Source organism: Sander vitreus, chromosome 5 (assembly GCF_031162955.1).
Source record: "Sander vitreus isolate 19-12246 chromosome 5, sanVit1, whole genome shotgun sequence".
NCBI lineage: Eukaryota > Metazoa > Chordata > Actinopteri > Perciformes > Percidae > Sander > Sander vitreus.
Window position 1 is genome coordinate 16,663,690 of NC_135859.1, and position 110,743 is coordinate 16,774,432.

General features: G+C 40.8%; 5 protein-coding genes across 10 annotated transcripts; 3 read left to right on the plus strand and 2 right to left on the minus strand.

Moving 5' to 3' along the window:
• The first annotated feature begins 2,149 nt into the window (after positions 1 to 2,149).
• ssh1a (slingshot protein phosphatase 1a) lies at positions 2,150 to 22,606 on the plus strand. 2 transcript variants are annotated; one of them, XM_078250696.1, is made up of 15 exons: positions 2,150 to 2,353; positions 4,701 to 4,738; positions 11,666 to 11,766; positions 14,697 to 14,761; positions 15,486 to 15,607; positions 16,031 to 16,099; positions 16,267 to 16,332; positions 16,633 to 16,827; positions 16,946 to 17,039; positions 17,649 to 17,777; positions 17,980 to 18,026; positions 18,140 to 18,286; positions 18,779 to 18,979; positions 19,175 to 19,877; positions 19,983 to 22,606. In XM_078250696.1, the coding sequence occupies exons 1-15, from the start codon at positions 2,273 to 2,275 to the stop codon at positions 21,066 to 21,068; spliced, it is 3,144 nt and encodes a 1,047-aa protein (XP_078106822.1). In that variant the 5' UTR covers positions 2,150 to 2,272; the 3' UTR covers positions 21,069 to 22,606. The 2 variants fall into 2 exon arrangements, with proteins under 2 accessions (XP_078106822.1, XP_078106823.1); XM_078250697.1 differs by lacking the exons at positions 2,150 to 2,353; positions 4,701 to 4,738 and adding an exon at positions 9,355 to 9,602.
• A 6,665-nt stretch (positions 22,607 to 29,271) lies between these two features.
• On the plus strand, positions 29,272 to 67,025 carry coro1ca (coronin, actin binding protein, 1Ca). 5 transcript variants are annotated; one of them, XM_078250698.1, is made up of 12 exons: positions 29,272 to 29,414; positions 38,473 to 38,493; positions 45,819 to 46,015; positions 59,328 to 59,450; positions 60,856 to 60,985; positions 61,118 to 61,299; positions 61,713 to 61,832; positions 62,247 to 62,351; positions 62,435 to 62,580; positions 62,829 to 62,886; positions 63,021 to 63,263; positions 64,240 to 67,025. In XM_078250698.1, the coding sequence occupies exons 2-12, from the start codon at positions 38,478 to 38,480 to the stop codon at positions 64,357 to 64,359; spliced, it is 1,440 nt and encodes a 479-aa protein (XP_078106824.1). In that variant the 5' UTR covers positions 29,272 to 29,414; positions 38,473 to 38,477; the 3' UTR covers positions 64,360 to 67,025. The 5 variants fall into 5 exon arrangements, with proteins under 5 accessions (XP_078106824.1, XP_078106825.1, XP_078106828.1 ...); XM_078250699.1 differs by lacking the exon at positions 38,473 to 38,493; XM_078250702.1 differs by lacking the exons at positions 29,272 to 29,414; positions 38,473 to 38,493 and adding an exon at positions 32,532 to 32,609.
• Positions 67,026 to 77,821: 10,796 nt separating this feature from the next.
• On the minus strand, positions 77,822 to 79,278 carry iscua (iron-sulfur cluster assembly enzyme a). The gene is made up of 5 exons (XM_078250703.1): positions 79,142 to 79,278; positions 78,818 to 78,931; positions 78,627 to 78,737; positions 78,459 to 78,537; positions 77,822 to 78,169 (listed from the first exon to the last, which is right to left on the minus strand). The coding sequence occupies exons 1-5, from the start codon at positions 79,241 to 79,243 to the stop codon at positions 78,078 to 78,080; spliced, it is 498 nt and encodes a 165-aa protein (XP_078106829.1). The 5' UTR covers positions 79,244 to 79,278; the 3' UTR covers positions 77,822 to 78,077.
• A 1,378-nt stretch (positions 79,279 to 80,656) lies between these two features.
• Positions 80,657 to 92,225, plus strand: sart3 (spliceosome associated factor 3, U4/U6 recycling protein). The gene is made up of 19 exons (XM_078250704.1): positions 80,657 to 80,868; positions 82,105 to 82,231; positions 82,329 to 82,433; positions 82,524 to 82,708; positions 82,954 to 83,059; positions 83,576 to 83,700; positions 83,816 to 83,971; positions 84,651 to 84,789; positions 84,948 to 85,055; positions 85,185 to 85,262; positions 85,407 to 85,465; positions 85,918 to 86,027; positions 86,144 to 86,256; positions 86,347 to 86,423; positions 86,510 to 86,681; positions 86,780 to 87,234; positions 87,672 to 87,824; positions 89,675 to 89,859; positions 89,958 to 92,225. The coding sequence occupies exons 1-19, from the start codon at positions 80,671 to 80,673 to the stop codon at positions 90,148 to 90,150; spliced, it is 2,844 nt and encodes a 947-aa protein (XP_078106830.1). The 5' UTR covers positions 80,657 to 80,670; the 3' UTR covers positions 90,151 to 92,225.
• On the minus strand, positions 92,178 to 94,774 carry ficd (FIC domain protein adenylyltransferase). Its single transcript, XM_078250705.1, has 2 exons — positions 94,146 to 94,774; positions 92,178 to 93,803 (listed from the first exon to the last, which is right to left on the minus strand). The coding sequence occupies exons 1-2, from the start codon at positions 94,414 to 94,416 to the stop codon at positions 92,722 to 92,724; spliced, it is 1,353 nt and encodes a 450-aa protein (XP_078106831.1). The 5' UTR covers positions 94,417 to 94,774; the 3' UTR covers positions 92,178 to 92,721.
• Between the last annotated feature and the right edge of the window lie 15,969 nt (positions 94,775 to 110,743).

A 110,743-nucleotide genomic window follows, 5' to 3' on the forward strand; every position in this document is an offset into this window, starting at 1 on the left:
CCTGGTCCAATGTGGTCTACATATGAAAAAGAACAGGTAAATCCCCCTTTATTTAATTTTCACAAATAGAATAAAGTTTTCACAAATCTGAAACTGTGTTTTTAAGACTCTTTAGCCTCTCTGGGATAATTTAGTTAAAATTCCCCTTAACTGCCAAAAGATTGTGTTGACGTCTTTCAACCAATGGGAAGGCAGGTCCGTCATACCAAAGAGTATATGGAGTGGGAAGATGGATCACTCCAGCGAATCCGAGCGAGAACAAAGGCTATAGAGTGGCAAGATAGGTCACTCCAGTCTATTACCGTTCTACAGGGAAGAATGTTTTGAGATGTGGCACACATTTGGGCCTTTTTTAAGAAATGTAAATAGTTTGTCCTTTTACATGAGTTATAATGTTCAATATGTTTATTTACTATATTTTTAGAACATTGTATGTATATATGATTTCAATAAATATGACATTATTATTTGATTATTGGCATAAGTGAATGTCATGAGGGCAAAAGCGTCTGGACTTTTTTTGAAAAAATGTATATATTTTGTCAACTGTATAAGTTATAATGTTTATTTCTTCACAGTTTGACTCCCAAGACATATGGGAACTGATTTAGACAGGAGATTGGCTTAGCTTTTATTGATCTGTGTGTGATATCAATACATATATTTTTTTACATTCAAGTGACCTCACTGCAGCACAAATATTCTAATAGCCCAGTTTTTCCTGAAAAAAATGATGTTCATAAATTGACTGTAGACAACAGGGTTGATGTTTTACAAGCTTTTTTAGAAAATAAAACCAGACGGACAATGAACTGTAAAAATGACCTTAGGTATCTGAGCGTTAAAGGTAGTGCATTATGAAACACACTACCCCCAACTATAAGGGAATGTCCCACTCTGGACACATTTAAGAGCCAGGTAAAGGTGTGGCTTAGAGCTAACCAAACGTGCAACCACCTCTAACTGCATGCTGTACTGTATTAGCCCAGTAGAGCATACTAATGAATTGTGTCTCCGTTTTAACATTTACTAATGAATTGTCCTGTTTTTCTTTTTCTTTCATCCTGTTTCTCCCTGTTTTATATAGCAAATGTTACTACTGTATATCTTTTGTCTTAGAGCTGGCTAAGAGCTAACCAAACGTACAATCACCTCTAACTGTATGCTGTACCGTATTAGCCCAGTAGAGCATACTAAATATCATCCTGTTTCTCCCTGTTTTATATAGCAAATGTTACTACTGTATATCTTTTGTCCTTTTTATTGTAACTTCAACCTGCCTAATGGACTACAGATGGAAATTAGCCCTTGGGCTACAATCTAGCACTTTTATGTGTACTGCTGTACATGTTCATCAAATGTGCATTGTCCTGAAATAATAAAATAAAAAAATAAAAAAAATAGGCTACCCTATAATTTTCTCCTGTTATACCACTGCACCTCTTTATTCTCCCACATACATAACACGCTTACCTACCACAACCCTACAGGTGTTACTGAAATCATGCATGATTCCTGGATACCATTTAAGTTAAGTGTTCCAGTGCTGCCTAATGCCCATGCTGGCTCCTCTTAGCCCTCTTCCTGTCCTCTCCAGGATATATCACACAGCAGCTTTAAGGTAGCACAACACAGATGTTAACAATAACAGTAATGATGATAATGGACAATTCATTTCTACAGAGTAATGCTAGTACTGGTGCAAAGTACTCATAGGACTGCCTGCCATTATAGGACTGCTTCCAGTACTACAAGTTTGACTGCTTTCACATTCAGCGCCCAAGAGTGAAAACAGAAATCCGGGGACACACCAAACAGCAGCCACTTTACACTCAAATTTGTGGTTACTTAATATATTGTGCTACACTGTGACTGCATTGTTTCCCCTTTATACTGTTTTATTTCATTGTAACTTATTATATATTTAATCTTATTGTATTATTTTTTTTTATCCTACTTATTTGTTTCTTTTATATCTCCTCTTCTGGTCTTTTAAGTCTTATATAAAGCACTTTAAATATTTGGTGGTATACAAATGAACTTGCATCGGCTTATTATTATTGTTTAGTGATTATTACTAAATAGTTACAAGTGCCATATGGCCGGGGCCTTGAAGGCAGGACTTCCTGCACAGACAGCCAGCTGCCTGCAGAATAATACGGCGCCTCTCCCTGTATCCATCCGTCCATCCATCAGCTGTATGTATCGTTAGCTCAGCAGCTAGCAGCTCAGCAGGCCCAGCGGCCGGCCGGTGCATCCACAGCTTCCAGCCATGGCGTTGGTTACTCTGCAGCGGTCCCCGACCCCGAGCGCCGCATCCACCGCCAGCACAGCAACCACGACCGCGGGGGAGGTCAGTTTGGTCCTTGGTGAACAAAAATGATGCTCCTGTGTGGTGCGGTGTTGGTGGAGAAAGGCCCGCTGATTGAAGCTAAATTAGCACCGTTAGTTAACACGTTATGCTAGCTATGTTTTTTGCTAACGGTAGCATAATCAGGTATTGCTGGCCACCATATATATATTTATCAATATGGCTGGTAGATGTCTAATTTTAAAATGCAATTAAATTATTTAAAAAAGACATGCTCACACCTGTTAAATGTGGTTTTAATTTTAAAGAGCTAACGTTAGCTGAGTTTGACAAGAGCCTTATGAATGAAATAAGCTGTAGCTTAGCTGGTTATGATGTGACTGGCTGACATTGATAATAACGTGTTTTTCTTCAATATTAATATAGCTATATCACATAGTCTGTCTGGCACTCCATCAGTAACGTTAGAGCAACAACAGGCACTCATGGCGCTGCTGCAGTCCACACACTGCTAAATTTACATTCATTTACTCAAATTAAATCTGAGATGATGATGATGAGTTGATGTTTTAGAATGGTGGCTTGATTTAGCTATATTCTCTTTAGCAGACAACACATTAGAGGCAGTCAGTCAATTACACAGAACATTTCTATGTCAATTTCCACTGTGCTGTCCTGTGGTACCTCCAGGCAGTATAGGGAAATATGAGATTTCCAGTCTGGTAAACAGCCATGGGATAAAGACTCAACTTTAAGACTTTAAGTCTTTACCTATCTTTCGTAGTATATAGTCTAGATTGAACTGTTAGTTTTCCGGGCACTCACAGCAAGGGGAAATTAAGTTGCCTCAAAACTGTAATCATTCAACTTCCTTTGCTACTTTCAAGTACAAGTATTGTCCTCTCCTCACTGCCAGACGAGGGCGCTAACCACCAGCTATAAACAGGAAAGCCTTATTCTGTGCTGAATGTCCAAATCATAGAAAACATGAGACATGACATATGAGTTTATTTACAACCATCAATGTTTCAGCTAGAGATGACGACTTTATTTTTCACAGCATGTTCAAAACCGTGCAGCATGTTAAATGTTGCAAATAGATTGCTCCTTATAAAGGAGTTAGTTTTGTTGCTTTAACTTGGTTTCGTCCCTGTACCTCAGTGTCTTGCTGGAGCGGTTGGTGTAGTTCAGCAATATGGTGAGGTGTCACAGATAAAGCTGGCAGGAAGCTGCTGCAGCTATGATGTCATCTACTCATGAGGGGTGGGTGGGGTGGTGGAGTACTACTGTAGGAGAGGGAGGTAAACAGATTTAATAGATGCTGGCATGAGGCAGTTAATGCGTACGATTATTTCACCTAATACACAATAATGGAAAGTTAGTCATGCAGTGTTACATGCTCCCCTAGCAGAATGATTTTCTGACAGCAAATGGTGCTCATTTGTCTGCATGCCATAGCATTTCTCTTTTTCCCTGCTGAGTATACTTGACTGGCTGCAGCTGTACATCTGTGGCTGTAGACTTTCTCTGACAGTGTATAGTGTCAGTTTACTGTTCCTAAATGACAGTGTGCAGGCTGGTCAGCTGAACTTGTCAAAATATTTACACAGCCTTGCTCATTATCAGCCCCCGTTATACCCCTGCCATATAATTGCTTGTCATGTTATATGTTGTCCGTACTGTGCTTTCCTCTATGCAGCCATATTAGTTTTAGTATGCTCATTTCTTATGTTGAGGAGCATTCAAGTCATGTCCGCTCCCTCTGCGTCTTCCACGCTTCTCCAGGTGGCGTGGATGCTATTAAATGCATATATAATACACACCTGCATTTGCAGTGACTTCACTGGTATTTGCTCGCAGCACAGTATTTGACAGAAGTCGGAGAACAGAAGACAGGATTGACTTTGATTGGATGGAGCGTACTGCCAGACTTAGTTTTTTCGGCTTCCTTTGATGCTGAAGTCAAACTATTTCCTTCTGTGCCTACAATCGCTGTGTGATAAAACATTATTAAGCCCATTTTCACTACAAAGAGCAGTTCACTTCTCTGAGGGTGGGGAATAGATGAACACGTGAGGTTTTATATCGCTGTTATAGCACAATAATACAGCTTTCTCAGATCATTTAATGACAAGAGTGTTGGTATCTGCCATAAAAAATATACCATCATTGAGATTAAGCATCTCTCTAATTTTTCGACTTGAATGAACACTGTATGTGTAGCATCTTAATTGTTGGTTATCATCTTGTCAATTTTATTTACCAAAGCTTACGATTGGTAAAATGTAGACAAACCCATAGCTTCTGTGTAGGTGGCAAGCTTAAAATGTTTGTTAATAATGCCAAAATGGCTTCGATCTGGTAATCTTTTCTCTTATCTGTATTGCAGGATTTTGGGAGTGAAGATGAACGGCGAATAAATCAGAGGTAAGTTTACTCTAAGTTAGGTTTTGCCCTTCTGTTGCATGTACTTGGCAAAGCAGGTTCACATTTTATACGCAGGTGTTGTTGACTGATTTGCTGCATCTGTCTTTGAGTCATTTGGTGAAATCTGGAGTGGCGGCAGGCAGACTAGCTGGCATCAACAAAGGAGGACAACTAAGCGTCAGTGTAATTAAACACCTGTCTATCTGTCTTGTTGGCAGAGTCATCACTTCCTAACAGCCATGTTATTCGCAGTCGTCTCACAAGTAGTATGTTAACACACGTGTCGGTATTTTTTATTAGCACTCAGATTGATGAACTTGTTCTTGAATTGAGCATAATCAGTCAAGTCACTTGGATTTTCTACAGTTTTTTTTATTTAGAGTGCTTGTGCTGATTTGGATTGACAGAAGGTTGATTATGATTTTGGTACTTGATTGTTTTAGTCATTTACTGAGTAAAAACAACAAATATTTGCGATTATAGTAATTTGACTATTCAGTCAGTGCACAACAACCTTTTGATGTTGCAATCAAAGCATTCATTTCAATATTTATTTTTTTATATGTTCCCAATAGTGAGACAAGATCAAGAATACATTTAAATAAAAATGATTTTAAGAAACCATTTGGTTCAAGTAACTTGTGTTTTGTGCATTTGATGATGGAAATAGTCGAGCCCTTAGTATGTAAGGTTTTGCCAGCTTTCTGTCAAAAGCTGTAGCAGACTCTATGGGACAGTTTCAATGTTACGAGATCTTTACCAAATAGAAAGAACTGGCAATTCAGCTTTGTACTTTTATTATGTAACTTCATGTATTAACAGCAGTATAAATGTACGTTTTGGGCAATAATATGATGCTCACCGAGCTAAACGTTTTTGTAATTTTGTGCAGACTTTAATGTTTATTTCTGGATGTTATCTGCCAATAACCTTCCATAATGTATAGTATTAGATTAACCCACTGAAATGCAATGACTGTGGAAGAACTATTGTATGGAAAGACACCCACAAGTGCTGCTTTTGTATTTTGCATCTGTTATGTACATGACTGTTAATACTGATGTGCTGTTCTTAAATATTCGGCTTTAGGAACATGCATTCCTAAAATCGAGCTGAACTGTTCTGCATGAATTTGATAATAAGCATCTTATTGTAACCCCAACTACAGTAAAGTTGTTTACTAGAGAGATTTCATTTCAGATCAATACAAGAGCTTTTGTAATAGCCTGCATGTCTTTTGTTCCTATATATAATATTGACTTGTCAAGACATTGACAATGATGACAAAATAGGTCTTTATGTGTCATGTGTCATTCTGTCATATTGACAGAATCTTCTGTTCTGATGTGAATGTGCAGTCTTGTTAATGTGACTTTTGTGATTTGTCACATCTTTATTGCTGAAAACTTAACTTGGATAATCTATGAACTGGAGGAAATTTTTGAAGAAACAGAACATTTATCACCCTAAGATAAGCAAATGCATCATTCTAAGGCTGGTTACACACTGGATGCGTCGCGCAAGCATGTCAGCTGCGTGGCGTGTCCATTTATAGTTCGGCTCCCATGTTAACAGGTTAGAGTTTACACACTGCCTGCGTGACATGCACGTCTCAGGCGCGGCTCGAGCCGCGCCAAAAATGCGTGCATGCTAGAAATAGAACCAACGCCTATTTTTCACGCGACACGCAAGCGTGTTGGAAGCGTTTCCAGGCAAAATAGAATAGGAAAAGATGTTTATATGTCATTTTGACACTAATACATATTAATAAATGACATGTTGATGTTTGAAAGTCTCTAGGTTTCGATATAAATGTAATTAAAAAAAATACAGAACGAAATATTCTGTAGCCTATTTTTCCGTCAATACTGCCGACGTTGTCTTTGCTGTAATCAAATCAGTCTATATTTATATTTAACATGGTATTTAATTTTATCAATGGGAAACATACATGTGTACAGACAAGGCTAGCAGCAGCAGCGCCGCGAAAAATCTACGCAGCCGCCACGCAGCTGACACACAACAGAAACGTCTCACTCACGCCACGCAGGCAGTGTGTAGCCGGCCTAAGGGTTCCGTTTCTTTTCAGTTATGCGACAGCCTTTGCAATGTTCCTAAGCAATGCATGTGTGTGAGAAAGATCTTTGCATGATGCGAGCCCTGTCTTGCCTCAGGATTGCTTGAGGGGCTGGTAAGCCATGTTATGCAATTAAATTGCCAGTAGATTCCTGTTTTATAATATTATGGCATAGTAAATTGTTCTTTATTTGACAGACTTATTTCTCTTAAAATCAGGGTGTACTAATCTAGTACACTAGATAGATAGCTACATCTGTTGATGGACAGCCATACGACTGCCAAGTGGGAATATTTGCGCCTGCTGTTCCGACTGACCTTGATAACGATGACAAGCCCAAGGTGTTGATCGAGGCCAACAAAAACATCGTGCAGGTGTCGGTGGCACTGAACCAAGAAATGATTTCATATTACCACCTTGTACACAGCAGAGTTGGGCAAGAAGCACAATTGGACAAAAATGTGTGTTTATGTGTAGATATGGGGTGCTGTGTTTTGGAATGAGGAGGAGGGATACAGTGACACGAAGGATCTGCAGATTATTAGCTTCACAGAAATGTGAAAGTCCATTAAAACTCACCGCAACACTTTCTCAATCAAATAGCATACTTGTCTAGACGTGTGGAGATTTAAATGCCATAATGTGTCATGTGTCAGGATTTGAATGTAGAATCTATGTGGATATGAGAAACATAGGCTCAACAAACTGCAGCAGAAGCACCATCTCTGGGTCTTTAGGTTAAGGTTTCCTCAATGACATGATGACATAATTTCTTTCCTCCTCAGGCCCTCCGTGTCTCCACTGACATCTGAGGTGGGTTTTTCCTCCCTCTCTCTCTCAGTGGTGTAAGTGAGAGAATGGCAGCATTATGCAACTGCTAGCCCCAAGCGGAGGCTTTTTACCCTCACTGTGCTGGTGTGTGAAAAACACTCTGAGATCACTAAAAAAACAGAGTGGTTCCTCTGTGTAATCCCGCGCACCTTTCTCTCATACTGATACGTGATTCAGAGCAGTGGCTTAAAATAGTATCTGGTCGTGTTTGGCGCCATCCATGTCCATCTGGCTACTGCTGCAGCAGTAACAAACTATACCTTAATTCTGTGACATGCCATCATTCCTGTCTGCTGCTTCTAAAGCTTGACCTCATATGCAGAGGAAGTTCCTTTCTACATGCACCTCACCTGATACACTGAGCTGTCCAAGTTTCCACCTGGAACATGACTGAACCCACGTCAGCTTGAAGTCTGTTAGTGACCAGGTGTTACAGACGTTGTCCTATTGTCGAGAAGAATAGCAGAGCTATCTTGTTATCTGTGTCGCAGAGCTTTTGTTAACGTCTGTCAGCAAATCCCCCCAGATTAACAGAGTCATGTCACCTCATTGTGTATGTGTGGGGGGTTGAATGCTTAGTGAGAGAGGAAAAGTGAGAAAGAAAGTTATAGCCTATATAAGCTTTCTACCCACAGACAGAGATTAAACTGCCATTGCATGATTCTATTTCATTTCAGTTCTGTATTTTCCTTTCCCTCCATGCATCTAAAAAGAGTATTCACTGTTATTGCAGATGCGTTAGACCTAAAAAGCTATTTCCTACTTCACCTACCGTTATTCTCTTTAATAATCACACAAAACATTGTGTTTTGTCTGTGGTGCATCTGAGTGACTGTGACTGACAGCCAGCGCTGGCCACTTGAGGGAGAGAGACAAGATAATCCTTCCCTTATAAGCCTGGGTATAATGAGATTTGGGAGTTTTGGGAGATTGCCAGTTCTCACTGCCCTTTCCACCAATGCTTGGCCCATGTGTTAAGCTCCCTGGAGGCACTAGCTTGGATTTTGTTGAACCTTAAGATGGCATGCACATGGAGACATCCCCTTAGAAAGTTTTGGCCAAAAGTCCTCCTGCTTTTTTGTCTTCCTCCAATTGAGCAAGTGGTCTTACTTTCCCCAGAAGACAGAGAGAGAGAAAACGGCACTCTCAGTGGGTTGTGGAGAGCTGGATTTTGTTGGATAGCAACACAAGATGCTGGAAGTGGACATGTTTTGCATTAGCTAAAGAGGAAACCTGTTGTTCACTTTGTACTGTGTCAGACCTGATGGATGAGAGAAGTAAAGAATGAAAGAGTTCTTGCTAAAGGAACGGGAAATAAATCCACCCCTTGAATTCTACTGGATTAATTGTTCTCTGTAACCTTCTGGCTTTTGCTCATTCGTTTGTTGAAAAGCGAAAGACTCTGTGTCTCTTTGGGAAAGTGTACAAGTGCTTATCCTGAATGAAGGAGTGCAATTTAATATTGCTCTTCTTTCTTACGGATGTGAATGCTTAATCATACTCTAAAAGAGCAACAGAGACAAAACAGACTGAAGGCACAGTTGTGTGTACCCGGCGGGTGGAGACTGCAGTACGTCCCTCCAGACAGGAGTCTGACCCGCACTCAAAACACACAGAGACACTCCGATGAGGGAGGAGGAGGAAACAGAGGGAGTGGCATCTGTACAGACGCCACTTCTTCACTGAGCAGCACAGATGAGTGCAGCCTGTCAGTCAGTCTGTCACTCAAGTGCAATGGGCCAAGACCTGAAACTGTCATTCTTCTTCTTTCGCACTTTGCTCCTTCACTTTGTCTGGAGGTAGATGAAGAGGAGATAGCTCCCGGCAGAGAGGCCTGGGTTTCAAACTAGTCAACAGGATGCATCTGGTTGTAGAACCCATTCAGGAGGCTGTGCTGAAGATGCTACCTTATTTTGTGGAGAACGCTGTTTTGACCCAGAGTGAGATAAACCGCATGTAAGTTAAGTTTATCTTCTGGAGTTTGAACTTGTGGCAACAAAGTGAGATTTGAGCTCAAACACTAAAATTAAGCTTTGGACTTCCTGATACTTTTACGACTGTTCGTCCATATAACTGTCCATCTTTGTATTTCTGTCTGTAAAGAAGGAATAGGTACTGTAGGTTGTACTCGTGTGGAATCATTGAGGCTATCTGGCAAGCTTTTCTGTCATACTCTTTGTTTGCTTTGATACCAGATGTACAGTATTTTTAGCCCTTTTGTTTGAGGAGAAGCTGATAGCAGGGCAAGAGACAGTGGAGCTGCGGATGTTTAATTAGGACGTCTGAGTACAGCCTGTAAAGCAGTGGGACAGCTCTTGCTCTACACCTAAAGACAAGTTTCAGAGTGCAACTTTTCTGTGCGAAGTTATCAGGTATCACAGGCCAACCTGAGGACCTAAAGTCGTGTTACTACTAGTTGAAATATGAAAAATGAGGAGCATAGATTTGTACACAGTACTGAGCAGTAATGAGGCTGTAGCCCTGTTATTGCCCTTGCCACTTTTGCCTCATATTATCCATCTTTCCCTGACAGTGGACCCTCCTGACAGCCACATAAATCTCAAACAGAGAACAGAGACTGAAACAGAAATCCACCACAGGGAGACAAAAGCTCTTGTTAAGAAGTGTCCGCCCCCAATGCTTTGTCACTTTTTTTCTGTGGTGCTGGAGGCGGAGGGAATTTATTGTGAGGTACACAAAACGAAGTCCATTGTTCCCACAAAATCATCTGTTTGGCCCGGGCCTGCTCTACTGTATGTGGGTTTTGAAAGTCTGATCAGAGAGAACTGAGCGAGGGAACAGTTTCAGAGCTGGATATAAAAATGTGTTGGTGAAAATGTAAGGAGTTTAATTGATGCCTGTTTTCAACCAAAGGCATTTGGTCAATGGCTAATATGTGTTTGGAGGTGTAGGGGATCTAGCCATACAAAAAGTTTGAATTTATTTCAAGGATATACAGTTTACCAATGTAGTAGGTTATGCTGTTTAAGTCACTACCAATATTCAACATTTTCCTACTTAAAAATAGTACTGCAATACTGATTTTAATAATACAGTAGTACAAACCATGTGCAAAACCTGTTAGGCTTTTTCTTACATGTCGATCTTAAGGTATCATCAGTAAAAATATTATAATAATATCAGTATTGTTCTTTAAAGCTGACATTAGCTAGTCATACTGACACTATACCAATACGTTTAATTTATAATGTCTGTATTTATTGAGAGGTCCATTTATCTTTATCCTGTTTGGAGTTTGTTATGTTCCGTCCACTCCTCATTTCTGTACTTGCCTAATTATGTCTTTGTTTGCCAGACTGCACACACTGAATACATGGTGCATGTGCTCCACCCTGCTGCCAGGTAGATTTATTAATGTGCTCATGTTGTTTTTCAGTGAAATAGAATGATTGAATTAAGCCCAGAGGAAACACCTCACTTCTTTTTTTTTATTGCAGTTCCCTACTTATGTCATCTGTTGACAGCTCCAAAGCCTAACCTGAAAAACCTGAGGTTTTACAGGCAGGTGTGGACTGGTAATTGCAGCTTTTCTGCAATTGTGAAAGTTAATTATCACAAACAACTGAAGTTAGGTCAATTATTTAGGTCTGTGTTGCTTTACACCTAGCCAGCAGCGACCTGACAAGTCAAATCTGAGTGCAGCCCATGCAGCAGAAAAAAGACAGATAAGCATTTAGGATCAAAGCTTGATTCATGGCTGCTGCAGACCTGAGGTCTGCCTCTGTAACGTGGCAGCTGGGCTTTTCCACTCAGCTGTTGAGGTAATTCCGTGGCAGCAGGCAGCCATGATTTATGCCCATCTCACTGGCTGTGTCTACTCAACTAAATGGTCCTGTTAAAACGAAATATTTCATTTGTCTTGTGTCCCATTTCTCAGCCTTGCTGTCCAACAAACAAGCTGGAACGATTGTGCTGAGCTGTTGCTCTGCGCCGTGATGTCTGATGGAAAGTGTGTATGTTTCAATGCTTGTAACTCCTCTCTCCCATTTGTTTTGCAGCCTGAGTGAGAGCTTCTTCATGGTGAAGGGTGCTGCTCTCTTTCTGCAGCAGGGGAGCAGTCAACAGAGCCATAAAGCACATCCTCACCACAAACATGCAGGTGAGAAAAACAAAAAGCACACCCTGTTATCCACATCGCTTACACTAACTGTAGTTTTGATCTCATCAATCTCCTCCGGAGACTTCTCGTCCAGGTTACGTAGTGCGTTTGTGTAACGAGTTCATGTGCTGCACTCCCTAACACTACAGCAGCTGTTTGTAGCTGAGGTAAGGAGTATGGAGGCTGCTTCGTTGATAAGTATGTTCCAGGCATATAGCTTAGGCAGATTAGTGTTTAAATCTGGCGCATTGTGGCACTGTGAGCAAAACTTCTGTGGACAATTAGAGGAGGTCCTTTTTGTTTGAATTACCTTGTGTGTGTAACTTAAAGTACCTATATAAAAAATTAATAGATGCGTAGTGTCTTTTTATTTATTGATTGAAGGCTAAAGTCAGTTGGACTGAACAATGAAATGTCTTTAATCAAAGGCTGTCACTATTGAAAGACACAGTTATTGCTTTAAAGACACAAGGCTGACCCGACAGTCCACTGGCACAATGGGAAATCAGCACCAGCCAACAGCCAGAATGCTGCCAAGTCATTTGGCATGTCATGGCTGTGGTTCGAAGCTTTATCACTTTACCAGCCACTTTGTCAGGTAACCCACATTGTAGCTGGTTCTCAAAAACACTTGGCTGGGGGAAATAGTTGTAACATTAGCCAGCAACTGTGTCTGTCAGAAGAAGAAAAAAAGGATAGTGTAAGGTGACTTCAGATAGCTTCTGGTCCCATTAGCCAGTTTTGTGAAAATAAACATTATACTATGGACCATTTTAATACCAAAACATATCTGTGAAGCCACACTTATCTGACCAGAGCTGTGACATTTTATGTTATAAAAAGCAGACATCTGGATGTATCTGAATGTCAGTCTTCTTTTACCTGCAAGTGAGCTGTTTCACTGTCATGGAATCAGTAAATGCACACTAATGCAGACTAAACTGTTATAGGGCATACGTAGATGTAGCTTAGCTCTAAGCTCTAAGTCAAGGCTATCAGGTGAACTGGTTTGAACCTCTCACATAAACATGGACACATGACACATAATTATCTGCAGATATATTTAGGTTTCTGTGTATTGCTCTTAAACCTTGCAGCTCTTATTATTCAGAACAGATCTCTATAAGGCTACAAACTCACTTGACTTTTTACCGTTTGATCCACTTGGATCCATCAAAACCATCAACAATACACTTTGTTTTGTTTTTTTCAGATTTTTCTGCTAGCAGCTATGGATAAATGAATTTGCAGGATATGATTCATATAGATTTGACTCTTTACATGCCGTCCTTATTGACAGTACTGCAGTACTGTAGTTGCTTTATGAGTGGCAACACCTTGACCATTATGATGCAAAATCATTGAATGTTTTTTATATTTATTCTTAAGGAACACATTTTCTACATTATCAGTTTCCTGGTTTTTACATACATGCGTTCCAATTAAAGAATTCTTTAATCAGTTTGCCAAACCACTCAAGTCTTATTGTCAAGGTAATCTGCTTTGAACATAAAGTTATTAATTTTTAAGTTTTATCTAATCCATAATCCTCATCCATCCATTTTGGAACACCACATGATCACCTGTGCAGCAGCATTTCCATCTCAATGAAGTTTAAATTATAATCTGGATTTCTGTCCATGTGTCTGGAACATAATTAAATGGTTTCTAGGAACGTTTGATTTCTCTTTCATCATTGACATTAAAATAATTGCTTCTCCTCCAAGAATCATTTTAGGCAGTAAATTTAGGAGTGGTTGATGGCCATGCAACTTTAGAAGGATTTATATATTAGTCTCCGTTAATTTAGTTTTGAAATAAAATGTATATACTTTCCCAAATCTGTATCCAGAAAACAAAACCTGATGCATTTTGCTAAGACAATGACCCAGATGTGAGACAGTGATCAATGACATGTTGTAGAGAAGTAGTGTCAGTTTAAACATGTTTGAACTGTGATTTTACTGAAGACACGTGCGCTACACTGTGATATCAGATACAAAGACTTAGAGATGGTCCGATACCATTTTTTGCTTCCCGATACCGATTCCGATACCTGAACTTGCATATCGGCCGATACCGAGTACCGATCCGATACTAGTGTGTCATATATTTTATTATGTTTTAAGAACTGTATACTTCTATCCCTGTATGGATGTGATATTATTTCTATCTTTGTTGTCGGTCTGGCTCAGGTTAAACTCTTTGTGAAACATGAATGCCACAGAACGTTCTTTTATTCTGCAGTTTGACAGTCAGTTATAACGGAAAAAGAACATAAATAAACTACTTTAACGTATTTTTTCTTTAGTGCTTTATTACGTGGTATCGGATCGGTGCATAAACTCTAGTACTTCCCGATACCGATACCAGCGTTTTAGGCAGTATCGGAGCCGATAGCGATACTGGTATCGGTATCGGAACATCTCTACAAAGACTACATGACATTATCTATGTACCTGTTTTGACATATTTCGACATAGTTGGCTCTCCATCAGCTGCAACTTTGCATTGCTGTTGATCCACCTCCACACCCTGTTTTATTATTCAGCTTGACTGACGTGTCTTGCACAGGGAGCACTGAGGGACGTAAAATGAACATGAATTGTGGGTAATAAATTTCTTATCAATGAACACAACGTCAGCTGATATAAAAACATTTGACATGTTATTTTCTCCAGACAGAAGGCTTTATTGTAAAACACTAGGGAGCAGTGTAACACGTACCTTCACCAGACTACAGCAATGGCTTTAATTAAATGAGCTTGTTGTGTCCCCAGCATGCATTATGTGTTCATTAATACCAGTGTTGTCAAAATGAAACAGCTTTATCATCTTTGGTAATGCATGACAAGGCAGATTTATAATCAATGACATTAAACAGCCTCTGCTCGTCATGGATCATTTTTCGTTGTGATCTTCTTCAACAGGTGACTTACCTCAACACTTGCAGGTGATGATAAACATTCTTCGCTCGGAGGACAGAATCAAACTGGTGAGAGACAACACAAGTATATGTACATCAAAACATGCATACACACACACACACACACACACACACACACACACACACGCACACACGTACACATACAGGCAAGTGACTAACAACCTGGCACAGCAAACCCTCCAGAATGCATTTTATTATGCACTGAAGACGCTTATTTGTTCACTGTAATTATTAGCAGGTTTGAACACACTCAGGAGAGCATTACCAAATGTTTCCATAATGTGTGTATGAGTTAGTGCTATATCATTTTATGTTTACCAGCTCTGCGTTCTCTTACATCCTGGGAACTCTGTTTCCCTATTACATCAAATTTGTATTCCAGTTTTCTTTGGACATGTAGGAGGGTCAGTGCATTGAACCCTTTTGCTTCCTCAGGACATTTGCTGTTGTGTACAATCAGAGTTTTAAACTCTTTTGTAAACGGGGCATGAAAATCACAAACCTGCCACACTAGATTTATTCATGAGCCAACCCACATGTTTAAAGTGTGATAGTCTGATGTTGTCTTGTATTTAATGTACTTAAAAGTAAAACAATGTATGGCAAAAGTAATTCAATTTCAGACAAACTGTTCCTTAATTTCCACAGTAATTGAATGTATTTTGCTTGGCAGCTCTCAGGTACTACTACAAAAACAGGAAACAGGATGTCTTACTCTTAGCCAAAACGTTCTGGCTTTGAATTTTAAGTAAATTGTCTGTGCCCTGTCCAGGCAGTGCGGCTGGAGAGTGCATGGTCAGATCGTGTGCGGTACATGGTGGTGGTGTACACCAGTGGGCGACAAGACACAGAGGAGAACATCCTACTGGGCATCGACTTCACCAGCAAAGACTGGTAAGAGTTAACCCTTTTGTGTGTGGGGTTTTATGATCACTGTTTGCCAGACAGACAGACATCTGTTAAAAGCTACCAGAGCTACATTTATAAATTGGTATTTTCATTTGCTTTGAGAAAATATTTGCTTGTGTCCAGTAAGCCACACATGATTTATTACCTGCAGGGCTGCTCAAGGCTGTATAGTGAACCTAAAAACAACAAACATTTCAAACGTAATCCTGCCATTTCTTGTTTGCCTGACAATTGTTTAGATTTACAGATATTTATTGAGTAATCCTAGAATATAGCAATTGCCGCAACATAGGTTTTTAATGTAGAAAATCACATTTATGTTATCGACTTCACACATACGTCACTTCAAAGAAAAGTTATTTTCTTTTTCTATTTGCCTGGTATTTATTTTTCTCTCTCCTCTGTCAGCAAAAGCTGTTCGATCGGCATGACGCTACCTCTGTGGAGTGACACAAAGATCCATCTGGATGGAGATGGGTGAGTTCGCTCTGTCAGTGTGTGACCCCTGCTGTACGGCTGCAGCATTTAACCCAGTGATATTTCCCTTTTTACCCAACACTGCTGCTACACTTGCCATTTGGGATGATACACAGGTAGCTACACTGTGCTCAGGGGAATGACCATCTGTTTTGTTTGCTCCTCAGGGGCTTTACTGTGAACACAGCAAGTCGGACTCATGTCTTCAAACCCGTGTCGGTGCAGGCTATGTGGTGAGTAATAAACAACCTCTGGAGCCACAGTGGCTGTCTAAAGAAATTCTGCTTGATGACACACCACAAATCTCCTGATAAACACGTGTCACTATACTGCAGTAAGGCAGGTTGAGGCAATGCTGATTCATTCTGCCACCTGCTGACATAAAGATGCATGTGCAGAGAATTGCAAAGACCCTTTAATTGATTGTTAGCACTGTTAGTTAAAAACTATCATATTGATAGTTTTTACTAAAATACCTCACAAAATCAGTCTACAACTATAACCTTTTATTCTTACAAACAAACACAATCTAGGTCAGCCCTGCAGGTGCTGCATAAGGCATGCGAGGTGTCACGCAGGCATAACTACTTCCCTGGAGGCATGGCTCTCACCTGGATGGGCTACTATGAGAGTTGCATTGCTTCAGAGCAGAGCTGTATCAACGAGTGGAACACCATGAAGGACTTGGAGACCACACGGCTGGACTCACCCACCATGTTTGTTGACAAGTCAGTAAACTTTATGTAAAGACTGAAACGAATCACACCTGCACCTGTTATTGATGTAGCTTGACATTTCAGGAACAACTGGAGTGCTGAGATTTTAATGAGACTTAATCTTTGGTAGGCCTTCAGAGAGAGAGAGGACAGGGTGCCTTATTAAAGCCAAACTCAGAAGCATCATGATGTGCCGGGACCTCGAGAACGTCACCAGCAAACAAGTAAATATACAGTAATAGTAGTAGTAGTACTAGTAGTGGTAGTGGTAGTAGTAGTAGTAGTAGTAGTAGTAGTGGTAGTAGTAGTAGTAGTAGTAGTAATAGTAGTAGTGGTGGTGGTAGTGGTAGTGATAGTAGTAGTGGTAGTGGTATTAGTAGTAGTGGTAGTAGTAGTAGTAGTAGTAGTGGTAGTGTATACATACACACACACTGAAATAAACCTCTGCTTTGCATTTATTTCTTGTGGTTTAATTTTAGTGGCTGCATTTACATTTCACTCTCTAAAGATACAGACAACTCAGTTCACTTACTCGTTTTCAAACTTTGGAGTTGACTTTTATGGAATTTACTCTGTGGATGTCCCCTAGACTTTATAATAGTTTCTAATTACAGGAATCTGATTTACACTATTCTTATGTTATAAATTATTATATGTATATAATATACTATTACCTGTCAATGTTGTTTGATACTAGCCACCCAAATTCACATAACACGTTACATAACATTTGTATAGTTTTCAGGGAAATCATTTTAAAGTAAACTTCCAAAAAAAACAATTTCACACATAAATCATCATGTACTTATACTGTACTATAATTCTCTTGTCAGATCCGTACAGAGTTGGAACAACACATGAACTGTAACCTGAAGGAGTACAAAGAGTTCATCGACAATGAGATGCTGCTGATCCTGGGTCAGATGGACAAACCCACACTCATCTTTGATCACGTCTACCTGGTGGGACAACTGATACCGTCTCTTACATTCACCAAAATATCTGTTCTTTCCTGTGAATAACTGAGAAAGAAAAAAAGATTACATTCCATTTCCATCCCAAAGGAAGACTTCTTCCATGTGAAATTATTGTTTATGGAGAAATAACAATCTTACAAAGGTTTGAAAATGTACTCAATCTAACTTCCCTTCATTTTTTTTGTAGGGATCTGAATGGAATGCATCTAATTTGGAGGAGCTGCAAGAGTCAGGGTGATTTATTTTATATTATGAAGGAGCTAAGATAACCTCACAAAAAACATATTTTTTGTGATTTGAGCAAGAAAGAATGTTGTTGATGACTTAACACTATCTTTCCTCCCCAGGGTGGGCTACATCCTCAACGTTACCAGGGAGATAGACAACTTCTTTCCAGGCACATTTTGTTATCACAACATACGCGTCTATGATGAAGACGCCACTGACCTGCTGGCTCACTGGAATGAGACGTACAACTTCATTGTTAAAGCAAAGTGAGTTCTGAGTGGAACAGAAAATATGTTGCTCATCTATGTATCAGTTTATAAAGACGTATAAAGTCTTTTGTAATATCCTGTATCTTTATTTATTTGAATTTATTATCAAGCTAATATCTTGTGGACATGTTTTAACAGTTTTTATTGAGCATGAAACTTCGTTTTTGACCTTGGAAGCAGTAGTTTGACAAAAAAACTTAACTCAAGGTCTACTTACAAACTTTTTTTTTGTTAGAGCTCTCAACAACAGGCCCCCCCAGTCTCCATGTAATGTAATCGTTACCATGTGGCCGAAGCTCCTTACTTAGGTACTTGATAACAACTGAGTTATCTTACAGTAATGACAACTGAACAAGCTAAATCTACTGAGGAAGATCATGAGATGTGGTTGGAATCTCTAGAAAAAGCTGTTTAGTGGACGTGTGGAGTGAAGATTTATTTTGTCAAACTTCGTTTTTATGATTATTTAAAAAAATTCTCGCTCCATAGAAAGAACAGCTCCAAGTGTCTAGTTCACTGCAAGATGGGTGTGAGTCGGTCTGCCTCCACCGTCATCGCTTATGCCATGAAAGAGTTTGGCTGGTCCCTAGAGAAGGCTTACAACTTTGTCAAGCAAAAGAGGAGCATCACACGACCCAACGCTGGCTTCATGAGGCAGCTGGCCGAATACGAGGGCATCTTGGATGCTAGGTACAGCCCCTACAGTGTCTGTGTGTGTGTGTGTGTGTGTGTGTGTGTGTTTGTGTGTGTGTGTGTGTGTGTGTGTGTGTGTGTGTGTGTGTGTGTGTCTGTGTGTGTGTGTGTGTGTGTGCGCGTGCACGCACGGTCTTCTCTCATTGGACCTGTTTTTTGACTTTTGTATTCTGTATTTGTATATATATCCAGTAAACAGCGTCACAACAAGCTGTGGCATCCAGACGCAGACTGTGAGATGGCAGAGGGGCAGCAGGGGATGTCTCAGTGTTGTGGAGAGGAGGGGGGAGGCCACCTGACTCCAGAACCAGGGATGTCTCCCTGCTGTGAGGAGGCGCTGTCTGATAAGGGGGCTGCATGTCCCTCCCCACGCAGGACTGTTGCACTGGAGATCGACCCTGCCTACAACAACTACTATTTCCGCCGGCTCTCGGACACAGCGCTGGACAGCGAACCATCAACACCTGTGCGCGGCCCTCCCCTTCTCGGGATGGAAAAAGTCTTTATAGAAATCGAGGATGTGGAGCGGGACGCTCTGCTGGACGATGAGGCCTTTGATGGGCGTGAAGGCCTGCCACTCCCCAGCTTTGGTCCTACAGCAGAGGGGACTGCTGCCCAGACATGCTCTCTGCGCCCTGAGCCCCTGGAGGAGCTGCGTCTGAGGCTGGAGTTCAGCACAGTGGAGGAGGAGGATGAGGAGGAGGTGCGAAAGGAGGAGGCAGAGATGGAGGTGCTCATGCAACCAGATGATGCAGGGGGTGGGGATAGTGGCGGAGGGGAGGAAACGCAAGATGTGGAGGTAGAAGGGGATACAGAGGGTAATGGGATGGACCTGGCAACCCTAAATGAAAACTCCAACAATAACAACCATTTGAGCACTGCACATATCCTCAATGTAAGTTTGAGTTGTACGATTAACCTACATTTTAGAATGAAATGCTGAATGCTTGAAAAATTTACCAAAACCCTCTGACATTTTTTCTTTCCTGTCTTTATTTAGGAAAAAGCTTCCTCCCTCCCTCCTCCAGTTGATGCTTCTGCATTGTCCTGGAGGGATTCTAAGTCCAAGCTGAAAGAAGACTCTCTACCCCTAGTTTCTAAGCTTTGCCTTAAGCCCAGTTCTCCTGAAGTCCCAAGTGCTTCATTCCCACTGTCCAATACCTCTTCTGAAGGCCTCACGTCTTCAGTGGGACTGCTGCGCCCCTGTGACCCTCTGTGTGACTGTGCCAACTGTGCTGCCAGCCCACCCACAGCTCTATTCAACAGAGAGAAGCAGCCAGGAAACTCACTGTACTTACTGGAGCCGAAGGATGATGGTGACTTATTGAAAGTAAAGAATGAGAGTCAGAAAAGTCAATCTGAAGCTGCCTCAGAGGCTCTCCCTGAGCTGATGAAAATGGATTCGGAGGAAGAGAACCTTGCCGTGGCTTGCTACATTGGCCAACAACAGGAGACCCTGTTGCAGCTGCAGAGGTCTGGGCTGGTCCGCCGACGTGCAGAGAGACTAGAGAGACTTTCAGGTTTATCCCAGGAGAGCTTACCTCTGCACACATGCCAAAGGTCCAAAAACAGCCCTTTTCACACTGAGGAGGAAGAGGAGTTCTCCGGCTTCCCTAAATCTTCTACACCATGCCAAGTGCGGTTAGAGCCACTGGTGGTGCCACTGAGCAATGAAGCTTTGTTGGGGGTGGTGGGGTCTGGGTTGCTCACACCCACCTCCTCGCCTCATGGCTCCACCCTGACACGCAGCTCCAGCAGTGACAGTCTGCGCAGCGTGAGGGGAAAACCTGGCCTCGTGCGTCAGAGGGCACAGGAGATCGAGACCCGCATGCGTCTGGCAGGCCTAACAGTGTCCTCAAGGCTGAAGCGGTCCAACTCGTTGGCCAAGTTGGGCAGCCTCAACTTTTCCTCAGAGGACCTGTGTTCAGCCTGCTCCTCAGATGCAGGAACACTACTGCTCCTCTCGCTGTCCCCAGAGCCAGACCCCGGCCTGGAGTGGGACTCCCCCACCACCTCTGCTCTGCCCCGGCCCTGCAAGGACCTGCACACTCCAGAGAGAGCACTACCAGGTGAGCCCAGAAGCTGACATATCAAGTGGAGGTTATATACACTCCAACCATCCCCTCATCTGTCACCCTGTGGGGCTGGAGAATTGAGTCAAAGGAAACTAATGAAAACAAAAAAACAATGCCAACTGTTGTTATAAGGAGTGTTACACTCTCCTTTGCCACATTGTTTCTCGATCTGCTGTTCACAGTGATGAAAGTCATATTGCTGTATCTGACAAGTGTGTAAAGCCATCAGTGCACCTCTAACTTGGTTTGACTCATGGACAAACAAGTGCCTTACGTACGAGACCAGAGGCACAGAGCTGTGTGTTGGACTGCTGGATGAGACGGTACAAGGCGCTCTATAACCTTTAACTTCACAGCTGTTAGTACCTGATATGTACCAAATTATGGTATAGGTATCCATTGGCACTTACATTATTTTTACCTGTCTGGTACAAAGTGGTTGATGAACTTCCCTCAATGGAGCAAAGTGTTAATAAATGTAGAGTTGTTTACCGCACAGTTTATGTTTTAGATGCTAGAGGGTTGTAAAAAAAAAAAGAATGGTTACCTCATGTTGCATTCATGGAGCTCTTTCTCAGACAAACACCGGGTTAGAGTTTAAATCCGTTCATTTGCTGATGTCGAATTAAAGTGAGGAAATCAGTTTTGAGGTGTATGTTAATGCATTAATGCGTGACTATATGCGAGTCTGTGAGTGAGTGAATGGGATCAAAGTGAAGAGAGAAGGTTGTGACTTTGTTTTGCCAGAGGCATGCTCACTGTTTTCAACAAACAGAAACAGTTCTGAGTTTGTTGTTCCTTTGCACTGTTTTTTTTATTGAGTGAATTACTGGTACACAAGCAAGCTATCTTCCAAAATAACATCAGAGTAATGTTATTGACCTCATTCCCTACAATGTTCTTGGGAGAGGAGAGTGAGGAGTCACGCTGCATGGCTTGAAATCCTAATACAAACGCCTAGTGTGACAGGAACTGAGGATTTATGGCAGCCAAATCGTATGAGAGACTCAAATAATCTGAACATTTTTGACAAGATATGAACACAAAACATGACACATTTTAAATCCAAAACCTTCTTTACCTTAAATCAGCTCATCCTTGAGGGTTGCCAACATTTTCAACTCATTTGTTCTTTTTGAAATGTGAGAGACCAAAGTTTTTTGGCTGTCTCGACAATTTGGAAACACCATTGAAGCTGTACAAAATATGTGAACCATAATTGTCAATCAGCCATGTGCATATTTAAATGCTGTCGCATCTTTTTGCACCTTTTGGAAGAACATAAAGAGACTCAGTGAAGTCATCGGGCTCATAGCTGTTAAGCTTTTTATGCTCAAATCATCAGTGCGTTTGTAAGCTTTTGTCACACTGACTCGATCACGATAGGTTACGTCACAGTTTTGTAACCATTTTCTTTTTATATTTATGTATGCAGTAACTTTTGTACTGTACATTGCTGTAGTTTGAATGCATATTGCACTTTTTATGTTGCTCATAACAATGTACTGTATGTGGTAATTATGGAAATAAACATTTCTTTTACATAATATACCATGGATCTGTGTTTTTTTTCTTGTGAACGCAATTCATTCAAAACTAATAGTATTGGTTTTTTGAAATGATTGAAAGACAAACAAAACAGAAGTCAAATTATATATTGTATCACCCTGAATGTTATGGATGCTGTATTTAAGACCTTCCTGAATGGAAAGCATAACTAAATATCTGTGCAGCGACTCAACTTTGATGGTGTGTGTGTCCTGACATTACATCATCGTGCCCCCATCTGTATGCTTTGGCAGGAGAGTCATTTTCTAACAGCCAGGTTATGTAACATTTTGCATGACATCAGTGAATTACTTAAGTTACACAGTAACCTCCTATTAAGTTCCTCCTATCCTATATGACTGTGCGTGTCTATATAATGAATGGTAGGCCCTGTGTACAGTCTAGCATGTGTTGGGGCATTGAGGTGGGAAAGATGTTATTTTGTGTTGTTTGTGTATGAATTGACACTATAAAGCACTTCAGCTTCTGTTTTTTGTGTGTACGTAATGTACAAGAAACCTGAGACCTGAGAGTATTTCCAGTAATGTGAAATGGAAAATGAATGTGTCTTGCTACTGTAAACTTGTATTTAACATTAAAATGACAGACGGACTAAATAAGGCGCTTCGTAAAACTCAGTGTGCCAAGAAGCATGTGGAGTCTGTTTTGAATTAGTGATGATTTTAAATTAGAGACAGATTGCTTTTTGTCTAGACAGATTTGAGAGCGACCTGTAACACTTCTCAAACACAAGAACACGAGGCTTGCAGGCTGCCGTCCACAGTCTCTGGGTGTGGGCCGGCCCCTCTTCCCCTTTTTCTGCTGGTAAATTCTTGGCTGACGTACCTCCACTTTTGTTTTATTATCTGAGGACGTATCCTGTTTTGGACGTTACTATAGAGACCAAAAGAAACAAAGGAATAAGGTCTGAGCTATTTTTCAGATAATTTCCCTCACTCCTGGATGTACCCAGATTGGCCACGTTTATTCACCATTTATCCCAGACACAAGCAGCCATTTACCATCTCCTACTTATCTTAACTAGGTTTCTGGACTGAAGCAGTATGACCTGTTCAGACCATGACACCAGCATACAAATAGTGTTAGGTAAGGGACACAGAAAAAATAGGACATTCCTTATATTCAGTCTTTGTGTCAGAATCTCCACTGGACATTGACCATATCATCCAGTTTTATTCCCCTTTCTTCCACTTGGATACAAGGTGAAAAGGTTATGTTTCTAAAATCTCAGCTCAGGATCACACTCGAAACACATTCTCCATATACCTGAATCCACACAAGCAAAGCAAAGAGATGGAGAAATTAAAGATTACTTCTCCAAGGTTTCTCAAGGCAGTAAAAAGTAAACCTACAAGTCAGAGTTTCCTGATTGTATTAGTCAAATGTGCTGTGACATCACATGGGTGCAATATAAGGCTCCTATTGCTTGTGCATTTGAGAGAGGACTGATCACCAAACAACCAACAAAGAGCACTCTGTCGGTCTTGAGAGAGAGTGAACGACTCAGCTACGGCGTCTTACTGGTAAGTGTCAGCTGCAACATATGATAAGAGATCAATATTGTATGAATCTTTATGGTAAGAGTAGTGAGCTGTCAGGAGCTGAGCCAGGCCTGTGCCCAGCTTTTGTGTTGTACTAAACAGAGCTCAGGGGAAATCATAAGTTGTCTTTTTTCCAGATGCTGAAACTTGCGAGAAGTTCCTAGTTCATTGTTTTTTAATTCCTGTATGTCTGAGTATGTTGAGCCAGCAGAACACATGGTAATCAAGTGATCAGCTTTAGGCATTCAGGGAGGATGAGACAGGATAACAGAGCAGTTGTTAACAGGGATAACAACTGCCTTAAGGGAAGGGGTTCCCCACACTGACTGATAGAGTAGGTGGAGGACGATCAATTAAATTCCACAGATCTCTACAATGGATTTAACATGTCCACATGATGATAGATAGTTCTGTAACTTGTAACTTGTTTGATTGATGCCCTCACACTTTATCTTTTTGTCTTCTAGCTGTTATTTTTCATGTATTTATGTTCTCTCTCTCTCTCTCTCTCTCTCTCTCTCTCTCTCTCTCTCTCTCTCTCTCTCAATATCACAGCATGAAAAACAAACTGTATCTTCTCTCACAGCTGTGCCACCATTGTAGGGTGATAACATTAGCTCTCTTAGCCAAGTGTCTGGCCAGTGTGCAGGCCTGTTGGATGATAAGACAAAAGCAGTCATATGTTGTCACACAGACAGGGCATGATGCTGTAGACAGGAAACAGACTCATGGTCCAGATCATTGTTCATTGTTCCTCTCCATTTTCTCTGCTTACTGCTGCAGTTTAGTGGACAAAAACAAATTAAACAATTAGACAATCTCATGGAAAAGTTGGTTGCTGCACCATGGTGATTCAGGTTTTGCCTTATATGTTCTGCTTTCTTGTTAACAACAGCTGCTCTCATTCTACCTCCTCCTACTGCTACTACTAATACAAGACCAACAACTGCAGTCAACAGTTCTTGTGACAAGCCTGATTAAATACCTAACATATCTTATGTTAACAGAGTTTTTGAACTGCTAATATCATGTCTTCCTCATACATGTAATATATGTGGGATTACAAGACTGGACTGACTGGTGCCTTATCAATTAATTGAAACCAATTCAGCAAAACATTCTGACAACAAAAAGTGTGACACAATAAGCTGACTTTTACAAAGTAAAGCATAGGGGAAAAGATTTGCTGGCAGACTGTCGTAAGACTGTGAAACTCAGTGTTCCTGTTGTCCCAAACTGCTGTGATAGTGATTATCCCAAAAGATTGATCACAGATTTTACATATCAACACTGTTATTCTGAGGATAAGGCTTTTACATCTGAAATACTGACATTGCTAAATTACTTATCATTCCCAACAAATGATTAAAATGTAAAAGGGAGATTGCTGTATCTTGTGACTGTAATTTGATTTAAGGTTGAGCTGCTGTGGATGTTGCAAGTGCATGAATAACCAACAGAGGGTATACTATAGCATAGTAAGTCATAGAAAGTCATAAGATACTCCAATTCACCACTTCAATAGCTCTGGGGTGACTATGAGTTGTTTGCTATATGGTCTCTGTCCAAAACTAAAACCATTTCTAATGTGTAGACAGCCCAGGTGATGTTCCTCTTCTGTTTTAGCAGATTTCAGTGTATTATTCAAACAGGAAATATAAGTGGGGGTCTGCAGGAAATTCTTGTATCAGGTGGCATAATTTGGGAGGATTGGTCTTTTGTTGTGAGGTTAACACCATTGTCTTTCTCCATAGACCAGTATGGGACAGAACCAGGATAAACTAGAAGAAGGAGAACAGACCATCGGGGAAGGTTTGAAGGAGATGAGGCCAAGCCCTGACTCTGGAGGAGCAGGCAGTGATACAGGTGATGTCATGGAGGGAGGAAGCTCCTGTGAGGAGGAGGCTGGTAACACCAGGGGAAATTCAGGGAAACCAGACAGTCAGGATCTGGACGGAAGCCCCGGCCAAGAGCCAACAACACCTTCTAGTGAGAAGAACATACATTTGTGGGTGAGCCCTTTCGCTGCAAGGGAGGTGAGACAGGGAGGGGCTGCAGGAAAGGAGGGAGGAGGAGGAGGAGGCAGGACCGCTCCACTGGTTCCACAGGAGACGGACAAGAACCAAGAGAGTAGTGCGAGGATTGAGGAAAGAGCTGGAGCACATAAGCTGTTCAATCAAATCAAGAGAGAGGAGAAGAAGACTAAGGAAGAGACTCACACATCCTCAAAGATCAAGATGGATTATCAGGATAAGGGAAGCGTCCAATATGAGGAGATCCAAGATAAAAACTTCTCAGCTGGAGTTTTAAATGAAAAGTCTGGCACTGCTGTTACCTCAGAGGATGCAAACTCTATAGAGGACTCTGTGATGGTGAAGATGAGCAGATGTGGAGCTCATACAGGAAGGGAGTTGTTACTGTCTGTTCAGCAAGATCAACATGACACGATCATGGCTGAAGTTGAAGATATTAAACTCTATAGGGGAACAGTGGGCTGCTTGAGTGAGAAGAAGGAACCGCCTACAGCTCAACCCCAACATCCTTTGAAAAACAGTCTGCAGAAAGAGTCTCTATTAGGCGTGAGTGATACCATTCACTGTAGACCTCCAAAAGAGAAGCCAGAGAATGATACAAAAGAGGAAATATGTGAGGTGAAGCCGGTTTTGAATGACTATTCTTTGAAAAAACCAAAGGTCACTGATACGGCTGATCAAAGGGAGTCAGTAAGGCCTTATCTACCAATGGAGACAACTGAAACAACTACAAATCAAAAGATAGACTCGTGTTCAACATTGAATCCAGCCTTTGAACCCAGTTCTATTTTGGAGAAGCTACTGAAGAGAGACAGAAAGGAGACAACCCCAGCTCTTTCAAAAATGAAAGAGTTTGACACAAACGACAAGAACACAATGGATGTTGCCGCAAAGAGAATCCTTGACAGCGCTGAAACAGAGCTATCCACCGATCAAATTGATCAGTCAGATGTAAATACACCTTCAGTATGTGACATGAAGAGGTTGAAAGAGAAACAGCCTAAAGAAAACCATGCAACCAAAGATCATCACATTAGGGACATGGACATGAAACAGGCAGCTGCTGCTGAAAGTATGAACTCAGATTGTTTTCAGCCTGAAGTGATTGGGGATACTATGTGTGAAAGCTCACTCACAAAATCCCAATGTTCCAAAGCTGATTGTCCGAGTGCAGAGGAGAACATTAACTCAACAGATACTTCAGTCAATGAGGATATGGAGATAAAGCCAAACATGAGCCCCTTTAAAAACCTGTTTTCAGACAACTTACAATCAGCTGTCTCACATGAGAGAACATCATGTGAAGTGAGTGCTGTGATCGCTGAGGAATCTGCATCTTTATCAGTGTTTGATGTAAAGTCTCCACCCACCAAAAGCGTTGCAGACTCATGCCATTTACTCACTGATGAGAAGACAGAAACCAGTACTATAAAACCACCGCTACAAATAAAGAGTGGCAGTGAGTGCAAAGCTGATCCGCAGTTATCTGGCTCTGCATGCTCTGATACTCAATCTAGGAGGAAGAAGGTGAAGGACTCCACTGAGGACACTGCTGCACCAGCTGTGAATGCTGGCTCAGTTTCTGTTGCAGCTGGCACAGTTATCTCAGAGGAAAGACACCAGATCATAAGGCAGGATCTTAATTTGACCCTTAACACAGAAAATATGATGCCAGATCAACCTGATGAACAACTTGGCAAAGAGGGAAATGACAGCATCTCACTGAGAGATAAATCCCAAAGCACTCCCAAATCTAGGCCTGTCTCAGAACTCATAAAGGAGACCATTCAACTGCATGAAAAGCTGCAGCACCAGGACCGGACAAAGCCAGCTGAAATCAAGTCTGATGAGCAGGGCCAGTCTGTGAAGGTGGCACAGATGAAGGCAGCTTTTGACTCAGCTCAGAAGTCCCCAGACAAGGCAATCGAGAGGAAGCCATCGGTGAGAAGAGGTAAGGGTAAAATCTGGCTTATGACAATAAATATAAATATACACACATACATATATATGTACACACTCTATACTATCAAATGAGTAGAAACTGTGGAAAGTGCAAAACACATGAGGTACAGGATAGCAGGTAAATAAATCAGTAAGTAATTTGCTATTCAAAAAAACTAAACAATTAAGTCTGCTTTCCTGGTCCATGAACCATAATAATTTGGACTGCCAGATTCACCACAAACACTTGCATCAACCCTAATCTACAAGACTGAAGGAGGGGGAAGAGAAAATAGATTGGATGATGGAATGCAGCTGTTTTCTTCTGTCAAAGGTCTGCATCACGCTGGATGTGTGAAATAACGCCATCTTGTGGTGCTGTAATACACTTGCGGTACATTGTGTTCTTCAGGAGAATTGGGAGATATTTCTGATGTTATAACATGATATATAGAACAGTAATATTGTATAGTCCTATGCATGTTCTATTGTTTCGCTGCGTCTCACAAACTGGATATTATATTTTTTTCTTCATAGACATTAGAAGCAGACTGCATGGTAAATCTAAGAAGATCAAAGAATTACTTTTTCCCATAGAACCATTCAGCTATATACCGTTCACTTATTATTACTTATTATATACCGTTTATATCCTTATACCGTATCCACACATTTACCCCACCTCACTCAAGGTTGCACGTAGCCTACACACATAAACACGCACTCTACCTACCTAATTATTATTGCCTTACCTGTCTACCCCTCACAAAAAGAACTAAATTAATCCCATTCATTTATAAATAAATGTGATAATTTGGGTAAGTAGAATTATGTTTTTTCTGATGATGGTATGATTACAATATAATAGGGTGATAATGATAAATACATGGTAAATGAATCAAATTAGACAATAGGGGTGTCACAATAATACCAAAGGATATTAAAATACCATAAAGCCACCATAAACACAATTAATGGTGATTTTCGGTAACTGGGAACCTGAAGAAAGGAGGCGGGAGTTGTGTGCCTTGTTATCCAAAACGTCGCTCTGATTGGCTGTTGAAGCTGTCCGTCTAAGGTCACTGATCCAAACAGGGCTCGCCAAGCCAAAGCAGGGGGCGAGACTAGCGTCAGAGTGGGGAAAGAGCACACAGAACGAGTGGTGTGGTGTCAGCGCAGCAGCGGCTCAGGCAGAGGGAGGAATCAAGAGGGATACGCGTTGGGCTGTGTTATATCGTTCGGCTTTCGGGATACTTTCATTTCCTCTCAGAAGGTAGGTTACAGATTATGTTGATTTTTCTGGCCTTTTTTGTTTGCCCCCTCCCTAAATTGGCTGTAAAGGTCTTCGTTTGTCCACATAACGTTACAGCCATCCAGACAGGAAAGTGCATGCGCTAGCTAAAATGAATTGGGATAGTCTGTAGAACTGTTTTTTTTTTTTTTTTATAGCTAGCACTAGCCTTCAACGGCGGTTAACTGACAGTGCAAAAAAGTTTCTAACCGATAAACAAAGCAATTGCTTGTTTAAAGCAAGGTTTTTGTACCTTTTGGTGTTGAATGGGTTCGGTGGATAATTCACGACATGAAATGTGCTGTTGCACGTTATTGAGCGGGGTGGGGTAACGTTAGCTAACCATAGTGCGGCAGGAAAACTTATCTCCATAGATCCACATTCACGGAGGTGCAGGCAGCACAACCGCGCCCTGGTCTCTGGCACCCTGACTGTTAATAAAGGCTATTCACATTGAACAATAGGCTCCAAACAAACTAAACATCCAAGAATTAACTCTTTAATTTATAGAGACGAATATTTTTTTTTGTCAAACGGGGCTCTTTGATTTATTTCCAATATCCGGAATATTTATCCAGATGCCAGGGTTAGATTTGACCCACTAACGCATTGGTACGGAAGATAGGCCTAAATGGGAAAGGGTCATAGCATAGGAGCGGTCGCTGCTTCCATGCTAGCAACTAAGATGTTACCCAAATGCATAATCACTGTGTCCTCCACCAGCTCTGCCTGTTTCGCCATAACACGTGCAAAAATGTTGGTATGGAATTATGCAAAATCAGTACAGATAATTAACATGTTATAGTTCTAGTCAGTGAGGGCAGAAATATCGTGTTGCTGGACCTGAGTCTGTTGCTCAGTCCATCGGTATAATGTTGACAGCTGTTTTAAATTGGAGTCCTTTTGCAGCAAAACAAGGGTTTGGTTTAATTATGTTCAAGTCAAATTAAGGGTACATTATTTACTAGTAGTGCTGCTTGTATTGAAAGCCATTTTATTCCCTGATAAGTCTGGTCTACCTAAATGTTTCATTTCCACAACTGGACCACATATGTTATTAAATTGGGTTTGCACATTAATGAATTTTTTTTTGATAGGGAAATGCAATCTTGGAGTGTGTCATAAGAAGGGCTGCCACTGAAAATTACTTTTTATTATTGGTGTTTTGATTCATCATATCGTCCATCCCAAGCTATAATAATAATCAATTAGTTCTTTTTCTGTCCTTCCGATAATCAATTAATTGAGAAATTGTTTTAGGCCCTGGTAAAAAGTATTATGAATAAGCCCCACCCTGTGATTTTTCAAATACCAGTACCATTCTGGGAAAGCAATGTATTAAATTGATTCAAAACTGAAGGTTGTAGGGAGATCATTAAAGATGCTTCCCTTTTCACTCGGCAGTCGTAAATAGTCCTTGCAGTCGAGCCCTAGTGGCTGGGTGATGACCCAAATAGTCCTCTGTGTGACCCATCCATCTGTACGCCACCACCGGCTCATTTGCTTGGTCATAACAATAGGGCAGTTTGATTTGTACAGTAATGACCGTGGTTAGTGTGCCAAAAGGGCAACATGATTTGCATATTTGGCCCCTGTCTTGAACTAGATTATTTAGGTCCCGTGTGTAATCAGCTTTGGGGATGGAGAAGTTCTCCTTGCCCAGACTTGCTGTGGGATGCAGAGCAGGAGAAGGCTGGCAGAGCGACCCCAGGGTCAACAGCATTACAGTGTTTGGGCTTGTTAACCATACTAGACGCATCAACCTCTGCTAGTTGTGCTGCAGTACAAGGTCTTTAGACGTGCATAGCCTGCCTTCCTATAGCAGAGCTGAAAGAGGAAGTGGGCCAGGAAGTAAAGGGAAATAAGCATAAGATGTGAGGAAGTGTTTGTTCCTATCAAGGAGTGCTGATGTGGGCTGTGGTGAATTCACGAGTGCATGTTTGAATTGGTTTCAGGAAGATCATACAGTTTTGTATCCATTACATTTATTTCATCAGTGTTGAAGGAGGTTTGGCTGTTCCCTGCTGGCCATCTGAAGTCATTGTTCATTATTGTACTGAAAAATGTAAGAATTAGCGGTTCAGGCTTGGGCTTTGTTTTGTGGACTAAGGAATCTGCACATTAGATAGAAAGTAGCTCAGCAGCCGTTTGATATCTCTCCTGATACAGTTCTGACTTTGCTGCCGAGCGGCGCGATGAGGTGATCACATTTTTAGTAGTGGCGGGAAGGGAACAACGCATGTTATGTTTGTTTACTAGAAAGTTGTGAAAGATGATATATAGCTGAGTTAGTCTCAAAGAAAACTAAAATTGCGCCGCAGATATGGAAACACTTTGGATTTCAAGCCGAGGAAAAATGTAGCTCACTGCAGGTAAAAAGCCATGGCTTAGAGGTGCATTACCGCCACCAATGTGGTCTGGAGTCGTTACACTCTCATTATGAACTTTCTCATCAGTCTCACTCGGGAGCGGCTGGGACAAATGACACCTAGTGGTAAAATGCAGTATACCTGTCCGGTGTTTCGCTTGATATCAAAACCGGTTTGACTTTTTTTTTTTTTAACACGGCCTAAGCCTAGTATCCAAAGCTGTGCTAAGATCCATAAAAGGAAGTAAAGTAATAGCTACAGAGCTTGAGGAAGGTTTCATACTGCCCACCAGGTCAGTGAGGTCTTGCAGGGAAATAGGAGAGAAGCAGTTTAAAATTGATGGCCTAGTTGGATAAACAGAATAGGGAGTAGCAGAGGGGATGATGCTAGCCCCGACATCTCTAATCTTAGAGAGAGAGAGAGAGAGACAGAGAGAGGCTCCTCAGGAAGAGGAAAGAACATACTACTCTCAAGCTGTAATATTTAGGAGTTGACTTTTTGCAAAAAGTTGAACAATAGTCAGGGTTTTTGCATTTGTCCTCGTGGTGTCTGTTGGGTTGATCAGCTGATAGAAAAGAAACTTAGGCAGAGGTTATATATTCAGGATGTGATGCTGTACATACTAAAGTAACGCTACACACGTCATATAAACCAGAGCTTTTCCTGTTGTGAGGATTGTGAAGTAGTCTCTTTTAAACCTTGACTTTTAAGTAGGAAGAAGTTTAGGAGTAAGTCCTAAGTCTCGCAGCACAGAAATTGATAGAGCGTTCGGATTGAGGTTTTTGCTGGAGTACAATTTAAAGCAATGGTAAGCATCACACTAAACATGCAGACATGTTCTGACATTTATGTTTCCTATGTCTGAAATCTAAGGAGCCTGTTTTTCCTGTTTGTGGAATGAGGAAGTTGGCAAAACCTCATTTAACTTCAGGTGTTGAAATCATGTTATCTATGTCTGCCACACCAAATGCTATTAATACATTTACCTAGTTAGAAGAATTTATTTGGACCTGGTAATTGGTTCTGTCTGTGTTCCCTAGCATTGAGTTGGACTTTGAGCCACGTTGCTCTTGTGTCTGCAAATCTCATTTCCTACAAAGTATAAAAGAATATAATAGCATTCCTTGAAACCCTGGTGCGTAATGAATTGTGTTCCAGTTGTATTTAAATTGAGCAGAGCACAGACTGCATGGTCACTTGGGTAGGGAGAGAGGAGAAAAACCAGCACCTTATCTCATTGTTGCAAAAAGCACTGGAATGTAGCTGGAATCTGATTACAATGGTGGTCCGTGGCCTTGGTTACAGGAAGGGGATTTAGGTGGCGTCTCATGCGGTCTTGGTTACAAAAGGCAGAAGGCAGTCAGTGTATGGGGAGCACTGAGGCGACATCACGTGTGTGTGTGTGTGTGGTGGCGTGGGAAAGAAGTCTGTGGCCATTACTGGCAGTTAAGTCTCTACAGTTATAATATGAAACTTTGACAATAAAATAGCAATACTGTAACTCACACAGGTTGTATTTGCCCTGTATTGTAGGCATATTGGCCTACAATTTGTTAGATGGCTGTATCTTAAATGCATGGCCTCCAGTGGCCTGGACTGTGGCTACCAAAATGACGCTAGCAGCCCCAGCAGGGATGTCAGCAATAACAACAATGATGAAAAGCAGCAACAAACAAAGGAATTGCAAAACTAAATATGTAGCAGATAAGCCCTGTTGAGAAACATGGTTGAGCCTTGTTGTAATTGCTGATTGCCTGTAGCCACATAGGGCTTTATGCATGCCAGTGACCTCAGCTCTAGACTAATAAAAGGCTCAAGATGAGACAAATGTTGGGCTCTAATGAACTTGACAAATGAACAACAGACAAACACAGGATTACACTTCTGCAATCGAGATGCATATTACAGTTTTAAGTGTTATTGCACATGCAGCACTCACTATGTCTTTATATGTCCTAGTGCTGAAACAATTAGTGAAATAGTTTTTTTTCCCGATTTTTCATTGAGTTTGACCTGCCGATACCGATTTTAGCCAATTTCATTTTTTCTAACCAATTTACAGCACACACAAATATTTATTTAGAACATTTTGCATAGAACATTTTTTTTTTTTTTTTTTAACAGATAGTCGATCGCTATATTATAGAACTATATAAATTACTCTTGGTGTGGGAAATTCACACACATCTAAAGTGCAATGTTATGGAAGAACCATTTCCTTCTTTTCACATCAAATATCCAACTAAAAAAAATGTAATATTTAGCAAACTAAACTTCTGTATGAAAACTGGTAATGCATTTGTACAAAAGGCCGTCTATAAGCAGTGATTGTTAGAATGCATGTTGACGAATAGCGCGGGCACACGCACCACTCGGCGTAAAAGGGAAAGAAGGGGGGGGGGGGGAAGACTCTCTGCTCAAGGGATAACTAGCCAGGGGAAATCTTGTGTGCGTACTTGAGAACTGTAAGTCGTATAACTTATGTTGTCAGTTCATTGTTAGCTGGTGATTTCGTTGTTTGTGTTCTTCACCTGCTAGCTAGGTTGCACGTGGCTGTTGATTCGATATAATGGCGATTGTTGAACGCCCTTGCTCACGTTTGTATTTTATGTGCATTATTTACATGTTACAGTAGTTACACTGCATTAAGATAATGTAATTAATAGTGGGTTTATTGATATTTGCTAGCCTATATATAATTCCTATGCATTGTGTATGGTATCCTTTACAATGTTATTTATTTACAGCATTTGACCGGCATAAAACGGCATGGGTGGACTGACCGGCTGGTTGCCGGTCATGGCCGATCACGTGAAAATCGGCCAATTCCGGTCACCGGCCCGTCAATCGGTGCATCTCTATTCTTAATGCCTCTTATTTGTTTTTCACTACATTTCTGGTTGGAAGTGTCGTCTCTTGCTTCACCGTTGGTCAAGCGTCTGTCGTCCTACTTTTTGCAGTGCGTCTAGCCAACACAGTTGGCCTTTGTCTCCACTAGTTCTTTGACGTCGGGTGGCTGTGTCGGAGCCTTATGAATGTGGGAAGACTAGTGGGTTTTTTCAGTCAGAATTCAACCTGGAAACGGATCTAGAAACAGGTCTATTTTCTCTCAACATGGCAGTCAATACCCCTTCAAGGTAACAACCTCAGGAAGAACTATCAGAAATATTTATACTTGGCATGTTTGATGATATAAGCTTATGTAATAGTAAATTATAAATATAGAATACAGAAGTACACAGTATCCTGTAAGAGTATTCTTTTCTGCTGTCCCTCCCTCTCCCACATCAGCTCATCCCGATTTGTGGCTTGGATTTTCATGTTATGTCACATCTCACTCACCAAGCGCACTATGAAACAGAGCAGCACGGACCGTTTTACACCCCAAAACAAGGTGGTGAAAAGATATAAACGCTGTCTATACCGTTTGTTTTGATAAACATGGTTCATACTTGTTTTGCATTGTCCAGAATAAGACATTTTCTTTGGATTTAACTTAGACGTAATAGGCAGTGAGTTTTAATCCTGGTTAGGGATGTAAGATATGAGGAAAATATCTAATTGTGATTCTTTCGACTGATATTGCTATATGACTCACGGCTTTCGAGGGAATGATCATTTTTGTATCACTATTCTCATTTTTATTGAAAAATATTAAAATAAAAATGTAAATAATTATGTGATTTTTGCGAGGATCTGTAACAAATTCCGTAGGATGCGATTTGTAGGCCGGGACGCCTCTGCAGCAACACAATACTTAATTCATAATGGTTCGACACATATTTTACCTTTTAACAAATATTGCGCCCCCCTGTGATATGGATATTGCACTAATCCATATTGCGATTTTGATAAAATTGTGCAGCCCTAATCCTGTTTAGCCTGATTATCTGCGGTAGCAGGATCTTTTTGTCCAAGTGTTGTAGGTAAGCAGTTTAGTAAATCTCATCCTACGTCCAGACATTTCTCTAGGAACTTAAGCCGAAGTTTAGTCTTCTGACATCTCTTTAAACAACAGTTTATTTACTACTGCTGTGCCTTTTGTTATCAGGGTGGGGCAGCAATATGTAATGTTGTCTTTGAGCCCTGTCAATGAGAAACCAGTTGGAGTACAAATAGCTGTTGACAGAATGGGGTGGCCCCATGTTTTAATTGGAATATGTGAACGTAACTGAATGTGGCAGGGATAGGCAGCATTAAATGTCTCCTGTCACTGAGGACGTGCCATAATCTTACATGTTCATGCACATGCTCCAAAAAACACAGTAACCTTCCAAAAAGTGGATGTCCCAGTTGTAGGGACCTCCGATTACTCCGTAGCACAAACAGGAGACATTTAGATTTTCCTGATGGTCACCTCCAAGTGCTTCATTGATCTTAGTGTTCAGTTACTGAGATTCATATTGGATCAAGTGACAGAAAAGGTGTTTGCTCTTCCAGTAATACATTCTGGCACACTGACCAAACATGAGCCCTTACTTTTTTTGTACTTGTTTTCTATTTGTAGCTGTTTTGCAGTCTTATGTCAGAGCAAAACAATTTCCACTTTGTTTAATGGAAGGCAGCAGTCTGTACTGTGACTATGAGGTAGATGAGAGGAAGACCCACTATGGCCTAACACAGTGAGCTTAACTGCAAGCATGAAGGGCCTAAATTCTTCCATTATCATGTTCATTTTCATACCATTTCAACTGTGTGCACAACCACATCATTTGTGTTTGTAGTCTTAAAGTATGGTCAGAATAACCAATAAAGGTGAAGTGTGTATATATAGCACTCCATTTTTCATAAGATACACATTTCCTCAACAGAATTGTCAGATGTAAATGGAGTTGAGGGATGTTAAAGTGTGTCACACTGGTCCCATTTCCTGTTGGTTATTTCCTCCGGCGGTAGGGTCCTCCATTTGTCTCTGCACATCGGGGTCAGCTCTGCTGGCTCAAGAGGCAATAAGGTGCCTAGCTCTCCTTTCATCTGATTGGCCCAACAGATACTTGCAGTCTTTTTGCCTGAATTAGGGCGGGATCAGTGAGCTGTAAATCTCAGGAGTGTCACTGAGTAACCTAGCATTACACCCCAAAGTTTATGTGTCTCTCTCTTGCGTATGTCTGAGGCTGTCAGACTAGTCAACAGAGCCCCTGCTGACATTGTTGCATTCAAATGTCAGCTGTGATCATTTTGACGTTAATGTTTGGGAAAGGGGATGGGTCATAAAAGCTCAATATTAAATAATTAATTTCAAAAGGATTCAGTGTTGTGTCTTTAATTGGGCTCCTGCTGTTATTTTGAAATCTTTGTATTTTTATAATTTTTTCTTTTGTAATTTTGACCGATAAAGATGTTACTGTATCATTCAGTTTTTGTTTTTTTTCAAATCTCTTTTTTTAGCTTACTGTTGATGAGGGAAACCAGTCTTCTAGTGGTTATTATACATAGATATTTCTTTGGTATCGAGAATGAGAATGACTGACTATGTTCCCTATTACAGTAGTTCCTGGTCTTTCTGTGGTAGCCACAGAAGTCTGACAGGAAGTTGGCCATCTGGATAAAGCCTTTGCTAGTTTCGAGCAGAATAACCCTGCCCCTCTGGTTCCTATGTGCTGCTCTTTTAATCCCCCCTTTTACCACAGTATCTGAGCTACCCGTTAGAATAGCGTAATGGTACCAGCTTTCAAATTGATATTGACTGTGAAAAATTAAAAGTACAGTGTTATGTTTGCTAATTTGTGTTGCCTCCATAGTGTGGAGAACTGCTCAGAAGCCTGTAGATCTACAGCATTTATGCAAGCACATTTTTTAAACAGAAGTGACGTGATAATTGATGCTTTGATTGGGAGTGCACAATTGCATCACTTCCGCTGATGTAATTCACCTCAGTTGTGGCAATACAGCTGCACTGTCTAACATCTTAGCTTGGTTCAGCTGCCACTTTGCTTCACTAAAATCATACAGTATTGGTGTCAGGACAGCTATGCTTGTCAGTTGGTCCATCATACATACAAAATTTTCCGCAAGTTTACGCACAACCAGGGTGCAAAAGTTACTTTTTTGTCGACCAGCCAAATGGCTAGTTAATGTTCAAATTTTACCATCCACGCAATAGATTACCATTGTTTAGTAAAGCAAATCTACCAGCCATATGCATATTTAAACTGCATTTGGCTGGTGCTAATTTTGTACCGTGCGCACAACTGGCAACTAAATAGTCTACATTAACTGGAAATTTGTGCACAACCACCATTAGCAGGCCACACAGCATCCATTTTTTTTGCTGTCCATGGTCTCTTTGTAGGCTTACTTGTTATAGGCTCAGCTCATCAGGTGCGGGTGAGGGATAATGATGTTCTTCCATAAGAGTCCCACTGGAAAGGGAGCTGGTTTGGCATTTGCGCATGGCGGGATTGGGATCTGTCTTTCCCAGTAAATGAGGTGAGATTTGAAACCTTGGACGAAGTTCTGTCTAGGAGGCTCAACACAAGTGTTGTCATGTGCAGCTCTAAGGTCTGAGGTGATTGAGTCCCGAGTGTTCAAGTCCAGGACTTGAGCAGCATAGTAAATGTAATGATTGACGTAAGGGAAATTCCCCAATTGTATAAACATGAATGATTTCCCGCCAGAAATGAAGCCTAATGTTTTGTTTTGTTTCTCTTTTGTCTTATCACATATATCAGTTGGAATGGCTGCCAACAACGGTGAGCATCCAGTGACTAAGAAATGGTGATACCTGCCTGAAAAGGATCGTCAGGATACACCACTACCACACAACAAGGCTTACTCACCAAGAACCAGTGTTATAGTCAGCTGCAACCCCACCCAGTCTGCTCTGACCTACAGCGTGTACACTGATTTAGCCCAACCTTCTCTTCATAAAGGTTTCATATCCAAACTGTCAGTTTTGGCAATAATGCACAGAACTAATGACACTTTTTTTTCTGTGACTGCATCCTAGGTCACATTTAGCTGTCATCTTGGGCATAGTGGGACAGAACTACTCCTGATTTGTTGCCTCCAGAGTTGTTGATTGTTACGACAGTAAGATATGATTTTGAACATTTCCTGCTGTGTGTAGAGCTAAAGGATAGTCTGACTGGGATCTTTGTGCAGGCCCAGACTGACCTCAAGAATGCAGTGATTGTTTTGTCAAGGCTAAACACACTATTGTAGTGCTAAAACGGCATATCTTATAAAGCTCTCCTGCATAAAACAATGTACTATTCTGCTGCAAATTAACTAGTACTGTCGTGATAACCGCAATATTGCAATACAACTAGGGTTAGGTATTGTTTTTTTTTTTTTCTTCCAATACCGGTGCTAAAACGATATTTTAAAAAATGATGCCAATGCGTAAACGCTCCCTTAACAGATACTTTTTAAAACAAAAGAGGTGAAAACAACAGTTGGTGACATTAAAGAATGGCTTGTTTATTGCTAGGGCCATATGGTCAAATTTAAATACTTAATTTAAAATGTAATAACTTATTTCACCAGTCAATTGCTGTTTTTTACAATAACTTTGAATGCACCTTGAACTTTCGAGTTGCATGTGAACGCAACATTAAGTCCCGTCTGTGTTGTTTCTCCAACAACCCCGGCAGTGGCCATGGTGCACCTAGGCTACACTGTGTCTTTAGCTTGTCCCAGTGTTGGAACATTTACACAGTTTAGCTGTCAGCATTTTAACCGTGTTTAAGCCAGCTACTAGCTAATAGTAGGCTAACATTACCTGCTGTGTAATATTAAAGTGTCACGTGCAGTGATGCCTGTAACGTCCGTTTCAGAGCACCAGGGAGTAGTGCAGGCATTTAAGTGGCACCGAAATGATGCACCAAAATCCGCGGTGCTATTTGCTCGGGTATATAATGGTCTCGGTTTTGGTACCCAACGCTAAATACCATGCTATTGACAAGCTGCAGGGGTTGGCCATGTTCACGTATTTTTCCTTTTTTTCATGAGGATAGGCCCTACTTGTCGTACAGTTCAATGCGTGTGTATTGAATGTTCAATAAATTCATAATGAAAAGAGTTAACAGTGTAATTTTCCTTGAACCGCTTCGGATAATGAGTTGGGCTCTGTTTGTTTTTTTTGCAGTTGAATGTGCGTTATCATGTTGGATGTGTTTCCATTCACATACCCTACAACTGTAGAGCAATGGCGACACACCCTTGTTTTTTACCGAACTCTCTCTCCGTTGCTGTTGCTTACTGGGAACCCACAGACGGGTCTCCCAGCTCCGGCGTTTCATGTGCGCTTGCCATAGTGTAACCGACTCGCACACCAATTCGCTTTTGTTATGCTAACCTCAGCATGTGTTGCTAATGGCGGACAGCTAAAAGTTTCCAGACGGAACTTGTGCTTGTGAAATTTGGTTCTGCATGACGTGCGTCAATCTACATACCATTTAATTACCGGACAACCGAAACTTAGCATTGGGTTTTACCACTATGGAAAGACATGGAGGCTGTTTGGAAATGAACATTTTTACCATTTCAGTAGTCCGCCAAAATAGTAGGGCTGCAGCTATCGATTATTTTAGTAATCGAGTATTCTACCGATTATTCCATCGATTAATCGAGTAATCAGATAAGAAATACTTTTGTTTTATTGAAGAGCAATAATAAACAATAGTTTGGTTAAATTTTCGGAAAAAGCAACATTTTTGTTGCCTACATTGCTTACAATATCATCTCTCAAAAAACTAAACACATGAAGTGCATTTAAGTGCCATATTACATTGTAAAATCTTTAAAGAAAACTTTCTGAAATGACATCAACCTCACACTAAGGCATACATAAACATTACCTTAAATTGTGCAACTTAACTTTCAGAACTACAAGTTTCATCCTGAGACTGATCTGTATATAGGCCTATATGTAAATATTAATTGTACTCAAATCTATTTTAATTTATATTTGATTACAATGCTACACAGCTCTGTTACACTTGTGCTAGTAGATCGTTGATCAGCTGTTTCTCCGTGAAGAGAGAGAGAGTGAGAGAAAATGGTGCGCAGCAATCAGCTGTTTCTCCGAAGGGATAGTCAATAAGTCGGCTCTTGATCAGACTGTGGTCACCGCTACGTAAGCTTCGTCACCGCTACGTAAGCTTCGAGGCAAATCATTTTGCGTCGAGGATTTTTTTGTAATCAAATTATTCGAGGGATCGTTTCAGCCCTACAAAACTGTTTACATTTCAGGAGAGAAATAGGCCATGCAGTCATGCTTCATTTTATATCTACAACGCCTAAGTAATTCTTCACAAGGTTCAGTCGTTTAGAGGCAGCGTGTCAGTGCTGTGTACTCCTGAGCTTAGAAAATTTAGACTTTTGGAAGGCAAGACGGAAGGCGAGGTCTCCAAATGTGGAGATACAACTAAGTTTAACAGTTGTTTGCATTTTGACATAAGTATTAGTTTGTATTTCTTGCTCTTGTATTGTGTTTCTTTCCTGTCTTGGTATTTCCCTGATGTTGCTAAGCAGCATGTCTGTTTGCTAAACATGTCTTGGAGACCGATTGCAGCCAACCAAACACCCATGCAATCGCCCATGGCATAGTGAAATTTTGCTCTGCTTTTTTCTTTTCTTTTTTTTAACCTTGACACATCTATGTGTCTTGCTGCTGGATGTTACATTTACTGTAACCCTCACCTGTTGCAGACAAGACTAAGCATAACACCCAGCATAAAGAGAACATGCCTAAGAGAGCAGTCCTAAAATGTTTTCCGTGATACAGACTGGCAGGGAAGGGAATATTAAGGTACTCAGCCTGATGGATACCCAGCATTGATGATGGCAGATGACTAGGCAGTCACTTTATTAATTATATATACAGTATACTGGCCCATTGCCACATCCTAAGTCTCTCTAGAGTAATTTGATCGTAAATAATTGAGGGTCAAAAGCACATTTTTAAATATTATCCCACATTTATTATAGCTACAACATACTTAAGAGGAGAAATCATCATAATAGATTAACTTCCTAACCCTAAACCAGTTGCCACATAAGTCAGTTATTGCTTTGCTCTCCCTTTTTTCAATCCTTCCCTTTTTTAGGAACGAGCACTCACTCCAGCCAAGAGAACATATGGAACCATTAGACAACCAGTAGGGACTAGCTCTAATTGACCATGAGCAAATTGCCAAATTCAATTTACTTTTAATATGTCAATTTACCCCCCTTATTTTAAATTTTTATTCCAGATTTTCTTAAAGGTACACTGTGTAGTGTTTTAAAAGTATTTTATTAGCTAAAATCAATGTCTTCATTCATAAATACTATATGTCCTCATTGATGTAAAATTACCTCTGCCAATGATCTGACTTTATTTATAGAATTTATCTGTATTTACGTTGGACGGGCAAGTCCAAGGAGGCTTCCATGTCGTTCTGCCATTCATATAAAAACTAATTGCTGAGAGGGACATAAAGCACTAGCCTACCTGTCTAGCTAATCCAAAACGCGTTTTCGTTCAGAGGCAGCGTCACGTGACTGAAACCCAGCTGAACCGGAGAAGGAGATCAGTGAGAGGCGCTTGTCGCTGCCTCGGCAAATTTGAAATCCTGCACTGCGCTTTAGTTCAGAAAGGAGGATCGTACTTATGCCGAGCCACAGGAGAAGGAATCCTTGTCGCCAAAAAAGTGAAAATTGGAAAACATGTTGTCATAGCTTCTTGGTACATAACGGCTACCCCAGTTGCAACACGCATTTGGAAAAGCGAGGCGCTAGAGCGCACTATTCGTTTGAATGCAAAATAGAATTTCACCGCTAGATGGGAGAAATTCCTACACCGTGTACCCTTTTTTAACTAAATTGTAAAAAGAAAAGTAAGCTGAGGGAGATGAGCTGAAGACACCCCCATAATGCTTCTAATCTTGCTAATCTTTGACCAGTATTTTTTAGACCGAGCATGAACCAAATAAATCTTGGCTAAGCTAAATTTCTATCCCTGACTGGAACAACAAATTTGCTCTGTAACGGAAAATTGTTTATACTGTTTATCAATTCAGATATTCTGAATTCAATTTCTACCAGAGGGCAGACACACCATCACATCTCACTTGTCTAATGCATATGGTACACACTCATTAAGGATTGCTGGTATTTTCTTCAGACACAGTACATACTTGACAATTAGAGCTGTATAGTGCTGCCCTCTGTATGTTAATAGGACAGTTATATAAGAAGAAAAGCTTAAAGGTTACATATTGTAATATTTACTATATTGTATATAAAACAACCATGGTCAAGCAACAGATTAAAAACCTGCAAACCTCCAATATTAGAAAGCTGGAATTTGACACAGGACACTGTTACGAAGTCTCCCTCTAGACAGGTAGCTGATTTAGGTGTCTGTTCACATGTAGCTATTCTACACCCAGATTGTGTGACAATTCTGTAGCTCCAAAGGTAAGCAAACAAGCCTCACTCCTTTTTGACAAAGTTGTCCTTGAGTGTTGCCCCAGACTACCATCACAGAGCAACTCTTCTTTTTCCATTTTTGCAGTGTTGAACAAGCCACTTGGAATATGTAGTGACCAAAGCTACCAGTTATTTTACATTAAATGAAGCTTCACTACACTGACTAACCACCATACTTTGGTTTTTGTTGTACCCTCTGCTGGTCAATGTTAAAAACTACCTAGTAATATTTCAGAGTAATTTAAACTTTTCCTCTGTTCCCTCATTTTTTTCCCACCTTCGCCCTCCTAAATGTACTGTATTTGTTTATTCATTTAAGTTTGCCATCTTTCCATCAAGTGAACTCAAGCTTGCGTGTCTGCATTCCCCTGCAGCAAAGACGTCTTAGGCATCAGCCCACGGATTGGTACGTGATGTCGCGTCATACGGAAGCGCTTCTGTCGGCTGCACATACATGTCCGTGTATGGTGGCGCCGTCATTTCAACATGGCATTATGACTTTGCGTAAACATACACGCCACTTTCCTAAAGCCAAATGACGTGTTATCTGTACGCATTTTGAGCTATCCACGTGTATGTCTACGCTGTATGCAGCGGATGTAAACATACGCACCACGTGGCGTTGCCACGTGCCGTGTTATCGCGAGAATGTCACACGCATGTAAAAAGTTGGGTTTAGGGAAAGAACATTGGGAAAGGCTTTAGTAACACTAAAAAACGACAAAAATACTACAGTGACCAACGTTTAGGAAAACAAACGGTTGGGTTTAGGAAAAGAACTTTGGGGAAAGCTTTATTAAAAAAAAAAAAAAAAAGAAACGCCACACGCGGGACACGATCTCGGCTCTCCTGGGTGAAAGTCCTGTGTTTCCTAGACAAATGCACTAGATAGAAATATAAGAGGATTTAGAAAATCTTATGTCACTTATGTAATGACACTTGAGTGTTATTTGAACCACTTTGTCTTTAAGCTCACTGTCTGTGTTTAGAGACATCAAGAAGAAACTGTTGTAATGACTGACGTGTTTTGGGACACTCCCACATCCCTACAGGAAGAACTTCCTGCTTGTGTTGTGATCCTTGCCCTGTCGGAAACAAGCCAAGTGTTTCTTGCTCACTCTCTCTCTCTTTACTTACTCACTCACTCACTCACTCACTCACTCACAATGGAAATCCACCTCCAAAACATATCCCACATCCTGTACTGTGCTTTTATTATGTTGGTGATTCAGGCTGGGAAACTGTTACCATGTGCTGTGTCAAAAAATGGGGGGGAAAAAAACATTTGAGGAGCTTTACAAAACCAAGAACACTTGAACTTTTGTCTTTCTTCAGGTTGTAGGTTAGGTTGGACCTCGGTTCTGGTTGTTTATCTGTAACTGGCCAGCTTTCCATTATCTTTGGAAGTGCTCTGTTATTTTAAGCACAGCTCTTTGACTTGTAGCTTTTGAATGGGCTGGTTTTCCAAAACTCTTGTCTGCCAGCAGATTCTTGTCTCGCTGAACAAGCTACAAAGTCTGTTTCTGTATCGCGTATGTCCTAGATTCCTTTGGAAGTGGCTCTTTCTAAGTGTGCCACCTATAAAGCGTGTCAGTATTTCAGATGTTTAATAACTGGCACAACAAGATTAAAAGAAACGGGCAGTGAAAAGAGTCATGAAATATGATCAAGCACTTGGTTTGTTGTTCATTATTCATATGCTGCATCTTTGTGAAATATAAACATTTTAAAACCCTTTAAATATTAAACAGTTTTTGCATTTTTGTAGGTTAGTAACAAGTGCATATTTACCACTTTCTTGGGGCTAAGTACCTTGTTGGAGGTGCTCACCAGAAAATAATGTCAAACATAATAAATGTTGTTGGTGAATTGTGGTGTATTGCTGCTTTTAATTTATGATTGAAGGAACTCTACATGCTTGCTGTGTGATCACGGGTGAGGAGAACCCACATGGTGGATAGTAGATAAAAGAGATTGTTAGGGGGACTGGCGTGTTTTTGGCTTGAAAAGATCATCTTCCCCTGTTCTGACCCATCCAATGAATTAAGGGTAGTAAAGCAAAATGTAGAAAGGTCAGAGTAGAAGAATTTCCTTAAAGACAGTTTGGTTGTAAGAAACTGTCTGCACCGTGATGCCCAGAAATTCCAGGGAGACCCTTGGAGTAGCGAGTAGTAAATGGATGGATACAAAACACCCTCATAGTGGAAAAAAGCTCACATACTGTATGATCTACAATAACAGCTTTGCAGCAGTTTGTGTTCTCAAGTCTTTCAAGTAGCTCAAGTAGTCTATATATTGGTTCATATTGCACACTGTACACCTGTTAACTGCTGCTTTCTTTTTTTTTAAGATTATTTTTGGGGGCATTTTTAGGCCTTTATTTGTATAGGACAGTTGAAGATGTGAAAGGGGAGAGAGAGGGGGAACGACATGCAGCAAAGGGCCGCAGGTCGGAGTCGAACCCGTGACCGCTGCGTCGAGGAGTAAACCTCTCTCTCTGCAGGCAGGCAGGCGCACGCTCTACCAAGTGAGCTGCCCGGGCGCCCTAACTGCTGCTTTCTAACTAGCAGTTAAATCTTCCCCTTTGCTCTTTTCACAGATATGAGACGAGTTGTACGGCAGAGCAAATTCCGTCACGTCTTTGGCCAGGCGGTGAAAAATGACCAATGCTACGATGATATCCGGGTGTCAAGGGTCACATGGGACAGCTCCTTCTGTGCAGTCAACCCCAAGTTTGTTGCCTTAATTATTGAGGCCAGTGGTGGTGGAGCTTTCCTCGTTCTCCCTCTTCACAAGGTAAGTTTCAGTTTGCATCATTTAAGAGTAGTTAATGCCACAGTGGTAAAGCACTGCATTGTGTACTTGGACAGAGCTCATCAGTCAGGGCTGGCCTCTAAAACAGTTGGATGGAGATAAACCAGATGTGTAAGCATGTTTGCATATACTGCTTCGTTATGCTACATCAGTAGTGCACACTGAGTGCCTAACAATAAATTGGTTAATCATTAATAATTTTTAGGCGAAATGGGCTACTTACTTTGAATTTTTGTGTGCTTTATTGACACTTTCATTTTCTAAGTGACAAAATTCTCAGTATGGTGTTTGTTCTATCAAAATGTTAGGAACATTTATGTTTAATAACACATTTTTGAGATTATATTCTCCACCTACAATCTCTCTGCATATTGGCTACCAGGAACACATGAATGATCAATAGTTTGTCCATCTCAACAATCTTGCTTTTTGGTGGTTATGTTTACCGATCACCCTAAAACTTCAAAGAAGCATTTTGATAGAGAACCGGTAATATCCTTAGTCTTTATTCTGAGGAAAATGGTGCAATGAAATGGTTTAATGCTAACCATTTAAAGGCATTGTGTGTCTTTTGAGTGCAGTTATGCATGTGATAACATAAAGGCAAGGAAAGCAATGCTCTCTGTGATCATATTTGAACTGCGTGAATGTAAACTTAAAGCACTTAAAAGGTAGAGAGCGTTGAAGAAAACATCTTGATTCCTCTCTTTTGTTTTTGAGAGTAACGGCCCATTTCCCATGTTTTGTGTACAGTAAATAATAATTTGCATTGAAGACTTTGCCTTTTACAAACAGGACTGCTGACTATTCGTTTTAGTGTACCATGGGATTAATGTTTACCAGCGGGCTGTTTCACACACCCTCGTGTACAACAGAAACTACTCCAAAGCCCTGGAGCGAACAGTTTCTTGATCCTTAAAAGGAATCGCTCCACTCAACTAGAATTAATTTTGGGTTGGGCAAAACGGCATTTAAAGAGTGTTAAGATGTAAATGAGTTAGCTGGTGAATACATCCCTCACTTTTGTTTTAACCCTGGTGTCATAATTGGACAAATTAAGGTGCAGTTTAGATCAGACTGAATCCAACAGGGGGCTCTGGCATGTCCCCTAGTGAGCCCTCTGGTGCCATTATGGTTGATAGTGGTAAATTGCTGGCTGCTGTTTCTATTTGGCAGGTCCCGACACTGTGACATAAGTACTGCAATACTGTTGACAGATCTAACCTGGGCCTGTAATTAGTGTACACCAGTACACTACCATGTCATCTGAGAAGGCTCTGGCATAAGGGACCGGATCCTTCAACCTGTCATCGCACAGTTTACACCTCTCAGCGCCTCATTCAATACAGAGCTTGTACTGGAGATGGGCTGCAGGCTCGACCAGTTTCCTACTCCTGCCCTCCTCTATGGGCCTGTTTGCAAGAGCTGCCTTCTGCATGCCATGTCCCAGTACAGAAATGGTGTCTACTGAACAAAGTCTACTTTCACTACTGAACTAAAAAGTTGTGAGAGACTGAGGTCTTTATGTGCAAAGCAAACATCATGCAATTTCCTCAAGTGAGAGATTAAAAAAACGCTCTTCATTTTTAGATCTTCCCACATTCAAGCTGGCAGGCGTGACAGACTAATCCTTCAGATTGTGTGTGTTTTCCTCATTTCAACAGGCCATGCATTGAGACACTGGAGCTGAAAGGGGAATACCATGTTATTTATGAAAAATTGTCAAGTATGTAATATACATACATAACATACTGTGTGACCAGTATGTATTGCCACCAAACCAGTTTTACAGCCTAGCATATTTAACAGAAAGTCAGCTGTTGGGACATAGGAACAACATTATATTCAGATCTTAAATAAAGGACATTCCCTTTTTTAAATTACTTGTTTTTTCTAGGGCTTTCAAAATTAAAGTGTAAATAATGAGTTAACGCAAATTCCTTTTAATGCCACCACAAATATTTGTAACACGCAATTAACGCACGCACGTTCTGTGATTTTGCTCCGTAGTTTGGAATATCAGGAAGCTGCAGCAGTAACGTTGTGGACGGTGTTGCCAACTTGCCGGCTTTCTCGCTAAATTTAGCGACCTTTGTAGTCGTTGTGCATGGCTAGCAGAAACAAAGCTCCTTGAGCAGAAATGGATAAAGAAAAGGGTCTTTTGAGTAGAAAGTTAAGTTTTAAAGCCCTTCCAGATGGTTCTCTCCACAAGACTAAAGTTATTTGTATGTACTGTTGATGTGAATATAGTTGCGTCCATTCTCAAATACCACTTGAGCATTAAAAACTTGAAAAATATCCCTTTTTTAAAGTACAGATAAAAAATGTGCGATCAATTTGTGATTAATCATGGATTAACTAGGACACTCATGCGATTAAAAAAGTTTTTTCTGTTAAAGTGCTCATATTATGTTTTTTGGCTTTTTCCCTCTCCTTTATTGTGTTATATACCTTTTTTTATGCATGTTATAGGTTTACAAAGTGAAAAAGCCCAAAGTCCACCCCAAAGGGCCTTACCATCTCCAACAGAAAACACTGTTGACAAACTGCTCCAAACAGCTCTATTGTAGTCCAGCCTTTACTTCTGTGACGAACGTGTGTCACTTTGTAACACACGTTATAATGCTCGCCTAGCTGCTAGCGTGGCACGCCCTCATACTCTGCTTCTGACTGGCTTGTAGTCCTTACCTAGGTACTGCGCATATGCGACTCCCAACAAAGGTGGAATAGAAGTGAGATGCCTCACTCTGTAGCTAAAACGGAGAGCTCAACACACAGGGTGAAAAGAGGAGCTGCAGCAATGTGCAGTACAACAAAAATATTTTTTATGAAAATTAAACCATGTAAACATATTTTGATATAACCTAAATACAATGTATGAACCTGAAAATGAGCATAATATGAGCACTACTTTATCTATTTTTGGCATGTATCACCATGGTATTCACAATTATTTATTTTTTTTCTCTGACAAAACTGGTCCATCTGGAAATCTCAGTATAGCCTCAGCTGGCAGTGCAGTTCTCCATAAGTGGGGCAAGTCTGTTCTTGCAAACAGTAAGACTAGACAGCACTGCAGTGGATCAGTAATGTAGAGTTGTTCTCAGCACCCAAGATCATTTCTGAAACTGAATAAACGAGGATGATTGCCTGATGTTGCCTCTTAATTAGAAAATGGTTCAACTAATTGTATTTGTTATTGCACTGACTGTACAACGTGTCTGTTTTCCTTTTTATTATGCTTTGTCAGACACAGCTCTGCTTTGTGGATAGAACTGCCTGATTGAAGGACACTTGCCGTTTGAATCACCTGGGTCTCATTTCATTTTTGTTTTAAGGGCACACATCCCCTAAACACCACCACCCTGGCTCCCACCCCTTCCCTAATGTGAGGGTGCATCTGTCCGGCTAACCCATCTGCCTATGCTGTGTTGCTCCCAGTCTCTGTGGGCAGCCAGCTGCTCAGGGCCTTTGTCCCATGCTTACACTCAGCGCAGCCCTTTGTCATTACCACACTTTTAGCTGGGGGGAGGCAGAAGTGTGATGATGCTCCTTCCCCCTTCACAATTAAGCCATATGCAACGGAGTACCGTCTTTGTTGAAGGGACGCAATAACGGTAGGAGGATGAATTATTGAAATGATGAGCCCTCAGAAAAAGGGGCGTACTCCCTCTGCTTATAATCTGAAAAACCTACTCATGGAAAAGCCTCACTTGGAGTTCAGAGGTTGATGTTGTGGATCTATGACCTGAACTGAGGTCTGAGCCTCATTTTGAGTTGTCAACCAACGGAGCCATGTCTTTGTGTGACTCAGTAGGGTGAGGCTAGTGCGACAGGCCACTGTGACTCAGCACAGCAATGCGTATTGTTGCTTTCTCCTGTCAGAACACAGGGCTTTATAGAGAGAGCATCAGATGTCCAGCTCAACACATGTCATTCCCTTGCCTCATGCTTTCAATCTCCTCCTTTCTCTTTCTTAGCAGGATGCCTGCTAATTTATTCCCTGATTTCCATATGAAGGAAGCTGTGGGAGTGAATGCAGCAGCTAGCAAGAGTTCAGTGAAACATTCCTGATAATTCCTCTCTGTCTGCTCGGCATATATGAGGGGAAGTCTCAGTAAATCATTACAGTTGCTGTGATTTGTATCCCTGGACTATAAATCTCTTATTTGATTTATCTAAGCATGCCATTGTATAAAATACCACGCTGTCTGCCATCAGAATCTTTATTTTCCATGCTGACTGTGTTAGTCGCTTTGCCAAATGTTAGCATTGTTTCCTCTTTTGTCTATTTCTTTTTTAAGATTGACCTAAACTACAGCCATGTAGAAGGCATGTTCCACATTAGTGCTTCATATGTGGAGTGTGTTTGATTTGGATTCAATCCCTCAATGCACCATTCATCCAGTGCTCAACCTTTGCTGTTAGTAATCTCTGGGTGTGTGCAAATTATGTTTGTTCTGTCTCACATACACCAGTTTGGCTGCTAACTAAGCTACGCTCTGTCTCTATTCACAAAAATACACTGGGTGTGCATGATATCCAGGGTCTTTCCCCCATACTTTGGTCAGTTTGTGTTACAAGACCTCTATACTGCTCCGTTGCCTCTGCCTTTGCCGCCTCTGCCGTTCAGTCCTGCTGACTGCAGATTTTACCATATATGGTCATTCACTGCTCCCTGCCTGACAGCCTTCCAAGACCATTTCCTTCCTGCCTTGCAATTGGCTGCTTCATGCAGTGTCGGCACACATGTGAATTCTGGGATAGGCCGAAATATGAAGAGTGGCCAAGATCAGAGAACTGGGTTGAAGTCAGATGTTGTCACAGTCACTCGCTGTATCCCAGTGCCACATTAGAATAATTAATTTAATGTGATAATCAGTATGACTTCTGGAATACTTTATATTTTTAATCTATTAATACAGAGCTGTGAAATCTGAGTGTTTTGAAATAAAGCAGACTTTCTTTTTGCAGCAAACCTTAGAACAAAGCTGATATGTTTTTATAATAGCAGATGGTGTTTACAATGCCATTTTTTTTAGTCATGCAGCAGACTTTAAATGCAAAAATAAGAGCAATTAATTCACAAACCAACTACCATTGTACACAAATGCACCAATCTGGCACACTAAATCTTTTTGGGTGGGCTTCTTTCATATGTTCCAGTTTCTTTTTCAAAATATGTTAATTTATAAGTTGTCCGTTTCTCCATTTGATCATTTTTCAGACCACAGGTGCTGGACTGTATCACAGCATGCACTGGGGATACAGTGGACAAAAGGCCACCCTTCACAGGGAATACAATATCTACTCAGTGCAGTCTTATCAAAGAGATGACCGAAGTTAATGACCCCTCTGATTCATTAAATGTCTTGTCTTAGATGTTTTAAAAGTACTTGCATGGACCTAATCACTACAGCCGTAGACATACTGGAACACTGATCCTGTGTCATCAGCAGCCACCAGCCAGTGTTGTTCAGCTGCCTGTTAGAAAAATATGTTGTTGCAGGAGCACTTGGATACTAATAACAGATGTGGTTATATACATCCTTAGTCAAATACTTCCTAACTGGCAGCAGAGCAACCAATATAGTAGTAGTAAATCGTGGACTTGTCTTAGATGCTATCTGGAATTAATCTTATGACCTGGATAGTTTCTGTAGTACATCTCTGTATAAGTATGTCTACTTTATCTCTTTAGCTATATATAGCTCAGGATTCAGCCTGTAGTGCACTGCACTGTATTGTTCCTGCCCTATCATACAGATGCAGAGACCTGTAAAAGTGGAAATTTCCATGGAGTTTTGAGCAGCGCTGGACACCATGCAGACCCTTTTACTGGTGTGCATGTGTGAATCACATGTTGAGCTGCAAGGAAAGGAAGTGTGCAGGCCTCTTGTGTGAATGAAAAGAATGTCCTCTACTGCCTTGAGGGATGTCGTTCAGCCATTTTTTTGTGTTTCAGTGTTGAGCTTCGTATCTATCGCTGTGTGATTCACTCTCCTTTTCTGCAGTCTTACTTGTTGCTACGCAACTGGTTGTTTTTTATGCGTCAGACATTCCTCTCAAAGAACACAGATGTCTGTAGTGTAGTTATGGACATGCTAGGTGTTTGACTGCTGAAACACTGTGTGTGTGTGTGTGTGTGTGTGTGTGTTTTGCACTGGTGCAGTAAAACAAAATTCTTGTTCTGGATAAAATAATTTTAACTTCTAAGTCGTAAGTCTTACTAAGCACACTTCCTATACCTGTAGGTTGGTTGCTTGGAAGTGATTTGTTTAGGCCCATTTTTAACAAACGTGTGACGTTACTGACAGTCTTATGAAACCATTCACCTGCCAGCCAAGGTCTTGATTGATCTTGCAAACCTGAAGCCGATTACAAAACTGGAGGATTCTTCTCCAGTCGACAAACCAAAGCACAAAGTAAAATGAATATTTATAGCAGATTAAACTGCTAAATTGGAGGTGATTTTCTTATTATCTAATTAACCAGTTTAGTTCCTTTTTTTTTTTTTAGCCAAATAATTTGACAAGAATTGGCAACAGGTTTTGATAAAAAGGAATCTTTAAGTAGAATCAGAATTTATTCAAATCTCAATACCTGCATCCTAGGGATGGAACTGTTCAAGTAAAACATCTGAACCCTTAGTCACGGTTCCTTGCACCATAGTGACACTTCAGTAGGCACGGATGAGGTACCAAGTGTATGAGTATATGAATAAAGTAACGTTACTTGAGCCACACTATAATATCCCCTCTCGCCAACACTTCAGCAACACAGTTATTACAAACTGTATTTTTCTTGCAGAGGAACATGAAAATAGAATAAACAGAGTATCGTGTTTTGAAAACCGTGTACAGTGCGTGGGGTTATGTTGCACTTTGTGTTTTTATTACAGTGGCACTTTTCTTTTTGATTTAAAAAAATAGATATAAAAATCCAGCCATGTTCCACGTTGGCACAGGTTAACTTGCCTGCACTGCAGTGGGGTTTGTGTTACAAGCTACCTTGTCTACAGCTTTGGTGGTTGTTTTCTGTTAATTGGCACTGCTAACAATTACAATGATCTAACTCCATGCAAACTGCATTCCGGCCCTGTGTATGATGTTATCAGATGTTTATGCAGGCTCGAGGCCACATCAACTTGTGTTCGCTCTTCAGACCCTGGAATTCCTAATTTTGTATATCAGAAGAACCCGATTAACACCTCAAAGAGTGCTATATTTGACACTCTAGCGGCCCTCTTGCTCTCATTAGTCACACCCATACCAAAGCTGCCTGGGGCCGAGGTGTGGAATGTGAAGAACGCCTGGCTCTCTGGTCGAACGGTCGGTCTCCTCTGCCCTGCCAGAGCTTAACTTGAGTTTTGCTGGGGCTTGGTTCATTGCAAATCAACCGTAGAAGCTGCTATTTATTCATAAAGTATAGAATTATTTTTTATTCTACTTTAATTTTATTTATTTATTTTTTTAAGCTTATGCAGGTGACTAAACGATGTTGATCTAAACATTGTGGAAAACTGAAACTAATGTAAGAGGTTGCGTAAGAATCTTTGCAGCATGCCTGAACTTGAGTTAACATGTGGGATGTACTGAGAAGTCCCTCAATGTGTTGAGGTCTAAACGCTGAGCGCTCCTGTAGGTGGTCTTAATCTTTGTGAGCTCTGTCAACCAAGGGCGGACATAAAACATGAATGTATGCTTCTCATAAATGTTCTGTTAACATACTTGTAATTGCATGTATCAGTCAAATGTTTAAACAACGCTTCATCAGTAATAGTCAACATCTTTACACACCACATGGTTTGCGTAGAGTCAGTTTTGAGCTTCAGATAAATGGGTTTTACTGTACATTCTTAGTAAACGGTGATAATATACTAACATGCCCTGGTCAGAGTTTACTCCCTTCTTCTCTTACACATAAACCATATCTGTTGCAATTACTCAGCACTGTTGTGTATGTCAGTTTACAGCATAATAGCAGCCAAGTGAACATGAAACCACAATGTTTCATTAAGTGTTTGTGCATAGTATAACATCCACCCATCTGTGTAATTGTTAGGGATGCACGATCCGACTTTTTCAGTCCCGATACCGATGCCAGGGCTTTGTGTATCTGTCGATACCCGATACCGTTGTTGAATTAATAATACACTGTATACCTTTTCCACCTTATACCTTCCTTCATCATGTGGAAGAGACTATAGGCACCAGACTTTCCTAACTAAGACAAAACAACATAGATGTAATGTATTGAATTCTTATTTATTTAAAAAAAATATAATGTAATCAAACTTCTTAAAATAAATTTAAATAAATAACAATAATGGGCCTTTATATAGGTTTATAATGACTTATTCTACTGTCAGGAGTACATAGAATATCACAAACATTTTAATGTCATCAGGTTTACCAAAAGCTTTGATTACTAAAGGGTTTGCTTGGCTCATCAACATTGTACAATAAGGTTATATGAAGGAGAATGCATGAAACAGTTAGAGAATCTAAACTATTGTTTTTTCTGCAAACTGCAAAGTAGTAAAAAACTCAAATCGAATGAATACACATACAAACTGATACAAACTTTAACATTGTTTCCCTTTCAAAACAAAATAGTTGTAAGCTAGTTGTATAAACACTACCTTGGCCACAGGTAAGTTAGGTTGTAGTGGGCGACTGAACGTAGCTCCGCTGTCAGCCTCCTTCGCTGTTTGAATAATGTTAGTAGGTTGGCGGACGTATTTCAGCGAGGCATGACCTCTTAAATCCAGTGTTTTAATCATTGCTCTGAACCAGTCTTTCTCAACGGTCTGTAGCGGGACCGTAGTTGGATTGCGTTCATAATGTTGCTCCGCTGCATGCTTGAAGTGACATGTCTTTCACGTTAGCACGGTAACGTTAGCACGGTAACGTTAGCACGGCCGAGTAACGTTAGAGCGACGGGCAACAACAGTGGCTAAATTATGTCAGATTTTTTTTAGAAACAAAAAACCTTGCAACAACAGACGGCTCCTCTCTTGAGCATACGTTGTTCTGGTGTATCTCCGGTCTTTCTTCATCCTCTAACTTTCTTCTCTGTTCTTGAATGTGCAGTAGCGACCGGAGCCTCTCCCAGCTTAACAGACTGTTATAGAGGGTTTTCACGACCAGACCCGAAGTCGCCATGTTGGCGGTACTCCGCATCACAACAAAACACAGGCACTGAAGTAGATTCCGAACGGCGTTTCGGCGTTTTAGGTTGTACCAATAGGTCAGACCGAGAAAAACATTTGGAATATTATCGACTTCCAAAAGTTATTTAAAAACCCGGGAGAGGAATGCCAGAGGTTAAGGAAAGGAGGCGCTTGTGGTTGGCAAAGCTCAACCAGGATCTACGAGGGAAAACTCTTTCTTGTTCGGTCTTTGAAATTAAAAAAAAAAACTATTGAGAGTCACTTGGCTACACCTTGAGTATCACAATGATATCATACAGTTAAGGTTAGGTTGATTAAAGACGTTATTGCATTACTTACTTTGGCCTTCACAACACAACGGTCGTTAATGACTTGGTACTGCGTCTCCCTCACCCATCCACACACCATCTGGTTATAAACCTCCAAACTTTTGTAGGATTTAAGGTCTTCCGCTGTGTATGGGCTCGGCGATAAAACCAGATAGTTGACTATATCGGGATATGCAACTGAAGGAAGAATCACCGGGTCGCCATGGATCCAAGAAGAGGGAGCCAACTTGTTGGGATCTGCACCGCCAGTAAACTGTAATTTCTCAAAATATCGTGCCTTTTTTGTGGTCCAAGTCCTTCCATGCCTTTGCATCTTGGACGCGTTTTGATGAGCTTTTGTAATGTTTAGACATAAAGTATCCAAAGTGCACAATACTCCATTACTCCATTCAGTTGTTTACACAGAGTGCCTCCAATATGGCCGCGCATCCAGGTTACCGCCCAGAACATGACGTCGGTGAAAACCCTCTATACTACCTGGCTAGCTAGCAGCTATAATGTTACCCAACATGCCGTTCGGCGGTGTAGCTACATTTGTAAATGTAAAATTGTTAGTGTTAGAAACTGTTTAATCCTTTTTAAAGAAAGTTAGTTGTGGGTTATTAATTATTGTGTTATATAGTTACTACCATGAGTGAGAAGGGTACGCAATTAACCGGGGTCCCAGTGCTGCGACCATAGACAGTATATAAGAAGGCTGTGACGGAGGAAAACTGGATTGGCCCGTGGATCCGTTAATTTTTCCGATCCAGCTATTTTGTCAATATCGGGGCCGATATCCGATCTTAATATCGGATCGGTGCACCCCTAGTAATTGTACCATTGTAGTAAAAAGGCAGTATAGCATGTTGAAACGTTACAGACTGTTTTACATGACAGAACTGGTTTGACAGTGTTAATACCTTCTCTTTTTTTTCTTTCTTTTTTTTTTAACTAGACTGAACATGATCCTTAATACTTTGGATCTGTGAATTTTGTGAAAATAGTGTGAAGTAATTAGAAAATAAAATAATAGTAGTAATAACTTTGATCGCTGAGATAACATGAGCCAACAATTCAGCTGGCTCTTGATCAGACTTGTTTTTGCTGTTGCCACACCTGGTCATCAGTCCATGTCCTTCCTGCTTTACATCCTGTTCCTGCTGTCTTCAGGAAATCATGTGCAGGAAAAGTCCAGTTAATTCAGCTATAATATACATCTCTTCTGTATGAGAAGAAATTAATATGCGCATATATCATGTCTTCCTCATATTGCAGATATTTCATGTTTTGTGATCAACTAAATGAAAGTTTTAAAGTAGACTTCAGCTGCAGACTAGAGGTCACCGGTCTCCTATTTAATTGAAATGTTATCTGATACCGGATGGTGGCTCATAGATCCCTATTGACCGTAGTGTCAAAGTCTGCTTTCTTTGCGCTCAGCTTCAGAGTAGATTTCAGGGTGTGTTCAGCAGTCGGGTGAGGTTTAGACAAGATCTTGTGATTTACACACACACACACACACACCATTTTCACATACACTGGACTTTAATCTCTAAACTTGGAGTTGGAGTATGTGTCACAGCCCAACTCTGTCAGTCAGGTGACTGCATGGTTACAGGCCTAATATGTTCATATAGTGCAGAGTCTCCCTCTGATTTTGTCCAGCCATTGTGGGTGTGTACTGACCCAGTAAACGTATTCATCTGTTCCGTCTCACTGAATATGCACAGACCACCGAGATAGGAATCATGTTACTTGGTGAGACCAGCCACACCACTGGATGTGCACTGTAACAGCAGACATGCAGGACCTTCTGATAGGCTTCTTTATCTGCTCTAGCAGAGACAGGGAATGCCAGGACCTATCCAGGACTGGACTGTCCATTCGAGGCCCAGACCACCATCCTCTTCTTGCCTCTGTTTTTTATTTATTTTTTTATTTTTTTTAACAAAATCAAAAACTATTTGAGGAGACCCTATCAGAAATGTGTCACGTTTTCAATTAAACGGTTAGTGTGTGTCAGTTATGGTTTGCTGCACAACTGGATACATTCATTTTTGTCTTATTTCCTGCTCTTTTGAAATTCTGAACATAGTCATAGTGAGCTGCAGACAGTGAAATGCACTGAGAGGCTAAAAGGTCATAATTTACTGCTCTCTGTATTCATCTCTCTGACAGTTCTGTCCCTTTTTGAAAGCTTTAAGTCACATGTAATCATTCGGCTACATAAGCCATATTGTCATATTTGGGGTGAGCTGGTTCTCTTTGAGACTGTCACTTTCCTCACACCAGTAGCCCTGCTTTTTGTGGCCCAGTCTCAAAAAAAGCAAACAATTACATGACATGCAGTTGCAGGTAACCTGTGGATTGGAGTTGGTGGAAAATGGCCATCTGGCCAGTCTAGAAACATTGTAATGAATGCCAAATGTAGTGCTTTTTTTTGGTCAAAACAGTCATTGTAAATCCCTTACACCCTTGCATACTGTGTGCATGCTTGCATCTATTGTTTGGTTAAGTTCTCATGAGGTTTAAGTATGTTTTGGTTGTACCTCTTACTCATTACTGAATATACAATTCTTAGATTTAGTCGCTCTGTGTATAGTGACTGAGTCTTTTCTCTTTTTTTTGTATTTGGAAAGCCATAATGCTTTAAATAGGGCTGCAGCAGCAGGACTCTTTCCACAGTAACTGACCTCATCTCTCCGGTCCTGTGGTGGTACTTGAAGTCAACACAGACTAGGTGTGTCTCAGACACCCATTCACCACAGCATGGGTTTGTCAAGTCACCTCACCATGTAGAGAGAGCACCTGCATCTCCTGGCTCATCAGCCCCTCACATCCAGAGGTCAAATCTAGCAGTAGGCTGATTTTAAGAGGCTGGAGGTGCGTGCGTGCGTGCACGTGGTACATCAGTTGTATAAGCAGGTTATGTAAAGGGCACAGTTTAGTGTTTGATACAGGGTTACTGTAAGTTCAAAGTAAGGAGATGCTGTGAAAAACGAAGCATCTGTTGGCATTGGTCTACTGTATGATATCACAACTAATAACTTTTCTTAATTACTATTGGTGGTCCAATAGGGGCTAAATCTAATCTGTTTGCTTGTACGTAGCACCAATAAAACCCTAGCTTTTTTTTTGCCTCAGCGATGGAGTGACAAATCAGGGCTGGTGATTCTCTGGCGTTGGGCAGTTAGGTTTGTTGGGCCATTTTAGAAGACTAAAAAAATGTAAAAAAAAAAAAACTTGGCAGGAGATTTTTGTTGTTTCCCCTCACATCTGAAGAACTTTCTGACGCCACACAGTTGCTCTTATTCATAAAGTACACTCCCCCGAATGTGTTGTCATTTTGGCTAATCAAATCCCAAACTCATTTCCAGTATAATTTGTTCCGTAACCAAACATTCCAAACTATTCATAGATGAGTTTGTGGTTTCTTTGAATGCACTCGTCTCATCACTTTATCAAAGAGACTTCCATATCCTCAAATTAAAAAAATATTATCGTATTACATTCAAGAGTTTTGCCACAACATCAAAAGCAGTGTATTTTGTGATGGCCGTGCAGTGAATTCTGCCATGTTGCCCCTCAGTTCTGATTCTCTGCTCGGGCTGCGTCTAATGTTGAATATGTTAAAGCACCTTTTCTTGCATGTGTCTGTGTGCTTAATTTTGCATGTGGGCTTTAGGATGATACTGTTATTGACCTGTTTCAAAACATGCTCACTCCTCCAGCATATACAATGTTCTCTGAGCAGGACCAGACCAAGACTAATCTCATTACTCTGTGTTGGTTATCTTTGTCTTTACAGACGGGACGCATTGACAAAGCCTACCCCACAGTGTGTGGTCACACAGGGCCTGTGTTAGACATTGACTGGTGCCCTCACAATGATCATGTCATCGCCAGCGGCTCTGAGGACTGCACCGTGATGGTAAGGTTTGACACACCATTTACACCTGAACTCAGACCTCTTAATTGGGGAAAATGCAACACACATTATTGAGCTAATAAGTAACAAGAGCTGACATGCTTTTATTGCGAAGGCCGGGCTGTTGTAACTCAGGGATGGGTGCAGACCTTACCCTCTGGATTAGATTAGACTCAAATATGTGTTGTAGGAATCAGAGCTATGGAATGATTTAGCTGTTTATTGAGCTGAGGTCACCGACTTTTTTGAGACTGCAGTTGTACTTTCCTTCATATGTCCTTATATGGGCCGTGAAGGGCAGAGATTGGTGTGCTGCCTGTTTACTTTTGCTGCTACCACTTCCTCACCTGAAATTCCTGACTTCCTGTTAAACCCACTCTGAATCAATGCCATGGTTAGTTCATGTGTGCAGACGTATAAGCCATTAATGAAGAGAAGACCCATCAATGGTTCCTCTCTTCATAGCATTTGATCTTTGAAGGAAAAGCTCACAGCCTAAACTGCCTCTTGGTGATGTTTAGTATAGGGGGAAGTGGGCGGTATAACTGCAGACTGGTAAAGATGTGCACCATGATGTGGATGTGGCCATTTTTTGTTTTTTGTTTTTTTACAATAAAGAATGGAATTTAATTGTCACATTAGGTGCATAGTGGAGATCAACTCACTGCATGTTAACCAGTGCCGCTGTTTAAAACGTGAGCATACAGAACTCTTTTATACTGAAAGGTTGAATAGATGGAGACTACAGAGGTAGCGCTTAACAATGGAAAAAGGGATACATAGTTTGGCCATGGCTTGATGTGACAGAAAATGTAAAGCAATAGAATATAAAATATACAAGTTTTTTCCAGCGACAGGAAAACGTGCAACCTTTTCATCACCTAAACATAAAAGATGTGCGCAAATACTAAGGTTTTTCTCAAAATAGCCTTCGACACAAGTAACTTCAGTGGTCGTAAAAGAAAAGGGGGGGGGAAAAAAAAAAACTGCGGTCGTGTAAAACAAAACCAAACACACTCAATGCAGACAAAAACTGAGGGAACTGATGGACATTACCTATACAATAATATTTTTTAAATACCACTTAGAAGATTATTATTAGAAGGATCAGTATTGTACTTTTTATTGTGATAACAAGCCTCACTGTATTTAGCTAGATTTGACTGTATGTCTCATCTGTCACTAAATCATATGCTGCTGTTGGCAACTGAACTCTTAGTCACTGCTGCCTCCCTCAGGTTCGTTGTTGTAACTACCATGTATTGGTGTCCTCTGTGTATTAATACAGTTGGTGGGGTTGAATCTTTGAGAATTTATAGTTTAGTTAAATACAAGAGTAAAAATGATTGTCCCTTCAGCAGGCTTCATTGTCTGTTCCTGACCTCGATCCTGTTCATGTCCCCCACAGGTGTGGCAGATTCCTGAGAATGGCCTTGTCACTTCCATGTCTGAGCCATTGGTGGTACTGGAGGGCCACTCCAAGCGCGTTGGCATCATCACATGGCACCCAACAGCACGCAACGTCCTTCTTAGTGCAGGTAAGAGCTCTCTCTTCGTCCTTAAATCTACAATACTAGCGGAAATACAATCATGGTGGCAGCTCCCTCAGAGACAAAATATTGCGTTTGAATGTACCGCTGTCCTGCTCACCTTTACTTTACTCTCGTCAGGTTGTGACAACCAGATCTACATCTGGAACGCGGGCACAGGAGAGGCTATGATCCGCCTGGAGGACATGCACCCTGATGTCATTTTCAACGTGACCTGGAACCGCAACGGCAGCCTTATCTGCACTGCCTGCAAGGACAAGACAATCCGTGTCATTGATCCCCGCAAGGAGGCGATTGTTGCTGTAAGCAGTTTTCAAAGATTTATTTGTTGTGCAATTTTCTCTTTTTATATTCCGTTGTAGTATATGAGAGGTAAATATTAAATTTGATGCGGCAAGATGGGGTTGCAGGTAGTCAGTCTGCTTCAGCTGGAAGGCATGGGTTCAGCGACCTTGTTCCCTTTAAAACTGAGTATGACACTGAATTATCACTGGATTTAGTTTCATTGCAGCATAGCAGACTCTGACCCTAGGATCAAACAAGTGACAACAATTAAGTTGAATCTAAATGAAATGGTTTGTGTTGCCACTTATCTTAAAGTAGAGCTTACACTAAAAAAAACGTAAAGGTAAAAGTGGGCATAATAATAAACCACCCAGGAAATAGTGACTAGAGCACATAAGTGTTGTGTTGACCTGTAAACTACACTTCACAGGAGAAGGAGAAGGCACATGAGGGCGCTCGACCCATGAGGGCCATTTTCCTGGCTGATGGCAACGTCCTGACCACAGGCTTCAGTCGCATGAGTGAGAGACAGCTCGCCCTCTGGAACACGGTAAGCTGCTTCATGTATGCTGACTGCACTTCATTGGTTCAGTGATTATGGGTTCTACATTTTACACTATTATTCTATTATCAATTTATGTGAAATGTAAATCTAGAGTTGCCTTAAGAACTTGCAATACTGGTCTTTAGATTGTTCAGAGACCAAGTGTACCGTATATAAATGAAAATGGTACACACAAGTTAAAAATAAACACCATATTCACAACTTAAGTACTAAGAAATCTTCTACATATTCACAGCTGTTAATAGTACAGCCATAAAGGCTAACGACAACTTCATCCTGTTTTTTGAAGGCCATTACCTTTTCCTCTGCACTATGTTTCTGTATTCTTAGTCTCTCCAACAGAACTAATTAATCATCATGTATCATGTTGTTGTTGTTGTTTTTTTTGTTTTTTTTCAGGATAACATGGAGGAGCCCATGACTGTTAATGAGATGGACACCAGCAACGGAGTACTCTTGCCCTTCTATGACCCAGACACCAGCATTGTTTACCTCTGTGGGAAGGTAAGTTCCCTTTTTGAGCACTCAATAGTTTCATTTCCACATTTCTGAATACAGAAATAAAACCCTTCTTTATTTCTTGACAGGGTGACAGCAGCATCCGTTACTTTGAAATCACAGACGAGGCTCCGTATGTTCACTTCCTCAGCACCTTTGCCACAAAGGAGCCCCAGAGAGGCATGGGCTACATGCCCAAGAGGGGACTTGATGTCAATAAGTGCGAAATTGCGAGGTATGCTAAGATGGATGGCTAATCATCATCTCTAACACCAGAATTTGTTTCGCGTTTTGATTTTAGTCAGTCAGAGATGATGTGGACTTCCTAGCTTCACCACTTGGAGGCAGAACATGATCGTGACATAACTGTGAATCTCTATAGGGACAGTCCACAGTAAACTGTCCTAAAACACTATCTGTTGCCTTTGTTGTTTCATAATGAATGTAATTGTGGGTAATTGTTCTGAATTTGTATGTTGCCAGGTTCTATAAACTACATGAAAGGAAGTGTGAGCCTATCGTGATGACTGTACCAAGAAAGGTGAGTCCTTGTCCTAAATGCACACAGCTACCAGACCTCGTGTTGAATCGCAGGCAGCCGAGTGAAGCCTTGTCTTATATTGTGCTGGTTACAGAGTTTTCCTCACAGCTTGTCGCTTTGTCCTTCCCCGTCAGTCGGACCTGTTCCAGGACGACCTGTACCCAGACACATCTGGACCCGACGCTGCCCTGGAGGCTGAGGAGTGGTTTGATGGCAAGAATGGAGACCCTATCCTCATCTCCCTCAAGAATGGCTACGTCCAGGGCAAGCACCGCGAATTCAAGGTGGTCAAAAAGAACATTTTGGACAGCAAGGTGACCAAGAACTCAGAGAACTCGAGCCCTGCCAACAAGTCTGCCTCCTCAACTCCATTGATTGTGAGTATTTGCTCTGATAAATGAAGCGCAGAATTACATTTTCTTTCTCTTCTCTGATTCGTTCCGTTTAGTTGTCTATCAATTTCTTGACTTGCACAGTAAATCTGTCGAAATATGCACACAGGTGGTACGCTCCATAGGGTTTGTCACGTAGTGGACCCGTGCGCTGACGTGCACTAACGTGCAAGTGGCACAGTAACTGGCCAATGAAACATGATCATTAGTGTTTCAAGCGAGCTCTAAATCAAACGCAACTAAGCCACGCAGCCAACGGACGGGACACAGCGCTCCACAAAATAAACAATATTGCATACTTATTGCAACACTTCCGATATATTGCGATACTGAGTCAATATATCTTGCACCCCTACTTGTCACTCAGACATCCTCAGGCATCAGTCTGTCTGACTCCTGACCGCCACCTCCATCTCAGTCATGAATGCACCTCACCACTGGCTTCATGTCTGTGTAGCTGCCTCTCTGGGGCTCAGTGTTTTAAGCAAACCAACTGTATGTGTTCGAAGCAAGGCAGATGCTGGCAGTCTTCACAAGGTGGTTTGTAGATGTTGTTCAACCCACTCACTGTCCCGCAAACTGAGGGGTCTGTTGCTGCTCTGGGCGCCTGCTGCTGGGCGTCCTGCCGCACCTCACCCACAACACAGCCACCCGCCTTGGACCCAGCCCATGTGTCTCTCTGCAGTCCTGCTCTGTAATCACAGCCCACTGGGCTCCAGCACTGGCGAAACATGTTAACCCTCAGAGTACCAGATCGTGCCACATTGCATGTACAGTCCAAGGCTCTAGGTAGCGGCTTTGAGACGGAAAGTGTGCTGTGCACTATTGTGATGTGCCTTAGGTTTGACGTTGGTTCAAACACAACTGTAGTCTTTGTTTCACAGCAGGGCGGTTGTTGCGCGTAGAGAAATGTGTATAAAGATGCCAAATAGTCTCACTCGTCTCTTTGTGTCTCCCACAGAAATCTGAAGCCAAGCTGGAGGAGATCTTGAAAGAAATCAAATCCCTCAAGGACCTGGTCAGCAGTCAGGAGAAGAGAATCATCAAACTTGAAGATCAAATGTCCAAAATTGCCATTTAGGGACCCTATACCCAACCCGCTACAATTCAGGACGTTCCATTGGCTGGGGGGGTGGGCGGGGCCAGTCACTGCCTATCTCAATGACAGTGTTTCGTCTGAGGGCCTGCCTAGCAACGACCCCTAGCAACATTCCAGATGAACTTTTTCTTAGCCAGCCCCCGACCCTCAGTTTAACACAGGTGGAAAAAGGACATGTGACAAATTTAGCAGAACATACTTTTTGGTGACAAAGGACTCATTCCTTTTTATTGTGTGGCAGTTTTTATTTTGTCTACTTGTATAAAAAGGTTTTTTTGCATTTTCCTTTGCATTTTTAGAAGAACAGTATGACCAAGAAAATTCCAATATCAATAGTCCACATTTGCCATCAGATACCCCAATTTTTGTTTTAAGTAGCTATCAGTGTTTCATGTTACTATAAGCCAAAATTATAATGTTGCCAAATTGTACCATTTGTTTACACCTCCTTAACAGTATTTCGTTCTCTCTCTTTGTGGGAAGAGTCAAAATGCAAACAGGGACCCTCTGTGCAGTAGACTGGTTATGTAAGGAGGTCATTAATAATTCACTATGAAATTAAAATCCTTTAAATAAGTTGGATGGCAGGGAGATTGACCTCTCAAACTGTAAGTAGCAGGAAATACAATTTTTAGATTGAAGACCCATTTAGCTGCCACCGTCTACACCAAGCACTCAGACATTACATATATGACAATGTTCGCCATCTGTGTTGAATCTGCACAAATTTACTCTTGCTTTCTGCCATTTCTTCTCATTCCTGTCGCTTCCCGTCATTCTGACTGTGGACAATAGTCCACACAAACATGCATTCATTTCTGTCTTGCTTCATTAACATGTACTGTGTGCTTATTGGAGAAAATGACAAACGCATTCCACAAATCTCATTGGCAGTTCTTGGTTTCAGGAAAAAAACATTTCTGAAAAGTTCCTCCTCCTGTGAACACTCTACTGTAGTGACTCGGTTGCACTGGTTGGTTGTTATGGTGACATCTATGTGCTGCCCATAAAAAGACCAAATTTGTTGATTTTCAACCTCAGCTCTGCTTTGTTTATGTGAGCGGTTCAGTCAGCGGCATCTGTGTTCAGTAGCCAGGGGCTTCGCTCAATTTACAAGTGCAGTCAAGTGTAGTGGGATTATTTTCATGTCACTGTTACTTTGCATTAGATGCCATCTCAGATCTGTATCTTTTGTACAAACTAAGAGGAATTGACATGAAATGACACCAAGTAATCACACATTGTCTTGACTATTTAAAACCTTCTGGTGATAAAACTGGAGATTGCTACAGAAACTGTTCATGATGGACCTAAAAGGCCTAGATTGTGTGTGAATATGTGCCCCATGTCTTTGGTCTTTTGGGTACCTGTCAATATGGCTGTTCTTGCTTTGTTTCTTATTGGGGGGTGGTCCAAGACTTGCCTCTAACTTGGATGAATTTTAGTTGGCTTATTGCTTCACTGTTAATTTTAGCCTGTTTCTTGTTCCAGCTGTGCTTATATCCCTCTTAGTACTTCCACTTTTTTTTAATGTCTTCCAGATGCCCCTGTTCAGTATAGTAGGTAGTTTAAGGAAGCAGAATTGTCCGGTCTGAGATGTTTTGATCAGACAGACTCTCCTTGAGTTGTTGTTTTGTTTTCCAGTGGGAAGTGGAGACGGGTAGTAGTTCAGTCTGTTGTTTGCCTTTTAATATTTGTTACCACTGTAAAGACCTGAAAGTGCCATAGAGGTGACCATGGAAGTGTTTGTAGGGGACTGTTGTGAGAGTAGATTTGTGTAGTAAATGGAAGAGTCAATAGGTGCCCGGATTTAAAACCACTTTAAGGTGCTATACTCGGTACAGACACTATGTTCAAAGGACCCTGCTCCTAAAGTACTGTGTCAGCCACCTGAATGACGTCATGAAGTCCTGTCAATCCATCCCACAATACACCAGGCAGCATTAGTGGTCAGGGTTTGTAAGTAAGCAATGTGCCCCTGACATTTTGACACTTTCACCTCTGTACGGGTATTCAAAACGTCTTCAAAAATGATGTCAAACCAAGAAGCCTTTTGAGTCATCGTGGCTTCGAGATGCAATTAGAGCAGCGAGTCGTAGAATATTAGTGACAGGAAATCCAGAAGAGTGCTACAGAAATGTGTGTCCGACACAAATTATACTGCCCTATCTTGTATATCGGACTGCCACTCAGAGGATTCTTCATAGCACTGTTGGCATGAGAGCGAAGTTTTGAGGAGTAGTGAATAGAGATCCAAAGGGACACTGTAGGTTGGAGAAATGTGCAGATGTATGTTTGTAATTTAGATCTAGAAAACTGAGTGAAAGCTGCGTAAATAATGACCATATTTTCTGTAATTTTTAAAATTTTATTTCATTTTTGTTCTGTGGTTGTGCTGAAGAGGGTGTTTTGTGTGGGAGGTGGGTTTTAAATGTTTCCCTTTGTCTGTGTTCCCTGCACCTTGCTATAATGCATAATGAGAAACAGATCGGGGGTCATGAATAGAAGAAAGAAAATCTGACAAACGAACCAGGATTAAGCCTCATATTAAGCCTCATGTTGGTCTGCTCAGCATTTTTGTTCATTATTCTTGCTTCAAGTATCAAACATTGATTATAAGAAAAATTAATAAACAATTTTTAAAATGGCCTCATTGTATCTTTTGCATTCAGTCATTACTGTTTTGAGATTTGTCATTTTTACTGGAAGTTTTTTTAACCGAAAGATCTGAGCCTTTCCATGCAAGTTAAAAGTCCACAGTTTGAGTACAACAAATCTGAACCTGCACTGAAACAAGATTATTACAGGAACTGATGCCTCAAACTCTTTAAAGGATCCTATATTTTTCTTGTCAACAAACCCACCAAAAGTTTAAAACCAATGTGTTAGTGCATCTCTCGATATTTACAACTTCCATCCTCAGCCTGTCCAATGCGTTTGAAGACTTCAATTTTTTTTAAATGGATAGCCATTATTGTGTAATTTGTTTCTTTAAACTGCTGGGAACTGTTGGTTTTAGGAATCCTCAATCACACAGGAGAAAATAGTGTATTTGTTAGGGATTATTTCCAACTGCAGGTAAATACACATTTGGGTCTAGTAGTGAGTGTTTACAGCAGCAGGACAGTGTGTGTGTGATTAACACAAAATAAACCACAGTGCCCATTTTAATTCTAAGGAAGGAACCTGTCAGCTGAGGAATTTATTCCCAAATGGGTACGTGAAGTGACATAGTGGGTATGCGGGGGGGGAAAAAAAGATGCCAGAGTGCAGGAGTGGGGGTATGAAGGGATACTGAGGCTGAAAGTCTGAAGGTGCGGGACTGTAAAAAGTTTGGGAAACATTGAGCTAGTGCAACAGTGAGGCTCTTACATGTGTCTTATATTTTAGGACAACTGCAACTCGATGGCACAGAGGAATAAGCGATATCAGGCTTTTGCTACACAGAAAATACTTTTTATGTAGCCTAGGATCAATTCATGTCTGGTTTTGGTGTTTTCATAGGATTTGTTGACAATAAGGACAATATTGCCAGCCTTATCATTTTAAAGGTTGGATTACAATCTGTGTTTTGAAAACTAAATAAGTTCTTTGGTTTGAATATTGCTATTCTCTTGTATTGACTGGCCCTAACTGTACTGGCAAACAGTTATACAATAGATGGCTAGAAGTATATTGTGAATGGAGTGTACTACAGTTGTAGTGCTATTGTGTTTGAGCCACCAAGAACTGTTGTAAGTCACAAAGAAACAGTGTGAAGAATCTCTCTCTAGTTTATTTGTTCTTGAACCTGGATAATTGCTAACTTTTTCATAAAATGTCATGCTGACCAGTTGTAATAACATCTGACACCATCTGTCAAAATAACTGAATAAAAGGAGAAAGGAGGCATCAGCAGCCTTAAATAGACAACCTGCATATTTAGAGACGTATCCAGAGATAAGTGCTGCTAAAAGACCATGCAGTTTATATGTTCGCTCTGTACATGTGTTTGGGGATGAAAGGGGCTGCTTTCTCTGCGCTGGTTTTGTGTGCCCTACAGGCTGTAATCAACGGGGACTAAATTAGAGAGGACTCAGTGGGAGGCAGAGGAGTCTTGGGACTCGCCCCGCCAAGTACAGAAATACCCATTCCCTTAAAACATGGGACTCATGTACTGACTGCAACATACTGTATTTGCAGTGAATTTCAAAGCATAAAGCTCAGGCTGAGTTTAAGTCTAACAAGTTGTGGTGAATTACACTTTCATACAAAATAAAGACCCTATCCAGGGACATTTTAGCATTCAGCACCCCATGCATGATAACATGTACAGAATCACTTCTCTGGCTGTTCCCTCTATCATAATTCAGAAAAGGTTCAATCCTAAATGGATGCGCCATAAGTACAGGAGGATGAAGAATGGGTGTGGGAGGTCGAGAAAGAGGGAGGAGAAGCTGAAAATAGAGGGTTGGACATCATTTTGCAGTGAGCTGACTTTTTAGGGCTTAGTACAAAAAAAACAGTCACTATAACTCCGTAGGGAGGGAACTCTCTTTCACTCTTACTTTCCTCTCAGTCTCCCCTTTATCTCTGTCTTCTGCACTGTTTTGCTGTTCAGAAGATAAACCCCGGATAACACATTCTGTAAGTATATATCTATATTTGTAAAGAATTTAAAGTGGGTGTTATCAAGAAAGTAAAAGATATAGCCAGATTTTCATTTATTTCAGAACAGTGTGTATCCAAACTTACATGTTGAGTCAACTTTCAAATCTTCTGATCTATTTGGATTATATTCTTCAAAGTTAGTTCATAAAACTATGTAGTGGTGGAATGTGACTAAGTACATTTACTCAAATACTGGATTTTAAGACACTTGTACTTCACTAGAATATTTCAATTTTATGCTACTTTATACTTCTACGCCACTACATTTAAGGGAAGAATATCAACTTCATAATCCATTACATGTAAATAATAGCTACAGTTAGAGTTGCAGTTCGTAAGATATGGTGCATTGTTACAGATTAAACTACCCAACCGAATATAAGTAGTTAAAATTATCTTTAACTCCACAACCGTAATCATTTTTTTTAATAATATCATATGTAACAACTGATAACAGCCAACAATTTTTCTGCATTAAAAGTACTTCTGCTTTTGATACTTTAAGTACATTTTGCTTATAATACTTCATTTTACTTAATTAAGATGTATAATGCAGGGCTTTCACTTGTAATGGAATATTTTATATTGTTGTATTGCTACTTTACTTTTACTCAAGTAAAAGATCTGAATGCTTCTTTCAATCCTGCTAACATCAATGCTTCTATTTAAATTGTCAACGATGTAATCATTGTATATCCCATATGTTTAATCTCCAGTATTTTTTAGTCTTATTGCCAAGACCTGGAGGTTACTGAGTGTAGACACTGATAATGTTACATGTAAGAATATGCTTTGAGATGGTCTAAACTCTGCCAGTGGCTCTATCTTTGCAAATTTGTGTTGTCTGTGCAAGCATTGTTATAACAATATATGATATAATATGTTTACATTTATTTTCATTTTATGGTCAAGACTCCAACTTTTCCAAAAAACAACTACATGTCAGACTGAATTTGAGGTAAATGTGTAATAAATAATGGCCAAGACATGTAGGACATTTCTATTTGTTGTAAAGATGCTGCCACAAAAACATGGTGCATTGGGCTTAAAAAGCTTTTTGTAAATGAAAGTCAAATCTAGAGTTTGAGACATTAAGCACTCAAATGTCATATAATGGATTAATTGCATACTGTATGTGGTGTCTGATGGCCTTCAGTTGAAGGTAATGTGGACCCTTTAGTGAAATACAGGAAGTGTATTTATGGCTGTAATTATGAGGATTTAGGGGGCAGGGCTGTCCTATAGCTGTACATCCAAGGATGAAGACCCAGCCTACATGTGGTCCAGCAGAGTACATACGTACGTACTGTATGTTCGACCACACAGGGAGGGGTGTTTCACACTGTGTATTGTAAATCAGAGCAGCAGTAGGTTTACTATAGCATTTTGCTGATTAGAAGCTTGTCTTTACAGCTTAGCACTGTGTAATTATATATTCTAAATGGTAACAGACTGAGCCCTCTACCACTGGTTTCCTTTGTTAAAGCTTACTTCACTTGGAGAAGGACGGAGAGAGGATAATGGAAGAAAAGTAATATTGGGTCAGGAAGTTTATTCAGTCAGTCAGTTGTCCTGTCAGTAAATACAGGTTTTTCTGGAAGCAGAAATATCTTCACCAGGTCTGTGCTGCTGTGGGCTGGTGTACAGCAGCTGCTGCCCAGTGTAAATATAGAGGCCACAGCCACAGGTCTCCCACGCCTCTGTGCTCCCCCTGGAATATAGCTTCCTCCTGGCTTTGGTGTGGTGGATGGGTGGCCTCCCTCTACTTTACAAATTATAAGGCCTTCAGCAAGAAACTCACTGTCTCCACCCCAAATAAGTAATGGCTGCTCTGCTGCCTGCTAAAATAGATCTGGTGCAAGATGGGGAACGGCAGAAAGCCTAGAAAACCTGAATACTGGAGTTACATTTCAGATGGAAAAAGCCCTTAAAAAATGTTGTTTTTCTCAGTATGTGTCTGTTGCATGAAAGACTGCTTGACACTAGTTAGTATAGTGGTTCCCAGCCTCACAGTTGAGACCCATCAATGGGTCCCAAGAAAAATCTAAGGGGTTACGAGATTATTAAAAATATATGAAGTCAGAAAAAAACAGATCTGCAACACAAATTATGTTTTTACGACTTTTCTCTAATCTTTGCTTTTTACAGTTGTGAACTCAGTGTGACATTTTTCACTTCAAAGAAATTGTTTAACATTGAGGTTTATTGCCAAGAGTTAGATGAAAAGATTGATACCACTCTCATGTATGTACAAGAAATAGATAGCTGGAGCCAGGTGGCGAGTAGCTTAGCTTAGCTTAAAGAGTGGAAACAGGGAAATAGCTAGCGTGGCTCTGTCCAAAGTAAAAAAAAAATACACCCACCAGCACCTCTACAGCTGGAGTTGTGTCATCTTGAGGTTGCCATGCAACCAGCAGACTCCAGAAAGTCACTGCACCAGGTCGCAGGTCGCCAATAAATAGTTACAGCACACAACTCCCTTTAAAACTTTTAAACAAACTGGAAGAAGTGTTCATTAGTGAGCTTTATGGTGCTGATAGATGGATTTTGTAACATTTGGACAGAGCCAGGCTAGCTGTTTCCCCATTTCCAGTCTTTTGCTAAGCTAAGCTAAGCTAACCACCTCCAGGCTCTAGGTGCTCTAAGCGATGTTGGGTGACGGCACTTCTTGTTGACGTTTGAAGTATTTTCAAACAAAACGAGGCTAGCTTGTCCCTCCCTCCTCCTCATCCCGTCCCCTCTCCCTCCCTTCCGTGCTTCCGCGCACTAACCCCCCAACCCCCACCCCCTTGGCATGGTTCGTTTTTGTTGCCGTTTGTGGAGCCTGGGCTGTCTACAGAGACCGCATTTTTGTACAGTGTGTTCAGGGGACAGACAGCTCGCAGATAGTGAAGAGATGTTTGCTGTAATGTTGTAGCCTAAAAAACGTGTGACATCGCTTAGAGCACCTTTAAGGGGTCTCAAGCCACTGTGTTAGTGGATCCCTAAAAGAATAGATATGTAACTATTTCTTCCCTTTTGATTCTAAATTCAAGATAGCTATTATTGTTGTTGCAGGACAGAGAAGATGAAGTCCCTTTTGGTTTTTCTCATCTACTGTGTGACCCTGCTCTCACTGTGTCACGCCACTCCTCTGTTCTACAACACATCCATGGATGGCAGTGGTGATGAAGCGGAGCTAGAGCTCCTTTTTCCAACCTCTTTCTCTACTCGAGCACCTGTTCACATCTCCACTGCTACTGGAGCTCCCACCCTTACCAACACCATCACCAACACCATCACCACCACCATGATACGCCTGAAGGATTTTGTCTTTACCCGAGTAGTGGACTTCCTGCAGGAGAATCTGCTCATCATCATCGTCGTGACCTCTCTTCTCATCGTCATGGTCTTCATCATCTGCTGTGCCTCTGCCATGAGTCATAAGAGCAAGCTGGAGGCCTACAAACCCCCTCCTCATCCAAACAAGAAGTATGTGGCTGATAAAACAGGCGGACGCAACAATTCAAGCGAGATCCAGGAGAGGCCGTACGCCGTCGACCACGTCAAGAGGGTCCAGACTCAGAGCATGGCCTCCCCCAAACACCTACGCATGCCCTCCAAGGCTCTGGTGGGAGAGAGGGGTAGAGACGTCAGGTCGTCGCCTCGCCAGGATGTCAGAAAGGTCAGGGAGGCAGAGGAGGTGGAAAAGCGGAGAGAGGAGCCCAAGCACAAAGAGCAGCCCAAGCGCAGGGAGGAGGTGCAGCAGAGCTCCAGCCCCAGCACCAGCTCCGCTCATTCAGTGTGCACCTGCCACCTGAAAAAGGCCCACCACTAAGGCATGTTCAAGCCTGATGTTGGCATAAGAGGGAAAGTGTTTTTGTTTGCAAAAACAAAATCAGGAAGGTTGGTTATATTGCACACATTATGTGATTCAAATCTGAAATACCCTTATATTACAAAAACCTAAATCTAAATGTTCATGAAAATATGAACTAATGCCTGATGTAAAAATGAAAATGATAGAAGATATGTGAATAGAAATCAAAATACTGAATTGTGTTGCTACATTCATTGTCCTTAGTCTTGCAGTGGTCAACCAGTTGTTTTTTTTATCAAGGATTACCACAGAGTCCCAACTGCCTAATATCATATCACTGTGCCATTGAAGTAGCATCACTTGAAACAGTGAAATAAACAATTTTACTTTATGGATATGATTTTTGTTAGAGGAGAAAGACAACAAAATTATTTTAAAAATAAAAAATGGGCAGCCTGTAATTCCCCATCCTTTCCAAATAGAAATGACAAAAATAGTAAGTATTAATGTGTTTTTAATACAGAGATGTATGATTCCATATGCCTGCCTAGACAGAGGAATCTCCTCAGTATGTCCTGCTGTACGCCGTGGCATCTTTTCAGCAGTTTCTTTGGCTGAAACAGTCTGTTATCCATAGATAAATCTTTGCTGCTGTAAATAAAGCAAAGTGAGAAGCCAGTAAACTTGATTTGTTGGATAAGTAACAAAACAATCTCTTTATATTTACATTTATATTTACGTAATTTTGTTTGCATAATGTTATTTTATGTCATAGCATATTGTATTTTACATTAAGAGCCTAATTCTCAAAGCTTTACACCAAAAGCACAATTTACAACTGTGTTATTTCTGGGAAGTAAAAACATACATACATACATACATACATACATACATATGTACACATATATCTATTATCTATCATCTGTCTACATGTGGTTGATCATTCTGATCTGCCTTCAACATTAAGAGCAGTGTTTCATTGGTGTATAAAAACTTTGTGAATCAGTTTTTGTTTTTAAAAGTAATACTTATGTATAAGATAAATTATGAGTTTTGTTTTTAGTGTAATCATTTGTAATTAGTCAAAAACTTGAGTACAGGGATAGATAGCTGGCCTGTTTTGCTGGTGTAATAGGTTTAACTTTGACTCATGGTGGCTAAAAAAGTACTTATAAGGGTATATTTGTCATATTCATCTTATTTTATTTTATTAAAAATTCAGATTACACTGGAGATCATTTGTATAAACTCTCCAACTCACTGTCCTGTTACTCAAGTTAATGACTGAGCATCTAAACCAATGACTTCTGTCATGTTTAAATACTCTTTAACCTCAGATTGTTGTCCTCAGATGTTTTCACACAGATGCTTCTTCTGTGAGTTTTATTGTTTACAAAATGACAGTTTTGTTTTGCTTATGTTGAATAAAATTGTTGGTAATGATGCTTCTGTCATTATTGAAAACAGTGGAAACCGTTTCATGGTGAAAGACAAACTCAGCCCTGAAGAAACCTAAGATTAGAATGGTCTAAAAAAAGAGGATGCTTACTATGTGCACATTATTTTCAACTCAGGAATCTGTAATTCTTGAGCTGCATACACTCAAGAATCATGGGTAACTATTTTTAAGGTAATTACCCAAATGACAGATTTGTAATATATGCTCTTGGAGGCATGAGCTGTCTTCTAATTTAACATTCCAAGTCCAATCTCTCACTCACTCACTCACACACTCACACACACACACACACACACACACACGTAACATCAACTCCTCCACATTTTTATGATTGGCAGCTGGCACCATCACACCCAAACACAGGTCTGCAGAAGGCATTAGAGCCTGGAGATGAGGAGAGGCTCCTTTGTCCTTCGCTGGCTACTGTACAAGATTGTTTAAATATTTCAGCAGCAGTAAACCAGATACATGCAGAGCCCTTTGCTCCATAACAAGAGCACATGTATTGTCTATACAAATCTTATGACATTGATTTGTTCAGTGAAGTCATAACTTTTTGGGTTCCATAATTTGAAAGAGCAATCATCATCAATCAAACCATCATGTAAACAGTGCAAGTATTGATTTATCATATTTACCACTTCCATCTTGATATGGGTACACACATCTGAAATCTATTGTTAAAATTAATTACAAATGTGTATTGAAATGTGATTGAATATTGCTAAAAATGTCTAAAGAACAAACAGTTTTTAAAATAAAAAGTTTGATCCGAATCATAAGCGTGTCGACTCTTCAAAGATCAAACCTCAAAGATAACACACAGCTCAAAGGCAAGCGTAACCCTGTGGTGGCTGAAACGTGAGTACTGACACAGCCTTGCACTGGGGTTCAGATTCCATGCTCTTTTGTCAATGAGGTGCTAAATAATTTGAGAAAATACTCCCTCTTCACTTTCACTCTTCCCACCAGGTGACGAGAAGACACACAGCCGCAGGACCACCCAGCAGCGCTCTGTCCGGGGCCTCTTTGCTTCATTGACTGTCTGAGTTTTAAGAACCTTGGTAACCTCAGATAAGGAAATATTTGGGACAAACCTGTTTGTTTTGTTTTGTTTACAAAATATCCCCCGCTTAAATTCTTGCTCTGTGTATTTTGACCCTTGTCACTGTCCGCCACTGACAAAAAAAAAAAAATAGGACCTCTCAATCAATTTGAATAGTGTAGAGGATCCAGAATGGTAATACAGCACCTTAAGGCTGTCGTTAAACTTTGATGAGCATCTGCCGGGAATTCTCAACAGCAGCGGTGGACGGCGGATCATGTAAGGACCATGTAGTGACAGGCCTGCCCATTTCCTCGGAGGAGCAGATGATACAGGAAGAGAAAAATAGTAAGTGCTTGGGCCTTTTTGAATTTCTTTATTTTTTGGTCTTATGTTCGAATAAGACACCCTTTATATGGGGTTTAAGTTGCCAAAAATGGCTTTATACATGGTCTGCAGTAAATATTAATAAGTTGTTAATGACTGGATTTTGGTCCAGATCCCCTGCAGCTCTCTTTTATATGGTCAGAGGTCAAACAGTCTACCTTTCAGAGCGGTCTACCTGATCAATTGAAGAGGTGAAAACACAAAGCAAGTTTCATACTGGAGATTTTTCCCAACCTCTTACTACAGTCTGCTCTCTAAAGCATTACCAAATGATTCATTAACCATTATTAAAGCCATTAGTTACAACATATAAAACCTTTATAAAGGGTGCTTTATTATGAAGTGGTACCCTTTTTTGTAGTTAAAATAAGTAAGAAATGTGTCTAAATGTGGTCGTCTCTCCTCCATTATTCTTGGCAGTGAGTCATGCTTTGGTGCAGATGTGGTGTCCTTCTGGTTCTCTGCATCTGTCCTCTAGCCTGCCTCATACAGTCTCCCTGTCCTCATGGCTGCTGCTGTCCTTGCCCAGGTTTCCTGGTTTTGTGCGAGTCCCTGGGTCTCAGGTCACTTCCTCGCTCTGTCCCTCTCAGTACCTCGGCTCTATCTGTGGCCAGAAACCAGCTCTGTAACGTTGACCACCTGCTCCGGCCCTTCTCTGACCTACAGGAGCTGAGCCTCAGTCATAATCTGCTGGCCCACTTCCCTCGCGGCCTGCCCCCCAGCCTGGAGTCCCTGCTGCTGCAAGAAAACCGCATCACTTATATCACTTCAGGCGCCCTGCGACAACTGGGGAACCTCACTCGCCTGGACCTGGAGGACAACCGCATCCGTGCCATCCAACCCGGGGCACTTCAGGGTCTTAACAAGCTGCAGGTCCTGACCCTGAAGGGGAACAAGCTTACAAGCCTCCCTGTGAATCTTCCTCTTTCACTGACATATTTAGACCTCTCAGCAAACTGCATCTCTGTCCTGGACCTGCCCTCGCTGTCTGCCCTGGTCAACCTGCAGGTCCTCAAGATCAACAGCAACTGCTTGCGTTCAGTCCCAGAGAGCGCCTTTGACAGCCTGCCACGTCTCAAATCGGTGGACCTCACCAACAACCTGTGGGTGTGCGAGTGTGACATATTGTATCTTTACCGCTGGCTGCTGAATGGTAGGCTGAGGATGGCCACAAACCTGGTGTGCAGCGAGCCAGTCCGTTTTGCTCACCGCCTGCTTCTGAACCTCTCGGTCATGGATATCTGTCCTCGTGTCCTGAAGCCAAATGAGAGGACACAGCAACTGGACCTCAACTCCGCGCTCGAGAGAAAGCTAGAGATGCTGACAGTGAAGCCCACGGGACCAAGCCCATTTAAAAACAAGAGGTATTTGGGAAACTTGTCAAAGCGAGTATCACAGAAAACCACTGCTGGACTTCTTTCCAACGATGCTCACAAGACTCGTGTGTTAACTGACCCCTACTCTTTAGAGACCCTTACCTATGAGGAGTGTTTGTCCCTAAATAAAACACAATCGGTCAGCCCACCCAATTTAAAAACCACTACTTCTATCCCTGATAAGGAACAGAACTGCAGAGACAACATCACAGGTCGGTCCCCTCACCTTAATGCAACCTCTGCTGAAGGGACACGATCTTTGCTCTCCACAAACAGAGATGCACCCTGGCCTACTCCCAACCCACAGCCGTTCACACAAGACTCTGCAGTGGTCATCTCTCTGCTCGCTGTGCTATGTGTATTAGTAGTTCTCTTAATGCTAGCAGTGCTGCTTGTACTGAAAAAGGTACTTCTGCACCAACAGAGGGTGGCTCCGCTTGATGTAGTATCTGGTGAATGACACACCGAAAGTGTTTTTTTTTTTTATATTTCGGCTCACAATAGGTATAAAGTCTCATACAATACTCTGTATATTGCTTTTGTATGTGTACTTTAGCTGTCGACCTAAATGCATGTTCATACTGAATCCACCATGTGGGACCAGTGATTTTATACAATCACGCCAAATACCAAAATACATATAAAAGAAAAACACATCTCAACTTAGTATCTGATTTATGATCTCATGTGTGTTCTGTGTAGGAAAGCACTGCAAACTAAGAACAATGTTGAGTTTCCATATTTAGATTTAAGGATCAGACTTCAGTCAACATGAACTTCCCACTCCAAAATCAGCATTTAATAACCAACTTCTGATCAACACTAATAGCACCTTCCATTTTCAAGAGATTGTTAAACAGTATAAAACTCCCAGAAGAGGGTGCAATACCTGATGTTGTATTAGTAAACAATCTTCCAAACAGCACTGCAGTAAAACCTTACAGGGCTGGTACTGAGACATAATGGATAGTTAATGACAAGATATTAATTGGCGGCGTGTACACGCTCCTCCTTCTTGTCCTGTTGTTTTAATCTGTAGTCTGACAGCGCTGCTTTTATGGCATCTTCTGCAAGCACTGAAAGAAAGGGAGTGAGGTTTTCAGAAAAGCTTTAAGCATGAAATGAAGCTTTGATTTTACCAAGAAATATACAGCCAGGGTCAGTTAACAAATTATAGGAAAACCTGCATTGAAGGTGTTCTTGTGGCTCATATACCAACACCTTGCTGAGACACTTTTTCCCTTTAACTTGTCATCCATCTTTATGTTTATTAAGCTTTCAGGGTGTGTGTGATAATAACACTGACTTGTGTTAGCAAGCACATTACACTGATTCTATTATTTAATTGTATTACTTTAAACTTACTGGAGCAATGAAGCTTGACTGGAGGAAGGCAGAGTTCTTTGGCAATGTCTGTGTTCCTGATCTTCAGAGCTTCATCAACCTACCGGATGAAAACAAGACTTCACCAAAAAAGCAGGACTTGTAAAGCCATTGTTCTCTTTTCCTTTTCATTCGAATTAATAAACTCACCGACTTCCCCTTCACCCACTCTGTTGCTAGAGAGCTGGAGGCAATGGCTGATCCGCAGCCAAATGTCTTAAACTTTGCTTCAATAATCTTGCCATTTTCATCCACCTGGATCTGGAGACAATATATGATCAAGCACCTAGTTGTACAATAAGTTGACAGTCATGACAGCTGAATTTAACCTCCCAATTTACCTGAAGTTTCATTACATCACCACAGGCTGGTGCACCCACCAAACCAGTTCCCACGTTCTTGGAGTTTTTGTCTAAAGTTCCCACATTTCTTGGGTTTTCATAGTGGTCCACCACCTAGAGGAAAGTGACAACAACAAAGAGAAAATGATTGGTTGTTATGTGTTAGAAAGATGGGACATAGCGGGTAACGCTAAACTTAGCTACGGTTAGCTACCTACTGTCAGACAACACCATGAATGTAACGTATAAGGACAAGTAGCGTAGCTAACTGTCAAAAAAACTGGTTGGTTATAATTACGAGTTTTTACACATGTAATTGTTTACCTTTTTGTGATATGAACAGAGAGAATTCAGCTCAGGGCTGAATAAACGTCTGCTAAATAACAACAGCGAGGACGCGGAGATTCGTAAAGACACAATCGCCATGTTGGGTCGGAACGGAAATCAACGAGTGAGTACGAGTGAGGACGACCACATTTTGTTGACAAACAAGTGAAGAAGGAATGGTATCACCGATGAAGGAGCCCCTACTAGCGGCTAACAGTAGCCGTTACACCTGCAAGAGGCACTGGACAGACTCCATTGACATATAGACTCCATCCATGGATGTATTATACCGACTCCACCTCTCACGATGTTAGGTTAGGTTACCAGTAGCGATGGTGAGACAAAGCTTCATTAAGCATTGACGCTTTCCAGCAAATTCGTTCCCAAAAGGTTTCATTAATCGAGGCTTCATGTGCACACAAAACCACTTGTTGTACTAATACAACAGGCAGATTACACAGATGATCTTAAACATCTGTGATCTAGTGATCTACTGTATTTTGCGCCATTAAAGGCTTGGGAATAATGACTGTCAATAATGGGAAAAAAAAGTAAATCAATTTCGATGTAATCCATTTATAGCCTATCCGTGTCTATTTTCTAATAGGTAGCCTAGATTGTACAACTCATAATAGGCTATCTGTTGTGGGTATGCATCAACAGTGTGTAGGGCCTAATCAATCATTTGGTAATTCATTGTTTCATAATAAAGGCAGGAGGGCAATATTAGTGTTCTGTTCAAAACTGGAAAGTGTCAGTGGTTTAACCGGGCAGAGGACAGTGAATGTGCTTGTAAACTTGACAATGGGCAATGTGATTGTGTAACTATGAACATTATGTTGAGGGGAGACTTGTTAATTTCATTCAGGAACAATAGTTTCTCAACTGTGTTATATTTTCAGTAAGACTTATAAATACTGTATTTAACAAGGCAAGGAAGTAGCCTACACTTCAAAATTTTACATAAAATATACCCTGCTAGTTATCTTATTGCTAAATGTACAGACATTGGCACTTACTGTAAACAGAATAGGGAAGCAATTTCCCACCTAGTTTAAATGTAAAATGTCCAATGGCGCTCTTGAATATTTAGATTTCATTATTCTATATGCCAAATTGTATATTCACAAAGAGAAAACTGAATTATTTACTTAAGTCACTCAGTTAGTTAAAAAACAAAAAAGTAAGATTTTGGAAACTATAGACCAATTGCTGTTTACAAACACAAAGTAGGCCTGCCTAGTTTTTTACCGAATAATCTGACTGTAGCCTAAATGCTTTTATTTGTGTGTAAACTACTCCTTTGTTTTTTATGTAACTTGTCCTTAATATTCTCACTTTATGTCCTTCATATATTTTTTGCATATACTATTTTTGATATATGTGTGCTAATGTTGTTAACCTGTATCCAGATATTGCATTTTGTCAATAAAACAAACAAACAATCGATACTCGCTTCACGGAAAACTCCGAAACCTCGGCCAGCACATAACATCACTTGTTACCAGGCAGACAGCTTTTCCAACATGGCAGCGTCAAGCAACGCAGAGCAAACGCAGTTGCAAGATATGGAGGAGGAAGATGCAGGGATGGAGGAGAGGGCTATGGAATCGGGCGACGAGCCGGAGGAGGGCATGAGAGAAGATAATTCAGACGAAGAAGAGGACGATTCTTCGGAAGACGAGAAAGAAAATGAAGCTGAGATCCAACGGTTGGAGGAGCAGGTAACGTTAATCAGCTAGCTAACACCCGAGCCAAGCTGAATTCACTAGCGTTAGCCAACGAGCTAATGAGAATGAATGGAAGGTAAACACAGTCAGTTACAATGAACCAGCAGCTTTAAAACTATGAGCTGCTCTGCCCTGCTGGGTTTTAATATAAACTAAATATGATACTTATGTTTGCTGCTGTTATGCAAAACAATTAAATAGGCGCGTAACGCGTTACGATACGACGTAATTCACGTAGCTAGCTAGCTGTCGTAATTAGCTGACCTGCTAAACTGCTACGCTAATGGCTTGTCTCGTGTCACACGCGCCTTTTTACTATCCCACTCCAGTGTGACATTAAGTTGGCTTTCAGTTTAGTTAGAAAGTACATGTGCAAATGTAAATACATATTGTTCTAACTTTATTGGGTATCACCCGTAGAAAGTGTTTAATATGTTGTATTGATAACGTCCCATAACACTTCATAATTTAATCTGTTGCAGTGATGACGTACAGTAGTAAATACCGTTAGTCTGTTTATAGCATTACTGCAGTATACTACACTCAGTTTCTTATCTACACGTTAGATAAAAGTATTACAAGTAATACAACAGCCCTGCAACCAGGGTACAAAATTAGTACTATCGACAAGACAAATGCTGGTAAAATACGCAAGTGGCTGCTCACCAGTCAAAAATAACAATTGTAATCTATCGAATGGCTGGTAAAATTTGAACATTCACTAGCTGTTTGGCTGGTGGACGAAAACCATTTATTTGGCACACTGCCTGCAAGAAATACCACATTCATGAAGGTGGTAGGAGGTGTTGAGTCAACTTTGTAGTTATTGGAGGCTGCAGTTTGTGGTGCTGTTGAATTATATTGCAGTGAGAATTATCCCTCACTGAAATAAATAGACAAAATACTCAAATCCCCTCTCGGTAAAGAAAACTACAGCCTCAAAGATTATCATCGAATTGAATCAGTATACTGCATTAGATTAGTGTTAGCTAGGTATACCTAAACTACTTAAGTACAAAGTACTGTATATATTGAATCCACTTTTTAGTGTATCATTAAACATGTTAGATAATGTCATCATTGAATCGGTGACATAAATAATATATGACATTTTCTTTGGCAGTGGTACTAAAGCACTGCTAAATAAATACAAAAGAAGCTTGAGGTAATTTGGATATGTTTAATTGTATTGTTCGTCTTTACCGCCCTTAAATCTGTGTGGTTTTTCAGCTGTCAATCAATGCTTTCGACTACAACTGCCACGTGGATCTCATCAAACTACTCAAGCAGGAGGGCGAACTTTCCCGTCTGCGAAAGGCAAGGCAGAAGATGAGTGAGCTTTTCCCACTCACTGAAGGTTGGTGCATGTCTGATACACTTTTGGGCTCCCAAGTAGTTGATAATAGCCCAGATCATTATTTGCAACTGAAACCACATTTCATTGAACCCTGCAGAGATCTGGCTAGATTGGCTCAAGGATGAGATCCGTCTGACTGAGGAGGAGCCAAACCGGGAGAAAGTATACGAACTTTTTGAGAAGGCTACAAAAGACTATATTTGTGAGTGCATCACACCATTGTTAACTGCCATTGATTTGACATTCAGTTATTTCATGATCTTAAAATTTAATCCTGTGACTTTATACCCAGGTCCAGATATCTGGCTTGAATATGCTCAGTATTCAATTGGTGGCATGGGCTCACCAGGTGGGATAGACAAGGTCAGATCCATCTTCGAGAGAGCGGTGACAGCGGTGGGACTTCACATGACCAAGGGACAGATGGTGTGGGAGGCGTACAGAGAGTTTGAGAATGTCATTCTGTCCACAGTACAGGTTTGTGTTTCCATCACCAGGATCTTACCAGTGGTCAGACATATGCTCTGATTTTATAGTGTAGTTGCAGGCGATATCAATCTGTCTCTGTCAGGTTAATAATGTCTCAAAGCATTTTTTTTAATAATAATCCACTCACTTAACTCAGAATAAATGCAAGTACTTTAAATGCTGAATTTATCTTTATGTTAGACTAAATGGGCCTTTGCTAAGTTTGACACATTTTCTCTGCTGTTTCCTCTTAGCCTCCCCCTGGCAGGATTCCCAGCCGTGAGGAGCAGGATCTGTTGAAAACTCAGCTTGATCGTATCCATACACTGTTTCGCCGCCAGCTGGCCATCCCCTTAATGGGTAAGCGTGACGCCTCTTCTGTCCAGACGGGCTGCTGTAAAACGGGCAGGATTCGATACAACCTGAAAATCTGTGAATTACCCCAACAATAAACATAACGCTGGTGTGGCACAGTTGTAATGTAGCTTTTGAAATGCCATACATACTGTATTTGGAAAGAGAACACTCCTCTCCAGGCCCTTTCAGTTTGTTGCAGGAGTGGGCGAGTGAGAGCCTGATGGTTTAGTATTATTGTGCAGTTTTTTTCTGTCTCAGCTGAATGGAGACCAGTGGCATTTCTGTAATGTTTTAATCCTTTTCTTATCTGAACATCTCACCTGTTGAATTATTCACTAAAGTACGAGACCGAGATTAGGCAGTATACATTAAAACATTTGCAAATGTACACATTTCTGCAATACACTTACTTCAAAGTTGTACTTCTCAATGTTACTCTTTTACATGGTGTATGTACTCTTACTGATAATTTTGAAAAATGCCTTTAAACTTTGAGAATTGCGCTCTGTTGCTCTGTAGACATGGAAGCCACCTATGCAGAGTATGAGGAGTGGTCTGAACATGGGGTGGCTGAGACAGTCATACATCAGTACAAAAAGGCTTTGCAGCAGTTGGCCAAGTGCAAATCTTTAGAAGAATCACTGGTAAGTGACATTCATTGATAATTTTGATTGTTACAGTCGTCCTTCTTTTTTATGTTTAAATAATACGCATAGTTTTTGCAGTGGGTAACATCTGCATGCTGTTGTCTTGCTGCAGATAGTAGCAGAGCCTCCTAAACTGGCAGAGTATCAGTCCTACATCGACTTTGAACTAAAGGAGGGCGACCCAGCACGGGTCCAGATCATCTTTGAGCGGACCCTGGCAGAGAACTGCCTGGTACCAGACATGTGGGCAAAATACACCACCTATCTTGTGAGTATTGGTTAGTGTTTGGCGTGGTGCTGTCCTTTAAGGACTCCCGGTCAGACTGTAATGTTTACTGTGTAGAGTTTGGACTCATTTCACATGGCATTTCCCCTTAGTCTGACTGCTCTTATTCAGCGCCTTAATTTGCCAAGTCCATCGTCAACAAGGGCAGCCAGGGCCTAACAGCTATGGTGAAACTGTTGCACTGAGCTTATCTTGATACATTACAGTGTTTTTTTTTCTTCCAACAAGTCCTTATGTAGTTTCTGACATTGTAAACACTAAACTTGAACAATAAACAGTGATACATTAGGTTCATAATCATTTTACTAATTGGAAAAGAGTACAATATTTCTCTTCTTTATTCTATAGGATTTAGTTGTGGCCACAGTATTGTTAAAGTAGCCGTGTCTTGTATGGAGAGTTTCTTCAACGTCTTGGTTTAAGTCTTCAGATCCCTATTTGAGTAAACGTGATTCTGTACGAATCCTATTTAAATGATAAAGGTTTGGCTGGTTTCCTCACTGTTTAGTAGCGTGTTTATTAATATACTTTAAAGTATTGAAGGAAAATGTGGGAGTGCAAGTGGAATGTCGGGAAACTAAAAATCTTCAGTAATACATTGTTCAGCTTGTTTTAAGATCATTCTAACCATTTTGTTATTTGTTCTCTCTGGACTCTACAGGATCGTCAGCTGAAGATCAAAGATTTGGTTCTCTCCTCTCATGAACGTGCCGTCAGGAACTGTCCCTGGACCATGGGTCTGTGGAAGAGCTACCTGCAAGCTCTGGAGAGGCATGGAGCTGACCATCACACTGTCTCAGGTAACAACTAGAGTGCAGCGAGGAGCTGTTCAGATGACGACTCTGCTGCTGTTTTCGTGCAGTTGTGTGTTTCTTATAAGGAAATACCCCAGACCCTTATTCTGGTAGATTTTAAATGTGGTTGGTCATATCATGTAGTTTCTTTCTTTTCCTCACAGATGTTTTTGAGAAGGCGCTGAATGCAGGTTTCATTCAGGCGACAGATTATGTGGAAATTTGGCAGGCACACCTTGACTACCTGAGGAGACGTGTGGATTTCAGCAAAGGTGAGAGCAGTTGTGTGTGTGTGTGTGTGTGTGTGTGTGTGTGTGTGTGTGTGTGTGTGTGTGTGAAACAGAATTTGTCTTTGTGTTTGGAACTATTGAGTTCACTCATTGTTTTTTTTTTTTTTGCAGAATCAAGTAAAGAGTTGGAGGAGCTACGAGGAGCTTTCTCTCGGTCTTTGGACTACATGAAACAAGATGTGGAAGAAAGTAGGTGGATTTGAGTCCAGCTTTATTTTTGTGGTATACTTAGTTAGGTTATTTAATTTATTACATGACACTGGACTTGTACTTTATATGATTCCATGTGACAACAAATGGATTGATATAATTCATTGTCTTGTGTCACTGTAGGATTTGGTGAAAGTGGCGATCCTTCTTGTATCATAATGCAGATCTGGGCAAGGATAGAGGTAAGCAGTGTTACTATGACAACCATTTTCAAAAGTTGAATTTCTGTTTTGTTGAATTGTGATTAACCCTGTGTTTAATCTTGACTTATTTTATGTATTGTCATGTTACTTTGTAGAAAAGACAAGTAGCTTGTTAATGTTAAACCTAGTAATAGTTAAGTGTGTACAACTACTCTATGAGGTACTCATTCTACCAAATGACCTTGCATAATGAGAGTACTACCTAAGGCCCATTGAGACACATGGCAAAGCACTACAGGACCAGTTACTAAACTATAGCATCACTTTACTTTCCTTAAAATGTGACCGTTGAAGTTGAATTATACTATGAAAGAGCTTTTTATGTCTTTTAAAGTTCTTTAACCTCACTGTCACATGGAATATGTAATAGTAATATGGAAACAGTCTGCACAAATAACATCTCATAACTTTATTTCTTTTCTCCCCATCAGGCCCTACACTGCAAGAACATCCAAAAAGCCAGAGAACTGTGGGACAGCATCATGACGAAAGGGAACGCTAAATATGCCAACATGTGGCTGGAGTACTATAACCTCGAAAGGTCTGTCAGTCAATGTCTGAGTAGGAAAAAAAAGAGGTTAATTAGTGTGAAGTGCTGATACCTTTTGTAGCCAAAACTTGTATACGGTGTTTGATTTTTGTTTACTTTATCCGTAGGTCTTATGGAGACCCCGTTCACTGTCGGAAAGCTCTCCACAGAGCAGTGCAGTGCACCACAGACTACCCTGAGCATGTGAGTGAAGTCCTGCTCACATTCGAGAGGGTGGAAGGTGAGTCCCACTTCAAAAAACACAACCTAAAAATAAAGAAGTTTTTCATGAATTACACTATGTCTCTGTATTTTGCATCCTCCCCTACAGGTTCTCTGGAGGACTGGGACGTGGCAGTGCAGAAGACCGAGACCCGGCTGAACCGGATTAATGAGCAACGAGCAAAGGTAGGAGCACATATCAGCGTTGTACTGGACAGGCGTATCATTTAGCTGCTTTTGGCTAATGTTACCACGTTCTGCACATCTGCTAGGTGGCTGAGAAAGAAGCCAACCTGGCTCACCAAGAGGAAGAGAAAGCTGACCAGCGGCGGAGGACCAAGGTAGACAAGAAGGCTCAGAGGAAGGTCCAGAAGGGATCTCGAGTTGGGGAGAAGAGGAAAGCAGAGCAGGATGATTATCAAGATGAGTGGAATGATAACTCTGGTAAACAAAGATAATTTGTATGATAAACCTTTTTTAATTTTTAAGCAAAACCTACACTTTTCAGAAATTGTTTCCTAATTGTTCTCCCCCTCTGATAGAACAAGCGCCTAAAAAGCACAGAGGAAATGGGGACCAAACCACAGAAGAGTACATGGAGACCGAGACAGGACTCTTTGGGAGGAACGCTCGCCCTGGCTATAAGCCTCCTCCACCCGGCAATAAAAGAGCCCAGCAGGGAGCTGCAGCCGACGAACAGCGGAGTGATGACAAGCAAGAGCTTCGCAACGATAACAGCAGCGTATTCATCAGCAACCTGGCATACACCCTGAAGGAGCCAGAGGCAAAGCTCAGGACCCAGTTTGAGACCTGTGGTCCCATCAAACAGGTTCGCCCCGTCTTCGGCAACAAAGGGACCTTCAAAGGCTACGGCTATGTACAGTTTGAATCCCCAGTGTCTGTCCCTGAAGCCCTAAAGCTGGACCGACGGGAGGTGGAGGGCAGGCCCATGTTTGTGTCACCTTGTGTTGACAAAAACAAAAATCCTGACTTTAAGGTAAATATGAACACAAGTAGACATGTTTGTTTTTATTATAACCAGAGTATATGCAAGTCTTAAAGTCTTAAAAATCTTTGAAAAAAGGCTTTAGAAGGTATTAAATCTTAAATTTAATTTACAAATTCTGAACTTAAATGAATTGGTCTATCCATCTATCCTTTTTATACTGCTTATCTAGGTCGCATTCATTTAATTATATCCTTAGGAATTATTGTATAGATCTGGGAGGTGAAAAAGTGTAAGTAATATTCAATAATTTTAGGTCATAATGTTTGGACTGGTTTCCCATCATAGTTTGGCCGGTATGAATGTAAAACAGGTGTTGAATTACATTCTGTGGTATTAAAATAGTCTTAAAATGTCATATTAACTTGGTGAACCCTGCAGAAGCAGGGCAGTGCAGTAGTGACCACTTCACATTAATTTCCCCGTAGGTGTTTAAATACAACACATCCATAGAGAAACAAAAAATCTTTATCTCTGGGCTGCCATTCACGTGCACTAAAGAGCAACTGGAGGAAATCTGCAAAAGTCATGGCACCATCAAAGATATTCGTCTGGTCACGTATCGCTCAGGAAAACCCAAGGTAAGCCATGAAGAGGTAGTCTGGCTATCACCAGATCACTCTTTTACGATTGAACATTAGTCTGGGGAGTCTGCGCTGTATTTTCTACTGCACAAGAGGCGTGATCAACGGGCATAGTTCAGATGCCTCTGTATCATCAACAGGTTGCTGCCATGGAGTGCTGCGCTTCGGTCGCCGCTATGTTGAATGTACAAACAAAAAGCTGCTTGGTCGCTTCTCTATCGTCATCGTGTTAAACCCGCCAATAGCGCGCCAGGTGGATAAGCTAGTTTGTGATTGGTTCACGCAAAATTGTAACGGAAGCAGGATAAATAAACGTACTAGACCTGTTCGAGTCGTGATTCACTCGGATCTTTAACCCGAGTCTTTAAATTGAATCACGAGTCTCTAGTATCATTAACCCGGTTCAGTTGAGTCCTACTACAATTCAATCTAAAATGATAACCGCCCCACACACAAACCTCTTGCAACATTAGCTTATACCATGCTAGCCATGCCGTCTTAGCTGCAAAAAGCTTAATAACTTACAATTTCGTAGGCAACCGCAACTCCACAAGTCAACTCAAGGGCCTGAGTGAGCAGAGAGACAGTCCCGACCCGCAGACTCAGAGCTGGAAGCTCACAGACCATGGGATTCACTCGAGAACTCACGAGTCAACGAGGGCTCGTGAGTTGTCGGGTGATTCATGAGTTGTCGGGTGATTCATGAGTTGTCGGGTGATTCATGAGTTCTCGGTGATTCATGAGTTCTCGCGCGAATCAGCTGGCTATATGAGTGGATCTGATTCAGACGAGCGAGTGAAGTCTCTCCTCGAGCTCAGGGTAAAGCAAATCCACAACAAAAGCCATTCTTTCACTTCTGACAAACATTACAACTCGGCTCGGCTGGCTCGGCTCGCAGACAACTCATGAGTTGCCGACAACTCACGAGTCCTCTGACTCGTGAGTTGTTGATGACTCGTGAGTTCTCGCGGGAGTCAGTCATCCCACGATTCATCCGGCTACGTTGTTATGAGACGAGCGAGCATAGCGAGCGAGTGAAGTCTCTCCTCGAGCTCAGGGTAAAGCAAATCAACAACAAAAGCCATTCTTTCACTTCTGAAATAACATACAATGTTCTGCACGTAGCCTAGCTAGGCCTACTGTAGGTTTGGTGTATAAATGTAATATGTTAAAATGCAATTAGGGCGAGCAGACAGTCCGTAAGCTCACTTTGCCGACAACTCGTGTTTTTTTTTGTTTTTTTTTTGTCTTCAAAAAACTTTATTATTCAAGTACAGACACACACACACACATTGAAAACATTAAATGCATGCATACATACATACATACATCGGGATGGCTTTCTTATTTGTCATCCTATTAAAGTTTCTAAATATAATTTCATGTCATTTTTAAATGAATATTCGGTTTTCTTTCAGACCATTTACATTCATGGATATAACGTTTTCCAAATAAAATTAAAAGATTCTAAATGAAAACATTGCATTTTATCCACATCAAAAGCTCACCTTGGATGTAGCATACAATACTGACTCAAGTGACTCGCACAACCCAGATCAGTTTAGTGAGTGACTCAGAATAACCCGAATCCTTAAAAGGAATTGAGTTTGCCAGGCCTAAAACGTACAGGTTTTCAGCCTGAGCTGCAGGGCGAAATCAAATCGCCGGCAGATCGGGCTGGGTATCCCCAGTCTAATGAAGAGGAGGACCGTGTCCAGATGTTTGGCTAAAACTGGTCATCCTGATTAAGCTAATGATTACCACCTTTGACCATGCAGATGCTGAGCAAAGTCAAGGTATAGAGTCAGCTGTTGATGTTTTAACCCTCTCTTGCTGTGGTTCTGCAGGGTCTGGCATATGTTGAGTTTGCAGATGAAGCCCAGGCATCTCAGGCAGTTCTGAAAATGGACGGCATGACTATAGAGGACAACAAAATCTGTGTTGCTATAAGTAACCCTCCTCGCAGAAATATGATGGATAAACCTGGTTCCAACAGGCCCACGGACATGATGCCTCGCCAGGTCTTTGGATCGTAAGTTTTCTGACTCATTTCTCTTTCATGCCAACCGAAATGTTCTGAAAGTCTGCCATTCTCTGATGTGTAACTATACTGTTTTTTTGTTTTCCCAGGAGAGGCAGAGGACGCACCCAGCTCTCATTACTCCCTCGCTCCCTGCACCGACAAAGTGGGCCTGGAAGCAAAGTCGAGAACGGGACTGCGGCTGAGCAAGTTCCAGCAACAGCTAGCACAGTAGTGAATGCAGCCGGAGAGACGAAACCTTTGTCAAATTCAGACTTTGCCAGGATGCTTCTCAGCAAGTGAGAAGATGGAGAGAGAATTATGACCGTCTTCACACTGAAAGCCGTCTTGTGTCCTTAAAAATCAGTGTTAGTGATTTTTCTGTAATTAGTTACCCGACTTCCCTTTAATCTCAGTCCTGTTCTCATCATCCGTTCTGCGAGATTTGCCTTAATCGCTGAGCTCCTGCTCTCCATGGGAAAGCCTTTTTGCTCAAGACTTTTCACCAGTGTGACAGATAGTTTTCGTTTAGTTTGTTGAAGGTGGTTGGCCGGCTATTTTATAAAGAAAAGTGTATCATATTTGTGTGTAAATATACTGTATCTAAAATTGTATGCCTCATGTTGCAAAGTGTCTTCTTTTGTTGTATAATGTGAAAGGAATCTGAGAGAATCGTATGGGAGTGTATTTTTTTTTTCAAAACAGCCAAACTTGTGAATGTTGTTTAAAAAGGTTATATGCAAAAGTTCATATGTGGTGTAATATAGATGGGGTGTATGTGTGTGTGTGTGTGTGTGTACAGAAGTTGGATGTGCTACAGTGATTAAAAGACATTCTCCAGATATTTTTAGGATAGCTAGGATTTTTGTTGTGTAAATAATTTTAACCTATGAGGACAAAATTAACAAGGCTAGCAATGTCCTTTTTCTGACTGTATAGTAAATTAATTCATTATTTTGACATAAAACCATCTGTGAGTTACCATCTGCTACTAATCATAAATATCATGATGCTATAGAGTGTCTGTTAAGTTAGTATTAGTTAATTGGCTTTATCTTGGCATGAGGGCATGTTCTTACAGTATGAAAACTGCCCTAATATCATGTCACACTAACGCTTGATAACGCTTATATTTACTGAACTGCTCCAAGTATACTTTCTCATGATTTCTCTGTTTTCGTACATCACTTTTAATGTTCATGGTTCACTTGTCTGTTCATGGTAAAAACATCCATCATCAAATCACTTATGTTGTTTTAGATATCAGTCTGATTTATGTGCTATGGGCTGAAAGAGAGATTAGGAGGGAAATGAACCATACTCCCTTCACCTTGTGAAACTCAAGGAGTGCGCATGTAAGCAAGGTGTTAATGATGCTGAAGAAATCTTTGGCTGCTTTGGTGGCTGCGTGCCCAACAGTCTAGCTCGCAATGATTTGTTAATCGACAAAATTAATTGGCAACTATTTTGATAATTATTTAAGTCAAAATTATATTTCTTATCTGTTTCCAGTGTCAGATGTAAGAATTATTCTTTTTTTACATTTTACAATTGTTGAATAGAATGTATTTGGGTTTTAGACTATTGACAGGACAAAATACATTTGATGACTCCTGGAAATTGTGACGAGCATTTTACAGTTTTCTCAAGTTTTGTTGACCAAGCAATTAAGAAAATAATCACCAGATTTATCCATAAATAGAAGAGTTGATAGACTACCCTGAGGGTTGATCCTAGCCTCTGAATAAACTTGGTATGATATGAGATGAGCCACACATGGCTGACAGCTCTTAAGCATTCTGGGTAAAGAGGCTATTGATGTCATCTACACATACTGTATTTAGGTCTGCAGCTCTTATTAAAACAAACAAAGAGAATCTATGCGTTTTTTCATTTCTGTTATGACCATCGACTCTTCTTGTTTGGATATTAACAATTCTGTTCGTGTACATAAGTATGCTAATTCAAAAAGGTCACCGTAGTTTGTAATTAATATAAATCAAAGTTTTTGAAACAGATGGAATACAAGCTATATGTATTGCTCTCACCACTGTGGCCTAATCTAAAAAACAAAAAAAATCTAAATATGTTCTTATGTTAAATAGGTTCTAGAGTCACCTTCCTTTTTATGTCCAGTACTAAAGGTGGTATGTGTGCATTGCTGTTTTGCATAATTTCTATAGTCAATGTTTTGAATTTGGTATAGAGGTAAATAATAAATGGAGTTTTCTTGTGTTCTATCACAGTATTTATTTACCTGATTGTTTCATTATCTACCACTTCCTACCCTGTGTTTTTGGGTTCTGTAAAAAAAGAAAAAAAGTCATGTATTTTTTTTCTGGCCTAAAACTTGTTTTAATAAAGTCATGTAAATCATCTTTGATCCCAGTATGTCACGTTCAGCTTCTAAAACATTTTACAACTTGAAGACATAATGAAAGTTAATAGAACACTTATTTTAAAATAAATAATGAAAGTGCTGAAAAATCACCTTTAACCCAAAGATAGATAATTAACAAACAGTAAATGTTCACACTACACATCCACACTGAAGCATCTCAATTCAAACGACATAATAAAGCTTTTTTCCCCTCTTCACATCACCAATAATCAAACTTCAGACTGTATTCTAACGGGCATGGAAATTCATTAACACTCGGATGGAAAAATGGTTACAAACTTAAAGTGGGAAAAGGTTTCAAGCAAACCTAAATGGCAAAATCTAATTTCAATTCAACATCCTGCAACAGTTTCAAATAATTCAGCAGGTCTACAACCCAAACTGAAGCAAGGGTGTGATACTGGTGGGGTATAGCCAGGACAAGGCAATTGAACACATAATAAGAGCTTTTAGATTCTCTCCCTGTCTTCAGCTCAGTTGTGAATTGGGATGGTCTGTTTGCAGTCGGGACAGGCGTGGTCCTGACTGGCTCCCGGCAGCCCCACAGCGTGCTCTGTGGTTGAAATCAACAATGTGTCTAATGTCATCTCTGTACATTTGGCTATAAAGCGAATGAAGGGACGCACATCACCCTCATTGGCTGTGTCTAGAGCTGCATAATACTCAGCCCTTTGTTCTTTGCGAATAGTGATCGGTGGGTATCGCGCTTGCATGAGAACAAGATTCATGAGCAACCGGGATGTGCGTCCATTGCCGTCTACAAATGGGTGCACATACACCAGTTTGTAGTGGGCGAGAGCTGCATACTCCACAGGGTGCATCTGCAGGGCCTCCTCAGAGTTGAGCCACTGAACCAGCTCCTGCATGTGTCTCTGCAGGTCCCGAGGGTGTGGGGGGATGTGATGGCCCACAAACACCTGGCTGGTGCGCAGTCTCCCTCCCTCCACAGGGTCCACGTAGCCGAGCACCCGCCGGTGAATCTCCAGAATGTCACTGACAGTCATGGTTCCTGATCTGGACAACAGTGTGGTGTTGATGTACTTCATGGCTGCATCCACTCCGATCGCCTCGTTCTGCTCCTGCAGGCTCTTCCCGGCGACGGCATAACGCGTCTCGATGATGTAACGGATCTCAGACAGAGTGAGCGTGCTGCCTTCAATGGCAACCGTGTGGTAGATGTGGTGGTAGTAGGTTTCCTCCATCACCCGGCGGAGTGCAGAGTTGCCTTTAGGAATGGACATAAGCCGCCGCACTTTACTGTCAATGATACCAAAATAACGTTGGTCAATCTCTTCCACCAAGGGAAGAGTTCGGTCCCGGCTGACCAGAGCTTTCTCATTACACGGTGAGATGGCCAAGGCCTTAGTGTAGAGGTGGTCTGCCTGGACAACATCTTTCTCCTCCTCCAGAATGGTCCCCAGCTCTGTTAGGGCATCCACATAGTCTGGATTCATGCTGAGTGCATGCACCAGCAGCTTGTGAGCCTTCTCCCTCTTCCCCAGTTTCTTCATCTCCAGAGCCAGCTGCAGTGCTGCCTTGGCCTCTAGCTCCATTTCTACAATCACAACACAATGGACACATGTGAAACAGTATAGAGGTAATAAATACAGCATGTACAGGGCTGGACAATATGAAAATACACATATGATATGATATCAAGATCCTTATTCCAGCAATGATTATTATATAACTATATAAAATTAACTGTATTTTACACTGAATTACAATGCTCTGTATTTTGACAAATCTATAGAATGAAAATATATGGGAAATGAATGGAGGGAAATCCTCATGTGGTCCATTTATGCTGTACTATACATCTAATCTTGTCGTTGACATATGGTATTGAGTAGGACTGTGAATGAGTACATGCATCGCTTATTGCTTGTAAAGTTACCTTTGCTAGGCTTGGACCTCAGAGGCAGCAGATCAAGAGCAGTAAAGGGGACAGTGAGGCTGGTAGACTGCACAGCTGGAGGCTGCTGAGAGCTTCCCCACAGGTGGCAGCGGAGCTGAGCGAAGCCCTTCAGGGCGGCGCAGCAATGGTCCTCCACCCCCACCAGGGGCATCAGGACGGCCACCAGAGAGCCGAGGAGGACACACAGCAAAGGGCCCCATCCTCCGAGGAAACGGCCGCTGGTGTAACGACACACCGTCACAGCAGCCATGATGATCCTCGATTAAACCCTCCATATTCTAGTGATACGGTTCCCCATGTATATCCACCTCAGCTAGGAGAGCCGAAGGGCGGCTGAAAGCAGAGAAAACACGGTCAACATTACAGCATGCCTTGTACCAACACTGTCGAGGAAATTCAGCTCAGTCACCTAACTTTAACAGCTCGTAAATTAGCTAACGTTAGCGAGGTCAACTTAGCTCCCTGTCGCGTTTATGTGACTCCAAAATAAAACTCCAAAACATCGACAAAGTTAAATTAACGATTAGTCGGCGTCAGTAGTTGAACACAAAATAGCATGCGAAATATACACATCATCGACTTCCTCGGTTTTGAACGTGTGAACATCGTGGGATGTCATTGGTCAAAACTATAATGAAGGGTGGTGTCGATTGGCTGAAAACGCAGCAAAACAACAAGTGGGTCGTAACGGTCTCTGATTGGGTAAAAAGAAACTGCTTCTCTGCCCTAACTTTAGCCTTTCAGGCAACACTTACTCCAACGCAGTACGTCCATGGATGTATATATAACGAACGAGTACATCAATGAGTACACACCAGCGTATTTGCCCATCTAGAAAAGCATCCAAAACATCCATAATTTTGGGTACAATTATATGCAATACATAGATAGATTGTGTAATGCAATTATACAATTTATAAAATACTTTCTAGGTTGTGTTGCCTACCTGAAAGGTTTACTTAGGGTAAATCATCCACATAGAGCTGCAGCTAATTAATAGAGCTCAACAGTCCCGCCCCTCCTCTGAGAGACCTTGGGTTCCGGAAGTAAATTTCCCATTCATTTCTCCCATTGACGTCTGGAAAAATCCGTATATAAAGAGTTTTAGACCATGTTTTAGGCTAACTAGGTGGTACGTGACTAATAAGCATACAACCTATCATTTCGCGTAAAAAAACGAACAGAAAATCCCCAAAAAGTCAAAGGTACAAGACTGTGTACATATCGTCATCTCAGAGCGAAGGAACTACTCATCCCATAAACCACCGCGCACCGCTGAACAAAGGACGCTAACGTTAGTTTAGCCAAAGAATTTCTAATAGACGGGCTTTGGTTTAGCTAACAACTAATTCGGCTAACCGCTAGCTGAGACAGCATGTAATAACTTTAAAAGACCCTCAAAATAATTCCTGAAAATAACCGTTAACATATATAACGGCTGTTACGTCAGCTGTAGACGGCTTTACCCATTGTTAAGTTTGAGTTAACATTATTTTAGACTGAATCAAGCTGTCAGCTAGCGGTTAGCCAAATTAGCTGTTAGCTAAACTAACGTTACTTCCCGGCAGAGGCTAACGTCAGAAGCGTGGAAAAGATCGTGATTCGTGCAGTGTCGTAAATCCTCGTGACGGATCGTGCAGGCAGTACAAATCGGGTAGGCCTACAGGTTTTTTTTGCAGTGGCAGCACTTTTTGCAGGCTCTGGTAAAAAGTTTCTTTTTAGTCCTGGAAATGTGATAAACTAGTGTAACAACCCCTCTACTAAACAGCTATCCAATGTAGGGTCAAAATTAAGTGACAAAAGTAAGCTACTACATCATTCTGGGTTTTTTTTCTTATTGTTTGGAATCATGTCCGACCACAACTACAACTTGGCTGCTCTCCACGAGGCATGTGATGATTTTGACATTGAGGAAGAAATGGAAGCAGAGCAACAATCATCCAAAGAAGACAAAATTAACAAAGAACACACGCCAATTAAACAGCCGAATCCAAAGAAACCGAGACACCAAAGGGAAAGTGAGGACGCAAATACTGGCGCCGCAATTCTACAAGCTGTACAAGTTCTGACCAAAAAAATGGACGAGCAGATGGAACTTTTGAAAAGTTTCGACAGATGTATTGAAGCTAACACAACCGCAGCAAAAGAAAACCGGGACAAAATCTGTGTGCTTCAGAAAAAAATAGGAGGCATTCAGAAAGAAAACAGCTTGTTGAAAGAAGCATGTGCAGAGCAAACCCGGTACAAAAGAAGGTGGAATCTGAGGATGATTGGCCTCACTGAAAAGGATGGTGAGGACACGAGAGAAGTTGTCATAGGAATAATGACAAGAGTTGTTCCAATATCAGTGGAGAGGCTGCGTGACACCGTTCACCGGTCATTGAAGGAAAGGAGGAAATCCATATTAGAAAAGTTATTATGCCTTGATGGCATTGTCCGCCAACACTATTTACTTTCTGGGCTTTGGAAGTTAAAAGAATTGAGTGTTTGATTTTGCATAGGGTAATTTGCATTAATGTAAACTACAAAGTTGTTTTTGCCATGGTACTTTTAATTAGTTTGATTATGCAGCTCCAGCTTTGCTATCAGTTGTCCTTCCTCTTTTATTTTAATGCAACAAACAGAAGAGGGCAGCATTGCTCTGAAGACTGCAGTAGCACTCTTGGCCTCAATCAATTTCATCAAGATTTCTTCCTATGCAATCCAGTTTGTGAATGCAACAAAAGGAATCTATATTTGTATGATGCTTTGTATGAAGATTAATGTCTTCCTCCTCAGCCTCATGTGCTACCTCTATCTATTAACATTTTGCAATCTTTCAGTTCTATTTATATTTATCTTTCATATCAGTAGTGATTGGTATTCAGTTTTGTTAGGTTTCATGTATTTTATTATTTGCATCATCTATTTATAGTGGCCTTTACGGGCATTTCCACTAGCTGGGAACAGCCTGTGGTGATGAGGATTGATTCCTGGATACGTGCCAAAGCTAAAACTATTAGACATATATTCAGCAGATGGCAGGCTATCGGCTCTAAATAGCTGATATTCACACACAGCCTGAGACTCTGCAGCAACACGCTGTCGCCACAGACAGTGCAGAGAAAGTTATGAATGAACAACCATAGATGATTTTATGTGGAGTTAGAGATTTAGTAGGTCTGTCTGAAATTTTGGGTTTTGAATTTGTCAAGTCATGTTGCACACTGTACTCTCACAGTGAGCTGGGGAGCCACACACTAACCACATTTACCTCCACAGAGTCCCTCTGCGCTGCTCTGACCCACTGCAATTTCACCTTGGAGGATAATGGAGCAGCCATGCTTGAGCTGCATTACATCTTTAGTCCTGTTTTTCATGTGCTCTATCACACACCTCTCAAAGCAAAGCTGTGGAGGCTTTGAAGAGGCTAGAAGCTGTAGCTATAAGTTATAGTGGCCAAGAGTATGTTTATATTTATTTCTCATTTAAAGTAATAAAGAATGAAAGAGAAAGAAAGAAAGAAAGAAAGAAAGAAAGAAAGAAAGAAAGAAAGAAACCTTGAGGGAATATTTAATCAACACACTGCCGATGATTAGCTTAAAAGGGGAATGACAACATACTGTTGCCTGTGGGATGCAGGCTCTAAAATGAGTGTATTTGTGGCTCAAATCAGACTCAGTACTGTATAATTTTGCCACTGCACAAGACATTTGTATTATTACTCTTTGTCTTAAAAGCAGCTTTCACTCCATAAAGCATGAACCCAACCCAGCCAGCTGGTTGCAATGACAAGAAAAACGAAAACAAAGTGTTGACAGGTTTTTTTTTTTTCTATTACAACAAGAATGAAGAGAACACCAAAAAGATCCAAAAAGACTAGTTGGAATTCCCTTATATATAAAAGTATAAAGCCATGTTTATGGTTGAATTACACGTGTCAGCACAGTGAACAGTGCCACTGAAAACAAAACCATACGTTTACAAAACATGAGTCTTTTAATGCAGACAACATGGTTCAGGGGGTGTCAATATGAGTATGCTAATTAATAACTATAATTATCTAAAACCACAGATAAAGAAAAACATATCAGAACTGTACTTAAGACACTGCAGAGAGGAGGACATATACAGGGGACAAGTGCAAACAATAAGAGTATTACCTATTAATATATGAGAACACACCTCATGTCAAAAGACTAATTCAGTCCTTCAGACATCTCTCCAGTGAGACCATTACTCATGAAGGAAAGATTGCACTTCTCTGGAGGATGGACTTATCATCCACTTCAAACTCTGGCTTCAAGAAACTCACAGAAAGGGTTGGATCATGTATCTTAGATCAGGTATCTGGGGAGCCTTCTGGCTTCAGTTTAGTGTGGATGAAAGCATTAGCTTCTTATATTATAGTATAATGCATAAAATGTGTTTACTAAATTGCCTAACATTCCCTGAATGTATAATGCAGAAGCAATCATTAGATCTTACAAAACCATTTTAATTCCACTACCAAATTGAAATGTTGGCAACTATTTCAGCTTGGGTTTGAAGACTTCAACAGAAATCCTGGCAGTTCAAAGTTTGAAAGACATGGGTGTTTACCAGGCAGGGAGGGTCTAATGAAAAGGTGCTCTTTGTTGCATTATGGGAAATGTAGGCTCCAGTGTTGTTGGAGTTTAGCCCATAGTACTTACTAAATGGTACGATTTCTTGGCCTCTTCTGATTCGATTTTGACGATTTATTTTTAATCTCACTCTTAAAGAGTGCCCCCGTTTTCGTGACTGATGATGTATACTCAGATTAAGCTGTGACTTTTAGTTATCTTTGAAATTGTCTTATTTGCATCTTTTGTTTAAAAAAAAAAAAAGTGAATTGGCATTTGGCTTAACAAGGTTTCTGAGGCTGACTTTGTGATTGAAAAGGATGCTAAACTAGTGTAAGGCATCAATTCCGTTATCTGGCTGCAGTCCAGTTGCTCACACCACAGATGGGCATTTTTGCCACATCTCACCATGAGACTGCACATCAATTGAGTTTAGACTGGGCTTTAGTTGAAAACTATATGGCAGAATGGGCGACTGATGAAGGAGAAATGATGCCATGAAATGAACGGCCCTCGGGTCATTTTGTGGACTAATTCTATGCCCATCTGGCATATGCTCATATGAGCTAAACCCCCTCAGCTGTGGAAACAGATAAAACTGAGTCTGCAGCGAAATCATTGATGAGTGCTAATTCTGTTTTTTGCTGTGTTTATGCAATTAAATGCCTCATGTCACTTTGGGATTATTATCAGAATGGAACAGTCTCATGAAAGGTTAGACATCTGTTATCTTTAATGCATTCCTACAGTGTGCTTTTATGTCTCAGTGTTGTTAAATGACTATGATGCATGGAACAGCAATTGCAGGCTCTCTCACTAAACTGTGTGGAAAAAAAAAGAAGTTGTTTCCACTGAATATTTTGCAGAATATGTAAAGGAATAGGTTGCTAAGCATCAGCATGATCCTCACACTAGCTGACACGTTAACTTGAAGCACACTCCAGAGATGACCTGTCATAGACTATTAAAATAACACCCTGTCTTTTCACTACTTGCTGGAACTGTGCTTCAAGAGGTAGAAAATCCATCTGCCCACCTGGAAAAAAGTGACCTGTCAGGGCAGGAAATAAATCCCTCTGGCACAGGCGCCTTACCTCCTTCCGTACCAGCTCGTGCTCCTCTCTCCAGCCTCTGTGGAGCCGTCAGCCTGCTTGCCTTTCTGTCGGAGAAGAGGCTTTGTTATGGGTGACAGAGCTGAGTGCCAGAGATGGAGAATCTCGTTAGACAGTCAGAGGGAGAGGGATGGGGGCTATCTTTCCACTCTCTGAGTATGGATGGCTTAGAAAGCAGGGGTTAGGGGGCTGTAAAATGGATGACAGAGTGAAGGAGAGCTGCACAGGAAGCAACATCTGTCCTTGACTGTCAGCATCCAAAATACCTATCTAAAAGGAGGGTTTGCTCCAAAATGCTAGATCCACACACTCATTGACAGACTGATAAGTGCTACAAGTTACAAGACGATTTGGGAGGACAGGACGTCTTTTTTTCTCTGGTGACAAGAGCAGAGAACAACCTGTCCAGGAGCTCCTCCAGAAAATCCGAGAGATTGAAACAAAATAACCAGTGTACAGGCTATAAACTTCACTGTCGCAACAACAGTAATCCCATGTTTCCTCCATGTCCCTCTTGCCTCCAGTGCATGCTGAGACTCCCCTCTGCTGTCGTCAGAGTAGGTCAGAGGAAAGCGAAGAGATGTGTGCCTCCCCAGGTGACAAACAGGTAGTTACTGGAGCTCTGTCCTTACAGTTTTCTTGCACCGGGAGAAGGGCCATTGTCCATGACACTGTCACAGTGGGATGCAAAAGTTTTCCTCTGTTGGCTCTGAGAAGGGCATGAAACAAATGATGGTGCTTTTAAAAACATAGCAGGTAACTGGTTTCATTGTTTATTGCTAATGTGGATTCCCATGTGTTGTTTCCATGGCTACAACTACTGCTCTGGCGGTCAATATAAAATATAAAGTATAATCAACAAATGTTTGCCTACGCTACACACAGTAAATTAAACTGATACTGTATAATATCTCTACTCCCCACCCAATAAAATACATCAAAACCAAACGGCATACAATGGCATACAAACAATGCATATGGCATACAAACAATATGCAACAGAGTTAAATAATACTCATTTAGCTTATTTATTTTGTAAAAAATAACCATTGCTGTGATTCTTATTTTTGCATTTTTGCATTGGTCATTGGTTGAGGTAGTGTAATGTAACATCTGGTTGGATGTCCATTTCTGTCCAAATGTTACGCTTTAGCAGCATATATATTGCATATTGGGTAAAATTATGGATTTTTATTTATTATTATTTTATTTATTTATTTAAATTCTGGAAAAGAAAACAGTTTATGTACTGTTTTGGTCATTCAAAATGTTTTCATACATAATGTGACTACTTTTGCATGAGGCGAGTCTGAAAACGTAGTTTTCTGAGTTCTCCTCTGTCTGTCCCCGACATTTGGTTCATAATACATCAACGTCTGCGAGGTAGTTCAGGCAGATTACTCGAGTCGGGCTTGGGAGTCCTCTACAACATATCCAGCACAGCCTTCACAATACGGTTGTCTATTTAAGCTGTTAGTTCTCCGCCCCCACTCTTCTGCTCAGTTTCTTTGTGAACTTTGCTGCCAAACACTGCAAACTCTTGCTGCTACCACTCGTGTGTCTCATCTGGGGATTTCCTAAAGAAGCTGTCCTTCAGTCTGTCATGTCCATGAGCTTCATGAAGACTTTGTGGAGCAGTATATACGAGTTGGCTGACTGAACCTCCATCTACAGAGAGTCCATAAAATGCAGCAATACATAAAACAGGGGGATCATGGATAATTTATTTTACTGAATGATTGTGCAAGAGGTAGTGTGGATGCTTTTTCCTCATGACTTCTTGCCGAAAGCCTGGAGAGACTGGACATGATTGGTAGCAGCAAGAAACACTCTTTATGAATGGCTGAACAAAAACGATGATTGGTGTTTGTTTTGGGGGCAGTAGAACTATGGAAGGTTTTTGGTCTCTTTATTCAGACAAAATTGCAAATTGAATTGACAATTGCAAAACACATTGCCATTTGAATAAAGAGACCAAAAACATCTATGGTAGAACAGACAGGCAGGTTTTTGCATCTGGTCTTTGGTCTTGGTGATAATGGTGGCATGATGTGTTCAACATTGTCACTGATTGCTTGTTTGTCAGTTGTAGCATATACTTTCAGATTAAACACTTTCCCTCAGGCCCGGGCTCACATGCTCGGTCAGGCCCTTCAGGCTAGTCACCAGCTCAAAGGACACAGCAGGGCCAATAGATGAAAGTAAATGATCTGCTGGAAAGACAGGACGCAGAAATAATTAGGTCTCCAATGAGGGGCAGTCATTAACAGGGACTTCCTTCAGGCGTTTCTCGCTGCTTCACTTATTATCTCACATCCACACTTGCCTGTGTCATTCAGAGAAGGGGGGTGCAAGCCGCCAGCTCTGTCAAATGTACCAATTCCAGCACTAACAGGCATGTCTTACAGCACACAGCGATGACTCAGCAACTGTGGGCGGCTCATTATTTTCTTCACCCACCAAGAGATGACTGGCTGGTGACTTTGTTTGGTTTCTTTGGTAACGTACAGGGGGGAGTACAAAATGAAATTATAGCTCTTTATAACACAAATTAATACAACACAATACTACCGGATGACAATGTTTGCTTATGTGTGCTCGCCGGAAAGTGCTCGCCTTTAGCTGTTTTGTAACTTGTTTATGAGACTTTGCAAATGCAGGCTGATGATTGTGTGGCAGGGGAAACTAATCACATCGTCTGAGTGGAACTGCTCTCACAGCAACAGTTTGGATTTCTTTTTAAATGTGTCTGTTTGCAGCCAACCGTTAAAAACACACATACAGTCAGGTAAGTGTCTGCTGCCTTAGAAGTTACAAATCAATCATCAATTTTGTCACTGTGCTTTATGGAGTTTGTAGCCTGTTTTTGAGTATGTTACCAATCAGATGTACATATTATTATTATCTAATCGATCAACAATTTAGAGGCACAACATAATGTTGTGACACTGTGATTACAAACAGAAATCCTGTGATCATAAGCTTGAGTCACTTTGAGGATTAGAGATGTTAATTGACTTTTTCAGTGCTATAGGATCTCTTCTGATCACTTTAACAGGATTTAGATTGTTGAAAACGGCGCAGATGATCACATAAAACCACAGATCTAGAGCCGTATTGGATTATCATAGCTGCATAATTTATGACATTTCCACTCTATCCCATTAGTTCAATTTCCCTGATCTAAAAGCTAGTTCTCTAACAAATCATTCAATGTAGAATGTGTGTGCTCAATAAAATAACATGCTGTATACTGGTATTATGGTAAACACATTTATAGGCAGATTTCCTTAGGCTTAGGCATCTCAGCTTTTTGTTAGATGCCTGCGTTCAATTTATTCATACAACAATGAGACAAGATACGGCAGATACTGTATTTGGTAACATGCAAGAAGATATAAAACCTCCTGATATATTTTCCCCTCATCACAGAGCTCCCTTTCTCTCTGTGATAAAGGAAAAATATATAAGGAGGTTTTATATCTTCTTTCATGTTAATAAATTAACAATCCACTTTTACATTTTTAGTAAAAAAAAGAATAATGCAGCTTTATATTATTGAAATTCTATTGTTTCAGCTTTGTTCTAGCCATGGGCTAACCAATACAGACTGATCTGTTGTTTGCCATCAGCCCGCTTTAAAACTGTATTCTCTTTTGAAAGCAAAGAGGTCAAAGGTCAGTGAAGCAGCTCTTTTTCAGCCTTTCAAGCTCTCAAGATTTTTAAAGGTCCCATGGCATGAAAATTTCACTTTATGAGGTTTTTTAACATTAATATGCATTCCCCCAGCCTGCCTATGGTCCCCCAGTGGCTAGAAATGGCGATAGATGTAAACCGACCCCTGGGTATCCTGCTCTGCCTTTGAGAAAATGAAAGCTCAGATGGGCGATCTGGAATCTGCTCCTTATGAGGTCATAAGGAGCAAGGTTATCTCCCCTTTTTCTGCTTTGCCCGCCCAGAGAATTTGCCCCACCAATTAAAGAGAGACATCATGGCTTTCAAACGAGCAAAGTGGCAGTTGGTCAAGGCCACAGAGACAGAGAGACTGAGTGGACCATTCTGCATTGAGAATGTACAATCAAAACCTGGAGCAGTGTGCGGAGGACTTCGCAGTGCTCAAAGCTGTTCAGACAGTTGAGTACAACAAACTCACTGTGATGGTCTCCAGAGGAAAATGTCCACAGGCAACATTGACTGTGTGTGTGTGTGTGTGTGTGTGTGTGTGTGTGTGTGTGTGTGTGTGTGTGTGTGTGTGTGTGCGCACTGCAGGCTGTGCCAGAACTGTGCAGCTCTTTTTTTTGCTTAATACGTGTTTGTGGCTGCAGCTGCAGTGGAGTTTATAATGGGTACATATTTGTGTTGTGTCTGATTTTCTTCTGGGATTGTTTGGGTGCCACCGGAAATTCCGCCGGATGTCTGTCACCTTCCGCTTTCTTTGTGTTGGCATAAACTTATTTATTATTTATTATTTATTCGGACTATGGTTAACTGCTCCTCAGATCTCTGCAGGGTAAATCGAGACAGAAAGCTAGACTATCTGTTCAATCTAAGTTTTCTGTTGCACGACTAAAACAACCTTTCAACGTACACGTTCCACCAAAAAAGTTCCTTCCCGAGGCTATTTTGCAGAGGCACCGTTGCTCCGTCCGGCGCCACCCAAGACAGTTGTGTTTGGTTTAAAGAAATACCAATAAGCCAGAGCACGTTTTTCTCCCATCCCGGAATGCCCGACCCTCCTCTGCAGCGCTGTGGAGGAAGGTCTGGCAATGCGAGACTACTGATTTGGTGATGTTTTATTCTGCTGATTCGAAGTGTGTTATTTAGTGTATGTCGCCCAGTATTGCTTGTGGCACCCGCTGTGGTTTCCATCGCTCTATTTATTTGTTGTGTAATTGTTTTTTCTTTTTATCCTCTTTTCTGGTTGTATAATTGATAATCACTAATTATGCACAGACTGCAGTACTGTCTATAGAAAAGGTTTATAGTTGGTTTGGGCGTTAAGCTTTGTAGTGAGATGTGTGTATGTTGACACGTTAATGCATTTTATTTTGTAGCTTAAATGTGTTCTTTATGTTAGTAGGTCTATCATATAACATCATAAGATACATTTCTCTCTTTACCCTCCCTCCACCTTCCCTTTCCCCTTTAAAAATATAACGCAGTAACATTTTTACACAAGTAATTTTACTTGTATGTAAATCATTTTGAAGTAATAGTACTTTTACTTGAGTGAAATATTCTAGTACTGTAGTTTAGGGTGTCAGCATGCTAGCATTTGCTAATTAGCACTAGAGTTGAGATTTTCACGGTAACTGCCTTAGAAAATATCCCGATATCGCGGTATTGCACAATTATTATTATAATCATTGTCAGTTACAATGACCCTTAACGGAATAAAAAACAAAACGTTTTTTATGGGGGATAAACAAACGCTTTATTATAATTAAAACTTGAAAAAATGTAATAGAGGTATGTATAAAAAGTCTCCCTTTTGAAGATAAATAAAACACAGTAACAGTCAGTTTTGATACCATTGTATACCGTCAAACCCTAATTAGCACTGAACACAAAGACATCGTCCCTAAAGCCATTCCACTAGCATGGCTAGAAATAGTCCCATTGTCAATTGCTTTTCACACAACATCAAACTACCGGCCGATTTCAAAGCTGCTCATGTCCCATTCAGTGGAAGTTCTGCGGTCAGTAGTGAGCTGGGTTTCGGTGATTGACTTGCCTACTTAACTTGCAGCTGTGTTGATGACAGGCTCTAATTAGCCACTGGGGCAGTCAGTCAGACATGAGTGCAATTGTATATGTATGCAATAAATCTTGACATTTGTTTATCCCCGCTTGGTGTAACAGAATGGTGAAGGGTTCACCACATCAGGGAAATTCAGATTTCGTCACAAAAAAAAGACTTTCACAAACTTTCCTGTGAGTTTCTGAATTCTCTGTCATGTGCTATGAGAGCCAATATGTCTGCTGTGAAAAAGATGTATTTCATCCCAACTGCTTTACACATCCCAATATGCACCCTGTAGCTTCAACTCACACATAAATACTGCAAAATCATTGTGGTTCTAACAATAACTGGTTAATGATGAGTTCAGATGTACAAGGTTACAACATCACTTCCTGAGGTTGATAACACCGCTTTGTTTCACATACCATTTCAACTCGATTACTATCTATTTCTGATATTGTGCCTCAAAATCTAGTCCACTTTAATCTGCATTGTGGAGGTGGATTTTTAGGTAAGCAGATTTATGCTGTGGACTGGTGCATCTCTGCCACACTCTAATCTATATAATGGGTTTCAAGCAGAAGACACTAATGTAGCAATAATGCTCAAGTTACTTTAAAATACAATTCAAATGGCGCACTGGCTGGCAGGAGTGGAAGCTGATACTGTATGCTGTATATCAAACTGCAGAAGAGGGCAGGGAGATCAGTCCTGATTGCAGGAATAAATAGAAGTGTTTACTGGCTTGTTGCAGGGTTTAAAGCTTGAAAAACACAGTGGCTGATTGGTATCCAGAGGTATTTCATGCGGAAAGTTTCATAAATGAGAATATATCTATGCTGTTATTCGTGTATATGTGGGGCTGTCATAGTCGAGCTTGAGGACAAAGGATTTGAAGAATAAAATCAGCCTATATGAGTAATGCAGTCTGTGAAATGTACGCATTCTTGGAGCTGAGACAATGGATTAGTAGTACTATAGTGTTATTGTGACCACAGTGACGCCATGGAAACAGCAGATTTAAAGTCATGATGTCAGAGGTTATAGAAGTAGAAATAGTCACTTTCATTTCCTGAAAATGTTTAAAGCCAAGATTCATCATTTGATCCTTAAACCAGAACCAGGGTTCTGTATTAAGTAGAGTTTTTGCACTATTGATCAACTAATTAGTTTAAGTTACATTTAATGGACGAAATTTCTAGTTGGGGCTTACTGTTGAGAAAAAAACATCACCACTTTGTTCCCACAATGTATTCCATGCAGTAAAATACATTGTAAAATGTTAATTAGTATTGTTTTCTTTCTGGTTTTTGGAACAATTGTATTGGATACATTGTTCCTAAAGTCATGCTGTCATAAAAGAAAGATAGTATTTTTATGAGGAAATTACATTTTTAGTAGTGATAAATAGCCTAATGTTTTATATTTGTTGTGTTTCTTTGGATGTTTAAAGCTCAGCGTACAGTTTCCTTCTCCCGCATTCACAAACTCAAAACCTTTTTCATGAATATTTACCACCGCCATCAATTCCAAGTATTCCTTTTGGTTTGAAATTTGAAATGAACTAGGGTAGACGCATAGACAGTATATAAGAATGGACCAACAGATCCCGTTGCTCTGGACCGAGACCAGTGAAGGCCATTAGAAGCACTTTTCCTGTGATGGCTGAGCGTTACTGCGCAGCCTCCAACTGAGAGAGACGACGGAACTGTGCCGTGAGCAACGTGTCTGAAAGTTGTAAGTCTTCTGGTAGCTGTGCCAAGAGAAATCTCAATCATTCCGAATCGGAGACGAAGAGCGTAGGTATATGTAAGGAGACAACATAGGCACAGGCTAATTATTGCTAACTAAAATGCTAGTTAACATTAGTAATTACACTTAAACAGCTAATGTGAGACGAAACTGCCTGCACGCTTCTCCTGTACTATACGGTAATTCCTCTACTATGCGACAGTAAGTCGCGTGGTTATGACACAATCGTTTTTTTACAAAAACGTCTGCTACGGGGCCATAACGTGAGGTACAAGGTAATGGAGCCTTTTATACATTGTCGTGTTTCTTTAGAAATAAACAATGGACAAATAGAGTCTTTAAACACTTCAGATGTAAAGTTATTTGCTGTCAAAGTGGAGCCAAAATGAATGGCAGTCAATGGAATGCTAGCGGCAGGTGATGACTTGGTAGCATCAAAATGGCGCCATAGGAGGTTCGCGAGGAGAAGCTTACCCCCTTGGGTAGACGCTCCATGTTCATGCGCCATCTTCAAATACGTTAGCCGGTAAGGGACATACAGGACATACTGCTCCGCCTTTCGTGTTTTCACTGTCACATGATAAACTGACAGGTGCTGCTAATGCTGCTAATGGGTATCGTAGCTTCCCAGCCCTGGCAAGTTTGAAGAAGGAAACATGGAGCACCACACGTATTCAAAATCCAAATTTCAGGAACAGCAGTCTTCTTCTTCGCCCAGAAAAAGAAAAAGGAGATTGAAAAGAGCAAGAGACCAGCTTTTTGAAGCATGAAGCCTACCGTAGCTGTAATACGTACTTTGAACTGTGTGGTGCGAGAGAGTTGATTGAAATATATAATCTCAACGCTAGATGGGAGAAATTCCTACACATTGGACCTTTAAGGAATTCTAAGTAATGACAACAAAACTGTCGGCACATCTACACGATACAAGCCTTCCGTGATCGCGCACCACCCCCACCCCTTCTCCATGAGGAGGACACCGAGGATTAAAAAAACATGATGGACTCTTCAGGAGGTAATTATCTTCACTCGATTTTCTGCGTGTGAAAGTCGCCGGACGACACAATCTTCTGAACATAGCCATACTGACAAATACAGAGAGTTTTGTGGAGCTAAATGACAATCCTTAATGGAGCTCAGCATAAGTTCTTACAGGAAGACTTCTCATCACTCCTAGTGATCAGCTGTTTCTAGGCATTCACTTGTCAGTAACCAATCAGATTCAGCTATTCACTTTACAGTTAAACCAATCAGATTCTGCCATGTATTTCACAAGCCAATCACAGCATGGCATCCTGTTTTAAATCTGGTCTCTTCTCTGCGGTTGTCAGTTGTCATTTCAGGATCACAGTGCGACCCACCTCCTCCCCTTCAAACCACCGGTTGTCTCACCCATGTTCCCTGGGTCTTCGTCAGCTGACCTCCCCTTGGGGCTCTCGATTGGGTTTACTGTGCATCTTCATCACCACCACCAGTGTCTAGACTCCATCGGGGGATATGTCTGGGTTTCCCTACCCCTTTAAAACATATTGGATACGATGTAGTCTAATCTCCGTAGACTTTGTACATTTCATAATTTGGTCATGTAACAATATTTCATATTTGCAAGGAAGTCTCTCCTGATTGAAATACCATAAGTATATTTATGGGAAGTAGAAAAATAGGTAGCATGAAGATTGAAGGAGAAAAATGTAAGGTATTTTATTGTTTGTTTTTAACTGCAGAGCAAGTAGACTTAGTAGTAGAAAAGGTAAAAATGAGGCGCATCTGTCTGCGTAACAGTTCTGTTTAATTTCTTACTGTACTGCAATTGTTGTTCAAACATGAGGAAAAAATATAGTGCTTGCTCTGTTTTACAGCATTTGCTGTAAAAATATACACAAAAATCTAAATGTGACCCAATGTTATAAGACAACCTGAACTTGAGCTTTGGATGTTAAATTATGTCTCATAGCAGAGTTTTCTTTTCAGCTTCCCTCCTCTAAGGAGAAGTCAGAGTGCAGTACAGCTTGAGTTTCCCAAAGGATGCTCCATCGGGATACAAAGGATGCTTGAACTGAAGTGATCTGTTGAAGGTTGGCCTCCTTATTTTTACTGTGCCAATATGGATTGCTCTGCACTGAATTTCAGTAGTATTATTGAAACCAACAACATACGTAGTGCTGTAAATTCTCCTTAAATCACATAATGCTTAAATCAACCATATCTAAATTACCTCTCAACTCTATTTTGAGTAGAAGTAAGAAGTAAAATGCCCTGTAGTTCTGAGTGTGAAGCATATTGTGGAATATGAAGCATGAATCTACATTTGCTCACTAAGGCTTGCAGTGCATTTCCCAGAGAAATGCTATACCTGGTTATTGTGTGTGTGTGTTTGATTATTTATAACCTCAGTCTTCATTAGGAAATCTAATTTGTAGGGCACAGCAGGTGTCCTCTGTAGTGAAAGGGATTTTGCTGAAATGCATCTAAATAGGTCAGGTGGTCATGCTGTACTCAATATTTCCTAATGTACCAGAGTTGCATGTGGCTCCGGATTTACACCCATAAGCTCGTTCCCAGGATATGGGAAATTTCCTTATTCATTATAGTAATCAAAAGAACACAAAGACACATGAGGAAACAAATGATAAATGTTATGTTATTTAATGTGATATAATGTTAATTATTTTTCCCTAGTGAAAACACTAACATGTGTGTTATGTGTAGAAAATCAATTACTGTAGAATCTAATTGACAATTTTTTTTTTTAGAACAAGGTTATATGTACACTTCATAGAGGAGTCAACATGTAATTATCCTTCTAATTTCAACAGTAAGTAAACTGTAGTACAACAGTTGTCAAAGTCAAAGAAATTCTAAATAAATGTGTTTTTTGCTGCTCCTCGATGATTAGACCTCTGCTGAGGTTGAAATTGGGAGACGCAATGCCGGAAATTTTGAGAGATCACCAAGCTCCATCTACTAATAAGAATGATAAAGGTGTTGAAGCTAACAGGAGAATCACAGAAAGGTAATTCAAGCAGCGTACAGTACAGTACTGCATATGTACTTGTAGGATATAAAGAAGACTTTGTTTAAAGAAAGGCATAATGTTTTGTTTTTTTACACAAGGGGAGGTTAAGAATTAGAACACATTGGGTTATAAGGTGAAAGAAACTCAGGGTTAGTTGAAGAAAACCTGCTAGCGGGTGGGTTAGGTTCACAGAGTATGTTGCCATATCAACTGACTCAGAGTTACGCTGAACTGGCTTTGTGAAACCAAAAACCCAGAGTTTCAGATTTATTTTCAAACACATCTTAGACTGTCTCTACACACATATACTCTAAACAGTACACACATAAGTTTATATTTTTCCAACTCTTTTAATTTCTTTTTTGCTGTTT

Excerpts from the sequence above, each read along its gene's own strand:
- ficd (XM_078250705.1), bottom strand. The coding sequence starts at position 94,416 with ATGGCTGCTGTGACGGTGTGTCGTTACACCAGCGGCCGTTTCCTCGGA. Across the intron at positions 93,804-94,145 it reads GAGGTCCAAGCCTAGCAAAG|AAATGGAGCTAGAGGCCAAG; the intron begins GTAACTTTACAA and ends TTGTGATTGTAG.
- iscua (XM_078250703.1), bottom strand. The coding sequence starts at position 79,243 with ATGGCGATTGTGTCTTTACGAATCTCCGCGTCCTCGCTGTTGTTATTT. Across the intron at positions 78,738-78,817 it reads GTGATGTAATGAAACTTCAG|ATCCAGGTGGATGAAAATGG; the intron begins GTAAATTGGGAG and ends TATTGTCTCCAG. Across the intron at positions 78,170-78,458 it reads AGTCAAGCTTCATTGCTCCA|TGCTTGCAGAAGATGCCATA; the intron begins GTAAGTTTAAAG and ends CCTTTCTTTCAG.
- ssh1a (XM_078250696.1), top strand. The coding sequence starts at position 2,273 with ATGGCGTTGGTTACTCTGCAGCGGTCCCCGACCCCGAGCGCCGCATCC. Across the intron at positions 2,354-4,700 it reads CAACCACGACCGCGGGGGAG|GATTTTGGGAGTGAAGATGA; the intron begins GTCAGTTTGGTC and ends TCTGTATTGCAG. Across the intron at positions 17,778-17,979 it reads TCTTTGATCACGTCTACCTG|GGATCTGAATGGAATGCATC; the intron begins GTGGGACAACTG and ends TTTTTTTTGTAG.
- sart3 (XM_078250704.1), top strand. The coding sequence starts at position 80,671 with ATGGCAGCGTCAAGCAACGCAGAGCAAACGCAGTTGCAAGATATGGAG. Across the intron at positions 86,257-86,346 it reads CACATTCGAGAGGGTGGAAG|GTTCTCTGGAGGACTGGGAC; the intron begins GTGAGTCCCACT and ends CCTCCCCTACAG. Across the intron at positions 87,825-89,674 it reads ATCGCTCAGGAAAACCCAAG|GGTCTGGCATATGTTGAGTT; the intron begins GTAAGCCATGAA and ends GTGGTTCTGCAG.
- coro1ca (XM_078250698.1), top strand. Across the intron at positions 59,451-60,855 it reads CTGAGGACTGCACCGTGATG|GTGTGGCAGATTCCTGAGAA; the intron begins GTAAGGTTTGAC and ends TGTCCCCCACAG. Across the intron at positions 62,352-62,434 it reads TTGTTTACCTCTGTGGGAAG|GGTGACAGCAGCATCCGTTA; the intron begins GTAAGTTCCCTT and ends ATTTCTTGACAG.